The sequence below is a fragment of the Hibiscus syriacus genome, unplaced genomic scaffold (genome assembly GCF_006381635.1).
Source record: "Hibiscus syriacus cultivar Baekdansim isolate YM2019G1 unplaced genomic scaffold, ASM638163v2 tig00110528_pilon, whole genome shotgun sequence".
Taxonomy (NCBI): domain Eukaryota; kingdom Viridiplantae; phylum Streptophyta; class Magnoliopsida; order Malvales; family Malvaceae; genus Hibiscus; species Hibiscus syriacus.
The window spans coordinates 2,743,214-2,887,392 of record NW_024062770.1 but is presented as its reverse complement, the minus strand read 5'-3'; the positions used below and the strand labels follow the sequence as shown (position 1 = coordinate 2,887,392).

The following is a 144,179-nucleotide window of genomic DNA, read 5'->3' as shown; positions in this document are numbered from 1 at the left end:
AATAATGGGCTTTCCTAGGGGTTTGTCATTACAAACAATTACCATCTTTAGGCCTGATCCTAATAAAATAAAGAAAACAACTTAAATAACTAAAATGTACTTAGGAAAAGTGATTCATGCTTTATATTCTAGCAATGGATACTTTATACAAAGGTTTTAGTAATTTAAAGAGGTTTGAAATTAATTTTAAGGTAATATTCATGAATCTTGCCATTTGGTCTAGGGTTATCTTCAACTTGGGTTATGGAGACCCAAGTAGAATTATGAGAAAGGATGAATGAGTTTCCCTCTTTAAATTATTCTGTCTCTATGTGGACTTGAATTTCTTTGCTAATGGAAGCCTGAATTGCAGTCTGGAGCTTTTATTTTAAGAGTTTGGCCTTGTTTCTTATTATTGGGCCAGGTGGAAGAGTTAGCCCATCATCTTTGACAAGTGGCATGTGGTGCATGTATCACATATGAAAAACATAAAGAAGCAAATAACCTCGATTTAGTCATAGAATAAATAAAACCTAGGCTTTGATACCAAAATATAACGCCCTCAAGTCGAAATGAAAATCGAGTTAAAGATGTTATCAAATAATAAACGAAACCAATTCAAGGACATAATTAATCAATCATAGTATACAAGATTTCACAACAATCTTTCATTACCTTTATTAATAAATTTTTAACCATTTATAACTTATTAATAGACTTGAGGATTAATTTGAATTATTATAGAAGTTTAAGGACCTTTTTATAATTATTAACCACTCCTAATTTCAAAAGCAAAGTAGCATTGGTGAATCAACCCAAATCAATTTTTTTCAACGTTTGATTTAGTAAAAAGTGTAGGAAAACAAGGATCTCGACAACTATGTTTCCCTCGTCTCTGGTCTTCATTACCAGTAATGACTACACTGCTTGTAACCCCCTAGACCCAGCGTATGTGTTTCAACTAAGTCTAGCGGATTACATTATTGATTCTTAAAGGCATTTTCCAAAAATGTTATTCAATAATTTAAATCATATTACAAATGACATTTATAAAAGTATAATAAATAGCGATAAAAACCCAACTCGTATAAAACTAAAAGTGATTAGGTAAAATAAAAGAGGTAATAAATATGAAGAACAGTAAATCAAATATCAGTATCAAAAGTAGTAAACATTATAAAAATATAAGTACTTCAAAAATAAGGCACATGTCACCATAATTAAAAACAGTTCGGAAGATAAAAACATTACCACAAAAAGATTTGTACTAAATGTGACAATCCTCCAAGTGCCTGATACGGAGTGCCTATATGAGAATATCTAAAAGGGAGTAAAACAGTTTAAAAAGTGAGCTAGAGGCTTAGTGTGTCCCAACAGTGTAAAAATAAAAACATACAATTATGCTTTTAAAATCAGTGCATATTAAAGTCTTTAAAACATCACAGAGTTTTTAATTTAAAAACTCCGTATCGTCCTCCAATCGAATGCCATATGCAGTTCCCCAGAACTGCACAACCTAAGGGAGTACCTTGGGGCCTGAGAGCCTACCCAAGACAATTCTCGGGGTCACGGAGGCTTAACCAAGAAAAATCTCGGGGCCGCAGAGCCTACCCAAGGCTCTCCTTAGGTCCATAAGGAATTACCAGTCAGTGCTGAACCTATCCAAGGAATTACCAATAGCAACTAAACTTGCCAGAGTCTTCATACCAAATCGCAGAGTGCCCCAAATAAAATATTTTTTAGAAAGTAACCAGTAGTAACAGTAAAACAGAGTTTAGACAGATCATCAATTCAGTAAAACAATAACCAGCGATCATAAGTCAGACAAATATGCTTTAAATTTCAGTGAATCAGAAATCAGGCTCCTAATCAGGTAAATTTTACAGTAGTTAATCAGTTAAAACACTATATTTCAAATAAGAGAAAACAATCATGTGCATATGATATTTTGAATAGATATTTAAAACAGTCATATTGCACATAAGGAACATACCTCATAAAACGGGTCAGTCTAGGAATATCTATTGGGCACTGGCTTCACTAGGCTCTTCGACTGAACGGGAACCTAAGTTATATCAGAACAGGGTCATATACGGAATTATATTCTAATCAGAATAACTAACAGGGTTACAAAACTATACGGGTATTCACGACCTCCCGAGGATGAGTGAAACGGGAGGAATCGGATAAAGCAGTGAAACGGTCATGAGATCCCTGAGTACTTTTAACATACAATAACAATAATTAGTCTTGACCCTTCGATTAAATTAATTGAATTAAAACACTTAAATAAATATGCATTTTCTGGTTTACGGGTCAATTCGGAGGGTTTCGGGTTTGAATTTGGCAAAATGGACTTGAGATTCAGACTCAGGACGTTAAAAAACATAAAATATGACATTTCAAAAAAATTAACTTTTTGAGTCAAAGTCAACTCTGTTCAAAGTCAACGGGTCGGGTCGGGTTGGGTCAACGGTTTGGGTTGAGTGAACGGTTCGGGTTGGGTTGGGCCGGTTCAGGCCAGTCTAGACCGACTGGACCGGTTTCTAGAAGAAAACAAATTGGAGAAAAGCGCCACGCGCATACAACGGCGTGTGATCAGGTGAAATGGGGGCTATTCGACGACAGATCACCCCATAAACTATAACAAGAACACCCTGAGTTACGCAGCAAGAAAATAAGAGGCTCCAGGAACTTATGGCGATTGATACCATGTTTAGAATTTAGTGAAGAAACACAAAATACTTGTATATTCAATAGAGAATGAATACAATTCTTGGTTTACAACCCCTCTGCTATTTATATACAGCTCCTATAGTTGTTATAGTCCTAACAGACTCTGTAACTAATCGTTAACAGCCTTAACTGCTGTTAACAGCCTTAACTACTGTTAACAGCCTTAACTACTGTTAACAACCTTCTAGACCCTGTTAGTTATTTTACTAACAACATAATCATTGATGCTCACTAAATCATTATGCTAATACTTCGGAATGATAAAAATGGAAGTTTTCCACTAGTTTTGAGCTTCATCCGTAATTAAAGAAGTAGCACATTCAAGTTTTTGTTCATCCGAATACTGAAGTTGAAAATTTAGGATCTTTAAGTTGTTATCTAGCCAATATTTAGCAGACTCATATTGGGCATCATCAACACTAGAAAAAGTATAGTATAAGAATTGGAGTAGCTTATCTATAAGAGCTCGAGAGCTAGAACCGGGAGAAATGAAGGAGTTAGAGTAGCTTGAGCTTGTTTTCATGGTATTCATGAATTGTTGAAACATTTCAGTCATACTTTGGAAGCACGCCATCTAAGCAGAGTGAATCAAAGATATGCTTTAAGGAGTATTTGGGTTAGTTTCCAAAACTTTTGAATTTAGTATATATGTTTTTAAAACTTACAGTTTAGTCAATTAATTAATTTTAAAGAAATTTTTGGGGTATGACACTGCTTATCTTGCTAGGAACGCCGCTGATATTAACATCCTTTTATCCAACCGCAAGCCCTACGACACTTTCATCACCTCGACCAGACTATAGTGGAATCAGAAAAACTCAATTTGGTTGATGAAGCTTCATTGACAGCTAGATTTTATGGAAGCCGATATATGGTTCATATCCACCCCCATAAGTTTTTGTCACAAAGTCATAATACAAATCAGGCTTTGTTGTTGAAATTCATATCTGCTAGGCACTCTTGTGAAGTGAAAGGAGGAAGTTGCATTTTAAAGAATGCTTGTGCCACTCACTCTTAAAGTGATCCATGTACTGCTTGGAATGTGCTGCACTTGTATTGTTTTTCCTCCCCTTCAACATTCTGATTTTCTGAAGACATGGCCATATGTGTTTTCATTTTCTCAGTGACGATGTTGGAGGATTGAATCCGGGGGTAAGCATGACGATGTTGAATCAGCTGAATTTTTGGCTAGATGTGATGACAAATCCTCGTCATCATAATTACCAGCTGTGTATGCATGCACACACACCGCAAGTATTTCCAATATACCCTCGGAGACCAAAATAGAACTACATAAATAATTGAATGACTGAATATATAATTTACCTATACATTTTTTTAACAGATTTACAATTAAGGAGATAATGATTTAAACTTTAAAGGATAAAATGTCTCACTTTAGGAGACAACTTGGTAGTAATAACATATTTTAGGTACAATAATACATTTAATCCTAGGGTAAACTACATGTTTGATACCTAAATTATTGTTTTTGTTTTATTTTAACACCTAAACTTTTATTTTTTTAACACCACGCCTAATGTAATTTTTGTTTCATTTAATATCAGTCATTAAAAACTTAATGGATTTTTTTTTTTGTGTTTTTGATATTCCACGCGTGTTTTAAGTGATCAAATTCCATTTCCCGTAATGCAGCAATCAACTCCAAAGCTAGCTTTTCCCTTCTTCCTCATCATCATATCTCTTTTTCACTTCTTACTTTTCCGGTAAAAAAATTATCATTCTGTTTCTTTACTCATTTTTCTCAGGAATATATATGTAAGAAGACAGGTGTATGAGAAATCATGGAACCGAGAATGAACATGTTTTACAACGCAGATAGAGCGGATGGAAAACAGAAAAAGATTCACTCATGGCCTTCTAAAATGATTACATAGTATTTTCCCAGATGAGTATCATTACGGTGTGTGCTCCTTCAACTTATGAAAATATTACTAACAGACAAGAAGACTTTAAATGGTCAACCAACTAAATCGCAATCTTTTCAAATTATATAATGAAGCATATGATACCAGTTGTTAATGCTCAGAATTAAAACATTTGATTGCTATTTAATTTTATTTTAAATAGTATATTAACGTTGCAGAATGGAATGACAATTTTATCCTTACTATTTAACTTATAAATAGTGAATAATTTTACTTATTCAATATTATTTTCTAAAATGCAATTGGTGTTTGCTTTGAAACGCCCTACGAACCCTTCAGTAAGTATTGTTTTGAGTTAATAGAAGAGTAGTACCATTAAAGTCTACTCTATATTTCGGGTGTACGGTATTTAGAGAGCCGTGCTAACCTCGGGATCATTCGTCCATCATAACGATTACACACATCGGGATAAATTCGTTTATAAGACAATATATTACCACAACATAGTTATCGTTCTATTTAATTATTTTATTTAATATTTTCAGTTAATGCTAACACTTTGTTTTACAGTAGTCTATTTTCTAACAAATTAGAAGCGAATTCATACCGCTGTTCAAACATTAACCATATCAGTAAGACGATTTTGTATCCAAATTTAAAAGTCACAGAGCCACTGGGAACGGCTAATATTTTAGTTTAATTTCTAAACGATGAGGCTTTGATATGATAATGTACAAGTCGTCAAGTTAAACTATATTTTATATTGCTGCTAAAATAGAACTCAAGAATATGATGTCTGAGTTCAAGAGTGACTATTAGATCCGATAGGACTTTGGTTTGTGAATAAAGATAGTTGCTATGATGATAAAGAAACCCGACTGATTTAATAAAGCAAGTAATTGAAACAAATGCACTTTAGTGGGTTTTTAATGCAAAATAATGCATGGGGTTTTTAGTGCATAATAATGCAGACGTTTTCTGCTATGCCTTTGAATTGAGATGGAATTAATTGCATATAAAAGTTTGAATATAAAGGTATATTTTAATTAGGTTGAAATATCTTTATATTCACTTTAATGGGTGAATTAAGTTTACATGAACTGAAACGGAAGACAATGCAAGAATGTATTAATTACTACATTGTATTATGATGGAAGACCGTAATTATACAGTTTTAATATTATAAAACTGAAAAGAAAGTTTTCATCATCGTAATTCTTTGAATATTTATGAGTTTTAAAGGTTTATCATATTAAATATTCAAAAGTTAAAGAGGCCATTAATATTCTAAAAATGTGTTATAATATTGCTTGATGAAGATTCAATGTACTGTGGGATATAATAATGAAACGGTGAAAGAATCATTTAAACGATAAGCCATTGAGTGACTAATGGTTTTATGCCATTAAGCTTTAATATATTTGTTTACAGGTGGTTTATGACGTTTTATTCTTAATAAATTATTTTATATTTTCATGGTCTACCTATTTAATTCTTGATACTGCGTTCAAGAGTATCATTTAATCAATAGATTTTGGAGTTATGTTGGTTAAAGATGATGACGCAAAGATTGAAGTTGCAGGCATAGTAAAAATAAACAAGTTTACTTGAGAATTATGATTCTACTTGTGAGGTTAGATTATTTAGACTTATTAGTAGTTAATGTTGGATTAAAATCCATATTTGTGGGCATATATGTATAATGTCTAATATTATCATAAAGTATTACACAAAATTAAGTGATCAATTATGTTACACGTGTTATATGTATTAAAATGTCATGGAATCAAAGTGTAGATACCATAAGTTGTATTTATAGTTGTATTTATAATTTGATGAGGGGCAAAATTATAAATACTTAAAAGATTAACCTAATATTCAATCTATATAAAGAGGTAGTGATTACCAAGAAATAGGTTAACTTGTATTACTCTTTTCCTGTAAGAAAGTTTTTACGGTAATAGAAAAATTATCTTCTTGAAAGATCACAACCAAAGAAAGACTCAAATATTTTAACATATCAATTAATTTAGGTACGCTTCCGCAAATCTAGTATTTTATTCTTGACGATTTGACATGATTAGATCCTAGTTAATTATCATATTTATTATGATTTAGTTCTAACAAGTGGTATCATTGCCTCATCATGTTGAATCATTGAGAATCAACTATTTTTAAAATTGATGTTTTACAGGATTTTATTTTCCATATAAAATTTTAGTGTCATTCTTATAAATTGTGATTGTATAACATTTAGGGTTTATTTTTTTATGCGGTTGCTATTTTTTTAATTTAACTTTATCGGTTATTAAGATATGTTTTCGATATTGTTTAATTGATCTAATCAGTTTTGATAATTCCATGTGTATTAACTTTGGTATTATAACAAATTCTTTGTTATTTGAAGAGAAAGTTTAGATCTTTTTAGTTGAATATTTAGTTGAACTGAGGGTGCGTCAGATTTAAAAAAAAAAGATATTAACGATCGTTATGCTTTTTTTTTTGGGTCTAATTTAGTGGATTCATAATTAATATTTTTTTTAGAAATAGTAAAAGTTTTAAAGTTTTTTCTTTCGTTTCTAATAACATCGTAGACAATCTTATTACGAGTTACTTTAGAAATCATGATGTGATTAGAGATTTCAGTATTGTTTTTTGACTATTATGGATTATAGAATATATATTTGGTATTGATATATTGAATTTAGTTTGATCATGGATTTTATTTTTGATCTCTGGTTATGATGGAATATGTATTTGGAATGAAATTTATATTTGATTTGGTTTGACTTTGACTTATGGTGAAATATTGATTGTTTTAAATATGGTTTATCTTTAGTAATTTATAAAGCTATGAATTGATTGCTTGTTTAAGAAATAATTCATTAATAATCAAATATTTGAGTTTTCGATGTCTGATAGCATCATTTGGGAAACCTTATTTTGGGTTATTTTGGATACCGTAGTGCAATCAGAAATTTCAGTTTTGACCTTTAATTGTTATAGAAATATTAAATTTGAATATTGATATTTATTTTTAGATGACTTAATTAAAATAATAAGTTGTTAAAGTGACATTCGTTATGGAAAATATATTTTTTAAATATAAAAGTTGTGTGTATGTACCTTAGGATATGTTAGTGTTGATCGACCCAAGGGAAGATTAATAGTTGACATAATTGCATGTAAAACTTTGGTAATTAACATGTGATAATTATTCAGCTTGATGCGTAAGTAATAAATCAACCCAAAGGAAGATTGTTGCTTCACATGTTCTTATTATCAATGTTTGGTTACCGCATCAGATATTCCTTAAGGTCTAAAAATGAAATATTAATGGAGCATTCGATTCTTCAGATAAGGTTTAAGTGTATTCTAATTTATTATTATTTTAGTTATCTTTTAATTTCATTGAAGTTGACAATATTTTTATAGTTTTATTTATATTGTTAATGCAATATGTATATATTCAATTCAATTTTTTTTAGTTTTGATTGTTGGTTATAAGAATATATATTTTGAAACAAATTAATTCATATTTTGGCTAAGTTTGATAACATAGTAGATTTGTTGAAACAAAATGCCGCCAAAGTGACCTCTTTTGTGCAAACTGATTTATTTGAAATATCAAGATGATTATGTGTTTCTTGTGTTTCATGCGTTTATTAATTTGTCCAATGAAAAGTTAATGTTTGGCTGAATTTCAAGCGACACATGTGGTAATAACATGTGACAATTATAAGCTCATATCAATTCGGTAGAACCATAAAGAAGACTCAACTCGATCATGAAGAAGGTCGTCATGAAAGAAATCATAAAATGGCAGGATACGGGAGTAATTTGTCTAATATCCGATAGCTAATGGGTCAGTCCGATACAGTGCGTACCAAAGAAAGGTGGTGTGACCGTGGACAAAAATGAAAATGATGAGCTTTTAACTACCAAAACAATCACGGGCTGGCAAATATGTATGGACTATAGGAAGCTCAATAAAGCCACAAAGAAATACCACTTTCCCCTTTATTTTATTGAGAAAATGCTTGATAGGTTAGCAGGAAAAGCATTTTACTGCTTACTTGATGGATATTTGAGATACAATCAAATAGCCATAGCACCGGAGGATCAAGAGAAGACTACTTTCACATGTCCATATGGTACTTATACATTTAGACGAAAGTTCTTCATGCTATGTAATACTCCAGCTACCTTTCAGAGATGCAATGATTTCAACAGATGCCTCGTCAACTTATCTAAAATACTGAAACGATGTGAAGAAGCCAACCTAGTACTAAATTAGGAAAAATGCCATTTTATGGTACCGAGGGAATAGTGTTGGGACACAAAATTTCTTGTTACGGCATTGAAGTCGATATAGCTAAGGTGGAAGTAATTGAAAATCTACCTCCACCCACCAACGTGAAAGGCATACGCAGTTTCCTTGGACATACAAGCTTCTATAGGCGGTTCATAAAAGATTTTTCTCAAATCTCAAAACCTTTGTGTCTTTTGCTTCAATAGAATTAACCATTTGTATTTAATGATGATTGTTTAAATGCTTTTACAGATTTGAAGAAAAAACTTTCATCAGTACCAATTGTTGTTCCACCAAAATAGAATGAACCTTTCGAGCTCATGTGCGATGCTAGTGATTACGCAGTTGGAGTAGTGCTAGGGTAACAAAAAAGTAAACTCTTTCATATTATTTACTATGCTAGGCGTACTCTTAATGATGCACAAGTAAACTATACCACAACTAAAAAAGAACTTCTTGTAGTAGTATTTGCATTCAATAAGTTTAGGCCATTTCTCATAGGAACTAAAGTCATTGTGCATACGGATCATTTTGTCATTAAATATCTGATCAATAAGAAAGATGCAAAGCCTAGGCTAATCAGATGGATATTATTACTACAAGAGTTTGATTTAGAGATAAAAGATAGAAAGGGTATGAAAAACCTAGTGCCAGATCACTTATCTAGACTAGAAAACAAAATTAGTTGTCATGACATGAAAGACATCCAGGAGGATTTCCCTGATGAGAAAAATTTATTTGTCACGGTTGTGCCGTGGTAGCTGACATAGTCAAATTTCTTGTTAGTGGTTTTGTACCTCCAAATTTATCTAGCCAAGGCCAAAAAAAGTTCAGACATGATGTGCGACACTATTACTGGGAATAACCGTTTCTGTTCAAGCAAGGTGGCGACCAAATAATCAGAAGATGTTTCCCAGAAGAAGAACACAAAGAAATTCTACTTCATTACCACTCTTCACCGTATATAGGACATTTTGGTGGAATAAGAATAGTGGCAAAGGTTCATCAATCTGGTTTCTATTGACCAACCTTGTTTAAAGTTGCGCATGAATTCTACAAGTCCCGTGATAGGTGCCAGTGACTAGGGAACATATCAAAGAGACATGAGATGGCATGGCAAAATATTCTGGAGGTTGAAATTTTAGACGTATGGGGGATATATTTCATGGAACCCTTTCCCACATCTTTTGGTGATATATACATTCTCTTGGCAGTAGATTATGTGTCCAAATGGGTGGAAGCCATAGTAACACCTAAAAAGGATTCAAAGACCGTGCTTAAATTCTCGCACAAGAACATATTCACACGTTTTGGAACACCGTGAGCTATCATCAATGTTGGAGGCACACATTTTGAAAACAAATTAATTGCCAAGGTGCTGAAAAGATATGAAGTGCGACATTGGATAGCAATGGCATATCACCCCCAAACTAATGGGTAGGCCAAAGTTTTTACTCAGGAAATCAAACAAATCCTTGAGAAAGTGGTCAACCCATGCCGAAAGGACTGGTCTCCCAAGCTAGATGAAGCACTATGGGCCTATCGCATAACATTTAAGACACCACTAAGAATGTCCCCATTTAAACTCGTCTATGATAAGGAGTGCCATTTGCATGTAGAACTTAAACATAAAGCTTATTGGGGCATCATGAAATTAAACATGGATGCTCAGCTTGCTGGAGAAAGAAGACTCTTGGAACTGAATGAAATGGATGAATTCAAAGCTCAAGCCTACTAAAATGCCTACCTATACAAAGAGAAAACAAAAAGATGGCATGATAGAAAAATTTTGCCAAGGTAATCTTATTCTGGACAACAAGTGCTGCTCTATAATTCATGACTCAAATTATTTCCATGCAAGCTAAAATGAAGATGGTTAGGACCATTCATCATACACCAAGTCCATAGTGGTAGAGCAATAGAAATCAAGAATCGAGATGATGGATCCATTTTCAAGGTGAATGGTAAGTTACTAAATAAATACAAAGGAGCACCAGTCATGCGCAATAAACCGACATCAACATCACAAGATGCCCGAGAGTTTTCTTTACTTACCTTAATAAATTTGATTGCCTAGACAACGAAAATCTAAATTTTGTACATAAATAAATTAAGTTATTTTATGCATTAGTTATCTGCTTCACTTTATTTTTGTTCTTTTTTTTTATTGTTGGCATACAAGGTACACGTGGCAGCATGGGGCGAGAAATTACGTAGGGGATGAAGAGAAACCCTAACGTAAAAAGGTTTTGACGACAATTGTACAGAGGAAAAGTCATATTTTCCCCACTTTATGTCAAATCAAATATTGAGATATTAATGTCATATATTTTTCCCTCGTGTTTTGACCAATTTACCCGGATTAAACCACCAATTAACTTTCCAGAAAAACAGACTTACATTTCATCTTCCCCAATATTCCCACAGATTCTTTCTTTAAAACAATTTTCCTTCAATATTTCTCCTTCATCGTAACAACGAAAAACACTGTAACAACAAGTATCATGGCAAGATCAAAGAAAAATCCTGCCCAACACCAGAATTTAAGCATTTCCAGACGGCTAAAATAGTGTTTTGAACTAAATTGTATAGAAAGATGAATAAGGAGGGTATTTTGGTGTTTTAGGAAGGAAATTAAAATATATCCCTATTACAGATTTAAAAAGGGGGGAAAAGAGGAAAATTTGATATCTCTCTATTTTCTCTTCTTCCCCGTGGACAAGCTCTCCCTATAACAAAGGTGAGATTTCAAATGGATGGTTTGTTCTTTTATTTTTGGTTAGTTATTGAAGCCTTAAGCATGATAGGAGCTTAAAGAAGGATTAAGTGGGATTAAAACTATAAAATAAGGGAAATATTAAAGATTTAAGAAAACGGGTTTTCAAATGATATGTTAATATATGAGTGTTTATTGAGGTTTATGGGTAGAATTGACTTGTCATAGAGGTAAATGAGAGAGTAGAAGCATTGGATGAGTGTAAAAACAAGTTAGAAATTTTGGTGTGATTCTTACATTCAAATGCTCTTGAAGGATACTAGATGTTTTAAGTATCTAAATTAGATAAAATCAATATATATAAGTAATGAAGAGTTTAGTAGCATTATGGGAGGTAATCCTAACGAAATTTGACTTAAATTGTGTAATAAACAGGGTAAAAACTGGAAACTCTGGGTAAGGGTATTAGTACTGATAGAACAGTATCGATATTATAGGCTAAAATGGGATGAATTCATTGAGTAATATCGATACTGATTGAATCAGTATAGATATCGAAGAGGTAGTATCGATACCATGGTAAGTGTATCGATACCATGAATCATCGAATCTAAAATTGGTATCGATACTAAAAGGGGTATCGATACCATAGCATGGTAGTATCGATACCATGGTAAGGTTATCGATACCAGGAAACATCAAACCTAAAATTGGTATCGATACTGAAAAGGGGTATCGGTACCATAACATAGAAGTATCGGTACTAGGGTAGTAGTACCGATACTATGGAGCCAGAAATTTAAAAAATAGGTTGATATTTATATAAAAAATTAATGATATGTTCTTTTGAGTATGGCTTAAGTATGATGATTAGGAAATATACTAACATTGAGTATGATACATGTTTTAATGGATACTTGAGTAGATCGGAACCAAGCTCCCAAGACAAGCAAAATTAAGGATAAAGACAAAGTACCGGAGTAGTCAGTCTTACGCTTTGGATACTTAGTGAGGGAAGTTAGGTGAGTACATTTAATTATGTCGTATATGATATAATAGTCATAATAGTATGAAATATTGATATGTGTATGGTGATTACAAAAAAGGCACTTCATGTGCTAAAATGTTAAGAAATTCATACTAAGTGTATGAATTTCCATATAGGGCACTTCGTGTGCTAATGTGAGAAGGAATTCATGTTAAGTGTATGAATTTCTATATAGGGAACTTCTTGTGCTAACCTGAGAAGGAATTCCTAAGTGTATGAATTTCCATATAGGGCAGTTCGTGTGCTAACATGAGAAGGAATTCATACTAAGTGTATGAATTTCCATATAGGGCACTTCGTGTGCTAACATGAGAAGGAATTCATACTAAGTGTATGAATTTCCATATAAGGCACTTCGTGTGCTAACATGAGAAGGAATTCATAATAAGTGTATGAATTTCCATATAGGGTACTTCGTGTGCTAACATGGGAAGGAATTCATACTAAGTGTATGAATTTCCAGATAGGGCACCTTGTGTGCTAAAATGATAAGAAATTCATACTAAGTGTATGAGGATGAATTTCTGTATGGGAAATATATATGTATAAACCTAAGAAATTCTTGATAAAAAAGTGAATTTTTTATATTGATAATGGGTATGTAAACCACACGGATTTTAATGATGGTTGATAAATGACGGTATTAGCACTATCGTTGTAACCCATAGCGTGTTTATTGAATTGAAAGGATCTCTAGATGAACTACCGTATAGGCACTACGTGTGCATCTTAATAAATGAACATGAATAAGAAGTTGGTAAATTACCATGTGAGCATTAAGGGTATAAATGTATAAGTGTTATAATAAATTAAAAGAGAGTTAATTGATATTAAAAGTAAGTTTTAGAGTAGAAACTATTCCAAATTAAAAGATTAAATACCTAACTATGCATTTGACAGAAAGGTGTCAATTATGCCAGTTAGATGAAAGGCTAAGTGCCTTTGAGGCCTAACTGTGCATTTGACAAAAAGGTGTTAATTATGCCAGTTAGATGAAAGGTTAAGTGCCTTTGAGGACTAACTGTGCATTTGATAGAAAGGTGTCAATTATGCCAGTTAGATGAAAGGCTAAGTGCCTTTGGGGCTTAACTGTGCATTTGACAGAAAGGTGTCAATTATGCCAGTTAGATGAAAGACTAAGTGCCTTTGAGGCCTAACTGAGCATTTGACAGAAAGGTGTCAATTATGCCAGTTAGATGAAAGGCTAAGTGCCTTTGAGGTCTAGTTGTGCATTTGATAGAAAGGTGTCAATTATGCCAGTTAGATGAAAGGCTAAGTATCTTTGAGGTCTAACTGTGCATTTGACATAAAGGTGTCAATTATGGCAGTTAGATAAAAGGCTAAGTGCCTTTGAGGCCTAGTTGTGCATTTGACAAAAATGTGTCAATCATGTCAGTTAGATGAAAGGTTAAATGCCTTGAGTAAAAGACTAGATGTATAACAATTTATAATGGTGTATAAAATGCATGGAAGGATGCCATAAATAAAATTTATAATGGTGTATAAAAGGCATGAAAGGATGACATATATAAAATGTATAATAGTGTATAAAAGGCATGAAAGGATACCATAAATAAAATGTATAATTATTTATAAAAGGCATGAAAAGATGCCATAAATGAAATGTATAATGATGTATAAAAGACATGAAATGATGCCATAAATAAAATGTATAATAGTATATAAAAAGGCATGAACGGTTGCCATAAATGAAAATGCACAATGATGCATTATAAGCATGAATGGATGTTTTCAATGAAAATAAAGAATAATGACTAAAGAGATAAATGGAAAAATAAAAATATAAAGAAAATAGGCATACTAGGCGTACTAAAAATCATTAAAGCAATTGTGAATGGAAAACGATTTAACTAAGGAGGATTATAGGATCCTTAAAGAATATACGATTTAGTATGAATCAAATAAATGTGACATACTTATGTATTCATAAAGATTGACTCAGTAACAGTAGGACAATCAAATAAAAGTAAATCAAATAAGGAGTGTAGCAATAGCAGCGGATATCATCAATTAAGATTGACTCATCAGTAACGGTAGAACAATCATGTTTATTTTTGAAAAATATAAATTAATGGCATGTAATCAAATTAAAAGAAAATGCTATGGAATGTGTGTAACTTGGAATTTTGGTATTATAGTTCAATGACTATTTTATAATTGTACTTAAATATTTTAATTAACTATTTTTGAAATAACTTTTAAGGGGTTTTACTAAAGAGAAAATATTTTAAAAGTGATGTGACATCGGTATTTCGTGTACAGAAAGGTATACGAGATATGGGTGTTACATTTATTGGTATCAAAGCTACAATTTTAGCAGATTCTTGGCCGAAATCGAATGTCTTTTAATGTAAAAGGGATTACATGCCATTCAGATTGTCAAAGTTACTATATGGTGTCAATTAGAGGGCAATTGATATCACTCCTTATTAGCTTTTTTGTTATTCTTATGAATGTCCTAATAGATGTATGAAACTAAGGACAAAAGTAAGAAAATATATGATATTGAAAAGAAGGTTGAGATAAAAATTGACCCCAATAGAATTCGACATGATTTTAGTATAATGCCGAAAAAGAGTAGAAGCTGCTAGGGATTTTCCTCCATTCTGTGGAAGAAATACTTTAGTGTTTAACGATGATCCTGTATTTGGGGAATCTATTAAAAAGTTTGAATGGTTTACAAGAGAAGTTGACTTAGATAAGGATCTAGAGGAGATTGTGAATATAGTGATGATTCTGAAATTTCTTCAAGTAAGCATAATTAATTGCAAAATATTTAAGTGAAACATTAAATTGTTCAAAGTATTGTTAATTTGAGTAAACGAAAAGAGTAAGATGTAAATATATTGACCGCTAAAAACATACAGAAAAATGAATTATTAATGGATCAAGTGATTATGAGTTTGTTTATGAGTAAATTTGGTTACTAATGTAATTTTTGCATTAATTGTTATGAGGTTATTTCCACAAAGTTATCAAGTCTTATTATTTAAGAGGGTGGATAACTAGACTTTCATAGTCGAGAGATAAAATGTTTCAATTGCTTGAGAATATTTTAAATAGATCTGGAAATTTACGAATTTTCTCGAGAAGGAAATGAAAGATTTTAGAATGAAAGTATTATATTTAAATTAATATTGAGTGAGATGATAGAAGAAAACCCTAGTGGGTCATGGTGCAAAGATGAGTTGGACATGTAGTAAACAATTGATATAGATTCCAGGGGCTATGCTCCCAGTGAACTTGATGAAAATATCAATTGATGAGTTAAAATCATATTGAATATAAGTTGTCTGTCTCTAGAGACAATTATTTCATAAAGATGCAGATGGTATGAAAATTATAGATTTTAGTGAGAATGTAAAATCATCGCTCAAGGCGATATCGATAATGATTGTGAAGAGAATGATGTCAGAAAGATCTATATATATAACATGTTTCTATGAGTTAGTATTAAATGACTTAAGTGAGTCAAGAGAATTAGAGACTCAATTATAAGAGTTGATTGATCAAAGTTTTATCAATTCGAGTATTTCATCTTGGGAAGTATGTGTGTTATTAGCGAAAAGAAAGATAAATCGATGTGGTTATACATATATTTTGACAGTTAAACAAGACTCTTCGAGAGAAGAACTTGTTTGTCAAACTATTCAAATATGAAACTTTGGTTAGCAGAGATGGTTTCTTTAACCATGTTGTTTCGGTATACGGTATAAGATTAGATCTTAAGAAAAACTTATGTTGTAGTAAATTGAAAACTCCCAAAGAATGATCCTGAAGTTTGGATTTCTTTGGGGCTTACAGTTTACTATCGAAGGCTAGTGAAAAAAAAGGGGTCAAGAGAGTTTTGAAATACGAAAGAGGATTGTAACAGAGATACTAGTGTTTATACAACTAGAGTTGGTAAATATTATGTAGTTTTTACTAATACATCTATCAACGGGTTAGGAAGTGTGCTTATGCACAAAGGTAAAGTTGTGACATATGCCTCAATAAAGTTAAAAACTTACAATAGGAATTATATATGCATGCATTAGAGTCAACCGTACTCGAATACCTTAAAAGATCTAACGTTATAATTTGTGTAGTGAGCGGTACTATAGTTGTGCTAATTACAACAGTCTTATGCTGATCTGAAGAGAAAAATGATTGAGTAATAAGAAAGTGGTAAAGTTTTCTGAATGTATCACTTTAGAAGTAAGTATTGAGGTTGAAACTGAGTTTGAAAATTATTGAACCTTAATAGATTTTATCAGTTAACTGAAAAAGAAACAATACTGATCTGAATAAATGCTAAAAGATGAGAAAATGATTGGGAATAATGTTTTGAACTAAATTGTATAGAAAGATGAATAAAGAGGGTATTTTGGTCTTTTAGGAGGGAAATTAAAATATATCCCTATTACGAATTTAAAAAGGGGGAAAAGAGGAAAAGTTGATATCTCTCTCTTTTCTCTTTTTTTTCCTTTTTTCTTCATCATCTTCCTATTTCTTCATCATCAACTCATGAGTGAGAAGATAACCAATAAGCTCGTTGAGAGTGAGAGACTTTAGGTTTTAGCTTTGATAATCGTCATCTTCTTTGATTACCAAGACTTTGGAAGAGAGTATATCATATTCCTCACAAGCTTCTTATTAGGGATTACTTCTCCAAATCCCTTGAGACCATTGACATTCACGGAAAATCTATCCGTCATAGCTTTGACATCTTCATCGGGTTTTATCTTGAAATTCTCGTAGGTATGGTTGAGAAGACTTATCTTGGTTTCCCTTACTTCATCGGTTCCTTCATTAGTGACTTGGAGCTTATCCCATATATCCTTGGCATTGGAACAAGAGGAGACTTCCATATTCATCCGGGCCTAATGCACAAAAGCAAATGTGCATAACCTTAGCATTGAGTTGGAACTTCTTATTCTCTTCATCACTCTAATCGTGCATCTCACCGGTTGGAATGGTGTATCCTTTCATGATAGAGTTCCAAGCTCTTAGGTAATTTGCTTGAATGAAAAACATCATCATATTCTTCTAATAGGCATAATTTACTCCACTGAAGTAGGGTCGCTTGTTAACCGGTTGAGAATCTTCCATGTAATAAGCACCAAAAGTTGAAGCCATCTCTTTTTTGGTTGCGTTAGGAATCGGTAGAGCTTCTTCGAGGATCATCTCAAGGATGTGTGGCCTTCTAATGATTCAATCTCTGATACCAATTGTTAGGATCTAAGAGGCTCAATTCGAACAATCAAAAATTAAGCAAAAGGGGGAATTGATAAAAATTTGTTTAGGGAGTAAGGAGAGAAAAAGATAGAAAATTTAACACAAGAATTTATAGTGGTTTGACTTCTCAACCAAGTCTACCTTCACTACCTTAGCTCCTCACTAAGGATTTTCTAACAAATTCACTAATTTGTTCTTTCTTTTTCAAGGATAAAGAGTAACCTTTACAACTCCTTATCTTTTTAATTGGCTAAGATAGAACCAATCCCTTTTTACTAAAGGTAAAAAATAAGTAAACAATAAAACCTCTCAGAGGTAGGGTGTTTACAAAATTTAGTTCACTAAACACTAATATTTACAAGAGAGATAAAATAAGATTAAAAAACTCTTTTCTTGTGTTTGATTGCTTGGATAGGTGTTGTAACCCTTCTTCAAGTGTCTTGATCTTGTAATTATATGTTGGAATGAAGTTGTGGCTATTTTTAGCCTTTGGGGATGATTTCTAGTCGTTTGGGGATGAAATCTCTGCAAAATAAAACTGCCAGTACAGAGGGTACCGATACTCCTAAAGGGAGTATCGGTACTACCTTTGTTATTTTTAAATCAACTAGTCGTTACTAGCCGTTGGGGCCTGATGGTATCGATACTATACATATGGTATCGATACTACTATATAAAGTAGTATCTGTACCCCTATGGGTATCGGTACCATTTTTTCATTATGGAATTTGAGCATTATTGGTAGTATCGATACTAACTAACGAGTATCGATACTTCCCTTACCGTTGGTATCGGTACCATATGAACAATATCGGTATTGTTAATGAGGTATCGATACTGTAAGAATAGTATCGATACTTCTTGTACGTGAAAATCATTTTGTGCTCAAATCCACTTTTATGGACTTTGAATTATATTTGAAAACTTTGAATAAATTAAATTCAAGTCCAAAAACATTTTGCCTTAAATTGTTATATAAAAATATAGTTCAACAAAACTCAACAACCTCAAAAAACAAGTGTCATTAGGAAGATCCATGAGATGCGAGAAATATTATTATGTTTCTACAAGAAAGAATGATGAAAATAGGATGATGAAAGATGTAACCCCCTCAGACCGATGTGGGTGGCCCGATCCGATCCGGGGTGTCACATTAGAGCATCCGGAGCGACCCACCGTAAAAATCTCGAAAAAAATTAAATTTTTTGTTAAAATATATAAAATCATAAAATAATTTATAAATACAAAAGTAAAATTTCTCAATATTAAAAAATAAAACAAATTTCAGACTCATATGTAAAACAAATCACAACCTACATACCCCTAATCACATGCACCGTACTCCGCAAGAAATGCCGGTGGAACTCCTTTACTGAAGTCGAAATCTACACTGGTTTGATTCTTTCAACCTGAAATAATGAGTCAAAGAGTGAGCTTTGGGAAGCTCAGTAATACAATACTACCAATTGATGCTACGGACATGCAGATAAATGAAAAGCTGTAAAATTTCCTTATTGACTCAAACTTAAACATGTTTTCAGAATGACATGCGGTACCACTGATATTTATTCGAGTAATAAGCATGAAGATTACATTTCAGAGGAAGCATTTAAATATCTAGGTTTACGAAATCAGAATATGTGTTCCAACCAAAACAAGTGAAAATATATAAATCTTTTAAAACAGTAATTGTTTAAAAACATATTTTTAAAACCTTAATAGAACCCTCCAAGTAAACACTGTTATGTAATTCCCAGAACTACATCCATAAGGGCTTACCTTAAACACACAGAAAAGGGAACCACCCTAAGGGAATGCCTCCGGGCCCAAGAGCCTACCCAATGGTCACCTTAGGGCTGTAAGGATTTACTAGCTGGATCAGGGTTGAACCTCCATACTCCAGAATTCTACCCATATAAAAATGCAGTAGAAATCATTTTTAACCATAAACCGTAATATATGGATCGTGATCCAGTAATATCTCATAAATATGATAATGAAATAAACCATATAACTGATCTCCATCTGTACACCATAAATAGTCCCATGATTAACCTAAAGGAGAGCCTTAGAGCCTGAGAGTCTACCGAAGAAAGTTTCTCGGTGCCTCAAAGTCTATCCAAGGGTCACCTTAGGTCCCTAAGGATTTACCAGCTTGATCAAAGATGAACCTTCAGTCTACCCATATAATGTCCCAATAAAACAGTTCAAGTATACCCAGTGAAAACAGAAAATGGTAGTTCATAAACCAGTAAATTCCATGATTCCATAAATCAAGAACAATCATAATTTTTCAGTGAAAACCGTAATCAGAAAACACATACCATGTAGCAATGGTTCATAAGCCAATAATCAATAATTTCAGTGAAACATATTTCAAAACATATAAGACAGTCATGTAGTACATGGGGAACACACTAGAGGATCCAAGTATTTTTCAGAGGCACTTTATAGTTATTAGGAAAACATAAAACTTATATACTTTGATCGGATTCCAATAACAAATTCCTATTGAAAGGGATCGATTTCTAATGAATCTAATCAGACATTTAAAGTTGATACTTTAGAATCCCGCTATGATTCAGGTGCATCAGGATAGTGATCAGGAACCTTACACATAATAATTCTAAATTCAGATTTACAGATAGTGATTTCATTACTCAAACAATCAATGGTATTAAGGATTATACATTGAATTAACATGATTTAAAGTCTAATTGAGCCAAATGGAGTATTCAGGATCCTTTGCATCTGATTACTTGTGTGGTCATATATGACTAGAGTGATTTGAGATGATAAGGGAGAAACAAAGATTCAGGACATTTACAATCTGTTTCGATATATCGGATTATCGAAATAACTCGAGCTGAACAACTCCCAAAACTAATATATGTCGGCTAGTCAATTCGTTGCCCTTCTAGGGTATTCACTATTTAATACCATTAATTCTTTTTCATAGATCACCTTCAAAATCATCGTTGAATATATCTTAAGGAGACGAACAATTTTTTCAATGGTCTTTATTTCATTTCAACATTGCAACAATATCATGAATTGTCAACGTACTTTAATTCGTGGTTCATAACCTATAGGGACAGTACATTATACAAGTTCATTAGCTTTTCCAGACTTATTCAAATCACTTACTTAGTCCTCAGTCATTGAGGTTACTTAGTTCATTTAGTAGTTATGTCTATCCTTATCACTTAGAAGTTTTCCAAAATAATTCAGAAGTTTCTAAAATTCAACTTCCATTCAGTTCAATTTGATCATATAATAAAGTCATTTTTAGTATTCTAGGTTGATTTAATCATTTCAGTGCTTGAGGGTATTTAGTTATTCCATGACTTGTAGATACTTTAGGTCATTTTACACTTTAGGGGCATTTTGGTTATTATACCCTTCAGGGGCAATTCTATAATCCAATATAGATCTGAAATTTAATTCAATGATTCCAAAGTTCAACTGGGTCAAAACATAATTTCTTAGGTCGTCTCCCTTATCATATCCATTCATTGTGCTTTTTACTCTTTAAGCGTATTATCATCGACATTATCTTCAAATCTGTCAGTGGCATACTTTCGATAAGTTAGGCTTGAATGCAATCTAGTTACTTTAGCATTTAGGGTATTTTGTTCCTTAGATCGTTGGAGGTTATTATAGTTAGTATGAAGCTCGAGGACTTTTCAATAATTCCTTTCAATTGAATCATATACAATTTTTTCTGATAATTGATCTAGCCCCTTTCGGAGTTATTTTCCACCTTCCTAAGAAGTCTTGGTCTTTTACAGTACAAGGGCATATTCATAATTTTACCCCTTAGGGCTATTTTTAGATAATTTCTTATCCACATAATTCCCGACATTTAACCTTTAACTAGATCAATCAGTTTACGAGTCCTGAGATTGGTTGATTAATTGATTAAATCATTGAACTTAGATTTTTTTCCGATCGGTCTACCAATTTCTCTTTTTTGAGTCGTTTGAGTCTTATATAATATTTTGTCTTTATTCAAATTTCCGTCTAAGTCCGATGATAGTTAATTACATCTAATAGACCAAGCATTTACATTCATGCAATTACCATATACTAATGAATTCTGAGAAGCATACAAAAGGTAGTAGAGTATTATCTCGATTTTTGGGTCACATCAATTGATCATTTAAACTACATTTGATCGCCCTCGAACTTGAATTCAATGTCCAATAATTCCTCAGATTTATGTCAGAACCTGAACTGAATTGAGAAACAATATTGAATCCGAAGGTAAAACATTAAAAAATGACTCATCGGGTGCGAATTTAGCAAAACAAACTTCAGATTCGGACTCAGAACATCCAAAAACATAAAATATGGTTTTGTTTTTTGAAAATTTAACTTTTTCGGTCAAATTCAACGCTTAACGGTCTGATCGGTCAATGATCAACGAGTTGACTCAATGAGTTGACTCAATCAAGTTGACTCAGTGACTGGGTCAGGCAGGCTGGTCGAGTTGGATCAGACGAGTAGGGTCAACTAGCCCCGGAACTGGAAATTTCCCATACCAAAATAAGCCCATGTACATACAGCGGTACGTGCGGCGGCGACAGAGTTCTGGTTGGTCGGTCGATTACTCCAAAAGTATCCATACACCAAAAAACAACAAAATTAATTCCAAACCAAACCAAAATCATGATTAAAATACCCATAAATGTGACCGACGACTTACCCACGATGGCCGAACAGAGCAACAACGATGGTGCAGCGACCCGCGGGTCGGGTTTTGATCGAAAATGAAAGGGGAACACATTGGCAGCGGCGGTGTTGCAAGACAGTTGCCAGATCAGTAAAAATCAATGGAAAACCAAGGCGATCAGTGGTGGAGACGATGAAGCTTTACAATAAGTTTTAGAAAGAACGGCGACAGCTTTTGACGATCAACCTTAGGGGTTTGGTCGGACAGTCACGGTGCTTCTACTGGAGGTGGCAGTAATGCTCACCAGTGGTCAGAGCAAGGCGGATTTTGATGAGGGAAGGCGACTGGGGTTTTGGTTGATTTCTCCTACTTCACGATAGACGACAATCAGTTTGGGTAATCTAGGGGTCGGGTTGAGGTCTTCGGTCGATGGTGAGCTCGGAGGACGTGACGACGTGCTCTAAAGGCGGCCAGATGGCGATGGATTTGAGGAAGACCTACAAAATTTTAGGGTAGATAATAAATTGGCAAAACTAGTTCGATCCAATTGGGAAGGGTTAAATATTACTAACCATGAAAATAGGCAAATTCAAGAATAGATCTTTGAATTTCTTGCACTTTCTAAAACTATCCATAAATTTCAAAAACTAATAATTTGACCCCTAATTTGGGGTGTTACAAAAGATGATCTAATCATCTTTCGTCATGTCATAAAAGTTCTGGCTCTCAAAAGTGGATTAGTGTCATGTAATAAGAGTATGATCCTTTTAATTGTATAACAAATTTCATCAAGTGATTATCTCGTTCGGTTTTGAGATGAATTTGATTGACAATTGTATATACTGTAAGTTTAGTTGGAGTAAACCAAATAATACCCTTATTGCTAAAGGAACCAAGTTTAGACATAATCAGTACTCTAAGAATTATATGAAACTAAATAAATGTAAAAGGTTCCTTACGCTTCAAAATAAATAAAGAATTTAAAGTGTACTCAAGTTTATATGTATTCAGACATAGCATATGATTTTAGGATATTAAACAGATATTTAATCAATTTGGGTATGTATCGTTGGATAGCAGCCAAATTGATTCATACAATACATTTAAGATCAAAAACATTACATGCTCACATATCAAAAGTCTAGTAAGTAAAAGATCATCCGATTTATGGAATTCGACTAATTGAAATATGGATGCAAAATTTTTTCACATGAACTGCTAATTATGGATTAATAAAAAAGACCACTTGAGTTATTTTGTGACAACTAAGTTGTAGTCCTTTATTCCATATATAATAGAAACACCTTAATTATAAGCACATAGACATTATGTTTTTGTTTGTTAAATAAAATTCAGAGTGATTATATGTTTATAGAGCACGTTGGTACAAACTTATAATTGTGCGCTTACTAAAGAACTGTCACCTAAGTCTTTCATGAGCACACAACTCATGTGGGTGAAATATCATTTAAGGATATTCAGTTTTAGTTGGAGTTTTAATATTAATGATCATTTGTTATAGATACAATTTTAATTACTTCAGTTTAAGGATATTTATGTTAAAGTTAATTTCCATAGAAATAGAGTTTATTTTGGTTTATCCACGCTGGTTTTGATAAAATTTGATCTCACAAATATTTAAAGATGACCAGTTAGAAATAGACATATGCGATTCACATTACATGTAATTTCCATGCTACGCTTCATGATTGATCTATGTCATTTGACTGTGTTTGTATACGTGACCATTGTGGGTCTAGTCAAGATAAATATGGAAAAGGCCACTTTGATCCTATATGGATATAGTTGATGGACGAGATTGTAATATAATAATTAATATATGATAACAAATTTTGAGCTCTTAAGGTTGTACATTTTTCAGGAAACATATGTTGCCCTAATGTCACATGACTTTTGAAATATTCTTGATACTTGAAAATCAGTAAAATTTTCATTTTCTTTAGACAAAACTATTTAATAATATGGATTATAAGACATTATTCAATTGTATATATATTAAACACGACTACTCCAACTATCAATACTAGTCATGTTATCCATTTTTAAAATCAATAGAAGACGATCTAATTAATCTATTACAAACCAATTTCCAAAATATTTAAATATAGCTAATAGGACATTTATAAGTACATGCCACTAAACTAAGTCAAAAAAATTATCATTGGATGTCTTACTGATATTACAATATATTCCTCGATGCTTAAAGTTGCACAATACTCTTTACTTCTAATCTCGGCTTTTACCTATGCATGAAATCAACACACATTAAGTAGTTACTTAGTGTGACATAATAATGTAATTGAACGGAAATTCATACATAATCTTATCATAGCTAATAAATATGAAATAATTCGTATACTTCATAAAAATCAATTGACCATCTCAATTAAACCCATGTTTCTTTCATATAGTCATCAAAACCATTCTTAGTATGCCCAACATACTTATTTTTCTGTATATTGTTCCCAATAATACTTTATTTTGACAATATATGTTAAATAAGAATTTAGGTTCATACATTGCACCGAAGTGCCGAAATGGTCATTCACCTTTTATGAATACCATAACTGGCACATTTATGTCAATGATGTACTGTTATGCATTTTCATTTATGGCACCTTTCTTCCAATAATGCACCGTATGCATTTCAATTTATGGCACCTTTCTGCCAATAATTATGCATTTTTTATTTATAGAACCTTTCAGCCAATAATGCACTGTTATGCATTTTCATTTATGCCACCTTTATGCCAATAATGCACCATTATGCATTTTCATTTATGGCACCTTTCTGCCAATAATGCACTATTATGCATTTTCATTTATGGCACCTTTCTGCCAATAATACATCGTTATTCATTTTCATTTGTTTTAGAGCAGTTCATACTCTAAAAATTATTCATAATATCATTTCCATACACATTTATGAAAGTATATTAAATACTGTAAAATATACATTAAATCAAAACATTCTAAGTTGACTCATTGCGAGTCTTACTTATCTCATATAAATACAATAAATGCACTCACCTGATAAACGTCGCTAATAAGCTGTAATGATGTCCGACTATTCAACAACTTTATTTTTTTCATTTTTCTTGCTTGACTCAGGAGCTTGGTTATGATATATACAAGCATCCATTAAAGACACATACCATACCAATGTTAATATATTCCCTAACACTTATAATTTAATAATACTCAAAAATACTATTATTTTCAATTTCTATTACAATTTCAACCTATCTTACAATTCCAGGCTCAATAGTATCGGTACCCCTATCATGGTATCGATACTTCTATAATATGTTATCGATACTCCCTTTTAGTATCGATACCATTTCTACATTTTGGAATCCATGGTATCGATACATTTCTCTTAGTATCGATACCCACATCAATATCGATACTAATTGTATCAGTATCGATATTGTTCATCATAATTCTTCAAATTTAAACCTATAGTATTGGTACTGTTCTTCCAGTACCGATACCCTTAACCAGATTTTCCATTTTTCAACTTGTTTTCTACCAAATTTTCGTTTAAATCTCTTACTTTTACCTCAAACAATACCCTTAAACTTAACATTACTTAACCCAACTAACTTTCCTCCATTTAGCTTCTTATAACATCTAAATTCTCCAAAGAACATCTCAAACTAAGAATCATACTACTTTCTCCTACATGTTTTTAAGCACATCCAAGGCTTCTAATCTCTTATTTACTTCTTTGACAAGTTAAATCTACAAATGAACCTCAATAAAAACTCATATTTCAACATACCATTCAAAATCCCATTTTCTTCAATCTCAAATAAATCATTCATTTCTTAGTTTTAATCCTCTATAACCTTTCCTTAAGCTTCCATATCACTTATGGTTTCAAGAACAAACCAAAAATGAAGGGAAAAACTAGCTAGTTGTAGCCTTACCTTTGGCTATGGAGGAGAGCACGGTCACGATGGAAGAAGAAGAGTAGATAATTTAGTTTAGTTTTCAATTTTCCCCTTTTCCCCTTGTTTAAATCCCTAATAAAATGAATTTTAAATTTATTCCACTCTAAAGGACCAAAATGCCCTTTCATTCTTCTAATCTTACTAATTGAACTTAATCAAATCATTTTTTATACTTTACCATTTATTCAATTTAATCCTCCAAATTTTAAATCATTTCAATATAATCATTGACCCGAAATTTTGGGTATTACAATTCTCCCCCTTAAGAAAATTCATCCTCGAATTTAAATAAGTACCTGATACGAAGAGGTGTAAAAAATTGCTTCCTCATGTCCTCATCTCTCTCTTCCAGGTAGTTTATTCTACCTTATAGTTTTGGCAAAGTACTTTAACTAGAGGAATATTCTTATTACGCAGTTCTTTGCTTTCTCGAGCCAAGATCTGCACTGATGCTTCCTAGTAAGTCAAATCTGGTCGGATCTTTATTTTGTCTGGTGTGATAATATGGAATGGATATGATCGATACCTTCTGAGCATCGACACGTGAAAAACATTATGGATCTTGTCCATATCAGGAGGAAAAGTTAACTGATAAGCTACCAGTCCAACCCTTTTTAAATCTCATAAGGTCCAATGAATCTCGGAATCAGCTTTCCTTTGCACCCAAACTACAATACTTTCTTCCAATATGATACCTTTAGAGATACTTTATCTCCCACTTGAAATTCAATTTCTTTTCTTTTCAATTCAACATAATATTTCTGTCGATCAGAGGCTATATTCAAATTATCTTGGAAAATTTTCACCTTCTCCTCCATTTATTTCATCAAATCTGGGCTAACCAGTTCTCGATCTTTTAGTTCAAACCAATTTAAAGGAGTTCTACACTTTTTCCCGTACAAGTCTTCATACGGAGCCATCTTAAAACTTGATTGGTAACTGTTGGTATAAGCAAATTCCACTAAAGGCAATTACCTTTCCCACGATCCTTTGAACTCAATCACACATGCCCTTAACATATCCTCTAATACCTGAATAGTTCGTTCTGACTTCCCATATGTTTTTGGATGAAAAGATGTGCTAAAATTCAATCTAGTACCTAATTCCTCATGTAAGGACTTCTAGAATCTTGAAATAAATCTTGGGTCTCAATCAGAAACTATTGACATAGGCATTCCATTCAGTCGAAGTGTCTCTTATATGCATAACTCATCATATTTATCCATTGAATAATATGTTCTTACCAATATGCAGTGAGTTTTCTTGATAAATCTATCAACAATCACCCATAATAAGTCTTTCTTGCTAGGTGTCAAAGGTAGCCTTATAACGAAGCCCACAGTGACTCGTTTCCCCTTCCATTCATGAATCGAGATTGATTGAAACAATCTGGAAATTACTTGATGTTCAACTTTTCCTCTATTGGTACGTAAGATACTTTGCCACAATTTTCGTGTTGGCTCTTTTCAAACTAGGCCACCAAATTGACTCTTTAAATCTTGGTACCTCTTGTTTCCACCTAAATACATAGTCAACAGACTTAATTCCCCAAAAAGAATATCTTTCTTAAATTCTTCATCATCGGGAATATAAAGTCTCCCATGATAATACAAACATCCATTAGACCTGACCTCAAAAGTCCTCATCTTTTCATTTTCTAATTATACCAACCTTATCATGAAATTTTCATCTTTCTTGTCTCAGGGTTAACACTTTTTAAGTTCATAAGTACTTAGGCTTTTTTAAATAGAATAATTATAGCACCGCTTACCATACAGATAATGGCATCAAATCTTTTAAAGCAAACTTGACTGCTGCCAATTCTAAATCATGCGTAGGGTAATTCCTCTTGTGAGCCTTTAACTTTATTAAGGCATATGTCACCACTTTATTTGTTTGCATAAGCACCCTTCCTAAGCCGTTAGGAGATGCATCATTAAAAACCACATAATCTTTACCCAACTCAAGTAATATAAACACTAGTGCCTCTATTAAAATCCTCTTTAGCCTTTCAAAACTCTCTTCTAGCTTGGAATACACCAAACTATCATCCATAAATACCACCACAAATTAATAAGGTCCATACCAAGTTCGAAAAGTTGTCTTTGATATATCCTCCTGTTTAATCTTTAATTAGCGGTATCCTAACCTAAGGTCTATCTTAAAGAACATTGTTGTGCCTTTCTGTTTATCAAACAGATCATAAATCCTCATAAGAGGATACTTATTCTTTATTGTTACCTTATTTAACTGTCAATAATCTATGCATAACCACATATATTAATCTTTTTTCGCTAATAACACAAATACTCCCCAAGATGAAACAATCAGTCTAATGAAACCTTGATCAATCAACTCTTTTAATTGAGCCTCTAATTCTCTTAACTCGCCTAAGTCATTCGATACGAAATCATAAAAACATGCTCAATACCTTGATAACCATCAACCTTGGATTCCACCTCTCGATTGGAGGTAACTGAGGTAATTCATCTGAAAAGACATCTATAAATTCCAGAGTTGTAGAAATATTATACAATTCTACTTTAATTATTTGAGTATCTATCACATTAGCCAGAAAAGCTATACATCTTTCTGACATAATTTTCTTCACAATCATTGTTGAAATCACCTTGGGCGATGATTTTGTTTTCTCTCCAATAACAATAATTTCCATATTCTCTGCATCTTTCTGAAATAATTTTTTCTTGAGACAAACAACCTATACCCAACATGATCTTAACTCATCAAATTTTAATTCCATCAGATTCACCGAGAACATAGCCCCTGGAATCTTTATCGACTATTTACTATATTTCCAACTCATACTTGCACCATGACCCATAGGGTTTACCGCTACTTTTATTTTAAATTTTCTTATTTTCTTCTTGAGGAAATCAATGTAACTTTTCTGGATCCATTGAAAATATTCTCGAGCAATTAAAACATTTTCTATCTCAACTATGAAATTCTAAATATCTACATCATTTAATAAGAAGACTCGATAACTTTTTAGCAATAACTTCATTGCAATTAATGCTAAAAATTACACTAGTAAACAAATTTACTCTTTTTTTCTATCATTACGAACTTGACATTTTTCAAGTTTTTGAGAATTAATCTAAATTCTAAATAATAATTCATTATAGCATGGAATGGGTAGACAATCCATTTTCACTAATTACCTTCTAAAATTAACTCTATCAAGTCCATAAAACTTAACTTTTATTCTCAAACAAACTCATAATCATTTGATTCACTAATAACTCAGCTTTCTATAAACTTTTAGCGGACAACGTATTTACCGCTTACTCACTTTCTCTTACTCAAATTAACAATGCTTTAAACAATTTAATGTTTCACTTAAATATTCCTCAATTATTTAAGCTTACCTTAAGAAACCTCGGAATCATCACTAGATTCAGCAATCTTCTCTGGATCCTCATCCGATTCAAATTTTCTTGTAAACCATACTGTTGAAAACATTTTGATATTTCGATATAACAAATTAAGTTAAATGAATTTTAAGATTTTCCAAATGATTTTCTAAGTATATTCGATATAATTATTCGAATATCAAAACATTACTCCAAATCTTTCAAAGATCATTTTTAATCCTTACTCAAGTGTAAAATTAAGTTTTAATCTTAAAACAATTTCAAAATAATTTTACAAAGTATTTCGAACCATTTCAAAGCCAAAAATTCCAGATTGCTCAGAGGGAAACGATTCCCCCCCAAGGGGTACCGATTCCCCCTGAATGGTTTGGCTTCGAGAATTCCAGTATGCTCGGAGGGAACCGATTCCCCCCCAGGGGATACCGATTCCCCCTTGTATAACGGTCGAAATATTTGAATTTTACACTTAGGGAACCGATTCCCCATAGGGGGTACCGATTCCCCCCACGCTCCAAGCTGTTTTATTAATTGTTTTCACACTAAAATGGCTATATTATTTTCTCTAATCATCCCCAACGTTCAGAAATGATTCAAGGTGTATTTAAGCAAGCTTAGAAGCCATTGGTCAACAACAAGAAATATCAAGCAATTAGAATCAAGAGAGAAAGCATCAAACCTCAAGTTTGAGTATTTCAAGCCTATTTTTCATTCAATATTCATTTTGCTTTCAATAACACTTATTGTGTTCAATTGTATTTATTCTTGAGTGTTCTTTCTTTGTTCTAGAATTGTGCAAACATATTTGCCTTGTGAGGTTTTTCTTGTAAGTTTGCAAATTTGTATATTCTCGAGGGAGTTGTAAGGTTATCTCTTTGGCCTCAAAAGAAAGAACAAATTAGTGAATTTGTTAGAAAATCCTTAGTGTGGATAGCTAAGGTAGTGGACGTAGACTTTGGTTGATAAAGTCGAACCACTCTAAATCGCTGTGCAATTTGTTTCAATTTTCTGCAAAAGCTTCCACCAAAATTTTTATTGCCAATTCACCCCCTCTTGACCGATTCAGTCAATCGATTAACTCAACAATTGGTATCAGAGCCTAACTCATTTGAAGGTTTAATCGCCTCTTGAGTCGATTCGGGAAGAGTTATATCGATAATCAAAGTCATCAATGGCCTCCGCTTCAAACTTCGACTCCGGTCTCGATTCGATGCCCGTCAACAAGCCTCCTTTCTTCAATGGAGCTAACTATGCCTATTGGAAGAATATAATGATGTACTTCATTCAAGCAAGTGACATGGGAGCATGAATTGTCGTAGAAGAAGGATACATAAAACCTCTCACTCTCCATGGTTGTGGAGTAAAAGAGAGACAAGAATGTTCCAGCTCAACTCCAAAGCCATCCATAACATTTTTTGTGCTCTTGGACCAGATGAATACGGAAGAGTTTCATCGTGTACAACTGCCAAAGAAATATAGGACAAACTTCAAGTCACTCATGAAGGTACCGATGAGGTAAAGAAATCTAAAATTAGTATTCTAACGCATAGCTATGAAAATTTCAGGATGAAACCAAATGAAGATATCAAAGCTATGACGAATAGATTTTCAACGATTGTCAATGGTCTCAAATCATATGGAGAGATCATTTCAAATGAAAAGCTTGTGAGGAAGTTAGTCTACTCCCTCCCAAAATCATGGCAATCAAAGAAGACGACAATCATCGAGTCTAAGGACTTAACGTCCTTAACTCTTGAAGAGCTAATTGGGTCACTCCTCACTCATGAAATGATACTCGAAGATGAGATGGACCTCGACAAGATTGACGAGACACCAAAAGAGAAGGAGAAGAAGAAAAACATTGGAGTTGCTCTCAAATCCACAAAAGATGAGAGTGATTCGAATGACGATGACGATGACGAGGAAATGGCATTGTTTGACAAACGGTTCAGAAAAATGATGAGACCTTATCGAGGAAGAAAATTCAAAGAAAATGAAGGCTTCAAAAATGAACCGAAAGAGAAGGACCCAATCATTTGCTATGAATGCAAAAAGTTGGGGCATGTCAAATATGATTGCCCACAATTGAAGAAAAAGGGTCAATCAAAGAATAAGCACATGGCTCATGTGGCTACATGGAGCGATGAAGAAAGTTCCGATGAAGAGGAACAAGAAGTAGCTAACTTGTTCTTGATGGCATTCGAGGAAGATTCTAAGGTAACCTCTAACTCATCCGATTTTGATGATTTATCCTATGATGAGTTATTAGAGGAATATAATGGGTTGGCTTCGGATTATGAGAAATTATTTTTAAAATATAAAAATGATGTTTCAAAATTGAAAAATGAAAACAAACTCATATCCAAAACCAACAACGATCTTGAAAGTAAAATCAAAGATTTGCAAATCAAACTAGAAGAGTTTGAAAAGAAAAATTTAGATTTACAAAATTTACTTTCAAAGATCAATGATGATCACAAAAGAAAATTGATGATCTTAAAACTTCTTTTGATAAAGTTGGAACAAAACATTTTGAAAAAGGTGGAAATTCAAAATCCAACTTTTTTAGAAAAAGTTTTAGAAACTACAATCATAGAGGTCCCTAAAGAACCTCTAATGGAAAAATCGTTAGAAGTATGTGGGTTCCTAAAGAATTCATTACTACTAAAGATAAAGATATCCTACACAAATGGATACCTAAGGGGACTAGGATTTTGGAAACTAATGAATATGGACCCAAAAGAATTTGGGTACCAAAATTCAAAAATTAATCTATGTTTGTAGGGAAATGAGCATTGCTACGAGGCACGGGAAATAAATTCAAATTCATGGTACCTTGATAGTGGATGCTCAAGACACATGACCAGAGACAAAAGCCAGTTCATTGAGCTTAACGCCAAAAATGGAGGAGAAGTGACTTTTGGAGACAATTCAAAAGGTCACATTGAAGGTATTGGTACAATAAATAATACCTCTTCCATACAAATTAAAAATGTCTTATATGTGAATGGATTAAAGAATAATCTATTGAGTATTAGTCAATTATGCGATAAAGGATTCAATGTCTTATTTGAAATTAATGGTTGTAAAGTCATTGACATTGCATCTAATCGGATTATGCTTGTTGGTCATAGAATAGGAAATATATACATGGTGCATTTAGATTCTTTTGATATGACTAATTTATGCCTAGTTGCTAAGGATGAGCATGATAGTTGGTTATGGCATAGGAGACAAGGACATGCTAGTATGAGTGTTTTGCAACGGTTAATTTAAGGAGACCTAGTAAGAGGGTTACCTAAGCTTAAATTTGATAATGATAAAATCTGTGATGCTTGTGCTAAAGGAAAACAAAAGTGAGTTTCTTTTAAATCCATTAATGATGTATCAACTAGTAGAGTTTTACAATTGATCCATTTAGATCTTTTTGGGCCAACTAGAACTACTAGCTTGGGTGGAAAACAATATGCATTTGTCTTGGTAGATGAATATTCTAGATATACTTGGGTTCTATTTTTAAGTACTAAATATGAAGAATTAGAACAATTCATCACGTTTTCAAAAGTAATCCAAAATGAAAAAGGTTACTTTATAACTAGTGTTAGGAGTGATCATGGAACTGAATTTGAAAATCTTGGATTTACTGAATTTTGTAACTCTAACGGTATTAGCCATAATTTTTCAGCACCTAGAACGCCTCAACAAAATGGAGTTTTTGAGAGGAAAAATCAAACTTTAGAAGAAATGGCTAGAACCATGGTTTGTGAAAATAATTTGCCAAAAAAATTTTGGGCGGAAGCCACAAATACCGCTTGTTATGTTGTAAATCGAGTAATGATTAGGCCAATTTTAAAGAAAACTCCATATGAAATTTTCAAAAATAAAAAGCCTAACATTAGTTATTTTCATCCTTTTGGATGTAAATGTTTTGTTTTAAACAACGGTAAAGAAAACCTTGGCAAATTTGATGCTAAAAGTGATGAAGGAATTTTTCTGGGTTATTCCTTAAATTCTAAAGCTTATCGTGTATTTAATAAAAGAACTTTAGTTGTAGAAGAGTATATACATGTTGTTTTCGATGATAATCCCCTTTCGAGGAACGATTCTTGTGTGAATGATGATATAGGTGTTATAAATACAAATGATGTTGGAAAACCATCATCAAAGGAAGAAACGAAAAATGAGGAAACTCATGATCCTCTTGAGAATCCAACCATTGAAGAAAGGGAAGTATCTTATCCAAGAGAGTACAACTATGTAAAGGATGGTGAAATTATAGGTGATCCATCCAAAGGGGTAACAACTCGATCTTCTCTTAGAAATATTTGTAATTATGTTGCATTTATCTCATGCATAGAGCCTAAGAATATTAAAGAAGCATTAAATGATTAACATTAGATTATGGCTATGCAAGAAGAGTTAAATCAATTTGAGAGAAGTAAAGTATGGACATTAGTTGAAAGGCCTAGTAATAAATCTACTGTAGGTACTAGATGGGTATTTAGGAATAAGCTTGATGAGAGTGGTAATATAGTGAGAAACAAGGCTAGACTTGTTGCTCAAGGGTATACTCAAGAAGAGGGCATAGACTATGATGAAACATACGCTCCCGTAGCTAGGATGGAAGCAATTAGAATGTTACTAGCATTTGCATGTTTTCATGAATTTAAATTATATCAAATGGATGTTAAAAGTGCATTTTTAAATGGTTTTATAAAGGAATAAGTGTATGTGGAACAACCTCCAGGTTTTGAAGATTCAAAATTTCCAGACCATGTTCTTAAATTGGCAAAAGCTCTTTATGGCTTAAAACAAGCTCCTAGAGCTTGGTATGAAAGATTGTCAAATTTTTTAATTGAAAAAGGTTTTTCAAAAGGGAAGGTTGACACTACATTGTTTCTAAAGCATAAAGGTAAAGATTTATTAGTAGTTCAAATTTATGTTGATGATATAATATTTGGTTCTACTAATGATGTTCTTTGCCAAGAATTTTCTAAGCTAATGCAAAGTGAATTCGAAATGAGCATGATGGGGGAGCTCTCATTTTTCTTGGGACTCCAAATCAAGCCAAAAAAAGATGGCATCTTCATCAATCAAGCTAAGTACCTCAAAGATATGCTCAAGAAGTTTGGACTGGAAAATGGGAAACCTCATGACACTCCAGTGAGCTCTTCAACAAAGCTTGACTTAGATGAAGGAGGTAAATGTGTAGATGTTAAATTATATAGGTCAATGATTGGCTCTTTGCTTTATCTAACTGCAAGTAGACCGGACATTATGTTTAGTGTTTGCTTATGTGCTAGATTTCAATCATGTCCTAAGGAATCACATTTATTAGCTGTTAAGAGAATCTTTAGATACCTTAAAGACACTCCTAGTTTAGGACTTTGGTATCCTAGAGACTCTAGCTTTAGCTTTCATGTTTTTTCTGATGCGGATTATGGAGGATGCAAATTAGATAGGAAAAGCACCCCCGGTACTTGCCAATTCCTTGAAAATATGCTAATTTCTTGGTTTTCAAAGAAACAAAATTATGTTGCATTATCTACCACTGACGCCGAATACATTTCAGCTGGTAATTGCTGTGCACAAGTTTTATGGATGAAACAACAACTTTTTGATTATGGAATTGAAGTAGGTACCATTCCTATCAAGTGTGACAATACTAGTGCTATTTGTCTCACTAAAAATCTCATCCAACACTCTAGAACTAAGCACATTGAAATAAGACATCACTTCATTAGAGACCATGTCACTAAAGAAGATGTAGTTCTAGAATTTGTTGATACTTTGCACCAATTAGCGGATATCTTTACAAAACCCTTAGACAAGGAAAGATTTTGGACACTTAGGAGAGAATTAGGTTTGACCAACCTATCTTCACTTAGTGTTTAAAATAATTTTGGCACTTTTAAGAATAAATGAAAAATGCTTATAATAGTAATTTTTGATTGCATTCATTGCTATTAGTTAGGGGAAGTTTAGATTCTTGATGAAAAATTAATTTTATGTTCAAATATTGTTTAAAGATTAATTTAATTGTTTGAACATGATTAATTTTCAATATAAGAGTTGCCAATACCACTAGAGGAAATTAATTTAGCATTTTGGGTGTTTAAAATCAGATTTTAGCATTTTGGTGCAGAGGGAATCGATCCCCCCTGAGGGAACCGATTCCCCCTTTGAAGGGGAACCGATTCCCCCCATAGGGGAATCGATACCCCCCTGGGGTTCTGGTTATACACGGGCAGAACCCTTTAAAATCCTCAAAAACCCTATATTTTCTTCCTTATCGCCAAACTCTCTCCCTATCTCCATTCTTTCCTCAAATCATCTATTTTAATCGAAATTCACTTCAAATATCATCTCCTAAACTTGCAATCATCATTAAAATCGTGCAAACAACATCAAAATCCACTCAATCTCATCCTTTAAGGTAAAATTTTCTAAACTCACTATTTTATTGATTTTGAACATAGGACTAGTTTTAATTAGTTCTAGGATGAATTTTAGATCAGGCATTGATTGTTTAGTGATTAGAAACTAGATATTACAACTAATTTCATCAAAAACACAAGAATTTTCCAAAAAAAAATTAAATTTTTGAAATTAAAAAAAAATTTGTTGATTTTCAAATTATTGTGTTTTGATTAAATTATGTTGTTGTTATGAAAACTATACATATATTGTTTCTCAAAACCGTATTTTTCAAAAGTTTTCTAAAAAACTTTGCCCATTAGGATTGATTTAGAGAACCTTGAAATATTGAGGACTCAATTGAGTTTTGGGATTGATTGAATTGCATACATGTGTTTTTAAATTACAGGTTATCCATTCTATTCCGATTTCCTAAACCATGTCCAATCCTAAACGTGCTAGGTCATCATCTAGTCGCTCACACCGTCAACCAAATCCACCTCCAAATCCTCCTCCTATTCCAATTTCTAATCCTAATCCCATTGATTCTAACTTGACTATCCAAAATTCGTGTTTCAATCATCCTGGTCCTAGAAATCATCATTTTTGGTATTATCAATATTTCGACTCTTACAAAATCTGGGAAGAACGTATTCCTTCTCGTCAAGCTATGTTAGCTATCAATTTTAAATATCTTCCTCTTTTACAAGAGTGGAAATTTGATAAACTCTTTGACCTTGAACCCATCGTTTATCATCAACTTGTTCGTATTTTCTATTCTAATGCCGTTTGTGTTAAAAACCAAACTGAAATCGAAACCATAGGAATTCGTTCCTACCTCCTAGGACAATTCTTATTTATTGACTCGGCTTACATAGCCAATACATTCGGATTAGATAACGATGGTATTTCAAATGAAAAACAGGTTTTAGGATCTCGTTATAAAAGAAGAGAGAGTGCGAGTGTCTTAGACCTACATGAACATTTTCTTCATCTAATGATTTCTTGGTGGTTTCGACCATCCGAAGGTCGTTATTCTACTCTTAGAGCCTTAAATCTTTGGTGGTTACATTGTTTTGAAAACAATATTAAAATTAACCTACCTCATATTATTTTTGCTGAAATTGTTGAAACCGTAAATCTTGTTCCTAACAAGAAACTCTGTTCATCTCTTGTTTACGGTTGCATTTTGAGTAATCTGTTTTCCAAAGATGGGCTTAGAGTCGGTCTAGATTCCGTTTTTCCCCTTAAGAAACAAATTAACCTTCGTTTCTTAACGAGAGCGGGATGGATTAAGGATAAGGAAACTGGTGAATAGGTTCGATCTTCTGCAAATACTCCGGGAGCTAGTTCTTCACAAGCTCCACCCGAAGCTGACAAATATCTCAAGCTTGAGCAATTAATGCGAGACATCGATGAAGCCAAAGATGAGCCTGAGCAGCCCGAGGAGCAAGCCAAAAACGCATCAAATGCCTCCATATTTTCAATCCTTTATGGAGACATTCGATTTCCAATATGCTACCATGGATTCGCGCTTTACTTCTATAGAGTCTCATTTATCCACAATGTGAGCTCAACAATTAGAAATTCTTTGGGAGATGCGTGAAAACAATGAGGCAACCAACGCGCGTATTAATGACCTCACTCACGAAATGGCCGCTATGCGAGCTCGTTTTCCTCCTCCTGATCCGGATATGTGATTCTGTGCTTAAATTTAAAACTTTGAACTAAACGATTATTTCTTTAACTTTTTAGATTGTTTGATTTTGTGACTTTGGATTTGTTTGTTTGAATTTATACATTTTCTTTTGATGGTTTAGTTAATTTTTTTGCATCATTTACATCATTATAGCAATATGACCAATTTTGTCATGTCACATTAATTATGAATATTGATTATGAAACTAATGGCTAACGTTTCTCTTGCTTGTGATCTTAGCAACTTATATTATATATAATCAATTGGCTAAATGATTTCAAAACCTTGTTTAAATTCTTTAAAATGTCTTTTTGATTTAACAAAAAGGGGGAGAAGTGTTAAATATGTTTTTAAATGAAAAATGGGAGAAGTGTTAAAGTAAGGGGGAGTAATTTCAAAACATGATTTCAAAATCTCAAAATCTTAAAATTACTAAAATGTTTTGTTATATCAAAAAGGGGGAGATTGTTGAAAACATTTTGATATTTCGATATAACAAATTAATTTAAATGAATTTTAAGATTTTCCAAATGATTTTCTAAGTATATTCGATATAATTATTCGAATATGAAAACATTACTCCAAATCTTTCAAAGATCATTTTTAATCCTTACTCAAGTGTAAAATTAAGTTTTAATCTTAAAACAATTTCAAAATAATTTTACAAAGTATTTTGAACCATTTCAAAGCCAAAAATTCCATATTGCTCAGAGGGAACCGATTCCCCCCCAAGGGGTACCGATTCCCCCTGAATGGTTTGGCTTCGAGAATTCCAGTATGCTCGGAGGGAACCGATTCCCCCTAGGGGATACCGATTCCCCCCTTGTATAACGATCGAAATATTTGAATTTTACACTTAGGGAACCGATTCCCCATAGGGGGTACCGATTCCCCCCACACTCCAAGCTGTTTTATTAATTGTTTTCACACTAAAATGGCTATATTATTTTCTCTAATCATCCCCAACGTTCAGATGTGATTCAAGGTGTATTTAAGCAAGCTTAGAAGCCATTGATCAACAACAAGAAACATCAAGCAATTAGAATCAAGAGAGAAAGCATCAAACCTCAAGTTTGAGCATTTCAAGCCTATTTTTCATTCAATATTCATTTTTCTTTCAAGAACACTTATTGTGCTCAATTGTATTTATTCTTGAGTGTTCTTTCTTTGTTCTAGAATTGTGCAAACAAATTTTCCTTGTGAGGTTTTTCTTGTAAGTTTGCAAATTTGTATTTCTCTTTAAGAAAAGAGTGTTCTCAAGAATTGGGGTATATTCTTGAGGAAGTTGTAAGGTTATCTCTTTGGCCTCAAAAGAAAGAACAAATTAGTGAATTTGTTGGAAAATCCTTAGTGTTGATAGCTAAGGTAGTGGACGTAGACTTTGGTTGATAAAGTCGAACCACTCTAAATCGCTGTGCAATTTCTTTCAATTTTCTGCAAAAGCTTCCACCAAAACTTTTATTTCCAATTCACCCCCTCTTGGCCGATTCAGTCAATCGATTAACTCAACACATTCAAACTTTTTAATGGACTCCTCAAATGCAGAAATGTTGTTAAACACTGGGGCATTCCTTCCACGGAAGAGAGGAAAATCCCTATCAACTTCTATCCTTCTAAGGCATGACACTGAAGTCATGTCAGATTCTCTTGGGTCGATTTTGATCTCGACCTTCTTTTCAACATTATCAATTTTCTTACCTTTACCTTTAGTTTCTGACATCTAAACACAATCAAAATCATCTTACATTAATAAAGAGTAACTTTACTCCCTTATAAGCATCATCACAATATATATATACAAGTATCAGTAAACGTTTGACATCCTAGCGCATGTATACAATCTTAAAAAAATTAATACTAGTTTTGTCGAGTTAATCGATCAACGCATATAGCCAAGAGGGCGGTGAATTGGCAATTAAAAATTCAGTGGAAGCTTTTGCAGAAAATTGAAAAATATTTGCACAACGATTTAGAGTGGTTCAACTTTCTCAACCAAAGTCTGCGTCCACTACCTTAGCTATCCACACTAAGGATTTTCCACAAATTCACTAATTTGTCTTTCTTTTGAGGACAAAGAGTAACCTTATAAATCCCTTAAGAATTATACCCCAAATTCTTGAGAACACTCTCTCCCAAAGAGAACAATACAAATTTTGCAAACTTACAAGAAAATCCTCATAAGGAAAGATGTTTGCACAATTATAGAACAAAGAAAGAACACTCAAGAATAATACAATTGAGTACAATAAGTTTTCTTGAAAGCAAAGATGAATATTGAATGAAATAGGCTTGAAAATGCTCAAACTTGAGGTTTGATGCTTTGTCTTTGATTCTCTTTTTATTATTGTTTCTTATTATTCATCAATGGATTCTAAGCTTATTTAAATGCTCCTTCAATTGATTCTGAACGTTGGGGATCATTAGTGGAGTTAATAGAGTTGTTATTATGTGAAAACAATTAATAAAACAGCTTGGAGTGTGGGGGAATCGATACCCCCTCATAGGGGATTAGTTCCTACAGTGTAAAATTTAAATATTTCGACTGTTATGAGATGGGGGAATCGGTACCTCCTGGGGGGGATCGGTACCCTCTGAGTAATTTGTTAATTCTCGGAGCCAAAACTTTTCAGGGGGTATCGGTTCCCTCCTTGGGAGAATCGATACCCTATGAGTAAACTGAAATTTTTTGGCTTGAAAGACTCGAAATACTTTAAAAATTATTTCAAAAATATATTAAGATTGAAACTTAATTTTTGAGTAAGAATTAAAATTGACATTTTAAAAAGCTTGGAGAAATATTTTGATATTCGAATAGTTATATCGAATATACTTAGAAACGAATATACTTAGAAAATCAATACTTAGAAAATCATTCGTAAAATCTTAAAATTCATTTAACTTAATTTGCTATATCGAAACATCAAAATGTTTTTAACAATCTCCCCCTTTTTGAGATAACAAAACATTTTAGTAATTTTAAGATTTTCTTAACTGAAAAATCATTTTTGAAATCAAAAATTAAGTTTGAAAAATTACTCCCCCTTACTATAGCACTTCTCCCCTTTTTTGTTAAATAAAAAAGAGACTCTAAAACACATTTAAACAAGGTTTTTGAAAATTTTCGCCAGTTGATTTTTCTAAAAATAGCTTAAGCTGCTAAGATCACAATCAAGAGAAGACATTATCCATTAGTTTCATAATTTAATATTAAAAAATAATGTGAAATGGAAAAATTGGTCATATATCTAAAATGATGTAAATGATGCACAAAATGAAATTTAAGCCAAACCAAATAAGTTCAAATATATAAAACAAATTTAAACATCCATAAACATAAAAATGTTAAACCAAGAAGTTTGAAGTTGTATCGAATAAAGCTAAGCAAGAAATAAGGCCTAATCGTCCATCGGTGGATCAGGATGAGATAAATGTGTCCAAATGTTGGCCACATCACGTGAAAGTGCATTGACCCTCTCGTCCAAAGAGTCGAAACAATGATTCATCATTTCGTTGTTAGCAGTCAGATTTGATTCGATGGATGCAAAACTCATATCAATATTCTCCATAAATAATCGGAAGTATGAAGGCACTTGATCTTCTTGCTGTGCTTGGTCCTCGTGTTGCTCCAGCTCATCGTCGGGAATGTCGTCAATATCTTGCAGCAGCTGTTGTAGTTTAGGATCATCGTCCTCAGCCTGTGTCGGTGGAGCTCGTGAAGAACTAGCTCCCGGAGTTTACTCACTGGTACGAACCCATTGACTAGTTTCTTCACTTATCTTTCATCCTGATTTTGTTAATGAAAAGAGATTGATTTGATTTTTTAGAGAAAAAGAGGCATCAAGGCCAACCCTATGCTCAGCTTTAGAAAACAGATTACTCAGAATACAACTGTAAACTAGAGATGAACAGAGTTTCTTAGTAGGAACTAGGTTTACGGTTTCAATAATTTCGGCAAAGATAATCTGAGGTAGGTTTATTTTAAGATTATTTTGGATACAAAGTATCCACCAAAGATCCAAGCCTCGAAGAGTGGAGTATCTGCCTTCGGATGGTCAAAACCACGAAGAGATCATTAGATGAAGGAAACAATCATGGAGATCTAATACACTCGTACTATCCCTTCTTTTATAATGAGAACCTACCATTTGTTTTTCATTGTCTAAGACTTCATTATCTAATCCTAATGCGTTGGCTATGTAATTCGGGTCAATATAAAAGAATTTTCCTAGAAGATAGGATCGAATTCCTATGGTTGCAGTTTTAGCCTGATTTTTAATGCAAACGGCATTAAAATAGAAAATTCGAACGAGTTAATGATAAACTATTGGTTCGAGTTCAAAGAGTTTATCAAATTTCGACTCTCGTAGGGTAGGAATATATCTAAAATTTATGTCTAACATAGCTTGAAGAGATGGGATTCGTTCTTCCCTAATTTTTTATGACTCAAAATATTGAGAAAATCTAAAGTAGAGATTATCTCTACAACCAGGTTTATTGAAGCACGAATTACGGATAGTCATATTAGGATCATCAGGATTAGTAATTTGTTCGATATAAGGTGGATTTGGAGGTGAGTTTGGTGGTTGGTTTGAACGACTAGTGGATGACCTAGGGCGTTTGTGAGACATGATTAAGGAAATCGGAATTAAATAAGTAACCTACAAATTTAAAAACATGTATGCAATATAATCAATCCCAAAACTCAAATGAGTCTGCAATATTCAAGGTTCTCTAAACCGAATCCTAATGGGTAATGTTTTGAAAACTATTAAAAATAATGTTTGAAAGTCTTAATACGTATAGTTTTCATAATTGAATAAAAAACATCAATAATTTTCGAAAATAATAATAATATAATTTTTTTAAATTTTGAAATTCAAAGAAAATTTTGAAAAATTGTTTGTTTTTTATGAAATTTGTAGTAAAATCTAGTTTAGAATCATCATATAATCAATACACAATGTAATGTTCATCCTAGAACTAATTAAAACTAGACAGAACTAATTAAAACTAGTCCTAAAATCAAAAATTGATAAAATATAAGTTTTAGAAAAATACCTTGAAGATTTTCGGATTTGAGTGAGATTGGATGAAGTTTGCACCAAATTAATGATGCTAGTAGGTTTTGGTATTGAAAATTGAAGTAAATCTGACTCAAAATTGTTGTTTTCAGACAATGTAGAGACAGGGTGAGAGAAAAGAGGTGAACGGCTAGAGAGATGAGAGAAAAGGGTTTTGAGTGATAGTGTTAATTAGGGCATTTAAAAGAACGGACCACTTGGAGGGTATCAGTTACCTCAAGGGGGAATCAGTACCCATTCAAAGGGGGAATCGTTACCCATGCAAGGGGGTATCGATTCCTAGCGCCAAAAATAAAAAATCTTTATTTTAAACACACAAAATGCTAAATTAATTTGCTCTAGTGGTATTGGTAACTCATATTAAGAAGATTAACTATGTTCAAATAATCAATTCTATCCTTAAACATAATTTGAACATATAATTAATTTTTCACAAAGAATCATAAACTCCCCTTAACTAATAGCAAAGAATGCAATCAAAAGTGTTATAAGCCTTTTCCAAAACTAATTAAAAGTGCTAAACTTATTTTAAACACTAAGTCAAGGTAGGTTGGTCAAACCTAATTCTCTCATAAGTGTCCAAAATCTTTCTTTATCTAAAGGTTTTGTAAAGATATCCACTAATTGGTGCAAAGTATCAACATATTCTAGAACTATATCTTCTTTAGTGACATGATCTCTAATGAAATGATGTATAATTTCAATGTGCTTAGTTTTAGAGTGTTGGATGGGATTTTTAGTGAGACAAATAGCACTAGTATTGTCACACTTGATAGGTATGGTACCTACTTCAATTCCATAATCAAAAAGTTGTTGTTTCATCCATAAAACTTGTGCACAACAACTACCGTCTGAAATGTATTCCGCTTCAGTGGTAGATAATGCAACACAATTTTGTTTCTTTGAAAACCAAGAAATCAATATATTTCCAAGGAATTGACAAGTACCGGAGGTGCTTTTCCTATCTATTTTGCATTCTCCATAATCCGCATCAGAGAAAGCATGCAAGCTAAAACTAGAGTCTCTAGGATACCAAAGTCCTAAACTAGGAGTGTCCTTAATGTATCTAAAGATTCTTTTAACAACTAGTAAATGTGATTCCTTAGGGTATGATTGAAATCTAGCACATAAGCAAACACTAAACATAATGTTCAGTCTACTTGTGGTTAGATAAAGCAAAGATCCAATCACTGACCTATACAATTTAACATCCACACATTTACCTCCTTCATCTTTGTCAAGCTTTGTTGATGAGCTCATTGGAGTGGCATGAGGTTTCCCATTTTCAAGTCCAAACTTCTTGAGCATATCCTTGACGTACTTAGCTTGATTGATGAAGATGCCATCTTTTCTTTACTTGATTTGGAATCCCAAGAAAAATGAGAGCTCCCCCATCATGCTCATCTCAAATTCACTTTGCATTAGCTTAGAAAATTCTTGGGAAAGAGCATCATTAGTAGAGTCAAATATTATATCATCAACATAAATTTGAACTACTACTAATAAATCTTTACCTTTATGCTTTAAAAATAATGTAGTGTCAACCTTCCCTTTTGAAAAACCTTTTTCAATTAAAAAGTTTGACAATCTTTCATACCAATCTCTTGGAGCTTGTTTTAAACCATAAAGTGCTTTTTTCAATTTAAAAACATGATTCGAAAATTCCGAATCTTCAAAACTTGGAGGTTGTTCCACATACACTTCTTTTTTTATAAAACCATTTAAAAATGCACTTTTAACATCCATTTGATATAGTTTAAATTCATGAAAACATGCAAATGCTAATAACATTCTTATTGTTTCCATCCTAGCTACGGGAGTATATGTTTCATCAAAATCTATTTCTTCTTCTAAAGTATAGCCTTGTTCCTCACTATATTACCACTTTCATCAAGCTTATTCCTAAATACCCATCTAGTGCCTACAGTAGATTTATTACTAGGCCTTTCAACTAATGTCTATACTCTACTTCTCTCAAATTGATTTAATTCTTCTTGCATAGCCATTATCCAATTTTCATCATTTAATGCTTCTTTAATATTCTTAGGCTCTATGCATGAAATAAATCCAATATAATTACATATATTTATAAGAGAAGATCGAGTTGTTACCCCTTTGGATGGATCACCTATAATTTCACCATCCTTGACATAGTTATACTCTCTTGGGAAAGATACTTCCCTTTCTTCAATGGTTGGATTCTCGAGGGGATCGTGAGTTTCCTCATTTTTTATTTCTTCCTTTGATGATGGTTCTCCAACATCATGTCTAACGTCATTTGAATTTACAATACCTACATCATCATTTACACAAGAATCCTTCCTCGGAAAGGGATTATCATCGAAAACAAAATGTATAGACTCTTCTATTACTAAATTTCTTTTATTAAATACCCGATAAGCCTTAGAATTTAAGGAATAACCCAGAAAAATTCCTTCATCACTTTTAGCATCAAATTTGCCAAGATTATCTTTACCGTTGTTTAAAACAAAACAGTTACATCTAAAAGGATGAAAATAGCTAATGTTAGGCTTTTTATTTTTGAAAATTTCATATGGAGTTTTCTTTAAAATTGACCTAATCATTACTTGATTTATAACATAACAAGCGGTATTTGTGGCTTCCGCCCAAAAATATTTTGGCAAATTGTTTTCACAAAGCATAGTTCTAGCTATTTCTAAAGTTTGATTTTTCCTCTCGGTAACTCCATTTTGTTGAGGGGTTCTAGGTACTGAAAAATTGTGACTAAACCATTAGAATTACAAAAATCGGTAAATCCAAGATTTTCAAATTCAGTGCCATGATCACACCTAACACTAGTGATAGAGTAACTTTTTTCATTTTGGATTAATTTTGAAAACGTGATGAAATTTTCTAATGCTTCATCTTTAGTACTTAAGAATAGAACCCAAGTATATCTAGAATATTCATCTACCAAGACAAATGCATATTATTTTCCACCCAAGCTAGTAGTTCTAGTTGGCCCAAAAGATCTTTATGGATCAATTGTAATACTCTACTAGTTGATACATCATTAATGGACTTAAAGGAAGCTCTAACTTGTTTTCCTTTAGCACAAGCATCACAGATTTTATCTTTATCAAATTTTAGCTTTGGCAACCCTCTTACTAAGTCTCCTTGAATTAGTCGTTGCAAAACACTCATACTAGTATGTCCTAGTCTCCTATGCCATAACCAACTATCATGTTCATCCTTAGAAACTAGACATAAATTTGTCATCTCAATGGAATCAAAATGCACCATGTAAATGTTTATTATTCTATGACCAATAAGCATAATCCGATTAGATGCAATGTCGATTACTTTACAACCATTAATTTCAAATATGACATTGAATCCTTTATCGCATAATTGACTAATACTCAATAAATTATACTTTAATCCATTCACATATAACACATTTTTAATTTGTATAGAAGAGGTATTACATATACCTTCAATGTAACCTTCTGATTTATCACCAAAGGTCACCACTCCTCTATTTTTGGCGTTAAGCTCTATGAATCAGCTCTTTTCTCCGATCATGTGTCTTGAGCATCCATTATCAAGGTACCGTGAGTTTGAATTTGTTTCCCGTTCCTTGTAGCAATGCTCTTTTCCCTACAAACATAGATTAATTTCTAAGTTTTGGTACCCAAAGTCTTTTGGGTCCATATTCATTAGTACTTAAAATCCTAGTCCCCTTGGGTATCCATTGATGTAGGATATTCTTATCTTTAGTAGTAATGAGTTCTTTAGGAACCCATATACTCCTAACAATTTTACCATTTAAGGTTCATTAAGGACTTTTATGATTTTAGTTTCTAAAACTTTTTCTAAAAAAGTTGGCTTTTGAATTTTCTCTTTTTTCAAAACGTTTTATACCAACTTTATTAAAATAAGTTTTAAGGTCATCAATTTCTTTTTGATGATCATCATGAACTTTTGAAAGTAAGTTATGCAAATCAATATTTTTCTTTTCAAAATCATCAAGTTTGATTTGCAATTCTTTAATCTTACTTTCAAGCTCATTGTTGGTCTTGGACATAAGACTATTTTCGTTTTTCAATTTTGAAATATCATTTTTGTATTTTGAAAATAAAGTCTTATAATCCGAAGCCAAACCATTATAATCCTCTAATAACTCATCATAAGATAAATCATATAAATCAAATGAGTTAGAGGTTACCTTAGAGCTATCCCCGATAACTATCAAGCACAAGTTTGCAACTTCTTGTTCCTCTTCATCAGAACCTTCCTCATCACTCCATGTAGCCACATGAGCCTTGTGTTTCTTCTTGGATTGACCATTTTTTCTTCAATTAAGGGCAATTATATTTGACAAGCCCCGACCTTTTGCATTCATAGCAAATAATGGGGTCTTTCTCCTTCGGTTCATTTTTGAACCTTTCATTCCTTTTGAATTTTCTTCCTCGGTTGGGCCTCATCAATTTTCTGAACTGTTTGGCAAATAATATCATTTCTTCCTCATCGTCATCTTTATCCGAATCACTCTCATCTCTTGTAGATTTAAGAGCAACTCCAACATTCTTCTTCTTCTCCTTCTCCTTTGGTGTCTTCAAGCATTATTTCATGAGTGATGAGGGAACTTATTAGTTCTTCAAGTTCTTAGCCTCGATTATTGTCGTTTTCTTTGATTGCCACAATTTTGGAAGTGAGTAAACTAATTTCCTCACAAGCTTTTAATTTGGAATGATCTCTCCATATGATTTGAGACCATTGACAATCGTTGAAAATATATCCGTCATAGCTTTGATATCTTCATTCGGTTTCATCCTGAAATTTTCATAGCTATGAGTTAGAAGACTAATTTTAGATTCTTTTACCTCGTATGTGCCTTCATGAGTGACTTGTAGTTTATCCCATATCGCCTTGGCGGTTGTACACGATGAAACTCTTCCGTATTCATCAGGTCCAAGTGCGTAAAATATGATATGGATGGCTTTGGAGTTGAGCTGGAACATTCTTATCTCTCATTCACTCCACAATCTTGGGTGAGTGGAAGGTTTGATGTATCCATCTTCTTTGACATTCCATGCTCCCATGTCACTTGTTTGAATGAAGTACATCATTCTATTCTTCCAATAATCATAGTTAGCTCTATTGAAGAAAGGAGGCTTGTTGACGGGCATTGAATCAAAAAATGAAGTCAGAGTTTGAAGCGCTGACCATTGATGACTTGAATATTAATATAACTCTTCCTAGATCTACTCAAGAAGTGATTAAACCTTCAAATGAGTCAAGCTCTGATATCAATTATTGAGTTAATCAATTGACGAATATAGCCAAAAGGGGGTGAATTGGCAATTAAAAATTCGGTGGAAGCTTTTGCAGAAAATTGAAAAATATTTGCACAGCGATTTAGAGTGGTTCGACTTTCTCAACCAAAGTCTACGTCCACTACCTTAGCTATCCACACTAAGGATTTTCCACAAATTCACTAATTTGTCTTTCTTTTGAGACAAAGAGTAACCTTACAAATCCCTCAATAATTATACCCCAAATTCTTGAGAACACTCTCTCCCAAAGAGAACAATACAAATTTTGCAAACTTACAAGAAAATCCTCACAAGGAAAGTTGTTTACTCAATTCTAGAACAAATAAAGAACACTAAAGAATAATACAATTGAGTACAATAAGTGTTCTTGAAAGAAAATATGATTATTGAATGAAATAGGCTTGAAAATGCTCAAACTTGAGGTTTGATGCTTTCTCTTTGATTCTCTCTTGATTCTTGTTTCTTATTATTGATCAATAGCTTCTAAGCTTATTTAAATACTCCTTCAATTTATTCTGAACATTGGGGATCATTAGTGGAGTCAATAGAGCCGTTATTGTGTGAAAACAATTAATAAAATAGCTTGGAGCGTGAGGGGAATCGGTACCCCATTATAAGGGATCGGTTCCTGCAGTGTAAAATTCAAATATTTCGACCGTTATGAGATGGGGGAATCTGGGGGGGGGATCGGTACCCTCCGAGTAATCTGTTATTTCTCGGAGCCAAAATCTTTCAGGGGGTATCAGTTCCCTCCTTGGGGGAATCGGTACCCTATGAGTAAACTGTAATTTTTTGGCTTGAAAGACTCGAAATACTTTAAAAATTATTTCATAATATTTTAAGATTGAAACTTAATTTTTGAGTAAGAATTAAAATTGACATTTTGAAAAGCTTGGAGTAATATTTTGATATTCGAATAGTTGTATCGAATATACTTAGAAAATCAATACTTAGAAAATCATTCGTAAAATCTTAAAATTAATTTAACTTAATTCGTTATATCAAAACATCAAAATGATTTTAACAAGTTTCATGTCCAGAAAGGACTAAACCTGTAGCTCTGATACTAATAAATGTAACATCCATTTCCCGTATGCGTTTCCGTACACGAGTTATAGATGTCACATGACTTTTGAAACATTCTTGATACTTGAAAATCACTAAAATTTTTATTTTCTTTAGATAAAACCATTTAATAATATAGATTATAAGACATTCTTCAACTATATATATATATATATTAAACACGTCTCCTCCAATTATCAATACTAGTTCATGTTATCCATATTTAAAATCAATATAAGACAATCCAGTTAATCTATTACAAACCAATTTCCAAAATATTTAAATAGAGCTAATTGGACATTCATAAGTACATGCCACTAAACTAAGTCAAAAATTTTATCATAGGATGTCTTACTGCTATTACAATATATTCCTTGATGCTTGGAGTTACTCAGTACTCTTTACTTCTAATCTCGACTATTAGCTACGCGTGAAATCAACACACATTAAGTATTTACTTAGTGAGGTATAATAATGTATTAAACTGAAATTCATACATAATCATATCATAGCTATTGAAATACGAACTAATTCATATATTTCATAAAAATCAATTAATCATCTCAATTAAACACAAGTTTCTTTCATATAGTCATCAAAACCATTATTAGTATGCCCAGCATACTTATTTTTCTGTATTTCGATTCCAATTATACTTTATTTTGCCCAATATATGTTAAATAAGAATTTAAGGTACATACATTGCACCGAAATGCCGAAAAGATCATTCACCTTTTATGAATACCATGAGTGGCACCTTTCTGCCAATAATGTGTCATTATGCATTTTCATTTATGGCAACTTGCTACCAATAATGCACCATTATGCATTTTCATTTATGGCACATTTCTGCCAATAACGCATCGTTATGAATTTTCATTTATGGAACATTTTTGCCAATAATACATCGTTATGCATTTTCATTTATAGCACTTTTCTGCCAATAATGCACCATTATGCATTTTCATTTAGGGCATCTTTCTACCAAAAATAAATCGTTATGCATTTTCATTTATGTCATCTTTCTGCAAAAATGTATTGTTATGCATTTCATTTATGGCACCATTCTGCCAATAATGCACTGTTATGCATTTTCATTTATGACACCTTTCTGCCAATAATGCACCATTATGCATTTTCATTTATGTCACCTTTCTACCAATAATGCATTGTTATGCATTTTCATTTATGGCACCTTTTTTCCAATAATGCACCATTATGCATTTTCATTTATTTTAAAATAGTTCATACTCTAAAACTTATTCATAATTTCATTTTCATACACATTTATGAAAGCATATTAAATACTGTAAAAAATACAATAAATCAAAGCATTCTAAGTTGACTCATTGTGAGTCTTCCTCATCTCATATAAATACAATAAATGCACTCACCTGATAAGCCTCGCTAATAAGCTGTAATGATGTCTAGCTATTCGACAACTTTATCTTTGCCCTTTTTCTTTCTTGTCTCAGGAGCTTAGTTATGATTTACACATGCAACAATTAAAGACACATACAATACCAATGTTAGTATATTCCTTAACATTTATACTTTAATAATACTCAAAAGTACTATTATTTTCAATTTATATTACAATTTCAGCCTATCTTACAATTTCAGGCTCAATAGTATCGGTACCCCTATCATGGTATCGATACTTCTATAATATGTTATTGATACTCCCTTTTAGTATCGATACCATTTCTGCATTCTGAAATCCATGGTATCGATACCTTTCTCTTAGTATTGATACCCACATCAGTATCGATAGTAATTGTATCAGTATTGATACCCAACTAACTTTCCTCCATTTAGCTTCTTATAACATCTAAATTCTCCAAAGAACATCTCAAACTAAGAATCGTACTACTTTTTCCTACATGTTTTTAAGCACATCCAAGGCTTCTAATCTCTTATTTACTTCTTTGACAAATCAAATCTACTAATAAACCTCAATAAAAACTCATATTTCAACATACCATTCAAAAACCCATTTTATTCAATCTCAAATAAATCATCCATTTCTTTAGTTTTAATCCTCTATAACCCTTCCTTAAGCTTCCATATCACTTAAGGTTTCAAGAACAAACCAAAAATGAAAGGAAAAACTAGCTAGCTGAAGCCTTACCTTTAGCTATGGAGTAGAGCACGGTCATGGGGGAAGAAGAAGAGTAGATAACTTAGTTTAGTTTTCAACTTTCCCCTTTTTCCCTTTCTTAAATCCCTAATAAAATGAATTTTAAATTCATTCTACTCTAAAGGATCAAAATTCCCTTTTATTCTTTCATTTTTACTAATTTGTCTTAGTCAAATCATTTATTATACTTTACCATTTAATCCTCCAAATTTTAAATCATTTCAATGTAATCACTAACTCGATATTTGGGGTATTACATGTATAATGTACAATGTTATCATAAAGTAGACACAAAATTAAGTGACCAATTATGTTACATATGTTATATGTATTAAATTATCATGGAATCAAAATGTAAATACCAAAAATTGTATTTATAATTTGATAAGGGGGCAGAATTATAAATACTTAAAAGATTGACATAATATTCAATCTATATAAAGATGTAGTTGTCCCTAAGAAATAGGTTAACTTGTATTACTCTTATCCCCGCCAGAGAGATTTTACGGCAAGAGAAAACATATCCTCTAATTAGAATATCACAACTAAAGAAAGACTCAAATATCTCAACCTATCAATTAATTCAGGTACGCTTCCGCAAATCTAGTATTTTATTATTGATAATTTGACATGATTAAATCCTGTTTAATTATCATATTTATTATGATTTGGTTCTAATCGTCAATTCATGATTTGCATAAATATATGAATTAGAATAAATAAGCATTTAAGTTGGCCTTTAAATCTTAGTGGAAATATTGTGAAATAAGATAAACCACTAGTAAAGACTAAGATAGTGAATGATAACTAAGGCTAAGGCAATAGTAAGCCAATAAATGTATGCTTAATAAGATACTATTATGAGTAAAGTATCAAGCATAATTCTTTAAAATACTTTTATAAAGAGACTCTAATTAAAGAAAAAGAAAAATCATAAATGATTTATTGGAAAATAGTGTGATGAGTATGAAAGTAAATATCTAGGATTGGTTCTATAAAGATCTAGTACTTAAGCATGCCTAGTGTACTACCTCTCTTTCATTGATACCTACATGGTGCACTGTTCATTACTAACTATTACAATTTATAAAAAAACATGACAAGATAAGAACTCTTTAAACTTAGTGTAGAAGTTAAAAGATTATAGATTAATTTGCTTGAGGAGAATACTAAATTCAGTCCTAGTAAATAAAATATATTGTAATACCCCCAACCCGTATCCCAACCCGGATACGAGTCAGAGATATTACATTGACTTTTAAAACACAACTCCTTTCAAATAATAGTAAAATACTTGAACTTATATTACGAAAAATACAATAATATACATATGGCAATATAAGTTTACCAAAATATTCAGAGCATACACAACTTAACTCTTTAATTACATGCCAACATCCATTTTCATAACAAAATGACCTACTGATTAAGTTGCTTCTGATCTGATAGTTGCAGGAGTAATATTGTCCAGCTGCTTAACCTCGATCGTCTACTTTATCGGATCCTACGTGTGAAACACTCACACGCTAAGTCATCGACTTAGTGAGGCAATATAATAATAATATCAATAAATATAAAGTAATTGCCAAAATGAGATGGGTTGCAGCAATAAGATGTATGTAAACAATGCAATAACCAAAACCATGTTTCTTACACATATACTTATCAAATTCACATTCATAAGTTTGCCTTAGTAAGTTCATTAGCCCATGGTACCATATAGAGAACCTAAGGTATGTGAGTATTGTGAGGTTGTGCACTATACTGTCACCACAGCTCGTATAATTGCACCTAAGTGCCACTTAGAATTGCACTGGAGTGCCGCGTAGAATTACACCGTAGTGCCATATAATAATGTCTATAAGGACCACATATCATTCCTTAAGAATCATATACATATGCCAAGGATCAAGTATGTGTCTCACCAGACCTCACACATGTTCCAAAGAATACATATATGTCCCGAAGGACCACATATCATTCCTTAAGAATCATATACATATACCAAGGATCAAGTAGGTGTCTTACCAGACCTCACACATATTCCAAAGAATACATATATGTCCCGAAGGACCACATAGACCCTCTACCCTTGGCATGCCAACTATACCTATAGTTCTCATTTACATAACATGGGCTTTAACAATTTATCTAATTTATATCACGTAGACATATTATTTCCATACCTTTATCATATAACTCATATAACTTTTTCTTTCATATTCATGTCCCATAATGCATATGGTATGGATTCATGTCATATTTCATCATATGAACTACGATCATGTATCAAAATATTGAATCTAGACTTATCACAAGTCTAGAACTGAATAAAATACATATTCATGATATGCATATGCACTCACCTAGATTTCTTTGTCTTTCCCTCGATTGATCCTACTTGTCGATGGTTCCGGAACTCGATTAGTCTCAATATCTACATAAGCAAAATTTTCAAGATGATTATCAGATGCCTAAGTCTTGAAATTAACCTCTAATAGCCTACCAATTTAAGGAATTGATAGTTTAGTCTCTCTTCTTTCTTTTCTTTTTTTTATTATGGGGGAATCGGTTCCCCCCTGGGGGTATCGATTCCCCTCTAGCGTTCTAGAAATTCATATTCGTTTGAGGGGGTATCGATTCCCCTTGAATGGGTATCGATTCCCCTAGCCCAGAAATCCTATTTTGAGCTCGAAATTCACTTCATTTCAGCTTAAACCTTCATATTTTACTTCCTTTAATATTCTTAACTTCCATACACATATTTAAACTCATTTCTATTCCATAATCACTTCTTTAAACCCAAAATTCCATCATTTACATGGCATTCAAGAATCACACTAAATTTTCAAGGTGTTCTAATTCCAATTCTAACACTTCATATCCCTTAATTAACTTGATGACAAGTCAAATCTCACTTCCAATTCTTATTATGAACTCTAATCTAAGATTTCACTCTTCTACTTCCTTTCTTTAATTCTTCATATACTTCTCATCTTGAGGTTTTAAAATAATTTAAACTTCCTTTAAGCTTAACTATTGCCTAATGGTCATGAATCAACCATAAATTCATCAAGAAATTCACTAACCAGAGAATCTTACCTTAGCTTGGGTCTCACGTATGAAGAAGAAGAAAGAAGAAGATGACTCTGGAAGCTTGTTTTTAATTTCCTATACTTCCACGTGGTTAATATAATACTAACCCCAATAATTATATTGCTATAAAAAGACCATTTTGTCATTCTAATATTCATTCTTTATAATTCAATCCTACACAAAATAACTCAAATAAGTCATTGAACTCTTCCATCATTCTACTTAAATCACCAAATGCTGAAACTTTACAAATTAATCACTAACCCGGCATGGAGGATGTTAAAAATCTCCCTCGCTTAAGAAAATTCATCCTTAATTTTTCAATAAGAAAAGAGATGGGGTTACTGATTCCTCATATCCTCCCCACGCTCTCATGTTGCTTCCTTTACTTTGTGGTTCTTCCATAAAACTTTAACCAATGGGATAGTCTTGTTCCTCAATTGCTTAACCTCATGAGCTAAAATTTGAATCGGTTCTTCCTCATAAGTCAAATCCAGTTGTACCTCGATTTCTTCTGGGTTTACGATATGGGAGGGATCCGATCGATATCTCCGAAGCATTGAGACATGGAATACATTGTGAATCTTTTCCATTTCTGGTGGTAAAGTCAATTGGTATGCTACGGGTCCCACTCTTTTTATAATCTCATATGGTCCAATAAATCGGGGACTTAACTTTCCTTTCCGACCAAACCTCAACACATTCTTCCATGGAGATACCTTTAAAAACACTTTATCCCCAACTTCAAATTCAATCTCCTTTCTTTTAAGATCAGAATAGGACTTTTGTCGATCAGAGGCCACTTTGAGGTTATGCTGAATTTCTCGAACTTTCTGTTCTACATCTTGAATTAAATCCGTACCAAAAACACTTCGATCTTTGAGTTCATACCAATTTAATGGAGTACGACATTTTCTTCCATATAATGCTTCATATGGGACCATCTTTATACTAGACTGATAACTATTGTTGTAAGCAAACTCTGCCAGCGGTAAATACTTTTCCCATGATCCTTTGAATTCCATTACGCATGCTCTCAACATATCTTCCAATATCTGAATAGTTCTTTCTGATTACCCATCAGTCTAAGGATGAAAAGCCGTACTAAAGTTTAAACGAGTCCCTAACACTTCATGCAAAGATTTCCAGAATCTAGAAGTGAATCGAGGGTCTCGATCAGAGACTATGGAAACAGGCACTCCATGCAATCTAATAACTTCTTTAATATACAGCTCTGCATACTTTTCCATAGAGAAATCTGTTCTAACCAGAAGGAAATGCGCTGACTTAGTTAATCGATCAACAATTACCCAGATTGATTCTCTTTTGTTCGGAGTCAAGGGTAACCTCGAAACAAAATCCATCGTAACATTTTCCCATTTCCATTGAGGAATGAAAAGAGGTTGCAATAATCCTGACGGAACTTGATGCTCAGCTTTGACTTGTTGACATATCAAACACTTAGACAAAAATTCGGTGATGCTTCGTTTCATCCCTGACCACCAAAATCGATCCTTCAAATCCATATACATATTGGTTCCACCCGGGTGCATCGTTGACGGACTGTAATGAGCCTCTGTTAATATTTCTTTCTTCAAGTCGTCATTGTCGGGTATTATAATTCTTCCTTTACAATATAGATTTCCATCTGACTTAATCTCAAAGTCTTTAATCTCTTTGCTCTTTACTTGCTCAATTCTTTTCAAACACGTTTCATCTTTACTTTGCAATTCTCCTATTCGTTCCAACCATACTGGTTTAAGGGTTAACTCTGCACAAAGACCACTGTCTCCCGTTAAAGATAATCTTGCATCCATAGCTCGTAAAACTGTAAACGTCTTTCTACTCAAAGCATCTGCTACCACGTTAGCTTTTTCGGGATGATAGTCAATTATCACATCATAATCTTTTAAGAACTCTACCCATCTACGTTGCCTCAAATTCAACTCTTTTTGAGTCATCAGGTACTTCAGGATCTTATGATCCGTATATAAGTAACAACGCTCCCCATAAAGATAATGACGCCAAATCCTGAAAGTGAATACTACAGCAGCCATTTCTAAATCAAGAGTGGGGTAATTCTTTTCATGTGGTTTCAACTGTCTCGATGCATACGCTACCACCTTCCCTTCTTGCATTAATACACACCCCAACCCGTTATGGGATGAGTCACTGAATACTACAAAATTCTTGCCAGATTCCGGTTGAACCAATATCAGAGTTTCCGTCAGAATTCTCTTTAAAGCTTCAAAACTTTCTTGACATTCAGAAGTCCAAACAAACGGTACATTCTTTCTCATCATCTTTGTTAAAGGCAGCACTATCATCGAAAAATTCTTAACGAATCTTCGATAATACCCGGCAAGTCCAAGGAAACTCTGAACTTCAGATACATTCTTTGGAACTTCCCAGTCAATTATAGCTTTAACCTTCTGAGGGTCTACTCTAATCCCAACTGCCGAGATCACATGCCCTAAGAAAATTACTTCGTTTAGCCAAAATTCACATTTGGACAATTTCGCATAGAGATTTTTATCCCTAAGAATTTGCAAAACTAGCCTCAGATGTGCGCTGTGCTCTTCAATGGACTTCGAGTAAACCAGTATGTCATCAATAAAGACAACAACAAACTGGTCCAAATCGGGCTGAAAAATCATGTTCATGAGATCCATGAAAGCAGCTGGTACATTCGTTACTCTGAATGGCATTATGATGAATTCATAATGACCATATCTCGTTCTGAAAGCCGTCTTCGGAATATCTTTCTCCTGAATCTTCAATTGATGATAACCCGAACGTAGATCGATCTTCGAAAATACCAAAGCTCCTTTTAGTTGATCAAACAAGTCATCAATGCGCGGAAGGGGATACTTGTTCTTGATGGTCACCTTATTAAGCTGTCGATAATCAATACAGAGACGCATTGATCCATCCTTCTTCTTAACAAATAACACCGGAGCTCCCCAAGGTGACACACTTGGTCGAATAAATCCTTTTCCTAACAACTCTTGCAATTGAGTCTTTAACTCCTGTAATTCTTTCGGAGCCATCCGATAAGGTGCCATTGCAATTGGAGCGGTTCCTGGCATTACTTCAATTTGAAATTCTACCTCTCTATCTGGAGGTAATCCTGGCAACTCAGCCGCGAAAACTTCAGGGAATTCTTGAACTATTGGAATCTCCTCTAGCCCTTTCTCTATAGCTCTTAAATCTATCACATTTGCAAGAAATCATTGACATCCCTGTAGCAATAGCTTCTTAGCTGACATTACATTTGCTAAGGGATTAAACTTTTCACTGCTCACACTTATCTCTGTTCCTCCTGGACTTTTTAGGGTTACCTTTTTCAATCTGTAATTAACATCTCCATAGTAACGGAACAACCAATCCATTCCCAGAATCACTTCAAACTCGTCAAAGGGTAATTCCATCAGATTAGCAGGGAATTCAATTTCCTGAACCTTTATGGGACACCCCTTATAGACTTTATTCACCCGAGCACTATGGCCTAACGGAGTTGTTACTATAATCTCATTACTCGTAGCTTCTAAGGGAATCCTCAATTCCTTTACTAACTTACTTGTAGTATAAGAACAATTAGAACTCGGATCAATCAGTGCCAATACTAATTTATCATACAACTGAAAAGTATCTGCTATAATATCAGGGTCATCACGGTCTTCACTTGTCTTTAGATTGTACACCCGTGCGGTTAATTGAACTTCAGGTTGAGCATAGAATTCAGATGGGTTCCTTCCTCTGCCTCTTCCTCGTCCTCTTTGTGAGGAAGAACCAACTCTTTCAGATGGTGCAGGCTCACCAACTATCAATGGACAATCCCAGATAAAATGTCCGGCATCTCCGCATCGAAAACATGTCCCAGCAGCCATCCGAAAAGTCCCATAATGGTTTTTCCTATAGTACTGACACTGTCTCGCTTGACTCAGAGTAGATCTCCCAGCACCATATCCCACTGACTTCGTCTGCCTAGGTATTGCCTGACTTGCTCCCCTAGCAGACGATGCAACTGATTCTGATCTATATTGTGATCGAAATCCTGAGTCTCTTCCCCTTTTTGATGGTACTGAGCTAGAAGAAGCACCCGTTCTCTTTGATGTCTAAACTCTAAAATCCCCGAATCTCTCATTCTGAGCTCTTTCAAGAGCCTTGGCACGATTGATCACCTCTTGGAACAAGGACAAATTTAATACTATCAGCATCTCTTTCAATCTAGGGCGTAAACCCTCCACAAACCATTCACAAGCCTCTTTTTCAGTAGGCACAAGCTCGGATGCAAACCTACTCAACTTGTTGAACTCACATTCATACTCATATACAGAGCGGTTCATCTGTTTCAAATTCAAAAACTCCTGCTTCATCTGTCGAATAAATTGATCTCCAATGTACTTGTTTTTAAAGTCATCTAAGAATAAAGACCAAGTCAATTGGTCACTGGGCATCCTCATGGTGACGTTCGTCCACCATATTCTCGCCTAACCCCTCAACAACGAGACAGCTCCATCTAACTTCTCCACTTCAGAACAGTAGAGACCATCCGACATGATTTTTAAATCATTTAACCAAAGATCTGCCGCAACCAGACTTTTTCGATTTCTCCCTTAAATTCGGGAGCTCCTAAACCTCTCAACTCTTTTGCTACATTCATCCTTTGAGTTGGTGGAGCAGGAGGTTGAAGACGCGTTAGAATAGCGTCTAACATTCTGAAGAACATATCTTGATCTTGCACAGGCACTCCTTGAGATGCCTGTTCTTCACCTTGCCTGGCCAGGGCAGGTGAATTACTGCTTTCAGCAGGCCTATCTTCTCCCGCTTCACTTCGGGAGCTATTATGTCCGGACATCTAATAAGAATAAACACATTGTTCTATAAGCAAAACAACATACTCATACTATACCAGATCATAAGTTCTCACTATTTGTTGACATGTATTCCATTTAAAGACTCTATAGACTCTGGTTTATACCTAGAATCGGCTAAACCATAGCTCTGATACCATTAAATGTAACACCCCCAACCTGTATCCCAACCCGGATACGAGTCAGAGATATTACATTGACTTTTAAAACACAACTCATTACAAATAATAGTAAAATACTTGAACTTATATTACAAAAAATACAATAATATACATATGGTAATATAAGTTTACCAAAATATTCAGAGCATACACAACTTAACTCTTTAATTACATGCCAACATCCATTTTCATAACAAAATGACCTACTAATTAAGTTGCTTCTGATCTGATAGTTGCAGGAGTAATGTTGTCCAGCTGCTTAACCTCGATCATCTACTTTATCAGATCCTACGTGTGAAACGCTCACACGGTAAGTCATCGACTTAGTGAGGCAATATAATAATAATATCAATAAATATAAAGTAATTGCCAAAATGAGATGGGTTGCAGCAATAAGATGTATGTAAACAATGCAATAACCAAAACCATGTTTCTTACACATATACTTATCAAATTCACATTCATAAGTTCGCCTTAGTAAGTTCATTAGCCCATGGTACCATACAGAGAACCTAAGGTATGTGAGTATTGTGAGGTTGTGCACTATGCTGTCACCACAGCTCGTATAATTGCACCTAAGTGCCACTTAGAATTGCACCGGACTGCCGCGTAGAATTACACCGTAGTGCCATATAATAATGTCTATAAGGACCACATATCATTCCTTAAGAATCATATACATATGCCAAGGATCAAGTATGTGTCTCACCAGACCTCACACATGTTCCAAAGAATACATATATGTCCCGAAAGACCACATATCATTCCCTTAAGAATCATATACATATACCAAGGATCAAGTAGGTGTCTTACCAAACCTCATACATGTTCCAAAGAATACATATATGTCCCGAAGGACCACATAGACCCTCTACCCTTGGCATGCCAACTATACCTATAGTTCTCATTTACATAACATGGGCTTTCACAATTTATCTAATTTATATCACGTAGACATATTATTTCCATACCTTTATCATATAACTTTTTCTTTCATATTCATGTCCCATAATGCATATGGTATGGATTCATGTCATATATCATCATATGAACTACGATCATGTATCAAAATATTGAATCTAGACTTATCACAAGTCCAGAACTGAATAAAATACATATTCATGCCATGTATATGCACTCACCTAGATTTCTTTGTCTTTCCCTCGATTGATCCTACTTGTCGATGGTTCCGGAACTCGATTAGGCTCAATATCTACATAAGCAAAATTTTCAAGATGATTATCAGATGCCTAAGTCTTGAAATTAACCTCTAATAGCCTACCAATTTAAGGAATTGATAGTTTAGTCTCTCTTCTTTCTTTTCTTTTTTTTTTTATTATGGGGAATCGGTTCCCCCCTGGGGGTATCGATTCCCCTCTAGCGTTCTGGAAATTCATATTCGTTTGAGGGGGTATCGATTCCCCTTGAATGGGTATCGATTCCCCTAGCCCAGAAATCCTATTTTGAGCTCGAAATTCACTTCATTTCAGCTTAAACCTTCATATTTTACTTCCTTTAATATTCCTAACGTCCATGCACATATTTAAACTCATTTCTATTCCATAATCACTTCTTTAAACCCAAAATTCCATCATTTACATGGCATTCAAGAATCACACTAAATTTTCAAGGTGTTCTAATTCCAATTCTAACACTTCATATCCCTTAATTAACTTGATGACAAGTCAAATCTCACTTCCAATTCTTATTATGAACTCTAATCTAAGATTTCACTTTTCTACTTCCTTTCTTTAATTCTTCATATACTTCTCTTCTTGAGGTTTTAAAACAATTTAAACTTCCTTTAAGCTTAACTATTGCCTAATGGTCATGAATCAACCATAAATTCATCAAGAAATTCACTAACCAGAGAATCTTACCTTAGCTTGGGTCTCACGTATGAAGAAGAAGAAAGAAGAAGATGACTCTGGAAGCTTGTTTTTAATTTCCTATACTTCCACGTGGTTAATATAACACTAACCCCAATAATTATATTTCTATAAAAAGACCATTTTTTCCTTCTAATATTCATTCTTTATAATTCAATCCTACACAAAATAACTCAAATAAGTCATTGAACTCTTCCATCATTCTACTTAAATCACCAAATGCTGAAACTTTACAAATTAATCACTAACCCGTCATGGAGGATGTTACATATATAATGGTCTTGTTAGAGCTAATATGTTGAATAATATGAATGAGAATATGATGGACATTAGCTCTTTTAAAAGTATGTTAGTTGTTTAATCTCTTTTGATTAATTTTCTTCAATAGAGGAAAGAAAAAAGATGATATATCTCGGGAGTTGTTCTAAGATCTTTTATGTTAAACTTGAGATAATTTTTCCTATTGTTAGGAAAAGTTGAAATTACTGTTATATTATGTTCCTAAACACTTCTTATGAAGAACTAGGGAAAATTAAAATTCCTTTTGATTAAACAAATTCGCGGAGGATTAAAATAGGATATAAGAAATTTCATGTTTGTTCAAGAATATGAATACTAATATTAAAGATTAGTAACTTCTTAAAACTTTAAGAATATAATCATGTGTACACAAGATTTATGTTTCTTAAAGCATGGTTTTATGGTTAAAACTTATAATAAACTTTACTCTAGTATGATTGAGTGTGTGTAAGAAAATTTGTTTACACATTGTTCAAGACACTTTGAATTTTTTTTCTATCCTAAAATGTTAGAAACATGAGGTTTCTTAAATGATAATCAAAGTGAGAAAGGAACTTAGTTGATCCGCTTACCAAAGTTTAAAGTTAGAAGTTGGTTCTTGATTTTCCATCTAAAGCCTATTGATTGAGGAATTCATGGAAAGACTCATAGTGTACATTTCTACCTACTTATCCTTATGACAAATAATGTACATGCACATGATGAGCTTAATTGTTCTTAATAAATTCATAGCGCATACTTTGGGTAGTCTTAGTGAAAAAGAATTGATGAATTTATTGATTTTAGTTGAATATATATTTTTAATAAATTCATAATCCAAAATTTTAGATGAACTTACCGCTAGAGAGGATGTGTTTTATTAAAACTCTTAATGAATTCAAACCTAAGAGTTTGGGTATTCCTAGTGAGAAGTACATATTGAATTCATCGATTGATGAGGTTGAATATTTATTTTCAATCATATCTAATCCCAGAGTTTGGTTGGTTCATTTAAAAATGAGCTTGAATAAATTCGCCTTACCTATTGTGAGGATGGACTATTGTTAAAGCTCTTAATTATTTCATAACCCAAATTTAGGTGGTTTATGTTGAGATAAACCTGATGAAATAATCTACGTAAGTGAGAATGATTAGCAATATTCAATGAAAAACGTTAGGCCATTTTTCTAGTACACTTACTAGAATTTTTAGGAAACAATGCTATATATATTTGTATAAATGTTTTTGTTGACAAATTGCAGACTTCGGTGGATGAAAGAGTTACTTGTGTGTTATGAGTTCACCCTAATATTCGAAAGTTAAAGATTCGTTTAGTTATCTAAGAGAAGAATTACTCTTGTTAACTTCATTACTCTTTTTTTAAGAAAGAGTTATTTTGCATTAATGAGGGAATTTTGTTAATACTCATAATTAAAACATTTTATTTTTGTTTAATTTTGTTTTAAATAGCATATTAGTGTTGTTGAATGGAATGAAAATTTTGCCCTTACTATCTATCCTATAAATAGTGGACAATTTTACTTATTATGTATCATTTTCTAAAAAAAAAAAATTGGTTTTGCTTTAAAATACTCTTTGGAACCCTTCCTTGAGTCTTTTTTTTTAGTTGAGAGAAGAGTAGTACCACCAAAGTTCACTCCATCTTTCAGGTGTACGAAATTTGGAGAGACATAATAATATTAGGGGGTCATTCGACTATTGTAACGATTACATACATTGAGATGAATTCTTTTCTAAGGTTGTATGCACCTGTTTTTGTCTGAGTTTTTAGTATTATTATTATTTTATTAATATTTATATTTTATTTTACAAGACCCAAATTACAAAACCAGGCCAAAAAAACCTATCGACCCAGCTCACATATGGATCTAACTAATCCTTTGAGTTTAGGATTTTTTGAAACCTTAGGGAGCCAACTTTTTCAAGCGCCACCGCCACTACCAAGGAGTCTAGTCGTCACTGTTGACGTCACGCCACCATCGTTATAACCAACAACTAACATAAATCCATCATCAAATAAGTTAAAAGGTCAAATCAAATAAAAATATATATCAAATAATTACTAATCCCAAAAAATCTGAGCATTAAATGAAGATGTTCATTACCTTTATCTACCCTCTGCCATAGCTTAAAAAGAAATAAGAAGCATTCACCGTAAATAAAGCAAAGGAGAATTGGAAAAAAAATGAGCCATTTAAAGAAAAATGGGGAGATTTGAGGGAGATTCGAACAAAAAACGAGAGATCGAGTGAGTGAGATAGAGAACACGAAAATACTCACCTTCTTCTTCGAATGATCGGTTCTCGTGCCTTTATCGGAGCCAAAGTCTTCATTTTTTAAATGTAATTATTTGAACCCTCCTAGACTTGGAGCGAGAGTTTAGTTTATAGGGGAGTTTTGAACTCCATTATGGTTGTTTGTGTTTCAAGAGGTGGAGAGAAATGGTGAGTAAAGAGTAGATTAAATAGAGACGGTGAAGATGAGAAAACACATTTAGCACTAGGATTATAATTCTTACTTTTTTTATTAAAAACACATCTCTTTTTTATTTAATCCCTTAACTTTATATTTTACTCAATTTGGTATTTTGACTACAATTGTTTGTAAGTTCTTTCTCCCCATTAATTCCTTGACTCCTTTATACTCTCATCAATATTTTACTCTCAAAATAATTTCTTTAAAATATAATACTATGAATATATTTCATAATTTTAGATTGTATTTGATATATAAATAACATTATAATGTGAAAAGATTAATATATATATATATATCTTATATGGTTAGAGAAAGTTAAAAAAAATTGGAACAAATCCTTGCCATAATACTATAAATAATTATAATAAAATCAGTATGTAAACTTGAATAACTCGAAATTTTTTTACTCGACTCGACTAGATCGAATGCTCACCCCTAGCAAGAGGACATCATTTTTTAAATAAAGCGAAGTGAATTAAATCATCTTAATCGAATTAAGTATTTTAAAAAGAAATTCATTATTTTTTTCAAAATTCATCAAAATAAAAGATAATTTAAAATTTTGATTTGAACATATAAAGCACCACTACTTAGACAATAACCAAGAGGTACCAATGTTAGGCGTTTGGGGTGCTTACTATTCTCCATGCGTAACTGAATCTCGAACTCTTAAAAACGAATCTTTGGTAAACACAAACAAAATTTTGTCTTTTAAATGATTTTTCTTAAAATTATTTTAAAAACAAGTTTTTAGGTATTCGACATACTTAACTCAAAGGTCGAGGCGACTCCAAATTTCAAATTAATTCAAATCGAACTAAATTTTATATTTCCAAAATAAAGTCGTAATTGTTTTAAATTCGATGATTTCATTTTAAAAACGTTATGACAAAGGCAATGGATTATCGCAATTAGATTATCGTTCCATTTAATTATTTTATTTAATATTTCCATTAGTACTAATGCCTTGTTTTGCAGCACTCTATTTTCCAACAATACCTACAGTTACTAACTATTTCCGTTTTAGGCTAATAGGGATTAGATGACTTACCTTGAAATGCTTCTAACAGATAACCAATCAAAGAACTAAGAGAATTAACCGTATCCAATGCGCACCAAGCCTCGCCTTTTCTCATTCTTCACCCCATTTTTTGAACCAAAATCAATACCAATTGAAGTGAAAGAAATCAGTAAATGAAAATAATGGAATTTTGTTTTACCTGAAAAGGAAAAAGGTTGAGAGTGAGATGATGAGGAAGAAGCGAAGGGCCAGCTTTGGGGTTGATTGCTGCATTGGAAGAGATGTGGATCACTAAAAACACGCGTGGAATATCAAAAACACAAACGTTAGTCCATCCCGTAGGAATGATTTTGAAAACAATGAAAGTTTAGGTATTAAACTGGAACAAAATAAATAGTATAGGTACCAAATGTATAGTTTACCCTTAATCCTAATACTAATAATAATATAGTTCCCGCAAATGCTTATTTATTAAAGAGACTGAAAAAAAGAAAGAAAAGAAAGAAAAGAAAAAAAAAAGAGAGAAAAAAGAAAAGAAAATAAGCAGCATCTCGAATTCCAAACATGCGTTTGTCCATAATCTTATTGCTGCTGTTATCGATCTTAAAAGCAGGAATTGGATTGAAAGCGAGTGAGTTAAAGGCGGATGGGAAAGTGTTGGAGTTGGATGAATCCAACTTTGACTCCGCTATTTCCTCATTCGCTTACATCCTCGTCGATTTCTACGCCCCTTGGTGCGGCCACTGCAAACGCCTCTCCCCCCAGGTTTTATATTCTTTCGATTACATAATTTTTAGACACCCTTTCTATATATATATATTTATTTACTTTAGTGCAGTCAGTTTGATCTTAATCAAATTAATTGGCTTCGTTTCCAATATTTGTGAATGTCCAATGAGTTTAAATTACCCATTTTCTTTTTAATTTCATTGCAGTTAGACGAGGCAGCTCCTCTTCTTGCTGGCTTGAAGGAGCCAATAGTGATAGCTAAAGTTAATGCTGATAAGTATACCCGTCTTGCTAGTAAATATGATATTGGTAAGCGTCTGCGGCTTTTCTTTTATATCACCAAATAGAAATAAAGTTTACCTTGCTTATTAATTAATGCATTCAGTTTATAGAAATATTACCTTGCTGGCTATCCAAATGAAATATTAGAAAATATTTCAGCAATTTTTTTGTTTTGCGGATAATGAATAGAGTTGCATTAAACACCCTTTGTGAACAGTAGTATGTTATTCAGTTTATTAAGTTTTCTTTGATTTTATGAAATGCATTTAGTCGATACTCGATACCTTTTATACCTGATCATAGAAATAGAACATGAATAATTCGTTTCAATATATAAAGCATACCCCTTTGGCTAGGCCATTTTCATCTTTGACGTTTGTAATTATTATATTCCGAATTAAATTTTGCAGTGGATATCCTACCCTCAAGTTCTTTATGCATGGAATTTCTATGGATTATTATGGACCAAGGAAAGCAGATTTACTTGTTCAATATCTGAAGAAATTTGTTGCTCCTGATGTGTCTATTCTTAGTTCTGACATTGCTTCAATGATTTTGTTGAAGCTGCTGGGACTTTCTTTCCTATATACATAGGTTTTGGCTTGAATGACAGTGATGTCTAATTTAGCCGTTAAGTACAAGAAAAAGGCATGGTTTTCTGTGGCAAAGGATTTCTCTGATGATGCCATGGTGTTGTATGACTTTGATAAAGTTCCTTCTTTGGTAGCTCTTCATCCAAGTTATAAGCAGCAAAGCGTTTTTTATGGTCCATTTGAAGGTTAGTTTAGATTATTATCACATTTCAGTTTTCTTTTAGATATAATGCTTAATCTCTTATCCTTTATCATGGCTAATCCACCTTGACATTAGCTTCTTCTTTAGCCATTTTCTTTTTGCTTTTGCATATCAGTTCTTGTAATTTTGATCACAGTGATTTTTCTTCCCTGGTGCATTTGTTGAAGTAATCATGTTCTAGTTCATCCTTTTGGGGTTTTATACAACATTATTTAAGTGCAAAATTGTATTGGTCAATAAATATCTAAACATACAATTTAAATTGGTATTTCCTAAATAAGAATTAGGAACAATTAGGGGAAAAAAAAGTTGCTGAAGGATTTAGTGGAGTTACCTGGTCCTATATCATGTAATTTAAACAGTCAGAAAAATCTAAATGGAGTGATCTACAATTACATATGATTTTACCAAAATGGGGAGGACGATTTGATATCATACCTATAAAATATACTGATAGTGATGGCCGTGGAGTGAGTCATGGAAATAAAAACTATTGTGATAAAATATTATGTGCAGTTCCTTCTTAGCTTCTATAAGAAAATGTAGACTAAAGGGCAATTACGTTCATAAGAAGAAGGAACTTGTATGGAATAGTAGATTAGGATACTTGAGGTCTTTCAATGGCTTGTACTTTGTCACATTTTTGTATAGGTAGTTGATGTGGAGAAGGGTCTGACCCAAATAAAATTTAAGAAACAAGTTCACTAAAAATTACATTAAACCTATACAAAAATGTTATAGTGATCGACTGATTGTAATAATGAAGAAAAATCTGAGAGTGATTTATGGAGTTATGATCTAGTGATTTATGGAGTTATGATCTGTAGATATGAATCTTAGAAAAAAAAGATGATAAGTAATATTAGAATGCATTCATGAGTGTGGCTAGATGACATGCAAAAATTGGATATACAGCATACAAAGAGAAATAGGATTTTGAGTAAGAGTGTAAGAGAAGGGGGTGTTGCACCCATTGGTGACTAAATGTGGAAACATGTTTAAAGTGGCTAGGACATATAAAGAGGAAAACAATGATGCTGTTACTATTCATGAGGGATAATGTAACAACCCGAAAATATCAAAATGATATTTAATTGGAATTTGAAGATTTAATTGTGTTATTGGTGAAAATTTGGGGATTAAATTGTAAGATTTTAAAAATTTGTAGTTTATTTTAGAGTTAAAGAAAATTCAGGGACCAAGCCCTGAATTTACCCAAGAAAGGTTGGTGAAGTTTGGTATTATATACGGCAATTGGTTTCTGAAAAATCAGAAACCAATTGCTCCTAAATTGAGCCTAAACTCCCTTCCCCAACCTCAACTTCCGACTACGATCCCCACGCCGTCCGAATTCTGATCGTCGTTTTAAAACCACCATCGTGTTCGTTATCGAGTGAGGAACAAATCCCTTAAGTTAATTGAAGTGAAACGCTGCTAAACACCGTGAATTTCAAGTCAAAACATCGACTTTGTTTTAGCTCAATCGCCGAGAAAATCTTAAATTCATCGCCGATCGTTGCTCCGTTTACGACACCTCCCGCACCATCGTGTTCCTTGTGTCGTTCCGAGTCCGCCGGTGTCATCCTCGGTCTCCGTCGACGACGGCGCGTGGGGATGTGAAGCAGTCAAACTTTCCGATTTGTTGAAAACGAGCTCTCCGCCGTTCAAAAATTTGAACCGATCTTTGTAAGTATCTAAAAATCGCTCAAAATAATTTTTAGAAAATTTTCCGTGATTTTTAGAGCCCCGGAGGACACCTCACGCGCCCACACGCGACGCCCGTTGACCCGACCGTTGACCGGTGCTATTCTGGGAATTTATTCGATTTTGGTGCTATTATGGGAATTAATTCAAAATGTGTTGCTATTTTGGTAATTAATTCGAAAAGGGGTGCTATTTCTGTAAAATGGTTGACAGTTTGTTGACCTCCTTTGACTTTGACCGGCTATTAAACGATCGTTAATATTTTTCGAAAATACATATTCTGACAGTTTTCGACGTCCCGAATCCGTTTTTTGGCTCTATTTTGCTAAATTCAAACCCGAAAGTCTCCAAATCGTCAGTCAAACCCGTTGACTTTAATTTTTACCAAGAATTCGAAATTTCGGAAGGTCATACTTTATGTTTTTCGACGTCCTGAATTTGATTCCGAAGTTCATTTTGCCAAATTCTGACCCGAAATTCCCGAATCGAGCTTGTGAACCCAAAAAGGCTTAGTATTTTAGTATTTTGATTATTTATTTGAGATATGGTTAAGGAATTGATTAAGTAAGATATTTTATGAAGGTACTCGTGTTTCACCTGAGCAAGGATCAGTCAGGTCCGGTGGTGTCCGTTCTTCAGATCAGTCCGAACCGCGTATTACAAGAACTACCCGTAGGTTTCCGTATATTATTTAATTAAAGATTAAGATTAATTTTTTTATTAGAATTCCAATAAAGATTTTTCCAATTCGTAGGATCTAGCGCTGCAGCAGAGCGTGATCGACAAACCCAGTAGTAGGCTTCCCTATCCGATTTCTCAGACTGTTACAGGTGTGTTTTCTGATAGTGTTATATTATTGTTTTAAAGTATATAAATATCTGAATACTGTGTATCTGATTTCTGATTTACTGCATATTTCTGATATGATTTCTGGTTACGGTATTTATTCCGTTTTCTTAATACTGATTACCCAACATCTGAATTACCATACATTACTGATTTGATTTTTGATTTATGTATTTTTGTTTATGGTTTTCAAGCTTGAAATATTGTTATGCTTTTAAAGAATTATTCATTGTTTTATACGAATACATTCATGTTCATTTCTATCATTAGGGGGAAATATTGTTGGAGGAAGATTACTGCAGGCTCCTCGGCTGTGTGCCCAGGGCCTTACTGTTACTGGTTGTGCGGGGTGTATGGTTCTGGGGAACTTACACAAACAGATTGTGAAAGGATGGGGGTAGTGTTCATGTTTTCAAAATATGTGCATAAATATATTTTCTTAAAATATATTTCGTTAATATGTTTTTATACACTGTTTGGAGCACACTGGGCTTTTTAGCTCATTCTGTAAATTTTAATCTTTTTCAGATAACAGCAGACCGTAAGCTAGCAGATTTGGCATCATGAGAAATCAACTATATTTTGTACGAACATATATTTTTATATGTTTTTCGGTTATGTTTGGTGACATGTATTTTATTATCGTTTTGGATATATCGTTATTACTGATATTTTGTTATGTATTATATATAATGTTTTATAAGTTGTTTTAAATATAAAAGAATCTCTGAATGGGACATGTGCCTCGCTTAGGTTTGGGTCTAACGTTTAGACCGGGTCTAGGGGGTTACATTTGGTAGTATCAGAGATTTCGGTTTTAAACACTCGGACTGTATATGGGTCCTAAACTTTAGATTTTTAAGAAATAAAAAAAATGTGTCACCTTATTTTATAATTTAAAGTTTTCTCGAGATCTCTGATGCTAATCTGAAAAATGTTTCAAATTCTTTCTGTAGAGCCTTATAGATCCAACCATGAATGCTGCTAGAGGTCGTAGGACAGGACGTAGACGTGGTAGAGGGCGAGTCGCTCGACCTTCTGTTACGATAGACGATCCGATGTCACCACTTGATCCTCCTGCTCCGCAAGTAGATCCGACTCTTTCTCATGATGATCAGTTTACTCCTGTGAGAGACCCTCCCGTCACTGAAGATGAGGATTCTGAGATGAATGAAGACGTCATTAATAGAGTTATCTTCCGCATGTTTCAGAGAGCTGCTAGAGCCCCCAGTAATATGACTGCAGTGGAGATTTCAAATTCTTTGGCCGCTGCTGGTGTAATTCCATTCGATGGTATTACTGGTGGACCTCCGACAGACGTTGAGTATTGGCTGGAGGACACAAAGAGGATTATGGATGAGATGAACCTCAGACCTGAACAGAAGTTGAAGGAGGCCCTAACTATGTTGAAGAAAGAGAACTTCAGATGGTGGCAATCAATTTCTAGTAGTATTCCGAAAAACCAGTTAACATGGGATCTTTTCAAAGAACGTTTCCGGAGTCGCTATGTCGGAGAGAGAGATCTGCAGGAACGACGCCAGGAGTTTCAGAATCTGGAGCAGGGTAATATGACTGTTATGGACTACGAGGTTGAGTTCATCCGATTGAGTCGCTATGCCCCTGGACTTATTAACACTGAGGCAGATCGATGCTTGAGGTTTGAGAATGGACTCATGTATGAGATCAGGAGTAGAGTCGCTACCCATCGAGAGAGGAATTTTGACGCCCTGGTTGAGATAGCCAAGACTGCTGAGGAAATAGAGCGATTGGGTATAGAGCACAAGAGAGATAGTGATCGAGCCCAGAATCGATTTAGGAGGCCTTCTGGTTCTGTTAATTCTTCTGCACATCCTAGCAAGAGAGTCAGGGGTGATTCCTTTCAGAGAGACGGTGCGAGTGTCAGACCTGTTGCATCTGGTGCTTCAACTTTTCAGCCTACTAGACATGGTGGATCTTCTGGGTCGCAATCTTTGCAGTCATGTAATTATTGTGGGAAACCTCATTATGGGGAATGCAGGAAGAAATTGGGTACATGTTTCAGATGTGGTTCAAGTGACCATATTGTAAAAGATTGTCCGGAGATAACTCATTCAGTTCAGACACTAGCTCGTACTCCCGCTCGTACTCAGTGTACTGTTCAGACTCATACGGGTGGTCGTACTCAGGAGAGAGCACCTGGATTAGCTAGTAGAGGCCGAGCATCTCAGAGTAGAGGTCCAGTCAGATCTGAGGCCAAACTACCTGTATTGGTTTACACTGCTAGACTTCGACAAGATCGTGATGGGCCTAATTTGATTACATGTACTGTTATTATTCATTCAGTTCCATACTTTGCATTATTTGATAGTGGCTCTACAAATTTCTATGTATCGCATTCCGTTTCTGAGGGTCTAAATATTCCTGTTGAGTATACTGAGCATTCAGTGATAGTTCAAAGTCCCTTAGGCAAATCCATCGTGTTGGATCGTATTTTTAGAGAGTGCCCTATAGAGATTAATGGGGAGATTTTTCTGGCTGACCTGATGGAGTTACCCTTTAAAGAGTTCGATTTGATTCTCGGCGTTGATTGGTTGGACAAACATCGAGTAAATATTGATTTTGAGACTAAGAGAGCTGTTCTGAAGACCCCAGATAATCGAAAGATTGTAATGATCGGGGAACGACGTGGATTTCTGACGAATGTTGTGTCTACCTTGGTAGCGGAGAAGATGATCAGGAAGGGTTCCGAGGCGTTTCTTGCTTATATTTTGGACACTAGGAGATCTCAATCAGATATTGAAGGCATCCAAATTGTCAAGGAATTTTTCGATGTTTTTCCCGAAGAGTTACCTGGATTACCTCCAGATAGAGAAGTCGAGTTTGAGATTGAAGTCTATTCTGGTTCCACCCCGGTTTCAATGGCTCCTTATCGTATGGCCCCAAAGGAGCTTAAGGAACTGAAAGTCCAACTCCAGGAGTTATTGGACAGTGGATTTATCCGACCCAGTGTATCACCGTGGGGAGCCCCAGTTCTCTTTGTCAAGAAGAAAGATGGGACATTGAGACTCTGTATTGATTATAGGAAACTGAACAAGCTCACGGTTAAAAACAAATATCCTCTTCCCAGGATCGATGATCTATTCGACCAATTTCGAGGGGCTTCTATCTTTTCAAAGATAGACTTGAGATCTGGTTATTATCAACTCAAAGTGAAAGATTCGGATATTCTGAAGACTGCTTTCCGTACTCGATATGGGCACTATGAGTTTTTAGTGATGTCATTCGGGTTAACTAATGCCCCTGTTGCTTTTATGGATCTGATGCATAGGGTGTTTCGACCTTATTTGGATCAGTTTGTAGTTGTATTCATTGATGACATACTGGTGTATTCTAGAAGTGAAGCAGAACATGAGGAGCATTTAAGGATTGTTCTTCAGACTCTAAGGGAGAATAAGCTATACGCTAAGTTGAGCAAGTGCGAGTTCTGGCTCAGCGAAGTGACTTTTCTTAGACATATCGTCTCTGATGATGGTATTCAAGTGGATCCGAGCAAAGTGGAGGCTATTCTGAATTGGAAGCAACCTAGAAACATCTCTGAGATCCATAGTTTCTTGGGCTTAGCTGGTTACTACCGTCGTTTCGTTGAGGGGTTCTCCCTTATTGCAGCTCCATTGACGAAACTATTAAGGAAAGATGTTCCATTTGTCTGGTCTGAGGACCAACAGGCTAGCTTTGAGAAATTGAAGACTGTTCTAACTCAAGCCCCAGTGTTGATTCAGCCTGAATTTGGGAAGGATTTTTCTGTCTACAGTGATGCTTCTCATTCTGGATTAGGATGTGTCTTGATGCAAGATAGGAAGGTTGTCGCTTATGCGTCACGTCAGTTAAGGCCGCATGAGCGTAACTATCCTACTCGATCTGGAATTAGCTGCTGTGGTTTTTTCTTTAAAGATCTGGAGACACTACCTCTACGGAGAAAAGTGTTATATCTATACTGATCATAAGAGTTTGAAGTATCTGCTTACTCAGAAAGAATTGAATTTGAGACAGCGTCGCTGGTTGGAGCTTTTAAAGGACTATGATTTTGAGATAGAATATCATCCAGGGAAGGCTAATGTAGTGGCAGACGCCTTGAGCCATAAGGCGATATTAGATCTCAGAGCCTTATTTGCCAACTTGAGCTTATTTGATGATAATAGCCTGTTAGCAGAGTTACAGGTTAAACCTACTTTGGCCGAGGAGATTAAGGCCAAACAACTCCTTGATAGCTCGTTGCTTCCCATTATTGAATTAGTTAAACAAGGATCGAGTTCGGAGTATACTGTGGATCAAGATGGTATTTTGTGTTTTCACGGTCGTTACTACGTCCCTAAAGATGATGAGTTGAGACGGATTATTCTTCAAGAGGCTCATAGTAGTCCTTATGCTATGTATCCTGGCGGGGACAAAATGTACAATAATCTCAAGGAGCGTTACTTTTGGACTGGTATGAAAAAGAATATTTCAGATTTTGTGGCGAGGTGTTTGACTTGTCAGCAGGTTAAGGCAGAGCATCATCATCCATCTGGATTGTTACAATCAATTAAGATTCCTGAGTGGAAATAGGAGCGTATTACGATGGATTTCGTTACTGGTCTTCCTTTGTCTCCTTCTAAAAAGGATTCTATTTGGGTGATTGTTGATCGACTCACCAAGTCAGCGCACTTTATCCCTATTCGGGTTAATTATTCTCTGGATAAATTGGCTAAGTTGTACATTTCTGAGATTGTTAGACTTCATGGTGTTCCGTTGTCTATCATATCTGATCGAGATCCGAGATTTACTTTCAGGTTCTGGAAAGCTCTGCACGAGGCTCTGAGTACTCGTTTGAATTTCAGTACATCTTTTCATCCGCAAACTGATGGACAGTCTGAGCGAGTGATTCAGGTGTCGGAGGATATGTTACGGGGTTGTGTGATTGATCTTCGTGGTAGTTGGGAAGATTTCTTACTGTTAGCTGAGTTTTCTTACAATAATAGTTATCAGGCGAGTATTCACATGGCACTATATGAGGCTCTGTATGGACGTAGATGTCGTACTCCTATTTGTTGGACAGAGTTGCATGATAAAAAAACTTTGGGTCCAGACTTGGTTCGAGAGACTGAAGATACTGTCAGACTGATCCGTGATCGTTTAAGAGAGGCATTTGATAAACAGAAGTCATACGCAGATAAGCGACGTAAGGATATCGAGTTTGAGGTTGGAGATCAGGTTTTTCTCAAGGTATCTCCATGGAAGAAGGTATTGAGATTTGGACGTAAAGGTAAACTGAGTCCGCGATTTATTGGGCCGTATCGTATTCTGAAGAAAGTTGGACCTGTTGCTTATCAGCTTGAGTTGCCTTCCCAGCTCAGTCGTATTCATGATGTTTTTCATGTATCTATGTTAAGGCGATACCGTCCAGATCCAGATCACATCAATCAGGTTGATGAGGTAGAGCTGAGACCTGATTTGTCATATGAGGAGGAGCATGTTCATGTTTTAGAGAGGGATGAGCGAGTTCTTCGGAATAGGCGTATTCCAATGGTTAAAGTTCAGTGGAGTAATCGTAGCCCCTCAGAAGCTACTTGGGAGACATTGGAGTCAATAAAGATTCAATTTCCTCATATGTTTTCATAAGGTAAATTTCGAGGACGAAATTTCTTGTAGAGGGGGAGAATTGTAACAACCCAAAAATATCAAAATAATATTTAATTGGAATTTGAAGATTTAATTATGTTATTGGTGAAAATTTAGGGACTAAATTGTAAGATTTTAAAAATTTGTAGCTTATTTTAGAGTTAAAGAAAATTTAGGGACGAAGCCCTGAATTTACCCAAGAAAGGTTGGTGAAGTTTGGTATTATATACGGCAATTGGTTTCTGAAAAATCAGAAACCAATTGCTCCTAAATTGAGACTAAACTCCCTTCCCCAACCTCAACTTCCGACTACGATCCCGACGCCATCTGAATTTCGTTCGTCGTTTTAAAACCACCATCGTGTTCGTTATCGAGTGAGGAACAAATCCCTTAAGTTATTTGAAGTGAAACGCTGCCAAACGCCATGAATTTCAAGTCAAAACATCGACGTTTTTTTAGCTCAATCGCCGAGAAAATCTTAAATTCATCGCCGATCGTTGCTCCGTTTACGACACCTCCCGCACCATCGTGTTCCTTGTGCCGTTCCGCGTCCGCCGGTGTCATCCTCGGTCTCCGTCGACAACGGCGTGTGGGGAGTTGAAGCAGTCAAACTTTTTGATTTGTTGAAAACGAGCTCTCCGCCGTTCAAAAATTTGAACCGATCTTTGTAAGTATCTTGAAATCGCTAAAAATAATTTTTAGAAATTTTTCCGTGATTTTTAGAGCCCCGGAGGACACCTCACGCGCTCACATGTGCCGCTGCAGGGCGAGTGAAAGCTGGAAACCAGTTTAACAGGTTTTGACCGGTCACGACCCGACCCGTTGACCCGACCCGACCATTGACCGTTGACCAGTGCTATTCTGGGAATTTATTCAATTTTGGTGTTATTATGGGAATTAATTTAAAATGGGTGCTATTTTGGTAATTAATTCGAGAAGGGGTGCTATTTCTGTAAAATGGTTGACAGTTTGTTGACCTTCTTTGACCAGAACTTTGACCGGCTATTAAACGAACGTTAATCTTTTCCGAAAATACATATTCTGACAGTTTTTGACGTCCCGATTCTGTTTTTGGGGTCTGTTTTACTAAATTCAAACCCGAAAGTCTCCAAATCATCAGTCAAACCCGTTGACTTTAATTTTTACCAAGAATTCAAAATTTCGGAAGGTCATACTTTATGTTTTTCGACGTCCTGAATTTGATTCCGAAGTTCGTTTTGCCAAATTTTGACCCGAAATTCCCGAATCGAGCTTGTGAACCCAAAAAGGCTTAGTATTTTAGTATTTTGATTATTTATTTGAGATATGGTTAAGGAATTGATTAAGTAAGATATTTTATGAAGGTACTCGTGTTTCACCTGAGCAAGGATCAGTCAGGTCCGGTGTTGTTCGTTCTTCAAATCAGTCCGAACCACGTATTACAAGAACTATCCGTAGGTTTCCGTATATTATTTAATTAAAGATTAAGATTATTTTTTTATTAGAATTCCAATAAGGATTTTTCCAATTCGTAGGATCTAGCGCTGCAGCAGAGCGTGATCGACAAACCCAATAGTAGGATTCCCTATCCGATTTCTCAGACTGTTACAGGTGTGTTTCCTGATAGTGTTATATTATTGTTTTAAAGTATATAAATATTTGAATATTGTGTATCTGATTTCTGATTTACTGGATATTTCTGATATGATTTCTGGTTTCGGTAATTATTCCTTTTTCTGAATACTGATTACCTAACATCTGAATTACCATACATTACTGATTTGATTTCTGATTTCTGTATTTCTGTTTATGATTTTCAAGCTTGAAATATTTTTATGTTTTTAAAGAATTATTCATTGTTTTATACGAATACATTCATGTTCATTTCTATCATTGGGGGGGAAATATTGTTGGAGGAAGATTACTGCAGGTTCCTCGGCTGTGTGCCCAGGGCCTTACTGTTACTGGTTGTGCGGGGTGTATGGTTCTGGGGAACCTACACAGACAGATTATGAAAGGATGGGGTAGTGTTCATGTTTTCAAAACATGTGCATAAACATATATTCTTAAAATATATTTCGTTAATATGTTTTTATACACTGTTTGGAGCACACTGGGCTTTTTAGCTCATTCTGTAAATTTTAATCTTTTTCAGATAACAGCAGACCGTAAGCTAGCAGATTTGGCATCAGGAGAAATCAACTACTTTATTTTGTACGAACATATATTTTTATATGTTTTTCGGTTATGTTTGGTGACATGTATTTTATTATCGTTTTGGATATATCGTTATTACTGATATTTTGTTATGTATTATATATAATGTTTTATAAGTTGTTTTAAATATAAAGGAATCTCTGAATAGGACATGTGCCCCGCTTAGGTTTGGGTCTAACGTTTAGACCGGGTCTAGGGGGTTACAGATAAATATCTTACAACAATCACATATTACTAGGGGCTCTGGTAGCTCTCTGAAACATGCGGAATATAGCTCTATTAATGACGTCTTCATTCACGTCAGTATCCTCATCTCTAGTGACGGGAAGGTCTCTCACAGTAGTAAACTGATCATCATGAGAAAGGGTCGGATCTACTTGTGGAACAGGAGGATCACGTGGAGACATCGGATCGTCAATCGTAACAGAAGGTCGAGCAACTCGCCCTCGACCACGTCCACGTCCTGTCTTACGACCTCTAACAGCACTCATCGTTGGATCTATAGAGCTCTACAGAAAGAATTTGAATCATATGTTAGATTAACATCAGGGATCTCGAGAAAATTTTAAATCATAAATTAAGGTGACATTTTTTTATTTCTTACAAATCTAAAATTTAGGACCTATATACAGTCCGAGTGTTTAAAACCGAAAGCTCTGATAACACCAAATGTAACCCCCTAGACCCGGTCTGTAAGTTAGACCCAAACCTAAGTGGTCACATGTCCCATTCAGAGGGTTTTTTAACAACTTATAGAACATTAAATATAATATAGAACAAAATATTAATAATACAGATATATCTAAAACGATAGCAAATACATGTCACCAAATATAACCGAAAAACATATAGAGATATATGTTCGTACAAAATAAGTAGTTGATCTCTCCTGATGCCAAATCTGCTTGCTTACAGTCTGTTGTTATCTGAAAAAGGTAAAAACTACAGAATGAGCTAAAAAGCCCAGTGTGCTCCATACAATGTATAAAAACATATTAACAAAATATTTTAATAAAATTTGTTTATGCAACATGTTTTTAAAACATGAACACTACCCCCATCCTTTCACAATATGTTTGTGTAGGTTCCCCAGAACCATACACCCCGCACAGCCAGTAAGGTCCTGAGCACACAGCCGAAGAGCCTGCAGATAATCTTCCTCCAATAATATTCCCCCCAATGATAGTAATTAACATGAATGTATTCGCGTAAAGCAATGAATAATTCTTTAAAAACATAAGAATGTTTCAAGCTTGGAAACCATAAACAGAAATACATAAATCAAAAATCAAATCAGTAATGTATGGTAATTAAGATGTTGGGTAATCAGTATTCAAAAAATGATATAAAATACCGTAACCAGAAATCATATCAGAAATATGCAGTAAATCAGAAATAAGATACACAGTATTCAGATATTTATATACTTTAAAAAAATAATAGAACACTATCAGGAAACACACCTGTAACAGTCTGAGCAATCAGATAGGGAAGCCTATTACTGGTTTTGTAGATCACGCTCTGCTGCAGCGCTAGATCCTACGAATTGAAAAAAAAATCCATATTGGAATCCTAATATAAATAATCTAAATATTATTTAAATAATTTACGGAAACCTACGGGTAATTCTCGTAGTACGCGGTTCAGGTTGATCTAACGAACGAACATCTTCGGACCTAATTGATCCTCGCTCAGGTGAAACACGAGTACCTTCATAAAATATTTTTACTGAATCAATTCCTTAACCAAAACTCAAATAAATAATCAAAATACTAAAATACTAAGCCTTTTTGGGTTCACATGCTCGATTTGTAAATTTCGGGTCGGAATTTGGCAAAACGAACTTCGAAATCAGATTTAGGACGTCAAAAAACATAAAGTATGACCTTCCGGATATTTAAATTCTTGGTCAAACTCAAAGTCAAAGGGTTTGACTGACAATTTGGAGACTTTCGTGTTCGAATTTGGTGAAATGGACTTCTGATTCGGATTTGGAACGTCGAAAAAATGGCAGGATATGTATACTCGGTCAAAATCAAAGGTTGTTTAATGTCCGGTTAAAGCCGGTCAAAGTTTTGGTCAAAGGTCAACGGGTCGGTTCGGACCGGTAAACCCAGTCAAACCGGTTTCAAGTTGCCGCCAAAGCTTCCCCACGCGCAGTGGCGGTGCGTGTGACGTCCTACGATGTCCTATAATTCACAAAAAAATTTCTAAAAATTATTTTGAGTGATTTCGAGATACTTACAAAGTTCGGTTCAAATTTTTGAACGGCGGAGAGCTCGATTTCAACAAATAGGAAACTTTGACCGCTTTACCTCCCCATGCGCCGCCGTCTACGGAGATCAAGGATGATATCGTCGGACTCGGAACGGCACAAGGAACACGATGGTGCGGGAGGTGTCGTAAACGGAGCAACGATCGGCGATGAATTTAAGATTTTCTCGGCGATTGCGCTAAAAAAACGTCAAGACTTTGGCTTGAAATTCCCGGCGTTTGGCAGCATTTTACTTTAATTAATTTAAGGGGTTTGTTCCTCACTCGATGATGAACACGATGGTGTTTTCAAAATGACGATCAGAGGTCGGACGACGTCGGGATCGTGGTTAGAAGTTGGGGCTTGAAAAGAAGAAAACTTATAAAAAATTTTTAAATAATTCAACCCCCACGCACATATGATTCTCCATTTAATAGAGTGTCTGTCGACACTTTTTTTGGGTAAATTCAGGGCTTAGTCCCTGAATTTCCTTAAACTCTACAACAACCTACAAGTTTTGAAAACTTTCAATTTAGTCCCCAATTTTCACTAATTACACAATTAAATCCTCAAATTTCAATTAAATATTACTTTCAAATTTCTAGGTTGTTACAATTCTCCCCCTGTACAAAAAATTTCGTCATCGAAATTTACCTTATGAAAATAGATGAGGAAATTGAGCCTCCATTGACTCCAATGTCTCCCAAGTAGCTTCTGATGGGCTACGATTACTCTACTGAACTTTGACCATTGGAATACGCCTATTTCGAAGAACTCGCTCATCTCTCTCTAAAACCTGAATAGGCTCCTCCTCATATGACAAATCAGGTCTCAGCTCTACCTCGTCAACCTGAATGATGTGATTCGTATCTGGACGGTATCGCCTCAACATATACACATGAAAAACATCATGAATACGACTGAGCTGGGGAGGCAACTCAAGTTGATAAGCAACAGGTCCAAATTTCTTCAAAATACAATACGGCCCAATGAATCGCGGATTCAGTTTACCCTTACGTCCAAATCTCAATACCTTCTTCCATGGGGATACCTTGAGAAAAACCTGATCTCCAACCTCAAACTCGATATCCTTACACCGCTTATATGCATATGATTTCTGCCTATCAAATGCCTCTTTTAAGCGAGTACGAATCAATTTGACAGTATCTTCAGTCTCTCGAATCAAGTTTGGACCCAAAATTTTTCTATCATGCAACTATTCCAACATATAGGAGTACGACATCTACGTCCATACAGAGCCTCATATAGTGCCATGCGAATACTCGCCTGATAACTATTATTGTAAGCAAACTCAGCTAACGGCAAGAAATCTTCCCAACTACCATGGAAATTAATCACACAACCCAGTAACATATCCTCCAACACCTGAATAACCTGCTCAGATTGTCCATCAGTCTGAGGATGAAAAGCTGTACTGAAATTCAAACGAGTACCCAGAGCCTCGTGCAAAGCCTTCCAGAACCTAGAAGTGAACCTTGGATCTCGATCATATATAATAGACAACGGTACACCATGAAGTTTAACAATCTCCGAAATGTACAACTTAGCCAATTTGTCCAGAGAATAGTTAATCCGGATAGGGATAAAGTGCGCTGACTTGGTTAGTCGGTCAACAATCACCCAAATAGAATCCTTTTTGGAAGGAGTCAGAGGAAGACTGTTCGCGTGTTGTGAGTACTATAAAATATACGCAAATAATGTGCAAGTATACACAATCGCTCAAGTAATATAATGATGAGTGAGTATCGTCTCCACAAGGATTGAGTGAAATCACAAAAGTCTAACCAAAGCAATGCAATATTCTATCTAAGTATAGTTAGTCTTGATATATACAATTGTCACGGCAATGGATATGTGTATGCTGGTGGATGCAGATTGATGGTGTGATGGTGTAGCAAATAGAAATGCAGTGGCAATGATGGATGTTTAATATTGAGTATGGTGAAATGTTAAGGCAATGAGAAATGGTAAAGACAGTAAATAAAAAGATAAATAAAATAAGTAAAATAAGAAGAAAATAATCCTCACGTGACAAGCTTCCAATGAAATGAATGGTAAGGATTGGTCTAAGGTTGCTAAACTTATTTCTCAAGTATATTTAAGCTAACTGGTCTTTACTTACTCGACAGGGCTTTCCTAAAGTGTTCAAAAGAACCTAACAGAATAGGATGCCAAGGCATATGCTCTCACTCAACGATGTTGGACAGCCTACCCTATTGATAAAGACACCCTTTTTAGTCGTTGAAATCCTATCCCAGTCTCTTCCGAGATCTAAGGGATTAAGTTATAATATTCCTAGGCCGGTTCAAAGCTCCTTGAAAATACCATAACCAATTGCTTATGAGGATCTTATCTTGCGTTTCTTCCGAATACTTACAAGTATTTTTAGCTTAGGATTCTTCCGAATACCTAACCTTCATCTAAGAGATGGACATTTCCATGCCTCTTACAAGCCTAGATTGTGAAGTATTCATAAGCAAAGCAAATAAAGAACCAAAATAAACTTAAATATACTATTGAAAATAAAGTTCAAACAACCATTCAACCAACCACCACCACCAAATAAGTTAGCTCATGGTGGGGTTCGAAATATCCAAACACAAAGTCATGAAAATTCGTTCCAATAACCCACAAAATAATATAAAAATAGTAGCAAAAAGGGAAGTGAGAAGAAGCCTTCGACGCGCCACCGGAGGTCTCCTCTTGGCCACCACGAACCACCTAGCTCGCTAGCTCCTTTCGGCGCCTAGCTTGCCACTCCTTGGAGCTTTATCAATGGAGGAATATTCCCAGGAAAAAGAAAGGAAAAAGAGAAAATAAAAATCTGATTTTTCTGCTCTATGAGTGTGCTCACCGTCCTCTCCTCTTTTTTCTCTCTCATGAGGTGTCATATATAATAAAAATATCTAGGGGTAATGATGAGGTTGTTGGGTGCAAAATACCCCTCATACCACTAGAATCATATGTTTTGCATGAACCTTATCCTCCAAGTGGCAGTGGTCCATTGGCAGCTCTGGCAGGCGGTTACAACAGTCCTTCACATGCAGAGACAGCTGTCCAGTGCCAGCTGTCCTTATGCAGAAATATTTTTGTCTTTTTCTGCGCCAGAAATGCCAAGGCATTTCAATCTGCTTTAGAAACGTGTGATGCCGCAACATTACTTCCCAAAGAATCCTTTTTCTTGCTATTCCCTGCACACCATAGACAAACTGCACCTTTCCCTCAAACAGCACCATTAAGAAATAAAATAGCACAACCACCACAAATGCAACTATATGCAACTACATGATCCTAAAATGACTAAAATGAGCTTTTAAACAAACAATAACTTAAGTGAAAAAGACTTTAAAAGTAGCATTTTTAGGAAGTTAACACACCCCCAAACTTAAGCTATTGCTTGTCCTCAAGCAATGGATAGCAGTTGCATAAGCATAATGTCATGGCAAAGTTCGATAGTAAGACAGTAGGACAAAATTGAATTTCAACCCTCAGAACGATAGGCTTCAACATGCTAGACTTATCAAGAATTCAAGTACTTTTCCCTAGGTCAAAATCCTTTGTGGTAGTGTGTGCGTGATTGTATCCAATCTATACTTAGCGAATTTAGACAATTTCTAATCAAATCCCCTAGTTTTTGTTAAGGCATTTACTTATCATTAAGCACATTTTACTCCCTTTTCTTTGCTTTTTTTTTAAACTGTTACGAAGGGAGTCAGCTCATCACACCTACTCTCCCACACTCTACATGAAAGGGAGCATACCTTCCATCCCCGAGCTAGTTAAGTAGAGTCATCCCGTGACTTCTTTCATTCACTCATATGCACAAGGCTTCCATTTATTAAAGAAAGTTCCAGGAAATGCCACGGCAAAGAGGAGTGTCCCTCTACAGCTATGCTTAAGCATTTATTCACAGTTTCATTTCTAAGGGAGTTTGTTTTTTATTTTTCTTTTAAACACCATACTATATTTCAATGCCAAGACTAACTAAAGTTCTTTCATACAAATTTCCTAAATTTTCTAAGTATAGAAAACATACAATTCGTGTAAATATTTTTCACAAAGCATCAAGCCCTAGAGTGAAGTCTATCATTCTCAACAGTCATTTACATTCAGATTCTAGCCTAACAAAATTATCATCATCGGGTATCCTCAAAACATTTCATCTAACTGTCCTACCATTTACTGATGCCATGGCATAATACTATGCTAATGTTATCATGCATATGACCTACCAAGAACAATACCTCCCCCAAACTTAAGGGAAGCATTGTCCTCAATGCTTTAAAGAGAACTAAACTATCTATAGACTATATGTTATGCAATGAAATGCAACTAAATGAAAATGGATGCAAGAGAGGTACCTCAATGTTTACGTGGTGGTGGTGCTTTGGAGGTGCTAGCAGCTCCTCGTCGGGTGCGCTTTCGGATAGGTGCTGGGCTGGACTCGGAAGAAGTGGAGTAATAGTGCGCAATGCATCCAATCGTGGTCTTGGTGCGGCGACCACTACGTTGTGCATGAGAAGGATTGGGTGCTGGGACGGGGCTGGGTGTTTCCTCGACAGGGACAGTGGGCGGATATTCAGGAGTCTTGGACCGGTGTGTATCAGGAGTCTGGGAATCCAGGAAAATTCCGTTGTCCGTGGGGAATGATTTCTTGAAAGAATGATTCCACCACAGCATCTCTATGCTTCACATATCCAAAGAAGTTACAGATGTCACCGTGTAAAGCATGCACTTGAACTTGAGTCTGCGTCATAGCTTCCTCGAGAGCAAGTAACCTTGCCTCGGCATTTGATTCTGTAGCACCTACAGATTGCTCATGAACAGGGTCGTTAGACTTGGGATTTTCAATTCCCAACAACAGTGAAAGTCTAGCCCTAGTGATGCCCGATAATCCAGGTAAAATTTCATCAAAAGCATTTTCCTCAACCTTTTTCTTACGACATAAAGCGGTAATTAAATTAGGAAACACCAAAGCACTTGCCTTTTTACCCAAACAGTCGTGAACTTGCTGAACAATGATACGACCCACATCGATCGGACGGGATACCATTATAGAATGTAAAAACAATAAGCGTGAAAGTGATACCGTAGTGTTGTGGGAGGTGGGCATGAGTTTATGCTTGAGGAAGTGATTCCATAATTTGGCACGCGGCTGAAGACATTCCCGGTTGACCGAGTATCGGCTCGTCTGGCGACCATTCCACTCAGTGTTTTTTGAAACAAAGGTCCTCCAAGACCCCATCGTATGTGTTGCTATCGGCTTCCTCTTCGAACGTGGCATGGTTATCCACAACATCCTGCAAATGAAAATAACGATTAATAGCAGTGGATGTAAAACAAATTTGCTTACCTCAAACGAAGATGGAGTGTTGATTGGGCTTGGAAATATTCGCATAGAACTCCTTAACTAATGAGGCGTTCACCGAATCAGGATGACGGGCAAACTTCTGCCACTTGAGTGGCGTCACGATGTCCATAACTTCGGGTCCAAAACCACCATCGGTTTCCTCGGTAAAAATAAATCCTAACTCAAAAAAGAGTTTTCGGTTCTTGAAGTTTTGGAACCGAGCCTTAGCCTCATCGTTCTCAAACTGTTGCCAAGCGGTCGTGTCGGTTGGAGCTGGTCTTGAGCGCACCATTTTTAGTGTTTTTGAAGTAAGAAAAATGAAAAAGGAATAAGCTTTTGAAAGCTTTAAAAACTTGGATGTATTTCGGCTATGGAGAGAATAAGGGAAGAAGATGAGTAAAAGAGAGAGAAAAAGTAAAAAGTTAACATGAAAGAGAAAAAAAATGAATAAAGAAAGAGAAAAGAAAAAGTTAAAAATTTGGGAGGGAAAAGGGGTGATAGGACGGATAAGAGATAAATTAGTGGGTTGGGAGTTGTGCCTGTATGGGGAAGAAAAAACTGCCAAAAAGCAATGATGTGATGGGACAAAAACTGTGGAAAGAGAAAAGTAAATGTAAGAAATTAAATTAAATAAAAAGAAACAAATCAAAAGAATATCTCTCCAAGTAATGCTTTGTCCTTTCCTCCCTTTGGTAACCGCTCCTTGTATGGTTTGCAGCAATGTGGTCCCTACAAATCAGGTCAAAAATTAATTACAAAATAAAATAAAATAAAACTAAAGAAAAAACTTGAATGTTAAATTTTATTTATGCACAGACACAAATTTAATGTTGAGGCATCGAATTTTGGTTCTCCTCTGGGCACGCTTCAGTATCGTGCAGCCGTAACACGTCCTTGTTGTGCGGTGGTGGAATTCCATTGTAGGCTTTCAGACGCTGGGCATTGACCTTGAAGATCTTCCCATTGTCTATTCTCTTGATGTCAACAGCTCCATGGGGATAGACATAATGCACCTCAAATGGCCCTGACCATCGAGATTTTAGCTTCCCATGAAAGAGTTTAAGTCTGGAGTTGTAAAGCAAGACTTGTTGCCCCACATGAAAATACTGTGGCATCAGTTTTTGGTCATGCCACTTCTTGGTTTTCTCCTTGTATATCCGAGCATTCTCATATGATTGTGCTCTAAACTCTTCCATTTCATTAAGTTCTAATAATCTATGCTCCCCAGCTAGTTGAGCATCGAAATTCAATCGCTTGATAGCCCAATAAGCTTTATGTTCAAGCTCAACCGGGAGATGACAAGCTTTCCCATATACTAGCTTGAAGGGTGACATCCCCAAAGGAGTTTTGAATGCTGTTCTGTACGCCCAAAGTGCTTCATCCAACTTTGGCGACCAATCCTTTCACTTTGGGTTCACTACTTTCTCTAAAATCTGCTTGATCTCTCGATTAGATATCTCAGCTTGGCCATTTGTCTGCGGATGATATGCCATGGCAATCTTGTGTCGAACTCCATATCTCAACAATGCCTTGGCAATCAACTTGTTATCAAAATGGGTTCCTTCAGCACTGATGATAGCACGAGGTACTCCAAACCGAGTGAAAATATACTTGTGCAAAAACTTGAGTACGGTCTTGGAGTCATTCTTTGAAGTTGCTATTGCTTCCACCCACTTTGACACATAATCCACAGCAAGAAATATATATAATTTTCCTTCAGAAGATGGGAATGGTCCCATGAAGTCGATGCCCCACACATCAAACAGCTCTATCTCCAAAATATTTTGCAGCGGCATCTCATGTCGTCTGGAGATGTTTCCAGTCCGTTGGCATCGATCACATCCTTTTTAAAATGCTTGGGCATCTCTAAACAAAGTTGGCCAGTAAAAGCCTGGTTGCAGGACCTTAGCAGCAGTCCTTGCTCTACCAAAATGGCCTCCACTTGGGGCCGAATGACAATGGTACAAAATATCACTTTGCTCATCTTCAGGTACACATCGTCTAATGAGCTGATCGGCACAATGTTTGAACAGATATGGCTCATCCCAAAAATAGTGCCTTGCATCGTGCTTGAACTTCTTTTTAGCCCGACTATTCAAATCAAAAGGCACAATTCCACTAACAAGAAAATTAACAAGGTCAGCGTACCACGGGATTGTCGCGGCATATAAAATTTTCTCATCAGGAAATTCCTCTTGGATATCTACAGTGTCATGGCATTCAGAATTATTCTCTAGCCTAGATAAGTGATCAGCAACTTGATTTTTAGTTCCTTTCCTATCAACCACCTCTAAGTCAAATTCTTGAAAAAGTAAGATCCACCTAATAAGTCTAGGCTTGGCATCCTTTTTATTCACTAAGTATTTTATAGCCGAATGATCAGCGTGAACAATAACTTTAGTGCCTATTAGGTAAGGTCTAAATTTATCAAAAGCAAATACTACGGTAAGTAATTCTTTCTCAGTGGTGGTGTAGTTCAATTGTGCTTCATTTAAAGTGCGGCTAGAGTAATAAATAACATGAAAGATTTTACCTCGGCGTTGCCCCAAAACAGCTCTTACGGCATAATCGCTTGCATCACACATCAGCTCAAATGGTGATGTCCAGTCAGGAGGGACTACAATGGGTGCCGAGATCAGTTGTCGCTTTAGCTCAGTAAACGCGCCGAGGCATAATTCGTCAAACACAAAGGGTTGGTTTTGTTGAAGCAATGTGCACAAGGGTTTAGAAATCTTGGAGAAATCTTTGATAAACCTTCTATAGAATCCAGCATGTCCAAGAAAACTTCTTATTCCCTTGACCGAAGTTGGTGGTGGCAACTTTTCAATCACTTCAATTTTCGCCTTGTCTACCTCAATACCCTTGTGTGAAATTTTGTGGCCTAATACAATACCTTCAGTCACTATGAAGTGACATTTTTCCCAGTTTAAGACCAACTCAGCCTCCTCGCATCTCTTGAGAACTTTTGCTAAATTACCGAGGCATCGTTCAAAATCATCCCCAAAAATAAAAAAATCGTCCATAAAGATCTCCAGAAAATCCTCAACCATATCTGAAAATATAGCTTGCATACAGCGCTGAAACGTTGCCGGGGCATTACAAAGTCCAAAAGGCATCCTCCTAAAGGCAAAAGTTCCATAAGGACAAGTAAATGTAGTCTTCTCCTGGTCCTCTGGTGCGATGGCAATTTGATTGTACCCCGAGTACCCATCCAAAAAGCAATAGAATGCTTTGCCGGCCAATCGATCCAACATTTGGTCGATGAAAGGTAGAGGAAAGTGGTCTTTCTTTGTAGCTTTGTTGAGTTTTCTATAGTCCATACATATCCTCCATCCGGTCACAGTGCGAGTGGGTAATAGCTCATTATCCTCATTCGTAACCACCGTCGTGCCTCCTTTCTTCGGAACACATTGGACAGGGCTCACCCATGAGCTATTGGAGATAAGGTAGATCACTCCAGCATCAAGCCATTTCAGAATTTCTTTCATCACCACTTGCTTCATAATAGGGTTGAGTCTTCTTTGTGGTTCAATTGAATTGTCGTGGCAATCTTCTAGCAGAATCTTGTGCATGCAGATCATGGGACTAATGCCTTTCAAATCAGCCATAGTCCAACCAATTGCTTTCTTATGCTGCATCAAAACACTTAACAAACTTTGCTCTTGGTTAGCAGTAAGGTTAGCGGAAATAATCACCGGTAAAGTCTCATCGCTACCTAAGTAAACATATTTAAGATGCCCAGGCAAATTCTTAAGCTCTAGATTGGGTGCATGCAATAATGAAGGCTTAGGAGAAATGAATTCATCAAAATTCAGAGGTTCAAAGTTCATACCTGATCTAACTTGTACTAAGCTAGATTGCTCCTCCAAAATTGGAAAGTCGTCGGACTCCACTAAGCTTTCATCATCCACCCAATATTCATTTTCTGCTAGCTGAATGAAGTTGTTCTGGCAAAGATGTTCAGTCTCTTCTTCAATCACTGAGTTCAATTCAGAAATGCCTTTTTCACAGTCTATCAAGATACGTCCAGTGGCTAGGAAAGGTCTTCCCAGAATGATTGGTGCCTTGGCATCAACTTCGCAGTCCAGAATTAAGAAGTCGACTGGAAACACAAACTTGTCCACCCTTACTATGACATCCTCGACTCTCCCTTCAGGTTTAACATGGGATTTGTCGGCAAGTTGTAAAATAACTGAGGTGGGTCTTGCATCTCCTATGCCAAGCTTCAAGAATATCGATTTCGGCATTAAGTTGACACTTGAACCAAGATCACATAAAGCATTTCCAACGAAATTAGCTCCAATTGAACAAGGAATAATGAAGTTGCCCGGATCATTTCTCTTTGGCGGTAACTTATTCAATGAAGAACAAAATTTTGTTGCCGTGGCAACAGTCTCTACTTTCCTCTTCTTGGTACAGATGTCCTTCAGAAATTTAGCATACATCGGCATCTGTTCAACAGCTTCCAAGAGATGTATATTGATATGGAGCTGATCAAGAATGTCTACGAACTTCTTGAACTGAACTTCATCATTGTGCTTCTTCAATCTTTGCGGGAAGGGTGGGAGAGGTCTAGCTTCCTTAGCTGTAGGAATAGAATTTTCTTTTGCCTTGGTATCAGAATCTGGTACCTTGGCAGAATCCTCTTCCTTGTCTTTCTCAAAAACTCTATCATCTTGTAATTCAGCTTCAGTAGTGGGATTAGAATCATCATGCTGTGGCCCACTATCCTTGACTTGTCAATTGATTTGTGTTCCACTCCTAAGAGTTAACACATTGCAATGTTCTTTTTCAAGCCCTTTAGTGACTTCAGTATCACTTGGAAAACGTCTTTGCTGACGCTCTTGCAATGCCGTAGCAATCTGACCAACTTGACCTTCCAAAGCTCTCAGAGACGAGCTATGGCTTTGAAGTAAGGCGCCTTGACTATGAAGTAAAGCTCCTTGATTCTTAATTGAAGTAGAATGGTCTTGCAGCATTGTCTTCGTAGTAGATATGAATTCTTGAATTGTAGCTTCTAAGGAACTTATGCTCGCTGAAGATGAAGCTCCTTTGTTAGCATTATGCCATGGCATAGCATTTTGGTAACTTTGAGGCTCATTGTGATTCTACTGCCTAGTAGGTTGATTAGCATTATGGGCTCCTTGATTTCCCCATGAAAAATTAGGATGCTGACGCCATCCAGCATTATAAGTGTTTGAGTAAGGATTGTTGCTGCCTCGATTGTAATTGCCTACAAAGTTGATGGACTCATGGTTGGTTTGGCATTCGCTCTCGTGATGATTGCATTGGCATAACAAACATGCCAGACTAGTTGTTTTCACTTCCTTCACATCAATGGAACATTGTAAGTTCTTCAACATATTAGTAATAGCGGAGAGTTGAGCGGACACCGAATCTTTGGCTTCTAACTCGAATGCTCTAGGTGCTCTCCTCCCACTCCCAAGTCTTGAGGAAGGAAATTGATAATCATTATTAGCAATTCTGTCCAAGATAGAAAATGCCTCCGTAGGTGATTTATCCAGCAATGTCCCATTTGCCGAGGCATCCAGTAACATCCTCGTGGGTGCATTGACTCCATTATAGAACATGATTACTTGAGTCCAATCATGAAAACCATGATTTGAACACTTTCGAAGCAAACTCTTGTAACGATCCCAACACTCATACATGGATTCGTCGTCGCCCTGGCGAAAAGATGATATTTCATTCCTTAGCTGCGTATTCATATTCGGTGGGTTGTACCTCAATAAAAAACTCTTGCAAAGATCGGCCCATGATTCCATCGAACCGGCTGGTACACCACTCAACCAAGCCCTTGCTCGGTCACGCAATGAATACGGAAAAAGCTTTAATTTCAGAAAATCCTCATGCACTCCTTCTTGGCAGAAAGAATCACAAACTTCCAGAAAATTGCGAATGTGTTGCCTGGCATCTTCAATTGGCATACCCCCAAACTGCCCAATGGAATTCAACATGTTGAACATGACTGGTTTCAGCTCGAAATGTGCAGCTTGAATTTCGGGTGCCACAATCCCAGGATTCAGATCATCCAGCATCGGATTTAAATGATCTCGAATAACACGAGGCCTGATAGCAGGTTCAGCATTGTTTAATGCCGCGGCATTCTGATTTCTGTCATCTTGACCAATGCCTTGGTTTCCAATCTGATACATATTTCCTTGAGCACGTCTTCTTCTTCTAAAGAGTCTTTCAATCTCAGGTTCTATTGGTTCCAAAGGCTCTTCAGAATTTCTTCTAGGCATACACTAAATAAACCTAAAAAATAAAACAAAAATATCAAGTAAACTATACAAAAAAATAAAAATGCAAAACAAAATAAAATGCTCTGGCAAAACTAAATAACTTCAGGCTGCCAATCCCCGGAAACGGCGCCAAAAACTTGTTCGCGTGTTGTGAGTACTATAAAATATACGCAAATAATGTACAAGTATACATAATCGCTCAAGTAATATAATGATGAGTGAGTATCGTCTCCACAGGGATTGAGTGAAATCACAAAAGTCTAACCAAAGCAATGCAATATTGTATCTAAGTATAGTTAGTCTTGATATATACAATTGTCACGGCAATGGATATGTGTATGCTGGTGGATGCAGATTGATGGTGTGATGGTGTAGCAAATGGAAATGCAGTGGAAATGATGGATGTTTAATATTGAGTATGGTGAAATGTCAAGGTAATGCGAAATGGTAAAGATAGTAAATAAAAAGATAAATAAAATAAGTAAAATAAGAAGAAAATAATCCTCACGTGACAAACTTCCAATGAAATGAATGGTAAGGATTGGTCTAAGGTTGCTAAACTTATTTCTCAAGTATATTTATGCTAACTGGTCTTTACTTACTCGACAGGGCTTTCCTAAAGTGTTCAAAAGAACCTGACAGAATAGGATGCCAAGGCATCTGCTCTCACTCAACGATGTTGGACAGCCTACCCTATTGATAAAGACACCCTTTTTAGTCGTTGAAATCCTATCCCAGTCTCTTCCGAGATCTAAGGGATTAAGTTATAATATTCCTAGGCCGGTTCAAAGCTCCTTGAAAATACCATAACCAATTGCTTATGAGGATCTTATCTTGCGTTTCTTCCGAATACTTACAAGTATTTTTAGCTTAGGATTCTTCCGAATACCTAACCTTCATCTAAGAGATGGACATTTCCATGCCTCTTACAAGCCTAGATTGTGAAGTATTCATAAGCAAAGCAAATAAAGAACCAAAATAAACTTAAATATACTATTGAAAATAAAGTTCAAACAACCATTCAACCAACCACCACCAAATAAGTTAGTTCATGGTGGGGTTCGAAATATCCAAACACAAAGTCATGAAAATTCGTTCCAACAACCCACAAAATAATATAAAAATAGCAGTAAAAAGGGAAGTGAGAAGAAGCCTTCGACGCGCCACCTGAGGTCTCCTCTCGGCCACCACGAACCACCTAGCTCGCTAGCTCCTTTCGGCGCCTAGCTTGCCACTCCTTGGAGCTTTATCAATGGAGGAATATTCCCAGGAAAAAAAAAGGAAAAAGAGAATAAAAATCTGATTTTTCTGCTCTATGCGTGTGCTCACCGTCCTCTCCTCTCTTTTCTCTCTCATGAGGTGTCATATATAATAAAAATATCTAGGGGTAATGATGAGGTTGTTGGGTACAAAATACCCCTCATACCCTAGAATCATATGTTGTGCATGAACCTTATCCTCCAAGTGGCAGTGGTCCATTGGCAGCTCTGGCAGGCGGTTACAGCAGTCCTTCACGTTCAGAGACAGCTGTCCAGTGCCAGCTGTCCTTATGCAGAAATATTTTTTTGTCTTTTTCTGTGCCAAAAATGGCAAGGCATTTCAATCTGCTTTAGCAACGTGTGATTCCGCAGCATTACTTCCCAAAGAATCCTTTTTCTTGCTATTCCCTGCACACCATAGACAAACTGCACCTTTCCCTCAAACAGCACCATTAAGAAATAAAATAGCACAACCACCACAAATGCAACTATATGCAACTACATGATCCTAAAATGACTAAAATGAGCTTTTAAACAAACAATAACTTAAGTGAAAAAGGCTTTAAAAGTAGCATTTTTAGGAAGTTAACAAAGACCAGTAACGAAATCCATCGTAATGCGCTCCCATTTTCACTCAGGAATCTTAATTGACTGTAACAATCTAGATGGATGCTGGTGTTCTGTCTTAACTTGCTGACAAGTCAAACACCTTGCCACAAAATCTGAAATATTCTTTTTCATACCAGTCCAGAAGTAGCGCTCTTTGAGATTATTATACATTTTGTCCATGCCAGGATGCATAGCATAAGAACTACTATGAGCCTCCTGAAGAATAACCCGTCTCAACTCATTATCTTTAGGAATGCAATAACAACCGTGAACACACAAAATACCATCATGATCCACAATATACTCTAAACTCGATCCTTGCTTAATTTGCTCAATAATGGGAAGCAATGAGCTATCCAGAAGTTGTTTGGTCTTAATCTCATCGGCCAAAGTAGGTTTAACCTGCAACTCTGCTAACAAACTATTATCATCAAATAGACTCAAGTTGGCGAATAAGGCTCTGAGATCTGATATTACCTTACGGCTCAAGGCGTCTGCCACTACATTAGCCTTCCCTTGATGATATTCTATCTCTAGATCATAGTCCTTTAGAAGCTCTAACCAGCGACACTGTCTCAAATATAATTCTTTATGAGTAAGTAGATACTTCAGACTCTTATGATCAGTATACATATAACACTTTTCTCCGTAGAGGTAGTGTCTCCAGATCTTTAAAGCAAAAACCACGGCAACTAACTCCAGATCGTGAATAGGATAGTTACGCTCATGTGGCTTACACTGACGCGAAGCATAAGCGACAACCTTCCCATTTTGCATCAAAACACATCCTAATGCTCCTCATGCTCTGCTTCATTTCTAGAATATACCAGTATGTCATCAATGAACACAACTACAAACTGGTCCAAATAAGGTCGAAACACCTTATGCATCAGATCCATAAAAGCAGCAGGGGCATTTGTTAACCCGAATGATATCACTAAAAACTCATAATGCCCATACCGAGTACGAAAAGTAGTCTTCGAAATATCCGAGTCTTTCACCCTGAGTTGATAATAACCAGACCTCAAGTCTATTTTTGAAAAGATAGAAGCCCCTCGAAATTGATCAAATAGATCATCGATTCTGGGCAGAGGATATTTGTTTTTAACCGTGAGCTTGTTCAGTTTTCTATAATCAATACAAAGTCTCAATGTCCCATCTTTCTTTTTGACAAAGAGAATTGGGGCTCCCCATGGTGATACACTGAGTCGGATAAATCCCCTATCAACAACTCCTGAAGTTGGACATTCAGTTCTTTAACCTCCTTTGGGGCCATACGATAAGGAGCCATTGAAACCGGAGTGGAACCATAATACACTTCAATTTCAAACTCAACCTCTCTATCCGGTGGTAATCCAGGCAACTCCTCGGGAAAAAACATCGGAAAATTCCTTGACAATCCAGATGCCTTGAATATCAGATTGAGAACTCCTGGTATCCAATATATAAGCAAGAAACGCCTTGGAACCTTTCCTGATCATCTTCTCAGCTACCAAAGCAAACACAACATTCGTCAGAAATCCACGGCGTTCCCTGATCATTACAATCTTTCGATTATCTGGGGTCTTCAGAATAGCTATCTTGGTCCCAAAATCAATATTTACTCGATGTTTGTCCAACCAATCTACGCCGAGAATCAAATCAAACTCTTCCAAAGACAACTCCATCAAGTCAGCCAGAAAAACCTCTCCATTGATCTCAATAGGGCACTCTCTATAAATACGATCCAACACAATGGACTTGCCTAAGGGACTTTGAACTATCATCGAATGCTCAGTATTCTCAACAGGAATATTTACACCCTCAGAAACGGAATGCGATATATAGGAATTTGTAGAACCACTATCAAACAATGCAAAGTAGGGAACTGAATGAATAGTAACAGTACCAGAAATCACATTAGGCCCATCGCGATCCTGTCGAAGTCTAGCAGTGTAAACCAATGCAGGTTGTCTGGCCTCAGATCTGACTGGACCCCTATTTTAAGATACACGGCCTCTACTAGTCGATCCGGATGATCTCTCCTGAGTACGACCACCCGTAGGAGTTTGAACAGTACTCCGAGTAAGAGCTGGTGTCTGAACTGAATGAGTTAACTCTGGATAATCCTTTACAATATGGTCACCTAAACCACATCTAAAACATGTACCTAATTTCTTCTTGCATTACCCATAATGAGGTTTCCCACAATAATTACATGACTGCAAATATTGCGACCCAGAAGATCCACTATGTCTAGAAGGCTGAAAAGTTGAAGAACCAGATGCAACAGGTCTGACACTCGCACCGCCTCTCTGAAATGACTCATCCCTGCCTCTCTTGCTAGGGTGTGTAGAAGAATCAAAAGAACCAAAAGGCCTCCTGAATCGATTTTGGGCTCGATCACTATCTCTCTTGGGCTCCATACCCAATTGCTCTATTTCCTTAGCAGTCTTGGCTATCTCAACCAATGCATCAAAATTCCTCTCCCGGTGGGTAGCGACTCGACTCCTGATCTCATACCGGAGTCCATTTTCAAATCTCAAACATTTATCTGTCTCTGTGTCAACAAGTCCAGGAGCATAACGGCTCAATCGGATGAACTCAACCTCGTAGTCCATAACAGACATATTACCCTGTTCCAGATTTTGAAACTCCTGACGTCGCTCTTGCAAGTATCTCTCTCCGATGTAGCGACTCCGGAAGCGAGTCTTAAAAAGATCCCATGTCAACTGGTTTCTCGGAATACTACCAGAAATTGATTGCCACCATTTAAAGCTCTCTTTCTTCAACATATTTAGGGCCCCCTTCAACTTCTGCTCAGGTCCGAGGTCCATCTCATCCATAATCCTCTCTGTGTCCTCCAACCAATACTCAGCATCTGTCGGGGGTCCACCAGTAATACCCACCGAATGGAATTACACCAGCAGCGACCAAAGAATTTGAAATCTCAACCGTAGTCATATTACTATGGCTCTGGCAGCTCTCTGAAACACGCGGAATATAGCTCTATTAATGACGTCTTTATTCATGTCAGTATCCTCATCTCCAGTGACGGGAGGGTCTCTCATAGGAGTAAACTGATCATCATGAGAAAGGGTCGGATCTACTTGCGGAATAGAAGGATCACGTGGAGACATCGGATAGTCAATCGTAACAGAAGGTCGAGCAACTCGCCCTCCACCACGTCCACGTCCTGTCCTAAGACCTCTAGCAACACTCATCGTTTGATCTATAAGGCTCTACAAAAAGAATTTGAAACATATATCAGATTAGCATCAAGGATCTCGAGAAAATTTTAAATCATAAATTAAGGTGACATTTTTTTTTATTTCTTAAAAATCCAAAATTTAGGACCCATATACAGTCCGAGTGTTTAAAACCGAAAGCTCTGATACCACCAAATGTAACCCCCCAGACCCGATCTGTAAGTTAGACACAAACCTAAGTGGTCACATGTCCCATTCAGAGGTTTTTTTTAACAACTTATAGAACATTAAATATAATATAGAATAAAATATTAATAATACAGATATATCCAAAACGATAGCAAATACATGTCACCAAATATAACCGAAAAACATATAGAGATATATGTTCATACAAAATAAGTAGTTGATCTCTCCTGATGCCAAATCTGCTAGCTTACGGTCTGCTGTTATCTGAAAAAGGTAAAAACTCAAATAAATAATCAAAATACTAAAATACTAAGTCTTTTTGGGTTCACGTGCTCGATTTGGGAATTTTTGGTCAGAATTTAGAAAAAAGGACTTCGGAATCAGATTCAGGATGTCAAAAAACATAAAGTATGACCTTCCGGATATTTAAATTCTTGGTCAAAATCAAAGTCAAAGGGTTTGACTGACAATTTGGAGACTTTTGGGTTCGAATTTGGTGAAACGGACTTAGGATTCGGATTTGGAACGTCGAAAAATGTCAGCATAGGTATACTCGGTCAAAATCAAAGGTCATTTAATATCCGGTCAAAGCCGGTCAAAGTTCTGGTCAAATGAGGTCAACGGTCAACGGTCAACGGGACGGGTCGGGTCGGTTCGGACTGGTCAGCCTGGTTTAGACCGGTCAAACCGGTTTCAAGCTACCGTCGAAGCTTCCCCACGCGTAGTGGCGGCTCGTGGGGGCACGTGTGACATCCTACGTTGTCCTATAATTTACGGAAAATTTTTCTAAAAACTATTTTGAGTGATTTCGAGATACTTACAAAGTTCGGTTCAAATTTTTTAACGGCGAAGAGCTCGATTTCAATAAATCGGAAACTTTGACCGCTTCACCTCCTCACGTGCCGCCGTTTACAGAGATCAAGGATGACACCGTCGGACTCGGAACGACACAAGGAACACGATGATGCGGGAGGTGTCGTAAACGGAGCAACGATCGGCGATGAATTTAACATTTTCTCGGCGATTGTGCTAAAAAAAAAGTCGAGACTTTGACTTGAAATTCTCGGTGTTTCCCTGCAATTAATTTAAGGGGTTTTTCCTCACTCGATGATGAACACGATGGTGTTTTCAAAACGACGATCAGAGGTCGGACGACGTCGGGATCGTGGTTAGAAGTTGGGGCTTGAAAAGAAGAAAACTTATAATTTTTTTTTGAGAAAATAACCTCAGTGACCAAAAATGCCTTATAATATACGATTTTAATCAACTTTTTTTGGATTTGCCAAAATGACCAACAAAATTGCAATGCGAAATAAAAATCGCAACGCGATCTCCAGAATCGCAAATCAGTTGCCATAATCGCAACGCGAACATATAAATCGCAACGCGATTCTGACTATCGCAACGAGTATCCGTAAAATCGCAACACGTATCCGTAAATCGCAACGAGAATACGTAAATTGCAACGCGTATCTGTAAATCGCAACGAGAATACGTAAATCGCAATGCGTATCCGTAAATCGCAACGACAATACGTAAAATCGTAACGCGTATCCGTAAATCGCAAAGCGATTTTTAAAGCGCCATTATAATCGCTACGCGTATTTTATTTTCAAATTCCAAACACGAATATTAATTATCGGAACACTGAACCGTCCACAGTATATCCCGTAATCACAACTCATAACCTAAAAACCTAAAAAAAATCACAACTCAGTCCCATCTCCATCTCTCACTCTCTACGGCGAAATTCGTCCCCATCTCCGAAGATTTCCGTCCCCATCTCCGGCGAAATCCCTCACAACCATTCACAGTCAGAAATCCCTCACAATCATTCAAAAATAGAAAAGCAACCTCCGAGGGTTAGTTTTTTTAATTATTTTTATTTTGAAATTTTTGCATTATTTTAGGTTTTTATATTGAAATTGATGATAAGTTTACTGGTAATTTCAATAATAGATTAACCATTTCACTTAGATTTCTTATTAAATTCATTCGATTGCTGCCAATACTGCTAAATTGTTTAGTCTTTAACCATGTGAAGTTAGTATTTGTCTTTGTTTTGTCTTTTGGTTGAAGTAATGCAATCCGTTAAAGTTCCAATTTGCAGAAGAATAATAGTTTCTAAACTTAAAATCGCAACATGAAAATGAAAATCGCAACACGAAAATGACTATCGCAACGAGAGAAATGAAAATCGCAACGAGAGAATCGCAACGCGAAATGAAAATCGAAACGCGAAACCAAAATCGCATTGCGATTTTCATTTCGCGTTGCGATTCTCTCATTGCGATTTTAATTTCGCGTTGTGATTCTCTCGTTGCGATTTTCATTTCGCGTTGCGATAGTCATATCCGCATTGCGATTTTCATTCTCTCTTTGCGATTTTCATTTCAACCAAAAGATTAAACAGTGTTGTAAATTTTAGTTTCAAGAATAAACTACTACTCTTTATGTTTATTGTTTTTGGTATATCTTCACAGTGTAGTTTTTGGTATATCTAACTTGGTATGTTTATTATTTTTGTAGAAATTTTTTTCGGCTTCATTGACATTAAGGAATAAAGTTAGCCTAGCCACTACAATTGCTTCGAAGCTTTCACCTGCACAAAGAAAATTGTTTGAGGAAACCTGCTTCGGGTTATAGCTGAGAGTACAGCATCCGGGTGGAGATGCTAATTTGACCCATTTGTGGCTTCAGACCATGACTAGAGATCTACCCGACAGTATACAATGTGGTGAGGAAGAGATATGGTTTTATTTTCCACTGGCGTATACTTGTTTTAGGCGGAAGGAGTTCTGCTTAATCACTGGTCTACGATTCGGACACGATGATGTAGGCCGGTACACTCGTCATATCACCCGCCCATCATGGTTATCCCGAGTTTTTCTGATGAGTCAATAGAGAAGCCGAACTTACATGTCGAAGACCTGAAGAAATTGTTTAATAAGAAAGATGGTTTTACTCGGATGAATGACGTCAATGTTGTCCGAGTATGCCTTCTAGTACTTTTGTATGCCGGCTTTTTAGGCATAGAGGCCAGACAACCTATTCCTCAAGAGCTAATATTATTGGTAGATGACCTAAATGCATGGAATCTATTTCCGTGGGGTTCGTATATATGGAAAGCTACCTGGACTAAGTTGTCGTCTGCCTTTGATGACCGCAAAAGTTTGCGTGGCGATGGGTCGAAATACACTTTGTTAGGCTTTGTTTGGGCATTTAAGGTAAGAATTTCTATATAATATTTTCAAAATTATAATTGATTATTTAACAATTACTAATGTTTATTATTATATTGTTTGTATATTTGGATATTCGATGCTTTCCCCAGCATGCGGACATATGCATTAAAAACTTCAAATGATATTCCTAGGGCTATCTACTGGAAGAGGAAACGTCTGTTGAATTGGGAAGACTTAATACCATATGCGACAATAAATAATGTAAGTTAATACAAATACTATCATATATAAACAAGTTATTAATAGTATGCGTTTAACTTTGTTTGAGTTTTTATATTTTTAGGAGGCCAACACTCCATTACAGAGACTGACACCCACGGAGACTGAGCTTGCCACTGATTGGTGGCAAGCTAGTCAGTGTTTTTTTGATGGCACGAATGATGAGTAGCCTCCACTTCCTCCACTTCGAGAGCCATCACCTGATCGACCCGACTATACACCTCTACAATGAGAGCTATCACCTATCCCGTCACATCATCGAGCCTCTTCTCCACCATCACCTCATGATAGGCGACTGGTAAAGATGCCACGACTTCTATCTCCCTATTCTCTACCTCCACGGGATGAGTCAAGGGAGTTACGTGATGAGGTCAATGCCTTGCGTGAGGAGATATGTACTCTACGCGATAACGATGGTGCATGGCGTGTGGAGGTGTCTACTTTACGTGGTGAGGTTGCCGCTCTACGTGAGATGGTAGTATCGTTGTAGAATGAGGTTCATACTCTACGCAATAAGGTAAGTTTAAGATTTTCCATATTTAACTTGATGATAAATTTACTCGTAATTTCACTTAGATTAACCATTTCACTTAGATTGCTTAGTAAATTTATTCGGTTGCTGCCAATACTGCTAAACTATTTATTCTTTAACACTGTGAAGTTAGTATTTGTCTTTGTTTCCACTGTTTAAATATCATGTCTGTTTATTTACTGATTTTTGTATTTAATTATTTAGCGGCTCGATAAGGTGGATGCTTTACGTCGAGTTTTTCTTGCACGACGGAGTTCACGCATCAGACGGCGTGCACGTGCTATTAAGTCTCCGTACACCCCAATAGTGCAAAGACACCGCAAGAAGAAGCCCGACTCTCCTGTCATCCCTCAAGAGTCCACTCCTATCGTTGAAGAGGCTCCTATCATTCCTCGAGAGTCCCCTACCACCGTTCAAGAGGCCATTGTCATCGTTGAAGAGGTCCCTCCAACCATTCAAGAGCCCGATTCACATGGCGTCATATGTAAGATTCTTGAGAAACCCTCTGACGTGCCGGACATGATGGATAAGAGTTGGCTCTTGTATGAGTTACCGGCCAGTACCATTCCGGTATCTGAAGTGGAGAGGAGACAACTACCGGACACAATTCTGGATAACACCCTTTAGGCTAAGACCGCAGTTGATTTTTATCTACATGAGCGGAGCCAGGGGTGTTTCACTGACATATGCAAGCTCAACGATGATATCTATTTGTTGCTTGATCGGTCTTGGTGGGGCGTATTATTAGGGGTCGAAGACAATGGCTATTTTGATGGAGGGGTAAGTCTTATATTTTTCTTATATTTCAATTTGATTATTTTTTTTAAATTTATGTAAGTCACTAATATATGTCTTTTTTTGTAAAACAGCATATCGATGCGTGGGTGTCATGTCTTCTAATAATTAGGAAACTTAAGAAAAATAAAAGAAATACACGATATACAATTATGCCAACGTCTTTTAACGCCGTTCACTTGAAGAATCAACGAGATGAATCATTTGCATTGGGCAATGGACAAGCTAAACTTTATCCTGCATGGTGGGAGGTCGATAAGGTTAGTATTTATTTTAGATTGAGTTTAAAGGTATTCATAAATAAGTGCGCAAATGAATGAATTATTACTTATGATTGTAGGTGTTTATCCCTGTTTTGGAAAGTAAACATTGGCTTCTCGTCGAGCTTCAGCTCCCATCCCTTAAGGCAATAGTATATGACAGAATGATAAATTACATATCATTGGCTGATTTAAGAGATATTATTAAGGGATGGAGCTCTCATTTGGCTAAATTCTTGGATGCGATAAATTATTGGACTCGTTCTGGAAACAAGAAGCCAAAGAAGCTCAATATTACAGTTAGCAGAGACGAGACTGCACCACAACAAACGAAGGAAGCCAGAGGGGATTGTGGTCCTCTCGTATGCATGTGCTTGGAGCGTTTGACGACAGGAAGTACACATTTTCTACCTCTCACCGATAGAGATAGAGGTACAGTAGGCTTGTGGTTTCGGCATTTTAATGGCTAGAACGATATATGCGAGACGCTGCCTACCTGCATTCGCATTATGAAAGTGTCCATAAACAATTGGTAAGTTTATAGGCTTTTGGTTTGAAAATGATTGGTTAAGTACCTAGAATTTAATAATTTGTTGTTTGTAGGTTTTAGATGTGTAGAAAGTGTTATTTGAGCAAATGTTTGGTTTCTGCAGGTTAATCTCAGAAGTGAGCTGTGTGAAAATGATGTATGGCTGCAAAAGTTGATTCAATAGTAGATGAGGAAATAAGAATTATTGCTTATTTTTTTGATTGTTTAATTGATTTGTAAAAGATGATTTGTAAAAGTTGATTTGTTTAATTGATGTGAACATAATTCTTATTTGTGCTTGTTTAATTGATTGAAATGTAATGGTTGATTTTGTTGATTTCAATCTGCATTATGTTGAAGGCAAAAATGACTATCGCAATGCGAAATGAAAATCGCAACGAGAGAATCGCAATGCGAAATTAAAATCGCAACGCGAAACTAAAATCGCAACGCGAAACTAAATTCGCGTTGCGATTTTCATTTCGCATTGCGATTCCCTCGTTGCGATTTTCATTTCGCATTGCGATTCTCTCGTTGCGATTTTCATTTCGCATTGTGATAGTCATTTTCGCGTTGCGATTTTCATTTTGCATTGCGATTCTCTCGTTGCGATGGTAATTTCCGCGTTGCGATAGACATTAAGATGATTGCGAACGTCATTTCCGTGTTGCGATAGTCAAATGAATGCCTAATAAGTTATAACAACTGAACAGATCATAGCAATTTTCAAACTCAAGTTACTAATACATGCCTAACTGAAAATGTTAAAAGTTCACACATAAAATCCACATAATACAACGTTTGCATTTAAAAATCACCTAATTTAACAATCCCAAAAGGTGAAGAACGCAATGCGAAATTAAAATCGCAACGACAAAATCGCAACGCGAAACTAAATTCGCGTTGCGATTTTCATTTCGCTTTCCCTCGTTGCGATTTTCATTTCGCATTGCGATTCTCTCGTTGCGATTTTCATTTTGCATTGCGATAGTCATTTTCGCGTTGCAATTTTCACGTTGTGATTTTCATTTCGCATTGCGATTCTCTCGTTATGATAGTAATTTCCGCGTTGCGATAGACATTAAGATGATTGCGAACGTCATTTCTGTGTTGCGATAGTCAAATGAATGCCTAATAAGTGATAACAACTGAACAGATCATAGCAATTTTCAAACTCAAGTTACTAATAAATGCCAAACTGAAAATGTTAAAAGTTCACACATAAAATCCACATAATACAACGTTTGCATTTAAAAATCACCTAAGTTAACAGTCCCAAAAGGTGAAGCCGGTTGTGATTGGGATTTTAAAGATGATTGCGATTTTGATTGCCTTTTGCTTGACACCATATGAGCTTTGGATTTTGATAAGGATCCATATTTTGGTAGAGGAAAAGATGATTGTGATGGCACTGGTGATCCACGTGTCAACCTTGTATGACCACTTTCCTTGCACCGACTACATGTCGATCTCTTCTTCTCTTCACCCTTAGACGGTATACGATCGTGACTTTTTGGTCGGCCAGGTAGCCTTCTATCCATGGCTGGTGGCAAAACTGTTTGTAAGTCATCTGGTATGTCACACTCAGAAGGATGTGGAATAGGGTAGACAATCTCGCCATAAGTCTGTCGATATACTTCTGTAGTGTAGCAATCCATAGCGTATGCGCTTGAATCATCTTGGTTTAGATGAAGAGAAACTTTTATAACATGGCCACACGGATAACCAGATGTTTGCCATTTCATACAACTACACGTCTTTGCATTTAGATCGACAAGCCCATTTAAGTTATTATCCAGTACTTCAAACAAAGTGTTTGAACATGGTTCAACTCTCCATGACGTTGACTTCACAACACGTTTCGTTATCTTTTTTTCTGTCCATGGTGTAACACGATATTCCAACGTTCCTGTAAATTTAAATAAATAATACTTAATAAAATATATGATAAGTTACGAATTTAAAGAAATAATATCTGCATGGTTTCTTTTCTTGTAGTACCACTGTTGAATAGAGGCTCGAAAAAACTCCATTAACATAGTAATGGGTAATTTTCGGGAATGACGACTTAGAGCGTTGATTGATTCTGCACTATTAAACGTCATGAAACCATATCTTGCTCCAAGTTGATGTACTCTTGACCATATTTCAAACCCGACATCTTCTAGTGTTTGAGCACACTGAGGCAAAACACGTCTTAAACAGTTTATATGCTTATTAAAATCCACTTCCTGATAAGCTTTTACAGCCTTCCAGTATGCCCATTTTTGATTTTTTATACCAACAGACCTTGATTTTAGATTTCTATACAAATGAACATCACAAAGTCCATGAAAAGCATCTGGGAAACACCTTCTAACAGCGTTGTCAATTGAGTTTGCCCTATCGGATATGATTGTCAGATTGCTAATAGGACCTATGCAATCCCTAAGATGCCCCATAAACCATATCCATGAATCAGAGGTTTCAGATTTGCCAACCCCGTAAGCTATTGGCAGTATCCCATTGTTAGCATCCATGGCTACTGCTAATAAGTTTACTCCAAGGTATCGACCTTTTAAATGTGCTCCGTCAACTATAATAACTGGGCGCATGCAATTAATAAATGAACGAATCTACAAAATCATATACACAAGAAATATAATCATTTAAATGTGAAATGCATGTAACTAACAAAAATGAGTCAATAAAATTATATTGATTTACTAACCGCAGCAGCAATGGCGATAAACAGCAACTCAAAGCGTCCATCTCTATCTGTTTTGATATGAGTTACCAACCCAGGATTTTTCAGCTTTAAATTGTGACAATAAGCCGACAGTTGGGCAAACGATGCTTCTGGCGACCCCCTCAACAATTCCAATGCATAACATTTGGCTCTCCAAGCTTGAGAATATGAGATACTAATCTTGAACTGAGCATTCATGTCAGTCATAATTTCATGTCCCCGATATACCCTACCATTCAAAAACATTAACTCAGCCAGAAAACCACTCAACACCTTTTTGTTTGCCTGTCTATGGTGAGGAAAAACTTGGGTTCTTGAACATGTATGTTTATCAATAAAAGTCCTAACTTGAAACATTTCGCAATCTTTTATCCTCTTTGCAATCATACGCCACATACAGATTTTGTCAATCATACACCTTGTTTCGAAACGATCTTTGCTTGATTTGTTAACTTTTCGTTGATTGCCATCTTCCACACATTTCGTATACAAAGCTATCTTCAAGTCTTCCTTTGTATCAAAACAATCATCTTTCTTGATACGAATAATTTTTGTGTAACAATCAACTGCTATCTTTACCAACTCTTCTTCCGGTATATGAAGTTATTCTGGCATATTCCAGTTATACTCCCGTGGCATTTTCTTCGGGGACTGTTCTTTGGGGATTTCTTCTTCTTTTTCTTCTTCAGTGTTATATGAATTACTGAATGGATGTTCAACATGTTCATTTACAGTCGTAATTTCCTCCTCATTATCATCAACAACGTCTTCCTCGGCAACGGTTGTTTCATCATCAAAATTCAGGTATTGACCAATATCAAAATCATTACACGCAGGGTCTGTTTCTTCTTTTGAAAAATCATCAAAATCCGAGTATTGACCAAGATCAAAGTCCGGGTATTGACCAAGATCAAATTTCGAATACTGACTAGTACTCATAATTTTTTCTGTTGGCTCATCATCGTCTAACTGGTCAATACGAAAACCAGAATTTGGTGCTGAAAGTTGATTGGGATTTGGATTAGGGAAAGGTTGTGGGTTTTGAGATTGTGTTTGGTATTGGAAATGTGGTGAAACAATATTTGCTTGGTGATGAAATTGTGGTGGAACCATTAAATTTTGAGCACCATAAACTGGGGTTGAAAAACTTAGTTGATTACTACCCGCTACTGACCCAACTTCACTACTTCTAGGTTCAACAACATACAATGTAACATCATCACTTGAAACACTAATGTAAGCAATGAATCGTTCAACATCTTCATTGTCGGTTAACAAATAAACTTTACCATTTCTCTGATAAGATAGCCTAAATCCACTTAGGGGCTCTAAATTCAATTTATTTGCAACACGTAACATTAGAGTTTCATAAGTTAACTTTTTTAATGACAGTTTTAGTTGAAGATTCATGGGTAAAGGCATATATTGTAAAACACCATGAACATTCTCCCATGACCCTCCAAAACACAAATCTATCTAAACATGATCAACATTAGATGATTTCATTATTGTAAATTAATTTACTAAACAAACGAGCTGCGAAACTAAAACCTGTTGTCGGATGGGGAAGGATGTCGTTGGATATAGGAACGGATGTCGCCGGAGAGAGTGATAGATGGAGATGGAATGAGTTGCGATTTAGGGATTTAGGTTATGAGTTGTTGCTGCTGCGTAGTTATATACCCAAAACATTTGTGTTGCGAAATTAAAACCTGTTGCGAATTCAGAAATCGAGTTGCGAATTTGAAATTCAGTATTTCGATAGTCAGAATCTCGTTGCGATTTACAGATTCGCATTGCGATTTACGTATTCGCATTGCGATTTACGTATTCTCGTTGCGATTTACAGATACGCGTTGCGATTTACGTATTCTCGTTGCGATTTACGGATACGCGTTGCGATTTTACGTATTGTCGTTGCGATTTACGGATACGCGTTGTGATTTTACGGATACTCGTTGCGATAGTCAGAATCGCGTTGCGATTTATATGTTCGCGTTGCGATTTTCATCTTCGAGTTGCGATTCTGGAAAATTGCAATGCGAATTTGTACTATCGCATTGCGATTCTGGGAACTGATTTGCGATTCTTGAGATCGCGTTGCGATTTTTATTTCGCATTGCGATTTTTGTTGGTCATTTTGGCAAATCCAAAAAAAGTTGATTAAAATCGTATATTATAAGGCATTTTTGGTCACTGAGGTTATTTTCTCTTCTTCTTTTTTTTAATAATTCACCCCGCGCACATCTGATTCTCCATTTAATAGAGTGTCTGCCGACACTTTTTTTGGGTAAATTCAGGGCTTAGTCCCTGAATTTACTTAAACTCTACAACAACCTACAAGTTTTGAAAACTTTCAATTTAGTCCCTAATTTTCACCAATTACACAATTAAATCCTCAAATTTCAATTAAATATTATTTTCAAATTTCCAGGTTGTTACATGTGTGACTAAATGTGGAAACATGTTTAAAGTGGCTAGGACATATAAAGAAGAAAACAATGATACTGTTACTATTCATGAGGGATAAATATCTTACAACAATCACATATTGGTTGGGACTAATGGGGTTTGGCTCTTTAAATATGGGGTTAAACTTTAAAAATCAAAAGTTCCAGTGTCATGAATGGAAAAGGTGGCTGGAACATTTCTCTTTTGCTGGCGCCTGAGAAGAGGGTAGAACTGTGGTGGTGGCATGTCTGGCTCACACCTGCAGCTTCTGGTGATGGAGTTACCTCATTTTGATACCATGTTTGGAAGTTAATCGAGAGGAATTTAGAAGTTTGGAGAAAAGAAAGAGGAAAATGGTGAAGAAAGAACCGTTTCCTTGAGAGTGATGCAGTTTAAGAGAAAAAGAACAGTGTACCAAAAGAAATAAGGCTGTTTCCGGTAGAAGATGGAACTCAAAAAAATTGCTTCGGGTAATAAAAACCTCTACTTTTTCTATTAATGCAAAGGAAATAATAATAACAACACGGCTGTAAATATTTTACAACTTATTTATGCTATATTTATAAATAAACTTTAAATCCCAACCCTATATTAAAATCCTAAATATAACTAATAATCTTAGGCCTGGATTAAACCTTAAAAATAACTTATATCTAACAATTAATAAATCAGACAAACTAAAATAAATAATTCCAAAGCTTCTGCCTAGCCAATTTCTTGATTAACTCTTTTTGCACAATCCAATTTCTACTAGCTCTTTTGCTTAACCATTCCACCAAAAATCTCCTTTATTGATTACCCATTGCAGACATAGTTTCTTTAACATCCAAGACATCTTTAGACACTTCTGTTTTAGCCTTGGAAAATTCCTGCATATCGTCTGAAATTTCAGCATCATCATATGGGCCATTCATCACAGCAGCAGCATATTGAATTCTTCCAACATCATATGAACCCTTCATCACTGCAGGAGCAACATACTGAATTTGCATAAATTTATCAAATCTGCTTGAGTTATTGATTCTAACGGTCTTTGCATTGCCAAATGTTTCTATCAGGGGATTAGAATCCAATGCTTTTTGGCCCGCAAGGCCATTCCTCTGCAGTTAACTCTTCCTCCCATGTATGCTAGATATTACATAAGCATTTGTATTTTCTGTTTTACTGCCTCCACTTTCTCCACTTACCAAAATTAATCTTCCTCGAGCTCTAACGCATCCAACTGTGGCTTAAAAGTAAATCTTACTTTAAACACTAGTATCTAAAAAGGAAGGCTCTAGTTACCAAATTTTGATATGGTTTAAGGGGAAAAGAACAGTGAAACCAAAAGAATTAAGGTTGAAAAATGAGTTCGAAAGATGGAATTCTAAAGTGTGGTATAATTTTATCTTACAGAACAGGAATTTCCCGTCTTTTGTTGACCAATATGCATGTTTCTCTTTTGGTCTCTTGTTTGATGTTGGATACGAAAATGTCGAGGAGTTCATTTCCCCCTTTTCTCTCTATTAAAGGAATAATTAGTGAGAAAAATTTAAAATCATAAGATAAAGAACTTCAATCATCCGGAGTAAGGAAAGAATGGACGTGCACCGTGTGAAATGGTTACTCTTTCATGGTTTTATAATAACCTGAAAAGAACGGTGGTTATCTTTGATTCTATGTAAATAATAGCCTCATAATTCGTTAGCTTTAATTGTCAAGTCATGCCTAGATAGTGGCATCATACTCTTCTTTTCATTTGCTCATCATCTATATATTTTTTTCTCTGACTGCATAGAGGAGAAGTAATCTTACCTTTCAGCTTTAATCATGTCAGATATATTTTTGGGGGATTTTATAAAACAAAATTTGCTTCCTTTGGTGGTGCCCTTGAACCATGAGACATTGAAGCTATTGAAAGACGAGGAGAGGAAAATTGTTTTAACAATCACAGCTGATGAGAATGAAGAACAATCACAGAACTTGATCAAGTTATTGAGGGCTGCTGCTGCTGCAAACCGTGATTTGTTATTTAGTTACGTCGGGGTTAAGCAATGGGAAGACTTTGCTGATAAATTTGAGGCCAACAAGAAGACAAAGCTGCCAAAAATGATTGTTTGGAATGGAAATGAGGAGTACTTATCTGTAAGTAGTAATTTTTAAATGTTATATTTTTAAATTTAACGCAACATTAATGCCTCTAATGATGGTCTGTAGTTGATTTTATTCTTATCTTTAGTATAATTTATCATCAGCGCATCATGACAATACACGTGTTACATCAGTATATGGTCATTGATCATGCCAATCTTAGCTACCATCAACTATAGGTAGATCTGTCAATTGGGCAGACCGAGTTAGTTTAAGATCAGGTCATTCTGGGTTGGGTATATTCGTGTTCTAAAATTTAAGGATTAATTCTTTGGATCATTTCTAGTTCAAACTTTTTGGGGTTCTGATTGTTTCAAGTTTGACAATGAGGTTTTTTGGGTCAGAATTTTTCATGTTCGGGTCATTTCGAGTCATAATTTGAGTTCGACAATCATGTTATTTGGGTTTAGGTCATTCGAGACGAAATTCAAGTTATTCATTTTAATTAGAGAGTTTAAGTTTAAATTTCTTATAATAAATTTAAAAATAATTAAAAATATTTTTGACATGAAATTTAATATAAATTATTATACATTAAATTAATTAATCTACAATACACACACACACAATTTAGTAATATTTCCTGAAATTGTCATAGTGATACTGTGATATAAGTCTAAATCGTATTTATATATAATGATTTTAACTATAAATGTATAGTCATCCACACTTATACGTAAGGATAATAGAATAAATATAAAAATATGATCAAATTATACATTCCAAATAATGATTGCATACTCTATCATAATCCAAAATGACTGTTACAATTTACAAGACAAATTAAAACAGATTTATAATTTATGTTTTACGTATTATTTTATTAATTTTTTTTAAGATTATACTTCATTTAAGTTCAGGTTATTTCAGATTACTTGTTCAGCTCATTTTGAGTATGGGGCATTTAAGGTTTAGATCATCAAGTCATTTTTGGGTTAAAGTTGCTTACTTTTATGGTCAAATCAGGTTAGTTTAGGTTGATGAGTTGTGTTCTCATGTTCAGGACATAAGTGATATGTCTAGCTACAAGATGGTGTGAACATAGTGATACTGATACATGTTTGAAAGGGAAAAAATTCTGAAGTTGGTCCTTCAACTTGGTTCATTTTGTCAAATCTTGTCCAATACTACTATTCCTTTGATTTTTCACAATTAAAGTATTTGAACCAAAGTAGTTAGTATTGTACAAGTCGGTATACCTTCTTGTTCTAATACTACCAATACTATCATTCCTTATTTGTATAGTTGATTACAAGTATAAAATCCCATTCATACTTGAGAGATGATCAAGCTGTTTTTGCAGGACCTAATTCTCCAATTTCTTTTTCCCTTTTTTCTTCTTCCTCTTTGCTCACAGTAGCAGCCTTCTTTCTTCCCTTCAACCTCTTCTTGATTTTCAACATGGATTAGCTAGATTTATGTACATCCTTGAGTAGACTTGTTCATAAACATGTTTTAAGAATAAGAGGAATTTTGGGGGAATTTTCAGAATGCTACAGATGGCTAAAAAGAAGATCAGAAGTTGGCCTGGAAACAGCAATGTTGGGTTGCCAGACTCCATTTCGGTTCTTGAAGGGAAGATAGAGAATTGGGAAAGGAAGTCGCAAGGTGGAATCTTGTCCAAGGGGGAGTGGGATCAGATGGTAGAATGTAAAAAGGAGTTGTGGAGGCTGTTAAGGACCGAGGAGAGCATCTGGTGTCAGAAGTCCAGGAGTAGGTGGATTAAGGATGGGGATAGAAATACGAGGTTCTTTCACTTGAGTGCTTTGACGAGGAACAGGGTCAACACTATTCATTCATTGAAAATTAAGGGAGAATTTATCTCGGACACAGGAAAAATTAGAAGCAGTTTGTTCAATTTCTTCAAGACAGCTTACAATACCAATTCAGCAATGGAGGTTGAGGGCCTAAATTTGGATTTTGCGCAACTATCAGCAATTCAGAGTGCATCTTTGAAGGTGGAATTCTCTGAGCAAGAAGTGTGGTAAGTAATCTCTTCTTCGGATAGTGCGAAAGCCCCTGGCCCGGATGGTTTTACCATGGGTTTCTATAAGAAATATTGGGAAAGTCTAAAGGAGCAAACCATGGAGTTTTTCTCTGATTTCTATCAAGGTAAGATGTGGGAGCGTGGAGTCAATCATGCGTTTATAACCTTGATTCCTAAGAAAGGTTCTCCCGAGAGCATTGAAGACTATAGACCCATTAGTCTTGTGGGCAGCTTGTATAAAATCCTCTCAAAAGTTCTCTCAAAAAGACTTATTTCTTGTTTCAAGGATATCATTAGTCCGTCTCAGTTTGCTTTTATTCCGGGTAGACAATTGTTGGACTGTGCATTTTTAGCAAATGAAGGAATTGATTATTGGAGGAAGCAAGGACTTAAAGGGGTTGTTCTTAAAGTGGATTTCAGTAGAGCATACGATATAGTAGAATGGCAGATTCTTCAAAGGCTAATGAAGGAGATGGGTTTTGGAGAGAGGTGGTGTGCTTGGATCTCACAATGTATCTCCACAGCTTCTATTTCGGTTCTAGTGAATGGGTCTCCTACTAAGGAGTTTTCTATTGCTAAAGGCTTGAGGCAAGGTTGTAGCCTTTCTCCTCTTCTATTCAATTTGGTCGGGGAATTACTTCATAGGATGTTGACTAAAGCAGTGGATTTGGGTCTGTTTGAAGGTTTCTCTTTTGGTAAATATCAAAATCCATTCTCTTTGTCCCATCTTCAGTTTGCAGATGACCTAATTATATTTTGCCGAGCATCAATTACGCAGATTAAGAATGTTAGAAGAATTTTGAGGATTTTCAGCTTAATAACGGGGCTCCATTTAAATTTAGCCAAAAGTAAACTTTACGGAATTAATGTGGAGAGTGACATCCTTGAAGATTGGGCTACGGAGATTGGTTGTTATATTGGTTCATTTCCCACAGAATACTTAGGCCATCCTTTAGGGGCGAGAACGAATTCGGAGAAGTTGTGGGATTCGGTTATTGTCAACTTTAATAAGAAATTGGCTGGTTGGAAAGCTGTTTCTTTATCTATGGCGGGTAGATTGGTGTTAATAAAGTCGGTATTGTCATCCTTACCTATTTTTTTCCTATCTATTTTTAAGATGCCTTCTACTATTTGTCAGAGGTTAAATTCATTGATGTCGGATTTTTTATGGGGGAGTAGGGGTGACAAGAAGAGAATGCACTGGGTGCGCTGGGATTATATATGTAGGCCGTTGAGTGAAGGAGGATTGGGAGTGGCGGATTTGAAGGTTACAAATCGAGCGTTGTTGGGCAAGTGGGTTTGGAAGTTTGCCAATGATAAGAATTCGATGTGGAAGAAACTATTATGTAGCAAACACAATGTGAGCTGTCAATCCATGGATATTAATAGAGTTTTCTCTCATAAAAACTCTTGGATATGGAGGGGAATTGTGAATAACTATTTAAAGGAGGATGTCATTGGAGGTTGCCTTAGATCTCATGTTAAGCTTCAAATAGGTAATGGTAAATCTATTTCATTTTGGAGTGATACGTGGAATGGGGATTTTCCTTTAAAACTTATGTTTCCTAGAATGTATGCCCTTTCTTCAAATAAATTGGGTAACGTAGCTAATTTTGGGAGTTTCGATTCGTCTGGATGGGTTTGAAATATTAAGACCAGGAGGAACCTTTGTGATTGGGAGGTTGAGCAATTCGTTGAGTTATTGGACAACCTAAAAAATATTAAACTGATGGAGGCTTTGGAGGATTGTTTGTTGTAGGATGGTTCGGATGATGGGCAGTTTTCTGTTAAAGCGTGTAAGAAAGCTCTTTCTGTTTCTCTTGATGACTCAGCTCAGTGGGAGAAAGTTGTTTGGCTGGGTTTAGTTCCTCCTCGAGTGGAGACTTTCCTTTGGCAATTATCACATCAAAAAAGTAGCTGTGAGAGTGGAGTTATTGAGAAGGGGGGTTGATTTAGGGGAGAACATTCTCTGCCCGTTTTGTAATCAAGGAGTTGAATCAGTTCATCATCTATTTATTTCTTGTCCTGTATCTTGGGAACTGTGGATGAAAATTATAGGGTACTGGGGTATTTGGCTTGCTCTTCTGCAAGACCCTCCTAAACTGCTTAGTTCATGGGCCGATTTGAGGCCATATTCTACTATATGGAAGTTTATTCCAGGGGTAGTTTTTTGGTCCATTTGGAAGTTAAGGAATGAGATCATCTTCGACAAAGGAAAGTTGGACAGTATCTCTTTATTTTTCACTGTTCGATTCAGAGTAGCTAAGTGGTTTGTAGCTAAGTATCCCCTTTTTTCAACTCAGGTTGATTTCTTAATTGGTGACCCCTCTGTGGCTGACAACCTTTCAGACTCTAAGGTTCTGGACAGTAGTGTGTTCTGCTGGATTCCTCCTCCACTGGACTTCTTTAAGATGAATGTGGACGGGGCGGTGAGTAGTGTGGGGATGGTGGCTGGTATTGGGGGAATTCTAAGGGACTGGAATCGGGTTGTACTGACTTCATTTTCAGTAAATGTAGGTCCTAATACTCCTATCCTAGCAGAAATGAAGGCTATCAAGAAAGGCATTGACATCTTTGTTTCATCTGTATGGGCTTCGAAGGGTAGGCTCATTATTGAAAGTGATTCAAAGACAACAGTAGAATGGATTAAAGATCAGAGTTCAGTCCCTATTTACCTGTCAAATTTTGTGAAGGAGATTGTGTCTGCTGTTTCTTTAAATCAGTTCATTATCAAGTGGATTCCTAGGTGTTGTAATTGTGAGGCGGACAAGCTAGCTAAGGAGGGAATTGGCTGATTGTACTGCTTTTAGTTGGTTTGTATGTCTTTGAGGGGAGGTCAAGCAGGAGTGTATCAAGTCTTATATATTTTTGTAGGAGTGTTTTTAAATTTTATGTAATTGTATTATCATTAATAAAATGATGTACTCTTTTCCTCCTTCCACTAGAGGGTTCTTGCCTTAGGGCAATGGACTACTTAGAGGGAGGTTTTTAATGAAGCATCCTATTCCTATAAAAAAAAAGGTGCTAGTTTTACCTAGTTCTTTAATCCTTCAAAGAAATGCTAGCCCTTGTTAACAACTCATTTAGAACTGCATGTGAATCTGTGGATTAACCACATGTATATGGCGATACAATTTTTTTTTAAATTAAAAATGCTAAAACTTGTTAAGAATTTGGTAAACTTAATTCAAACCCTTAACCATCTAGCCATATTTTATTATTGATATAAATGTCATTTTTATAGTTAAGAAAATTAAATTATCTTATGCCAAATCCATTTAAACTAGTTGCAATGCTTTTGGTACTGAATCTTGCATTTAAGTCAGTATCTTTGCAAATGGAGAAATTAGCAGCACCCTAAGCTGATATGTATCTTAATTATTTTTAGTTCTTTGAACGTTGTTAACCTTTCCAACTTCTATTTAGTATGGGGCCAGTCAAAACTGTGAGTTAATGAAAGTTAGGGCAATAATTGAAGCATGAGAATGAAAATTCTAAAAATTATAGGGTGTAACATGCATTTATATGATACTGTATGATACTGTATTAATTCCTTGAATGAGGTGACATGCATTTTCTCACATGGACCTAGATGTATGAACTTGTATGTAGAAGCTGGGAGTAGTCCGTACAACTATCCACTGTTCCCTGAGTTATTCTTGAATTCATTATCCCTATATCTTTGAACCCTTGAAATTGTTTAAATGCTAATAAGAGCTGGAGATTATTTCCCTTTTTCTCAATGATGGTTGATCACATGCAGGAAAATTGCTGATCACATGTATGAACTTGTATGTAGAAGCTGGGAGTAGTCCGTACAACTATCCACTGTTCCCTGAGTTATTCTTGAATTCATTATCCCTATATCTTTGAACCCTTGAAATTGTTTAAATGCTAATAAGAGCTGGAAATTATTTCCCTTTTTCTCAATGATGGTTGATCACATGCAGGAAAATTGCTGATCATGGTGGTTTCTTGCTTGATACTACTAGTGTATTTCTTGTATTATAAGACGAGAGTCATTTTCTGACCTGGATTTTGTTGCTATTGAAGGTTGTTGGTGTTGAGAGCCTTGATAACGAAGATCAGGGGTCTCAAATCTCACGATTCCTGGAAGGATATAGGGAAGGAAGAACAGAAAGGAAAACAGTTAAAGGGCCATCTTTTATGGACTTTATCCATTCACTAATTGGTATCAGAAGTGTCTACATAATTGTATTCATTGTTGCAATGATGATTCTTGTACAAAGCATCGGGAAAGAAGACGAATCTTAAAGGGCTGGCGGTCGTGATGCGGTTGATCCTGCTGAGAGCTCTGGGGCTGAAAGCAGTCGGTATGGACCTCAGAAGAAGGAAGATTGAAGTGAGCTATCTTTCTCTCTCTGGTCAGGATGGGGGGGGGGGGAACATGGTGAGTTATAGAGGTGAAGGGTGAATGAAAGCTCTTAAGAATTGCTATGTTGAAATTGGTGATCCATGATTTCTTTACGTGCATCTTTTATATGATAGCCATCTTGTTTTAAGAAATCAAGTTTGGTAGACAAATACTTTGTATTATCAAGATTCATTATCATTCTCTAACACTGTTATTACTCTCACCAATTCCCCCCCCCCCCGGATTTCCCATAACTTGAAAACTTACCTTGGAGTTTTTGTTAGGTAACGTGCGGTTATGCTTGTAGGTGTTAGAATTTGTTGGATATAATTTTTCTGAAGAAATCAAATAGAATAAGGGTTTTTATACACTTATAAGAAATAGTTTTCAGAAAATAAATTGTATTAATAATTTCTTGGAATCATTTTCTGATATTTAGACAATGCATAAATTATTTTTCTTTGTTTGTAAATTTCTTCTTTTGAAGGGAGTGCGTCATATATATTAACCATAAATAGTGCATGAAGAACAGACTCGGAAATACATTTCGGGCATTCATGATTGAAATACAAAGATCTGCTGATAGCGTCCAAAATACGTCGCGCTTTAACAAGATGATAGTTGACCGCTGATTCATAATATGAAAGAAGAGCAGTTGAACCAAATTAGAAGAATCACTTTCAACGAGTACAGGCAAATCAAGCACCCACGACAAGAGTAGAAGCTTCGATCATGGTTGGATCCCCATAGTTAATTATAATACGTCCAGAACTTATGATCACAAGCATGTATTCGTAACGAACCATAACATTGACCGCAGCAACACAGGGACACTAGTTTCTGGCTAAATCAGATGTAGACCTACTAGTTGAAAATGGAACAAGAGTTATTTCATTAGTTATAAGGACATATATTTTATTTAATAGTTTTGATTTATGTTTATAGGATTATTATTTTGTGTCTAGTTTAACTAAAAACAACATTTCGATTTATAGTGTAGACAAGACTGATTATGAGGTAATTATTAAGATTAACTATTGTTCATTTTATCTCAATAATATTTTCTATTCTTCGACACAATTAATTAATGATCTCTGCACTTTAAAACAAGATAAATACATTTATAACATAATTATTAAAAGATTAGAATAAATGACTCTAATCATATTTATATTTGGAATTGTTGTTTAAGTCATATAAATGAAAACCGCATATCAAAACTGCATAAAAATGAGTTTTTAAATTCATTTATTTTTTAACAATATAAGGTATGCGAATCTTGCCTATTGAGAAAAAAATGATCAAAACTCTTTTTAATAGTAAAGTGAATATGCAAGTGATTTGTTGGAATTAATACATAGTGATGTATGTTGACTAATGAATAAACAAACAAAGGGTTTTTTTTTATTACTTTCACTAATGACTTCAATAATATTAGACTTTCACCTACACATCTTTAATGTCAAGGTGAGATGTATTAGATTAACGAGTAAAGCTTATTTATATTCATATATTAGTTTCTGGTTGATTATCAGCTTCAGTTTGAATTTTATGAAAATAAACCATAACTTTAATTTGATTAATTTGAACTTCAAGAATATTTTAGAAGTGAGAATCAGACAACACCATAGGTTGATATTCAAGCAATGATTCAAGGTGGCGATGGCCTAACATTAAAGATTTAAAAAGCTACAGCTTACCAATCGAGTGGAAATATGCTTAATTAATCTAATAATATGTTATGATTTTTTTATATTTTTGTATGATGTTTAAGTATTTAATAAAAGTATGTTAAATTTTCTTACTAGAATCATAGTTAATAGTCCTGTCTAGTATACTTTAAAAAGAAAATTTCAAGACAATCTGACATATACAAAATCGTAAACAAAAATTATTATTTTTTTAGAAAATATGATGTTAATCTAGTAAATTGAGTTTAAAGGTTAAAGTGTAAAGGAGCTACAAAAGGCCACAAATTACGTAAGTTTAATGTTTATAAAAAAATTGATCACAAGAAGAATTTAAAGTGTCTACATTATCTTTTGTATATCGATTTATAGTCATAATTTTTAAATCAAACAACAGATTTTGTCCCTATTTAATGACTATTGGTTGTCGTTTATTTTCTTTGAAACATGAGAAATTAATTTATAAACCACTTATTAGTGTAGAGAGATGGTCACAACTTAATTTGAGGGTTATTTTTTTTTGTTTATTTTGTCATATATTTTTCAAGTCTCCGAACAAAATTTCTTTTGCCCCTCTTGATGTCCTATAGTTTGTTTTCTAACACGTGGTTATTAACTCACTTAATAGGTTTCTACAATAGAAGTTATTGATATATATATATTTATAAAAGGATAATACATACATGATACATGTTGAAGACACAAACACAAATCAAATAATAATGTTACATGTGTGCAAGGGACTTATCACACCAAATTTAACAAAAAAGAAAGAAAGAAAGACCTCCAATAAATTCATCAAAAGATATTTCTCCCTTCCAATGTGGGCCATATTGTAATACCGCAAAATTTAGATAGTGACCAAAATGGAAATTTTGAAAGTTTGGTGACCAAAGTATAAACTTTGGAAAAGTTTAGGGACTAAAATGGTATTTTTTTAAAAGTTTACATTTTGGGCCTTGTAAATAAATAGTTTATTTCAAGAATAAATTTTGATTATGAGGTGTGTAATAAAAGTTATAGAACAAGGAAGTTGAAGAAAAATTCGGTAAATCGAATCGAATCGAAAATTAAGGAAAATCTAAAGGATGATACCTTAGACCAAAAAATATTATTTTCACATTAGTAAATGTTGGAAAATAATATAAATCTTTAGATTTAAGGGTTTAATTCAATGTTTAATTTGGATCGTTGGATTTAAAGTTGCAAGATTATGATTTTTGGAAAAAAAAGGCAAGGGCAAATCGGTAAACTAAGGGGCTATTTGTTTACTTCAGAATGATTAAGCGCTGAATGATTCAAATGATGAATGATTCAGAGGCTCTATATGAATTAGCTCTGAATGTGACATGTTGTTTGATAATGGCTCTGAATGATTCAGAATGTACTTTGATGTTGAATCATTAAGTACTGTTTTGTTGAATCAGTCAGGACTAAATCATTCAGATGTGATAAACAAATACGCTGAATGTTGAACGGTTCAGTATTCAGCGCTGAATGGTTCCATTTAGAGCCAAACAAACAACCCTAAGATTTTATTTGTTCATCTTTGACTTATGGTTAGGTGTCTTGGTTTAATCGTAATTACGAAGTTTCATTAAGGGTGAATTGGTAATTTTCTAATTTAATGAATTTAAAATTCATTAAAGTGAAATTTAAGATAGACTTAGCATGAAAAATATATAAATTTCATGGCAAAGTTGTTCATCTTTCTCTCCATTTTCGTGAGTTATACCAAGGTAAGGGGAAAATATTTATTTCCTATTTTTAAGGCATTTCCTTTGGATTTCAAGTTATGCTGTGAAATATGAAAGTGATCTAGTCAAAAAACACTATCTTTTGGTACCAATTATGCTTGTTCAACTTGCTTAATTTTAAAGATCCCAAATTTTATGGTTTATATTCATGTTAAGGTTCAAGAAATTGGTGATGAATATTGATGTTTTTGAGGTTTTAGATTCATTTCTAAGCATGAATTATGATTAAAACTTGAATAAATTAAAGAACTTGGTGTTTTGATGAGAGTTGATTATGGATTTGATTGTAGAGATGTTGTAAGGTTGATTGGAAATTGATTTCATGCTTGAATTGAATCAAAATTGAGTAAAATTATGAAAACTTAGTTTTTAAGTTTAAAGTATTCGGCAATGAGGTAATTGAGTGAGAAAAATTATGGAAGAATTATATAAGGGCTGGAAATGATGTAGGAAGTATTCTACAATCCTTATAAAAATTTGGGAACCATTATGTAATTTTTGAAAAATTGGGATACCATTTTGAAAATTTTGGAAAAGTTATGAATGGTTGTATAATTGTTTAATAATTGATATACTATGCTGGAAAATTATTGTTTTGGGAGTGAAATGAGTGTTTAGATATGAAATATAACCATTTTGGAAGTTTAAAAAGGTTGGTGATTTAAGTACAACATTTGCATAGTTGAGGTACTTAAATGTAATTATACCTTTTTAAAAGCATTTGAATGGTAATAATTTTAATGCTGAAATTTTGGTTTTAGGAATCTAAGTGATAAAATGCACTACTAGAAAAAACCCTTTAATGATGCTCATTGCACGTCATCTATGGGTGCAGATGACACACAAATGCGTGTCATTGAAGCCACCGACATAAATCTCAGATGACACGCAATTGTGTGTCATAAATCTATTACGCGCAGGTATGACACACATTTATTACACAAATTTATGATGCCCATTTATAACGCGCATTGAGCGTCATTGAAACCCCGTCATAAATGAAGATGACACACATTTGTGTGTCATAAATTTATGACACGCATGTATGACTTACATTGCGTGTCATTGAAGCACAACTCATTAAAAAAGATGACACACATTCGTGTGTCGTAATTTTATTTCGTAAATTATATATATATATATATATATATATATATATATATTGTAGATTGACAAATAATCAAACTAAATCACATTTAATGCCTCATAATACTAAATATATATATCATATTATATATAAACAATCCATTTGCATACAATATATTCACATAAAGTTATTAAAAATATTGTAATCATATGTCGATACAAAATATCACGGCATAATAAAGTTTGCCACATAAGATACCCATTATTTGCAAATATCATCAATGTCATCATCTGTGTATTCTTCCTTCCCGGCGCCAACTTAAGTAAAAAATATGAAATATGTATATAATTTATACTTATTTAAAGTGAAGTATATAACTATCAAAGAGCACTAAAATGACTAATTTTACATATACATTCTTTGAAGCATATGTAAAAATAAATTTTACACATTTAATAAGTAAAACTTACCATATAAATTATATACATTATCACGGCACGAATTCATAGTTTTCAGTCTTGCTAACAAGTACTTGCATTAATTATTTTAGAATAGCATCCTACTTCAAGTCCATACGATAGTTGTATGACTAATGTGTATGTATGATATGATAGATGTGTATCAGAAAAGTTTGCTTACATTCTTATTGACCAGAACTTCAAGTCCGTTCTCGACTATCTCTTTCATGAACTTACAAACATAATATCCACACTCGGTACCTCCCGACTGACGGGGGACACTACAAACATTTTACAATAAACTGCAAACAAATTACAATAAACTACAAACAGTTTACAATAAACGATTAGTCATAATGAAAGCTGCAATTTAAACAAGGAATGATCGATCGAAGTCCTCACCAAAACATTGATCCAATTGAGGCTAACCCTTTTGTTAGATCCACTTTGAGCAGTGTACAATTTCATTGCCCTATAAAAATTGATGAAATATATCAAAGAATATACTATAATGTTTCGATAATCTATGTTTCCATAAAAATTGGAGTCTTTTAACTCATTATCTAATTTTGCTATTGAAAGCTGCCAATTAGTTCTCAAAAGACAAAATATCTATACGGAAAGCAAAATTTAACCGCAAAATTTCAGCAAGTCAAACTACAAAAATTGAATAAGAAAAAAGGAGATAAAAGATCATATTAGCATCAATACAAGCAGAACTAGACAAACTATGCAAGTATAAGGAATTTGCATCTAAATTCTAAAAGATGCTGGCAGTACCAATAATTTGAAGACTAAAATAACTAGAAAGAGAAGGAACAATAACGAAAATGTAATCAGCCAGATTAGGCTGTTGAATGCTCTAGTTTTATTTACTCCTACAATTTCACTGAGAATTAGCACATAAATATATCTATCCATGACTAGATGCAATTCAACCTATTTCTACTAAAAAATTAAACGAGAAGGAAAAGTGGTGAATCAAAAATTTAAGTTCCATTCTTTTACATGAGATTCCTGCGAAGCATAATCCAAATTCAAATATTTAAGACCCATGTTATCTGTGCGTCACTGAAGCATATCAGATGTTGAAGGTAAGGTCATCATGCAATGCAACTAAAAATAGGAATATAGATGATCCAAGAATTTACTATGGTTTGTGCATAAAATAAAATATTTGAAACAAAAAGAAGCTTAAGTTTTTTGTTTAAAAAATAAAAACAGATGAAGAAAATAATCCCATTTATTTTAAAAATGACGGCAAAAGGCACATGTTTGTTAAGCAAAAACATTACCAAAAGAAAAAAAATGCATAAAAGCTAACTGTACTGATGAACTAAAGAAAAAGAGAGACAAGTCATTCACTCCAAATATAATTATAAATGGCCAAGATATACCTGATAGACACAAGATCCTTCTCTACAGCGGAAAAAGAAACAAATTATAGGAATTTCACTCCTGAAGTGAATTCATGGAGTAGGCTGCAGCAGAGGTTTGCAAAGCAGCCCGAGTCAAATTATCCAATACAATGAGGATTCAAGAGAGTCACTTATATTTATATGCTCCGTAAAGGAAATATAAATGCAGTGAGCTTCTCAATCTGCATTTATAGGACTGGATCAGATCATCTAAAGATATATAAATGCAGTCAACGGTTCAAACAAGTTTGAATTATCAAAAGAGTTATATTTGTAACTTGATCAGTGATCAAAGAGAAAGCTGTAAGCACATTACTTGTAAACACCAGTGATAATAAATTCCGAGTACATATGTAAACCATAAAGCCTCAAGTCAAATAAAAAAAGAGAGAACTTTCGTGGAATTATTGGAAGTGGCATAATCAAATGACTGAACATTATACCATCCATCAATTATAAAGTATCTTTACAGAACCTTATTACTCGTCTTCAAACAAACCATTTCATCAACCTCCATCAATTATAATCGAGTAAAATTTTCATAGAACCTTCTAATCCCATATGAATAAAGTATATTTTCTCAAGTTCTAAAATAATTTATATCGGTACTTCAAACAACAGTAAAAGCATTACAAAATGAGGCTGGACTGATACAACTATTGTATTACTCATCTTCGACAAACAATCTCTTCTAAGAACACGGATTACATAGGAACGGTTAAAGAAATAAAAACATGAAGTTATAAAATAAACAAAGACCAAATATGATTATATATACCTCTAGCAAGATATTTGTCTTCTAAATCCATAATTGAAATGTTGAAACCCGCTAAGCTTTGCTTTCCCCCTTTCAAAATTAATAAATCTTAATATTCAGCTTACCAATTCTTCGCAATGCAAAACAAAATAAAACCAAAATTAGACTACTAGAAATCGCAGATAAACAAATTAAAAACTTCACTCCATAGACAAAATAACGTTTTCTAATTAAAACATAATCCATGAGCTAAAAACCCATTTTTCCAGCTTTCCAAGCCCAACAAAAGAGATTTAAGCTTTTCCACCACTTTTACAAGCTCCATTGAGAAAGTAAAAACAAAATCTGATTGCTTTACATCACAAAACACTCGCTAGAAAGACACTAAACAAGGCAGAAATAAAATTCAGAATGAAAAGCTTGTTTGACTAGCAAAATATCAACAATGCCTGTGAATTATAAAAAAAAAATCAAATAAAAACGGAATAATAATTCAAAAATAAGAAAAATCAAATGTAGGATAAAGAGAAGATCATAAATTTAAAGCTTCTATGCGTACATACAGATGAACTAAGCTCATCAGAACCGAAAGGAAGCAAAGAAACGCCAAAAACTAAAACGAGAACGGATCTGAGAAAATTAAAAAATACAAAAACAAATTGAAAGAGAAAAACAAATCTAAGAGTTAATAAATTACTTCCGTATAACTATGAGGGGAATTTAGGGTTTTAACGAAACCAATACCCAAAAAATATAGCTTTGAATCCAAAGGAAGGGTAAAAATTAGAAAGGAGTCTCTGTCTCCTAAAAAAACCCAATCGAAACTGGAATAAACCCAAATTGAATGGTAGAATAGAGAACAAGGAATACCTGTGGAAACCCAAATTGAATTTTGACTCCCTTCGTCTGTGTTGTGGTGAATAGCGAAACTAGTGGACTGATGCAAAGAGAAAAAGGGAAAAAGAGAAAGGGAAAAATAGAAGAAGGGGAAGCATGCATGCGTGAACTGGTGAAGGAGGCCACGACAAGAAGCAGGAAAGGATGAAAATAATAAGGAAAAAATTAAAAGACGACTTTTACAAATGACACACAATTAAAAGTGTATTCCGTGTTTTTGTTAAATTTTTTGGATTATGACTATTAATTATGACACAAATTATTGTAAGTCATAAATCATTCAGGTTTTAAAAAACATGACATTTTTTTATAACACGTATTTTTTACAAGTCATAAATTAGCGTGTGTCATCACTCGTGTGTCATTAAAGGTATATTTTTCTTGTAGTGATGGTAAATGACCATTTTGTGTAAATTAAAAAATTTGGTGCCAATGTTAAAAAGGAATTATTAAGTGTTAAGTATTTTGGTAGAAAATAAGTTTCAAATATATTATAGATTTTGTTTTGGGGATGTGTTATGTTAGTACAATACTAATATAAGTATTGTTATAAATTTGTAATTTTGTACAGATCGTGATTGAAGCAAATGAAGTATAAAAGAGTAATTGTGGACCGTAGTGAGGCAAATATTTTGGGATTTATAAAGTGTCGAGGTGAGTGCAATACATGCATCCCATGGCACATAGATGTTTTATACATCGTGTACATATATATTTTATATATCATCTGGAAGACTTGCGACAAGTCGACTTTGTTTTATCAGCATGAGATTTTCATATGGATGTTATTTTGGGTATGAATTGCCCTAATGTTTATACATGATTATAAGTTTCCATGGATGATTTAATTCATAACTATATGCCCAAGTATGTTATTGAGGTTTAGTAGTATTAATGGCATGCCATAAAGTCTAGCAGCTGTAGAATTAAGTAGTACTATAGTGTAAATAAAGACGCATAGTACAAGTCAGGTGGGTAAAACCCAACCTCATCATTAAGGTGCATTATTAGGTGAGCAATGCTCGACCTCAGCACTTTTGTGCAATATTTAACTCCTATATCGGGTTCCTCATGGATTGAGAATTATAGGCAATAGTTGTTGACAAAAATGATTTTATTTATATTATGTTGTTTTGATTTTGGAATTTGAAAATGATATTAAATTACAGTCATGATTTGTATTGCATTGTTTTATTGTTTTAAATTTCCTCACTAAGTATATACTTAGCGTGTGATGATTTTATGCGAAGGTAAAAAACCCAGTAGTAAAATAAAGAGTTCAGAGCAATATCAAGCATCGAGGAGTATATTTTCATATCAGTAAGACATCCTATGATGTGAATTTGAATTAGTTAGTGGCATGTACTATAAATGTCCTTGTTGCTCTGTTGAACTATTTTGGAAATGGTTTGAATAACTAAACTAAAATGTTTTACTCTATTTTTAGTATGGATAGCATAAATACATACTAATATATGTTTTAAATAGTATGTGATAATTTGATGTGATATTATATATTTATATTATCAGTTATCTTTTTAAGAAAATAAATTTTAAATCAGTTTTGAATTGGAAAATATTTTGAGAAATTCAAGTGACATCTATAATCTGTATAGGTATAATTATACGGGGTTTTAGGTGTTACATTTATTAGTATAAGAGCTTTCAGTTTAGTCATTTCTGGAGAGATTGTTTTAAAAAATGCAACGGGTTCAGAGATAATATTTGTTGGAGAAAGGGTAAATCCCTTATCCAATGTAATTTCTGCTTTTACTGCTAAGAAATTGTTGTTACAAGGGTGTTCAACAATTTTAGCAAAAGTGGTGGATACAAAAGATACTAAAGTTAAGTTGGAAGACATTCCAACTGTACGAGAGTATCAGAAGGTGTTTCCGGATAAGCTACATGGATTACCTCCAGATAGAGAGGTGGAGTTTGGGATTGATGTATTTCCAGGTACAACGCCTATTTCGATGGCTCCTTATCGAATGACCCAAACATAATTAAGGGAATTAAAGGCCCAATTGCAAGAGTTGCTAGATAGAGGATTCATAAGATCGAGTATTTCACCTTGGGGTGCACCGGTGTTGTTCGAGAAAAAGAAAGATGGATCGATGCGTTTTTGTATAGATTATCGACAGTTGAACAAGGTGACTATCAAGAACAAGTATCCTCTTCCGAGGATTGATGACTTGTTTGATCAGCTTAAGGGAGAAGCAGTTCTCTCTAAGATTGATCTTCGATCAGGATATCACCAATTAAAGATTAAAGAGGAAGATATTCCAAATACTGCTTTCAGAACACGGTATGGACACTACGAGTTCGTAGTAATGCCGTTTGGTTTGGAAAATACTCCGGAAATATTCATGGATTTGACGAATCAAGTATTTCGACCTTATTTGGATCAGTTTGTGGTGGTCTTTATTGATGACATTCTGATACACTCGAAGACAAAGAAAGAACATGATGCTCATCTTCGTACTGTGCTCAAGATACTTAAGGATAAAAAGTTATATGCCAAACTGTCAAAGTGTGAGTTTTGGATGTCTGAAGTTGCTTTTCTTGGTCATGTTGTCTCAGTAGAAGGCATAAGAGTGGATCCAAAGAAAGTTAAAGCAATAGTGGAGTGGAAACCTCCAAATAATGTTAAAGAGGTATGAAGTTTTTTTGGGACTTGTTGGCTATTATCAAAGGTTTGTGAAAAACTTTTCGATGATTGCTTCTCCTCTAACCAAGCTATTGAGAAAGGATGCTTCATTTGCTTGTATTGACAAATGTCAAGAGAGTTTCGAAGCTCAAAATAAGATTTTAATGGAAGCTCCAGTAATAGTACAATCGAAATCTGGAAAAGAGTATGTGGTGTATAATGATGCATCTCATAATGGTTTGGATTGTGTACTTATGCAATAAGGTAAGTTGGTAGCCTATGCTTCTCAAAAATTAAAGACGCATGAGAGGAATTATCCCACTCATGATCTTGATTTAGCAACGGTAGTATTTGCTCTAAAGATTTAGCGTCATTATTTGTATGGTGAACGATGCCACATCTATAGAGATCATAAGAGTTTGATGTATCTGTTGACTCAAAAAGAGCTAAACTTAAGACAAAGAACATGGATAAAACTTTTAAAGGATTATAATCTGATAATTGATTATCATCCAGGGAAAGAAAATGTTGTAGCAGATGCACTTAGTTTGAAAACTTTTGCAGCTTTACGAGCTATGGATGTGCGACTATTGTTGAAAGGAAATGGCGCACTGTTGGCTGAATTAAAAATTAAATCGATGCTTCTAGATCGGATAATATTGCCACAAAAGAAAGATGGCAGATGATTAGAAAGATTTCACTGATGGAAAAATGTGAGACTAAATATTTTGAAGTCAAGTCTGCTGGTTGTTTGTATTACCGATGAAGAATCTACGTTCCACAAGATGATAAGTTAAAGAAAGATATTCTTTCTGAGGCACATTTTAGTCCACTGACTATGCATCCAGGAGGGAGCAAGATGTATCAGGATGTAAAGATTCGATTTTGGTGGCCTAGTATGAAAAGAGTCATTTCTGAGTTTGTTGCTACATGCCTAACGTGTCAACATGTGAAAGCTGAACATCAAGTGCCTTTGGGATTGTTACAACCCATTTCTATTCCAGAGTGGAAGTGGGAGAGAGTCACTATGGATTTTGTTACAGGGTTACCTTTGACATCAAATAAAAAGGATTTCATTTGGGTGATAGTTGACCAGTTAGCTAAATCAACACATTTCATTCCGGTGCGAATGGATTACAGTTTGAATAAATATACAGAGTTGTATATCAGTGAGATTGTTCGGCTACATGGAGTGTCAGTATCAATCATATCAGATATGGATCCAAGGTTCACTTCAAGATGTTGGAATTCTTTGCATAAAGCTTTGGGTACTCGATTGAATTTCAGTACGGCATTTCATCCACAGACAGATGGTCAATCAGAGCGTACTATTCAAATATTGGAAGATATGCTGAGAGCATATGTGATTGAGTTCAAGGGGTCATGGGAAAATTATTTGCCTTTAGCAGAATTTGCCTACAACAACAGCTATCAAACGAGTATCAAAATGGCTCTGTATGAAGCTTTATATGGGAGAAAATATCGAACACCATTGAATTGGTACGAGTTAAAAGATCGAAATCTTGTTGGCCCAGATTTATTGAAAGAGGTTGAAGATAAAGTAAAGATAATTTAAGATAATCTCAAGATGGCATATGATCGGCAGAAGTCTTATGTAGACTTGAATCGAAAAGAGATTGAATTTCGAGAAGGCGATAAAGTTTTTTCTTAAAGTATCGCCTTGGAAAAAGATTTTGCGTTTTGGACGCAAAGGAAAACTAAGTCCAAGATTCATTACACCTTATGAGATCTTAAAACGTGTTGGACCAGTGGCTTACCAATTAGCATTACCTCCAGAGTTGGACAAAATACATAATAATTTTCATCCGTCGATGCTTAGGAAGTATCGATCAGATCCTTCACATGTTATTGCATCGGATGAAATTGAGATCCGACCAGATTTGACTTATGATGAAGAACTAGTACGTATTTTGGCTAGGGAAATCAAAGAATTGCGTAGCAAGATGATTCCTCTAGTCAAAATACTTTGGCAAAATCATAAAGTCGATGACGCTACTTGGGAAAGAGAGGAGGACATGAAGAAGCAATATCCATACCTTTTCATATCAGGTACATCTTAAAATTCGAGGATGTATTTTAATTAAGGGGGAGAGTTGTAATACCCAAAAATTTAGTTAGTGACCAAAATGGAAATTTTGAAAGTTTTGTGACCAAAGTATAAACTTTGAAAAAGTTTAGGAACCAAAATGGTAATTTTTAAAAGTTTAGATTTTGGGCCTTGTAAATAAATTATTTATTTCAAGAATAATGTTTTGGTGGGAATCAGAATTTTAATCTAAGATGTGTAATAAAAGTTATAGAATAAGGAAGTTGAAGAAAAATTCGGTAAATCGGATCGAATAGAAAATTAAGGAAAATCTAAAGGATGATACCTTACACTGAAAAATATTATTTTCACATTAGTAAATGTTGGACAATAATATAAATCTTTATATTTAAGGGTTTAATTCAATGTTTAATCTGGACCGTTGGATTTAAAGTGGCAAGATTGTGATTTTTGGAAAAAGGCAAGGGCAAATCAGTAAACTAAGATTTTAGTTGTTCATCTTTGACTTATGGGATATGATAAGGTTGAGGCGTCTTATTTTCGAAGATTATAAGGTTAGGTGTCTTGGTTTAATGGTAATTATGAAGTTTCATTAAGGGTGAATTGGTAATTTCCTAATTTAATGAATTTAAAATTCATTAAAGTGAAATTTAAGATAGACTTAGCATGAAAAATATATAAATTTCATGCCAAAGTTGTTCATCTTTCTCTCCATTTTCGTGAGCTATATCAAGGTAAAGGAAAAATCTTTATTTCCCATTTTTAAGCCATTTCCTTTGGATTTCAAGTTATGTCGTGAAATAGGAAAGTGATCTAGTCGAAAAACGCTATCTTTTGGTACCAATTACACTTGCTCAACTTGCTTAATTTCAAAGATCTCAAATTTTAGTGTTTATATTCATGTTAAGGTTCAAGAAATTGGTGATGAATATTGATGTTTTTGAGGTTGTAGATTAATTTCCAAGCATGAATTATGATTAAAACATGTTCAAACTTCATAGATACGATTCTATAAATTTTGATCAAATGAAGAAATTGAAGAACTTGGTGTTTTGATGAGAGTTGATTAGGGGTTTGATTGTAGAGATGTTGTAAGGTTGATTGGAAGTTGATTTCATGCTTGAATTGAATCAAAATTATGAAAACTTAGTTTTTAAGTTTAAAGTATTCGACCATGAGGTAATTGAGTGAGAAAAATTATGGAAAAATTATATAAGGGCTGGAAATGTTGTAGGAAGTATTCTACAAGCCTTATAAAAATTTGGAGACCATTATGTAATTTTTGAAAAGTTGGGGGACCATTTTGGCAATTTTGGAAAAGTTGTGAATGGTTGTATAATTGTTTAATAATTGATATACTATGCTGGAAATTATTGTTTTTGGAGTGAAATGATTGTTTAGATGTGAAAAATGATCATTTTGGAAGTTTAAAAAGGTTGGTGATTTAAGTACAACATTCACATAGTTGAGGTACTTAAATGTAATTATACCTTTGTAAAAATATTTGAATGGTAATAATTTCAATGCTGGAATTTTGGTTTTAGGAATCTAAGTGATAAAATGGTGAAGGATCATTTTGTGTAAATTGGAAAATTTGGTGCCAATGTTAAAAAGGAATTATTAAGTGTTAAGTATTTTGGTAGAAAATGAGTTTCAAGTATATTATGGATTTTGTTTTGGATATGTGTTATGTTAGTACAATACTAACGTAAGTATTGTTATGAATTTGTAATTTTATACTGATCGTGATTGAAGCAAATCAAGTATAAAAGAGTTATTGTGGACCATAGTGAGCCAGATATTTTGGGATTTATAAAGTGTCGAGGTGAGTTTAATACATGCATGACATGATAAATAGATGATTTATACATCGTGTACATAGATGTTTTATACATCATTTGGAAGACTTGCGACAAATTGACCTTGTTTTATCAGCATGAGATTTTCACATGGATGTTATTTTGGGTATGAACTACCCTAATGTTTATACATGATTATATGTTTCCATGGATGATTTAATTCATGACTATATGCCCAAGTATGTTATTGAGGTTCAATGGTATTAATGGTATGCCATAGAGTCTAGCAGCTGCAGAATTAAGTAGTACTATAGTATAAATAAAGACACATAATACAAGTCAGGTGGGTAAAACCCGACATCAGCACTATGGTGCATTATTAGGTGAGCAACGCTCGACCTCAGCACTTTTGTGCAATATTTGACTCCTATACCGGGTTCCTCATGGATTGAGAATTGTGGGCAATAGTTGTTGACAAAAATGATTTTATTTATATTATGTTGTTTTGATTTTGGCATTTGAAAATGATATTAATTACTGGCATGATTTGTATTGTACTGTTTATTGTTTTAAATTGTCTCACTAAGTATATACTTAGCGTGTGATGATTTTCATGCGTAGGTAAAAATTCCCAGTAGTACAATAAAGAGTTCGGAGCAATATCAAGCATCGAGGAGTATATTTCCATATTAGTAAGACATCCTATGATGTGAATTTGAATTAGTTAGTGGCATTTACTATAAATGTCCTAGTTGCTCTGTTGAACTATTTTGGAAATGGTTTGAATAACTAAACTAAAATGGTTTACTCTATTTTCAGTATGGATAACATAAATACATACTAATATATGTTTTAAATAGTATGTGATAGTTTGATGTGATATTATATTTTTATATTATCAGTTATCTTTTTAAGAAAATAAATTTTAAATCAGTTTTGAATTGGAAAATATTTTGAGAAATTTAGGTGACGTCTATAATCTGTATAGATATAATTATACGGGTTTTAGGTGTTACACATATACTTATATCTATTTAACATTACTAACAATATGATTTATTTGATTGTATATGTTATTTTGTTGTTGAAATTAATTAGCAAACAATATATCGTGACAATCCTATTTTATTCCAATTCCTTTTTTTTCTACAAATTGGATGTATGAATGAAAAATAAAGTGAAATGAAATGAAAAATTAAATTAAAAATAAAAATTAAATAAAAAGGTATATATGTAATTTTAGAGACAAAATATTTAAATGATTTTTTAATCAAAAGTTATATTTCGTATGTTTAAACCTTTTGTATTATTACATTTTTTTTTCAATAGCTAAGCCTCATAAATTTATAGTAAAAAGTTATTATGAATTTCTTCTAATGATATCAATCTTCTTCAGTTGCAAGGGATATTACCAGTATGCCAATATAGCAAAATATCCTGATTTGAGATAATTTTTGTGATGATAGAAAAACTTCTTAAAGATTGTTTTAATTTTTGATAATATTGCAGTTAGAAAATATATCAAAATGTTATAATTGTTATCTTTAGAAATATTACAGTTTCAATTCAGAAAGACTTTCATATAAAAGAAAACAACTGACAATCAATGACTAATAACTTGATGATAGACATTGATATTTGATTTAAAAAACTATGATTATAAATTGATTTGAAAAACATAATTACGATACTGTATGATTTTCTTCTGATCAAACTGTCATAATTTTTTTCTTTTTAAAATATCTCAGACATGAATATTAGCTATGATTTTTTTAAGAAAATTTTATATACTTGCATCGAATACTTAAACATCCTATATAAATATAAAAATTTATAAAATAATATTAGATTAATTGAATATATTCCAATCATCACTCTTCTATTAAAGTGATAAAATAAAGGGAATGAAGGATACATTTTTTTTATATTTTTATTAAGCTGAAATAAAAAAAATAGTTAAAAAATTTTCAAGTCAAAAGTTATTTTTTTATTGGTTTCAAATCTTTCTTAAAATGAAGATCAAACATTTTGTTTATTTTCTCTCTTCTAAATGACTTTTATATTGATAAATTGATTTGTTATTACTTTTTTCCAATGCGCAAGTCTCAACAAATTAATAAGAAAATAGTTATGATAGATTCTTTTTAATTATACCTCCAATCTCCTTCAAGTGTAAGAGAATATAAAAACATGTTGGAATCTATTTAATAAACTAAACATCATCAAATTTTGTAAAAAAAATATTGTAGAATTGAGCCATGACTTGCATTAATGTGTTGGAAAATATTTGATGCAACGTGTCTAAAGGTATGATATCAATTTTTGTTTTATTTTAATGTGTTAAATATGAATTTAACTTTTTTTACAGTTTCTAATTTACTTTTAAAGTAACAAACGTCATCCTAACTCTTCATAAATAAAATTTTGTTATCCTTTAATTTGTATATTTGACGCTAGTATCTTTGTTCATTATATAAAATATCTCTTTTGGAGTTTTGAGCAGTGATAATTAGAAATAAAAAATTTGAATCACTTAAGTTACTTGTGTATAAGTGTCGTACAGAGTATTATCAATTAATGTATTTATTATTTTAAATGTTTGTATTTATAGATTACTATCTCTTTTTATTTTCACAGATTGATCCACATCATTATACTCTTTTTAAAATAGTTATATTAATATTTGACATTTTAAATTTTGTTCTCAATCTTCTATCAAGATCAAGTAAGCTTTTCTCGGCTGTTAGCACAATTTTAACTATTGTAGTCTTTAATCTTACAATTCAAGAGCTTAGAAGGAAGGGATGTGAAGGAACCCCAAATAAATATATTATACAGTTATGTATCTTTTTATTTTTTTTTATCTTAGTCAGATTAAGTACAATTTTATTATAATGTTTAAGTTTTTCCGTCCACTGTTTATTATGCCTTGAATTAACTAATCAAGGTGAGGTGTATAGATTAACTAATCTTCCTTAAATAAAGATACTTGAAAAAGAAGAGTTTATTTATATTCATGTATTCGCTTATGATTGATGTCAGTCTCAATTTGAACTTCATGAAAATCAACCACCACCTTAAAATTGGACTTCAAGAATATTTTTGAAAGTGAGAACAAGACACCACCGTAAGATGGTATTCAAGCAATAGCTCAATGTGTTTAATTAATCCCGTCAACCCAAAATATTATGGGTCGTCATCACCTTTTAACCATCTCAGCCGTTAACTCATATTCATCTTTATTTGCTCAGCTATTCACATATTTGTTAAGGGTTAATGATGAAGGGATTTAAACTGGACAGTTCGATAATGTTAGAGACCATTTATCTTTAATCTTTAAATTGATGACCCTAAACAAAAAGGACTATTCACATAGTTTACCCATATTTTAAAGCATCTTTTATGAAGTTTTGAGTGGTGAAAATTTATTTTTGAAAATTAATTGGTAATAATTAGAAATAAAAAAAATTTAGATCATCGAAATTAATTGTGTATATATTATAGTACTGACTATTATCGATTAATGTATTTATTATTTCAAATATTTATATTTAACGACTAATGTCACATTTGTTTTGACAGATTGCTCCGCATTTTGAAAATATTTTTAAAATAGTTTTATTAATTTTAGACATTTTAAATTTTATGCTCGATCTCTATCAAAATCAAGAAAATTCCCTATGTTGTTAACACAATTTTATCTTTTATAACCTTGAGTCTTACAATTCAAAAACTTAGAAGGAAGGACAGTGAAAGAACACCAAACAAAGAGATTGTGCAGATTATTGTCATCTTTTTGTTTATGATTGTCGAAACGGTTTTTCTGAAGCGGGAGAAGGGAGGTTTCGTTTCAAAATGATTTTTAGATGACCGGTTAATGAAAAAACGTGGTTCGAGGAGACACCACCAATATTTGATTAGGGTGTGATCGGGCACCCAAAAAACGTATTTGCTATTTTAATAAAATATTAATTTTAATTAAAACAACAAACTTGTGGTATGTGTTACGAAAATTCAAGTTCGGGAGTTGGTTACGTGTGGGGAAGAATTAACACCCCTACAACGCTCTAAATTAGTTCCTAGTCGATTAATTAATTGTCTTTGCAATGAAATTTTTGAGTTCCAGTCTAATGTAATTTAAGATCCCCTAAAATTAATATTCTTTGAATTTTTGGACGAAACATAATAATATTTAATTATTTCCTATCGAGAAGAATCGGTCTCTCATACCTTAAAGCATTCGATTCTTCAATCGAAAGAAAGAAATATTAAAATTACATTCTAAAGTTCATTATTAATTCAAAATAGCAACACCCAAAATAATTTTAAGAGATAAAACAATAATATCTAATTATTTCCCATCGAGAATAAATGATTTTTCATGCCTTAAAAAGGTCATTAATTACTCGACTCGAAATTAAGAGATATTACTATTTCGTCTTAAAATTCGATATTGATTCTAGTGAAAAAAATTAATATCTGATGATTTCCAATTGAGAATAAATGATCTCTCATACCTTGAAGCAATCATTTATTGCTCCGATCGAAATGAAGAGATCACTGTTTCATCCTAAAAATCAATATTAATTCGAGAGAGAATGATAATATCATATTATTTCCAATCGAGAATAAATAACCTCTCATGCCTTAGAGCAATCATTTATTACTCCAACTAAAATGAAAAGACATTATTATTCTCGTTATCGATTCGAATGTTATTATTTCGAAAAACCTATCGGGAAAACAAATGCAAAAATAAAGCGATTAGAAAGAATATATCAAGAAAGTATCATTAATTATTTATATTTTACTAATATTTAATGATAATAAGGATGTTCAATTATTTAAATATCTCATGAAGAGACCTTAGATTCGATATAACAATCTTTTTCGATGAATTTAATTAAAAGAACACAATATTTTTCTCAAATTTCGAATTTTAAAATGAAATCGATTTAATTCATATCACTAAATGGGATATACTTTCATTTTAAAATTATTAAAAGTAACTTTCTTTTACGTTAAGACAGTCACTTAACGACAACGTTAAAATGAACGAATATTACCCTTAGTCAATTTATTTCGATTTGAGTCAAGTGATGCTTATGAGGGTATCATGCAAAATTAATTAGGACTAAAATGAACTAACATGCAAGCAACATGCAAAAATAAAAATAAAAATAAAAATAGGACTAAAACATAAACAATCAAACCATCATGCCAAAATTAAAATAAAATAAAGTATAAAAGTGACTAAAATGGGTATTTTTAATATTGGGTGCTAAAATTACAAAGAATAAAAATAAATAAAACATGGGGACTAAATTAAAATTACATGGACAAATTAAAATAAATAAAAACAGATTTAGGTTTAAAATATAAACATGCATAACCTATAGGGGTTATTTTATAAATATTCCATTTTTCCTAGCCTAAACTATACATTCAAAATAAAAAAGGAGAAATTACTAAATCAATCCCTAAATATTTTAAAAAATTAAACAACCACTACACATTACCAAAATGCAAAAACAAGTTAAACATACAGGGACTATACAACAAATAACCCTAAAAATAAATAACATGCATAAAAGTGGGTAAATTACAAAGGCATTCCCTACAGGTAACTAACATGCAAAAACATAACTAAATTAGGGGGACTAAAAAGAAATTAAACCAAAAATACATAGCATAAACATAAATGTGTAAATTATGAAAACGGTTCCTACACATGACTATTCTGTAAAAAGCGCTAAAAGTGGGGGGACCTAAGAGTGATTTTGTTGGGATTTTAGGAAGCTCGAATCGACAACTGAAATTTCTTGCAAAGAGGGCCGTGATCGGTTTTTGTGTTTAGGGAGTAAGGAGATTAAAAGATAGAGAATTGCACAGTGATTTAGAGTGGTTCGACTTCTCAACCAAGTCTACATCCACTACCTTAGCTCCTCACCAAGGATTTTTCAACAAATTCACTAATTTGTTCTTTCTTTTGAGGACAAAGAGATAACCTTACAACTCCCTAGTTTTTCCGGGCTAAACTAGAACATTTCCCTAGCTTTTACACGGGATTAGCTAGAACCTTTCCCTTTTACAAAAGGATAAAATAAGTAAACAAGAAAACCTCTCTAAGGTAGGTGTTTACAAGATTGAGCTCACAAGAACAAAATATTTACAAGAGAAAGATGTAATAAGAATGAAAAACTCTTCTCTTGTGTTTGATTGCTTGGATAGTTGTTCTCTTTCTTCTTCAAGTGTTCTTAGCTTGTATTTATAGCTTGGAATGTGTTTGATGTTGTATATAGCCGTTGGGGATGTTTTGGAGCCGTTTGGGGATGATTTTTCTACTCAAAAAGGCTGCCCATAACATGGTGCATCGGTGCACTATCATGGTGCATCGATACCCCTTCATTAAATTCAAATAAACTAGCCGTTACTAGCCATTGCAGCCTTGATGCATGGATGCATGGCAGGATGCATCGATGCACTAAGTGCATTCGATGTTTGAGTGCATGGATGCATTGCATGATGCATCGATGCATTAGTGCAGGTGCATGGATGCACTGCAGGGATGCATGGATGCACTTTGACACCCTTTAGCATTTTGGCTCAAATCCGATTTTAATGGACTTTGAATTATTTTTGAAACCTTTTAAAACTTTGAATAAATTTAATTAAGTCCAAAAACATTTTGTAAATTCAATTCAAGTCCAAAAACCATTTTGCCTTAAATTGTTATATCAAAACATAGTTCAACAGATTTCCCTCAAAATTTCTTCTATATATACAACTTTTGTTTTTTTTTTGTTTTAACCCGATTTCTAAAAAAAATAAAAAATGCTCTCTTCCCTCTCTTTTTCATCTCCGGCCGGCCCACTGTCGGGCACCATCACTCGCCTCCAACCGTCGTTTCGGTCGCTGCACACAGTGACAGGAGTTCCCAAATCAAACCAAAATAACCCCCGAGTTTAGATCTATAACCTTAGACCTACATCGTAGTCTAAAACCACGTAAAAAACTCCCTAAACGCCCCAAAATGCTCCCTAAACCCTTTGACTACCCACTTTTTTGGCAACCCCAAAAATCGACTAAAATCAAACTAAAAGCCTCCAAAAAGCTCCAATCTACCCTCCTAGACGCAGACCCGACTACTCGACCTCATCGGTTACAATTTTGTTACATGCAAGATGGTTTCTTTGCTATTTTTTTGTTTTGAAACTATAAACATAAAAAATAAAATATACCTTTCAAAAATCTTGCAACTTTTTTTTCTTTTTTTTTTTTTTGCATTTTCGAAAATGGGAACCTTTTTACATGTTATTTTGGGGTTTTATAAGCCTCAATTTTACATCTTTTTTTTGTTTTGTTGCTTTGAAATCATTACAAATGAAGGAGTTTGCATGTGGTGTTGTACTTGGTCTTGCTTGTTAATTTGATCTGGGATTTCTGACACTGCAGGGTTTCGGATTGGCGACAATGATGGTGGTTGGGGAGTGGGTTAAACATGCTATATCAGCTGCTCGATCTAGATTGTTGGATGGGTCCAGATCCAACGGATAAGATTAGTGGCATCTTGAAGTAAGGCTAAACCCTAATTGAGGATTAATTCAGGTCACTGGATCTCTCCTAGATCAAACAGCTGAGATGATGCAGTACCTGGAGACTCTCAACAAAAATCCTAATGGGTTTCCATATGTGGACTGCAACAATGGGCTATGGGTTGCTGGGCCTCAGGTCTTGGGTCGAATTGGGGTTAGTTATTGGGCTTCAGGTTTAAGCCAGATGACCCTTTGTAATTAGAGTTTCTATTATACTAGGCCAGACTACTTTTGAGCATGGGGCTTGTACAAGCCTGCAGAAAATAAAAATGTATTTATAATAATAATAATAATAATTAATATAATAATATAATAATATAATTTAATGGGATGAAAATCGTTGTCGACAACTACCCCTCTTTGCCCATTCTTGTGTTAATAAGAATAGGGCAAAGACGAAGAGACAATGAGTTTTCATCCAGTCAACTTCATCCTTTGAAATATGATAAGGGGTATGTTTTGTTTTTCTTGAGGAAAAATTAGATTTGGGGACATTGATTCATTCCACTGTTACTCAAGGAAGTTTGAATCGAGCTAGAATTATTCTACTATTACTCAGGAAATATCAAATCTTCAAAGAGATGAATCTATTCTGCTTTTTCTTGAGGGAAAATCAGATCTAGGGATGTTTATTCATTCCATTGTTCTTCAGGGAAGATTGAATTGAGTTCGATTTTCTTCTCTTGTCTTCAAGAATATCAAATATGAAAATTAAACATTAACCCTTGTTAGTATGTGTTTGAGGATTAAAAAACATCAAACCTGAAAATCTTGGGAGGATAATCTTTGGAAAGTGATTTCTCCTGTGGGAGCTGGTCTTGCCACCACCAAATATGGAAAACTGAATTGGTTACTTTTATGTTGGGTCTTTACATCTCCATCCTTTCCTTTTGGAGAACCTGTAAGTACTCAATTACATTTATCATTATCATGCATTTTATTTCATGATCCTATTTATGCCTAAAATGTGTGCAATGGTGCAATTCTTTTTAGGGTATTTTCGTTTCAAATGAGAATTTTCTCTTGTCGATGACCTTGTAATTTATTCGAATTCGGGGTGCAAAAAATAAACAACAATTCACCCTATCTTACAACTCTGGTCGAACACTCTTTAGTTGAATGTGATTATGATTCTCTTTACTCTTGAACCCATGCAATACTCATGACCAGCTACTTGATCTCTGACAAAACCTCTTGGATTATCCCACCTTGCTTATCTTTTACGTTTATCCCAAGGCTTTTACTTCATGTAGCCCAACATCATGTAAGCCTCATGCTAAATTCATTTTCAGCTTCTGAATACCTGCACTTTTCCAAAACTTTTTATACAATAATACTAGATGATCTCATGTTTCCCAAGTTAATCTATATGTTTTGTTTTTCAATTAGGATCCTTGCACCATGGTTTTAACAAGAAAAAGACTACTTTTATTCATAAATAAAGCGTTTTTGGGTAAATACATGGTGAACTTTTAAGTTGAATAATCAAAAGAAAACACAGTAGGCGTCCTCATATATCAATAGTATGAATGCTTTTTAACTGACACGCCACAGAATGACTCGAGTGTAACTTCTGTTAAAGGGATCTTGAGGATTGTGACAATGCGCAAGGGTGTGAATTTCCCCCTGTACTACCAAATTCCCATAATGTTGGATGTCATAAACCAATATTTGAATCTCATTTACTTTCTGGTTATCCAAGCCTTTTCGATTCCCAGTCCTAACCCTGACTCAAGTCTTCAAAACTAATTCATAACCTCCACTATGCACGAATTTTGAATTTACACAATTCTCTAGCTGCCCTTTGCGGGTTTTCAAACTAAACCTCCTTTAGTTTCAAGACGCCCTTTACGAGTTTTCATCTTGAACCCTCCTTTTTGTTTATTCTCTTTTTCTTTTTCCTTATTTCTTTTTTCATTCATTCATTTTTTTTCATTTTCTCTTTTCATTCATTCATTCTTTTTTTTTATTCTTTGTTTTCATTCTTTTTTTTCAGGCGAAGTACTTCTTGATTGCGTCATCATTCACAGGGATAGGTAACTCTGGTCCATCCATCTTAGTGACGATCAAAGCTCCTCTAGAAAAGGCATTATTTACCACATAGAGTCCTTCCTAATTTGGGATCCATTTACCTCTAAAGTCTTTCTAAATTGGCAAAACCTTTCTCATCAACATATCTCCCTTCTGAAACTCTTATGTGCAAACCTTTCTGTTATGTGCCCTCATCATACGTTTCTGGTACATTTTCCCATGAGAGGTGGCTTTTAATTTTTTCTCCTTAATTAGATTCAGCTGGTCATACCTAGCTTGTACCCATTCTGCTTCATCTAGCTTAACCTCTGATAGCACCCAAAGTGATAGAATATCAACCTCGATGGGTAACACAACCTCCATCCCAAAGGCTAAAGAAAATGGAATTGACCCAATTCATGTCATTACTGAAGCTCGATAGGAAAACATAGTAAATGGTTGTTTCTCATAGCAGTCTTTATAAGTCTTATTCATTTTTTATGAGCCTTTTTATGTTCTTATTGGTTGCTTCTACTGCCACATTCATCTTTGGATGATAAGTGGTGGAATTATGATGTTTTATCTGGAACTGTTTACATACCGATTCCGTTATTTTATTGTTTAAATTCAAGGCATTATGGATGATGATCCTTTCGGGTAACCCATACCGGCATATAATCTCTTTCTTTAAGAACTTTCATACTATTGACTGAGTGACATTTGCATAGAAAGCCACTTCTGCGCACTTAGTAAAGTAGTCTCTTGCCACCAATATGAAACGATGGCTATTGGAAGCCTTGGAAGAAATTTGCACAATAACATCCATGCTCCACATAGAGAAAGGCCACGGAGTAATCATTACGTGCAATAGATGAAAAGAGGTATGGAGCTTGTCTCCATAAATTTGGCACCTGTGACATTGGCTGGCGTAATTGATAAAATCGATTTCCAAGGTCGATTAATAATACCCAAATCTCATTATTTTTCTAGCCATTGTATGTCCATTATCATGGGTACTACATACTCCCCCATGCACTTCTTCAATGATCGTTTTAGCTTCTTTGGCATCTAGACATCTCACTGAAACCTGATCATGACTTTTCTTTTACAAGATCTCGCCATCAAGTACATATCCTGTACTCATTCTTCGAATAGTTCTTTTGTCATTCTTAGTTGCCTGCTTAGGGTAGCTGAATATTTGATGTATTATAGGATGTCATAATACCAGGGATTCTCATCATCTTCATCTTCTATGCTATAGAAGTGGGCTGGATACTCATAAGCTTGCATCTCAATAGGCATTATAATTGAAAGTTCATTGACTTTGAAGGCTGCTTCCAAAGTGGTTAGAGCATCCACCATTGATTATCTTCTTTGGGGAGGTAATGGAATATCACATCCTCAAATTTTTGATGAGATCTAGGACCAACTTATGGTACTCCACCAACTTGGTATCTTTTGTTTCCCATTCACCTCTAAGTTGATAAGTTACCAGGGCTAAATCCCCATATACTTTGAGTGTTTTTACTTTACTCTCAATGGCAGCTCTAAGACCCATAATACATGCTTTATACTTAACCATATTGTTTGTGCAATCGAAATTCAATTGGCTGGTGAAATGATAGTGTTTTCCACTAGGTGAGACTAAAATTGCCCCAATCCCGTGTCCCAAGGAATTCGAGGCACCAACAAAATTCATATTCCAATGTTCATCAATAGAGGAAATTGCCTCTTCAATTAAAATAGCCATCAAATCTTCGTCTGGAAAATCGAAGTTTAGCGATTCATACTCATCAGAAGCTCTTCTTACAATGAAATCGGCTACAATACTTCCTTTAACTACATTTTGGCTTACATATTGGATGTCAAATTCAAACAATAGAATCTGCCAATGAATCAATCTCTCAGATACAACATATACTGCCAGAGCCTTCGAGTAGTCCAAACTAAAGCACAACACAACTTTTCTATCAGTGAGTACCTTGCCTTACAATTAGTGAACTTTTTACTGAGGTAGTAGATTGCTCTCTCTTTTTTCCCGGATTGGTCATGTTGCCCTAATACACACCCCATTGAATTCTCGAAGATTGACAAGTAACGAATTAATGGTTTGCCTGAGACTGGTGGCAATAAGATCGAAGCGTTCGATAAATTTCCCTTAACTGCTTCAAAAACTCATTAGCAATCATCATTCCATACCCTGGGTTATTTTACGAAGAAGGAAAAAAATGGGATCACATTTCTAGGTTAATTGTGAAATAAATAAGGCAATGTAATTTAATCTCCCCATGAACCCTCGAACTTCTTTTTATGGTTTTGGGGGTAGTAAATCATTAATAGCTTTGACTTTGTCTGATCTACCTCAATCCTTTTTTTACTCATTACAAACCATAGGAGTTTCCTAGACGTTACCCCAAAGGTACACTTGCTTGGATTGAGTTTCAGCTGACACTCTTTTAATCTTTGGAAAAGTTTTCTCAGATTCTTGATGTGTTCTTCCTCCATTTTTGCCTTAATAATCCTATCATCGACATAGATCTCTATTTCTTTATGCATTATGTCATGTAAAAGTGTTATCATGGCTCTTTGGTAGGCTTCCCCTATATTATTTGGTCCAAACAGCATCACCTTGTAGCAAAACGTGCCCTGCATGATGACAAACGTAGTCTTTTCCATATATTCCAGATGCATCTTTATTTTATTTTAACCCAAAAACCCATCCATAAATGAAAATAGGGAGTTTTCAATAGTATTGTTCACCAGGGTGTCTATGTTGGCAAAGGAAAATTATCTTTTGGGATGACCCGGTTAAGATCATTGTAGTCGACGCACATATAAAATTTCTTGTCTTTCTTGGGTACTGAATGTTTTCTACCCATTTCGGATACTTGGCTACTTTCAGGAACCGAACATCGAATTGCTTCTTTACTTCTTTAATTTTTAGTAGCATTTCGGGTCACATCCTTCTGAGCTTTTGTTGTATCTGTTTACATTCTAGTTTTATCGGTAGCTTATGTATTACTAACTCAATATCTAAACCTAGCATGTCCTCATATGACCAAGAAAACACGTCTTTGTACTCTTGAAAAAGCTTAATCAGACTTTGTTGCCCCTTAGTAGATAGTGTGGTGCCAATCTTTATCTCTTTCTTATTTTCCTCTGATCCCAGATTCAAGATTTCAATGGGCTCTTCATGGGGCATAATCTGTTTATCTTTTCTCTCCACCATTTTTAGCAGTTCAGAAGGTAAGTCACATTCCTCATCATTATCATAACCCTCAACTTTCCCTTGACATATGGGAAGCTAGAAATCTATCTTTGGGTCAGAGTCATCAGCATTCATACTATTGATACCAGAGGTCCTGAAAGAATAGCGAACGAGAGGATATATATACATATAAAAATATATCCCATATAAACAAATAGAATGAAATAATAAAATAGAATGAACAAAGAATGAAAAACAATATACACGAGAGAATGTTTGCCATTTTGTGAGTTAACAAGAATGCATCTTTAATTAAATATTAAAAAATAAATAGATTAACCCTTTACAAAAGATCACCTATTGCCCTGGGTTTTAGACAATAAAGAAAGTTTTTGTGCATTACTCTAAAAAAGTTTTATAAACTACAGGTAATTCTTTTACAGTCCAATTATTTAGCACAAAGCCTAGCAGTGCATGATAGATGCCCATAGCTCTTTCTTCTTCAATCTCCTCCTATGATATCATATTTGTGCCCAAATACCTCAAGGCATTCTCAACAACTGGCTCTTTAGATGATTAGCCTCTTAAAACATATGGCCCCTGAATATGAAGGTGTCATATTATGGCAGAAATTCAAAGGCTCTCACTTTAAATCCTCATCAGCTAGTCTAACTTTCCTCCTTTCATGGCTCTTCTGAATACCTCTCATATTTTCCTTTAAGCTCGGG

At 34.6% G+C, this 144,179-nt stretch overlaps 1 protein-coding gene and 1 pseudogene across 1 annotated transcript; one reads left to right on the top strand and one right to left on the bottom strand.

Annotated features, from left to right (window-relative positions):
• Positions 1–66,034: 66,034 nt before the first annotated feature.
• LOC120130166 lies at positions 66,035–116,074 on the top strand (annotated as a pseudogene).
• Positions 116,075–141,636: 25,562 nt separating this feature from the next.
• Positions 141,637–143,472, bottom strand: LOC120130192. The gene is made up of 3 exons (XM_039147493.1): positions 143,283–143,472; positions 142,230–142,405; positions 141,637–142,128 (listed from the first exon to the last, which is right to left on the bottom strand). Exons 1-3 carry the CDS (start codon positions 143,470–143,472, stop codon positions 141,637–141,639), a joined length of 858 nt encoding a protein of 285 aa, XP_039003424.1.
• Between the last annotated feature and the right edge of the window lie 707 nt (positions 143,473–144,179).

Excerpts from the sequence above, each read along its gene's own strand:
- LOC120130192 (XM_039147493.1), bottom strand. The coding sequence starts at position 143,472 with ATGGTGGAGAGAAAAGATAAACAGATTATGCCCCATGAAGAGCCCATT. Across the intron at positions 142,406-143,282 it reads GTCATATGAGGACATGCTAG|TTAAGGGAAATTTATCGAAC; the intron begins GTTTAGATATTG and ends TTTTTGAAGCAG. Across the intron at positions 142,129-142,229 it reads AAAAGTTCACTAATTGTAAG|ATTCTATTGTTTGAATTTGA; the intron begins GCAAGGTACTCA and ends ATTCATTGGCAG.